Source organism: Phyllostomus discolor, chromosome 12, assembly GCF_004126475.2.
Source record: "Phyllostomus discolor isolate MPI-MPIP mPhyDis1 chromosome 12, mPhyDis1.pri.v3, whole genome shotgun sequence".
NCBI lineage: Eukaryota > Metazoa > Chordata > Mammalia > Chiroptera > Phyllostomidae > Phyllostomus > Phyllostomus discolor.
Window position 1 is genome coordinate 42,651,912 of NC_040914.2, and position 113,618 is coordinate 42,765,529.

At 61.0% G+C, this 113,618-nt stretch overlaps 3 protein-coding genes across 5 annotated transcripts; all 3 read right to left on the minus strand.

The window, feature by feature from the left end:
- Window positions 1-4,644: 4,644 nt before the first annotated feature.
- On the minus strand, window positions 4,645-29,082 carry SLC28A1 (solute carrier family 28 member 1). Its single transcript, XM_036012359.1, has 18 exons — window positions 28,713-29,082; window positions 27,803-27,914; window positions 26,900-26,988; window positions 25,615-25,706; window positions 23,860-24,043; window positions 21,550-21,691; window positions 20,782-20,895; window positions 19,502-19,579; window positions 14,807-14,887; window positions 13,452-13,532; window positions 12,302-12,427; window positions 9,481-9,611; window positions 7,830-7,998; window positions 7,496-7,693; window positions 5,960-6,041; window positions 5,231-5,329; window positions 4,982-5,093; window positions 4,645-4,761 (listed from the first exon to the last, which is right to left on the minus strand). Exons 2-18 carry the CDS (start codon window positions 27,896-27,898, stop codon window positions 4,689-4,691), a joined length of 1,947 nt encoding a protein of 648 aa, XP_035868252.1. The 5' UTR covers window positions 27,899-27,914; window positions 28,713-29,082; the 3' UTR covers window positions 4,645-4,688.
- Window positions 29,083-41,785: 12,703 nt separating this feature from the next.
- On the minus strand, window positions 41,786-77,609 carry ALPK3 (alpha kinase 3). 2 transcript variants are annotated; one of them, XM_036012317.1, is made up of 14 exons: window positions 77,419-77,609; window positions 73,776-73,814; window positions 70,402-70,523; window positions 60,121-60,238; window positions 58,389-59,565; window positions 50,316-52,320; window positions 49,480-49,627; window positions 48,981-49,108; window positions 48,816-48,851; window positions 46,268-46,548; window positions 45,730-45,818; window positions 44,782-45,002; window positions 43,939-43,987; window positions 41,786-43,384 (listed from the first exon to the last, which is right to left on the minus strand). In XM_036012317.1, the coding sequence occupies exons 1-14, from the start codon at window positions 77,559-77,561 to the stop codon at window positions 43,039-43,041; spliced, it is 4,902 nt and encodes a 1,633-aa protein (XP_035868210.1). In that variant the 5' UTR covers window positions 77,562-77,609; the 3' UTR covers window positions 41,786-43,038. The 2 variants fall into 2 exon arrangements, with proteins under 2 accessions (XP_035868210.1, XP_035868211.1); XM_036012318.1 differs by lacking the exon at window positions 73,776-73,814.
- A 5,534-nt stretch (window positions 77,610-83,143) lies between these two features.
- ZNF592 (zinc finger protein 592) lies at window positions 83,144-112,664 on the minus strand. Of its 2 annotated transcripts, none has more exons than XM_036012323.1 (9): window positions 112,553-112,664; window positions 98,806-101,104; window positions 93,537-93,715; window positions 87,715-87,891; window positions 87,333-87,492; window positions 86,933-87,220; window positions 86,648-86,760; window positions 85,872-86,007; window positions 83,144-84,504 (listed from the first exon to the last, which is right to left on the minus strand). In XM_036012323.1, exons 2-9 carry the CDS (start codon window positions 101,083-101,085, stop codon window positions 83,995-83,997), a joined length of 3,843 nt encoding a protein of 1,280 aa, XP_035868216.1. In that variant the 5' UTR covers window positions 101,086-101,104; window positions 112,553-112,664; the 3' UTR covers window positions 83,144-83,994. The 2 variants fall into 2 exon arrangements, with proteins under 2 accessions (XP_035868216.1, XP_028358241.1); XM_028502440.2 differs by lacking the exon at window positions 112,553-112,664 and adding an exon at window positions 108,599-108,675.
- Window positions 112,665-113,618: the final 954 nt, after the last annotated feature.

Below are 113,618 nucleotides of genomic sequence, written 5' to 3' on the forward strand. Positions count from 1 at the left end.
TGATTTCTTTTGTCACCTCTGCCTTTCTTTCCTCGTTCTGCCATAACAGAACGAGAGTTCCGCTCAAGAGAGGACTTGACTCTTGGAGTCTCCTTCCTGAAAGCCTTTGTGTTCAAGGGCAGAAGTGCCCGGCCGTGCCAGCTGCTCCTTCACAAGGTCCCTGCTGGGGTGAGGACTCCACTCCAGCATTCCACGTCCTTGTCAGGACTTGGCCCAAAGCAGAAGTCCCCCTCCACTTCTGGAGATGGGAAGCACCCCCCGCCCCAACCCTGAGACAAGTTAGGAACCTGTTGTGTTCTTGATGGTGGGTAAGCAGGAGTCCCAGCAGAAGGCCCTAACCATAAGGTCCCACCCCCCCCCTTTCCCGCCTCTGTCCTCATATCCTATCTCTGGCCGACTCCCTCCCATTCTCTCCCTCAGTGACAGCTCCTTATGCTTCGCCTTCAACACGCAAGCCCTCAGCTTTGCGGATTCCTGAAACGGGCAGGCAGCGTCTTCACACTCCTCTCCCCTCACTGGCCCGCCTCTTGCGCATGCCTTCCAGAGGCCGCCTTCAACCTCTGCCCTCCGCAAGGCCTCTGGTCACGCCCATGAGATCACGTTCACCACCCCATGTTCCGGCTTCAATCTTGCACTTGTCTGAGACTCACGGACTACCCACACCTGAGCGCAGAACAACTGGGAACCGGGTCTGGGCAAAGTCTGAAATCCCCGCGCCCCGTGGGAGGAACGTGCGAGGAACGAGAGGACCATGCCGGCACCCAGCTCAGAGAACGAAGCCCAGTGGTCACCGTCTCCTAACCAGCAAGGGGCGGCCCTGCGGAAAAGGGGATCACCACCTTTCTGTAAGGTTTCCACGTGATCTGACTTCTTAAAAGTCACGAGCAAGAATGACTTTGGCAAAAAAAAAAAAAAGTAAAGAAAGAAAGAACAAGAAAGGTGGCCCAGAATGGCAAAACTGGGATGAAAAGGCAATACTTTTGGATGCAAAATCAAGAAGAACCATCTAAGAAGTGGAGCTGCCCCGCAGGGAATGGGGTGTGCAGGGAGACAGCAAGATTCTTGTTTTTTTGTTTGTTTGTTTGTTTGTTTGTTTTAAAGATTTTATTTTATTTATTTTTTTTAGAGAAGGAAGGGAGGGAAAAAGAGAGAGAGAGAAACATCAATGTGCGGTTGCTGGGGGCCGTGGCCTGCAACCCAGGCATGTGCCCTGACTGGGAATCGAACCTGCGACACTGTGGTTCGCAGCCCACACTCAATCCACTGAGCTACGCCAGTCAGGGCTAAGAGATTCTTGCTCTGATGACTTTTAGGTGAATGCCGAATGAGTCCTGGATCCCAGCAGGAACGGCAAGTTTGACAGTGTGGCTCCCCTCGTGGGTCTCCTTCAGATGGCAGAGGAAGAGCCAGCTCCTCACAGTGAGCAGCCCGGGGTAGACGGGATTCCTGGAGAGAGTGCGGCTCTCGTGGAACCCACGGGAACCCTGAGCGACGCGGCTGCAGGAGGGGCAGGACAGAGAGACCAGCTCCAGGCCAGCCTCACGGTGGCGACACGGCTCCCAGCTCTGAGTCTCCGTTGTTTTAACCCAAATTCCTCCCTGAGAATCTGGATTTGGCTTCATCTGGGTCAGGCGTTCTTCCGTGGCGGTCATGGGGGTGGAGTCTGGGGACTCGAACAGAAGAGCGTGACGACAGAGACCTCCGGACTATGGGCGCAGAAACTCTCAGAAAAGTTGGGAGGGGCAGACGCCCTCCAAAGGGGGGTTCCGGTACTGCCCAAACTCGGGGCTCACTGGCTCTGAGCCGGGAGTGATTCCAAGCAGATGCCGTTGGTGCTCCGTGTGGTTGTGAGAGGCCAGGACTGACCCACGTTCGGCTGAAGGCGTGCACGCGAGCTAAAGTGGGGGGACGGGACAGGGGACAGCGGGGCTGTGGGGAGAGGTGGTGGGAAGTGGGTACACGCAGCTCGCTGGGACCCAGGCCGTCCCGGACAGGACCCCCCACACACATACACACGCTGCCGCCACCACCACGGGCTGAATGACAAGTGACACCCCACCTGTGTCAGTGCGGGAGTTTCCCCACGCAGCTCTGAAATGAACTTTTACGCTTTAGAAGAGTGTTAGACTCACGAGGAGGCTGCACAAATCACACACGGTTCCCATTTATCCACTCCTGGCCTCCGCTGCTGGCCACACCCGACATGACCACGGTGCCCCCCACAGCCCACGGGCCCGTGTTCACACATGCTAAACGGCACACTTTATTTGGATTTCGTGAGTTTCCCCTACTGCCGTTTTTTCCGTGCCTGGATCCCGCTCAAAACACCTGCGTCGGCTTCCCGGGGCTGCCCTGACAAACCACCACACACTGGGTGACTTAAAGCAACAGAAACGTGCACGCTCACAGCCTGACGGTCGGAAGCCGGGCATCTGTAGGGCCCACCCCGCCTGAGTCCTTCCATGTCTCCTCTGGCTGCCGGCGGCTCTGGGCATCCCCTGGCTGGTCCTCATGCGGGGCCAGGTCTTGGAGCCGAGGACTCCGGGCCCTGCTTCCACACCCCCTCACGGCCTCCACGGCTTGTCTCCGTGCCCGCGTCTCCAACCGCCCCCTGCCGTCTCGGGCATATCACCGGGTGCAGGGCCCACCCTGCACGCAGGGTAATCTCGTCTTGAGAAACTTAAGCTTAGTTACACCTGTAAGACTCTATTTCCAAATAAGTTCACGTTCACAACTACTGGGGGCTAGGACTTGGACAGGTCTTTTGGGGGACATCGTGTGACCCACCGTGCCCCTGTAATCACGTTTAGTCTCCTGCAGTGGGCGGGCACACTGAGAGACCATGTGACTCACGTCCCCGGGCATTTGCCCAGCACAGTCCCGGGCCCAGCACTGGGCAGCGTGCTGCGAGGGCAGGACGCTGGCTGTGTGCCGAGCAAGCACGGAGCCAGGGAAGGGGGACAGGGGGCCCTCGGGCCGCTCACGGCCCAGCGGTCAGGCCGGGAAGGGGCCAGGGTGCCATCCTGAGAGACAGCCGTGCTGTCCACAGCAGCAGGCCGTCCTGGGACAGCCCGGGGCGGGGATGGGGGCCCGTGGGGGGCTTCAGGGAGCAGGGCAAGGACCTGGCCGTGGGGCATGGGGATCGGGCCAAGAGTGTACCCTGCAGAGCAGGGAGGAGGCACTCAGCCCTGAGGTCAGGGACCCCAGGCTGGCCTGGGGGCTGGCAAGGAGCAAGGCCACGGCCCAGTAAAACCGAAGTCCACGAAGGAGCAGAAGCAGCCCCCGGCTGGCTGGGGCTGAGCAGAGTGAGTGCTGACCAGACCCCACCATCCCTCTGCCTCAGGCCAGCACTGGCCCCAACGGGGAAGTCCAACCTGACGGAGCAGGTGAGGGGACAGGGCCCCAGGGACCACAGGGACCACAGGGACATCGCAGGTTAGGGCAGCCGGAGCTGCTGGGGAGCTGAGCATGGAGACGGAGCACGGATGGGGGGGGGCGGGGCGCAGAGACAAAGGGAGAGGGTGGGGCGTGCTGCGGGGCAGGCCCCCAGGCAGCACTCCAGGGGCGAAGGCTCGGGGCAGGGAGCCCACAGCAGAGCCAGACCTGCTGGTCTGAGGGGCTGGGCAGGGGGGACGGGGGGAAGGCGGGGGAAGAAGGTGAGGGCAAGGCTATGACGGAGTTCCTTGACTGCATGCGGCGCGGCAAAGGCATTAAACACCGGAGCCTGTGGGACTGGACGGCCTGGGTTCAAATCCTCTTCTTCTCCCCAGCTGTGTCCCTCTGAGCAAGTTACTTAGCCTCTCTGGGCCTCATGGGGGGGGGGGGTGAGATCCTAGCGTCTGCCTTCACAGGGCTGTTTTGTAGACGCTGAGTTAGGACGTGTGAAGCCCCGAGCACGGTGCCTGGCGCGTGTGCCGTGCAAACATGTGTCAGTAGCACAGTTACGTGAAATGCAGCAGTTTCAGCACTAAGCAGTATTCCCCAAGTTATGTCCCCTGGGACCTTCCACTAACTCCCACCAGGAAGGTCCCCACGGCCCAGTTAGTTTGGGAAACGTCTCCTATCGTGTCCACAAGGAGCTCTGGCGTGTCTGCAGTTTTAAAAGAAAAAAAACAAACCCAACTTTATTCAGCGTGGTGTTTCCCCGCAGACACCACGTGGGACAGTGTTCCACGGGTGCCAGTTTGGGAAGGGCTGGGGGGTAGGCAGTGGGGGGGTCTCTGCAAGTAGGGAGGGGGTCTCCAGGAGAAACCAGGGGCGGGGTAAGCCCCTAGGGCCCGCACAGGAGGGGAGAGGGGCCGAAATGCCAGGGGCAAGGGGCTGTAAAGGAAGGGAAGGGTCCGTGGGAGAGCCCCAGGGAGGGGCAGGAGGCAGAGAAGACCAGGGTGCCATTGGGTGTGGGGCGGGGCGAGAGAAGAGGAGGCAGAAGTGACCCTGAGAAGTCACCTTTACGGGCAGGAACTGGGGCAGCAGCCCAGGGGCGAGGGGTGGGGAGCTCCTTCGTTCACTCACACCCCCACCTGCTCAGCCTCCGCCCCCTCGCTCCACCGTTCCTTCCCGGGGTGGGACGTGGTGGGTCTGAACCCTGGGGCCCCCCCCCCAAGGAGAGGCCCCGAGAGGAGGAGGTGGCGGGGTCCGCTGGGGAAGTGGCCGTCTCCGGAAGGCACGTCGTCAGCGCGCTGTCCTCACTATACACAGGCCGTGTTGTTGTAAAAGCGACAGCAGTTGCCCAGGGCCCCGGGACTGAACCCTGGGCTGGCGCTGGAGAAGAGCAGAGGCTGCAGGCGGAGCGCCGGGGCGGGGCCGTCCCCCCGGAAACGAGCCCCGTGTCTCCCGTCCGTCCGTCTTTCCTCCCCAGGTTGGGTCCTCAAGCCCCACTTCCTCCTCCTCCCCGGCCACGTGGACCGCAGCCGTGACCTTCCTCCCCCTGGCCCTGGTGCCCCAAGCCCCGCCCCCGCCCCGCCCCCCGCCGCGCCCTCACCTCTGGAAGGCCTCGCGGCAGCACTGGTACACCTCGAAGCTGCTGCTGCTGAGGGTCGTGTTCAGGAGGGCCGTGCAGTTGACCTCGGCCCCCCTGGGCATGTAGAGGACCCCTGTGCGGGGGAGAGCCGTCAGCCAGCCGTGCTGCTCAGCACCCCGCCCCCCACCCCCGGGGACGGCTGCCGAGGCCAGGGCCCCTGAGCCCAGCCCCGAGAGGAAGTCCGGCTCTGCCAGGCAGGCAGGGGCTCACCCGCGACGCACGCGTTCACCAGGGACACGCAGGCGCCCGTGCAGAGCGCCCGCAGGACGATCTGGGAGAAGTCGCTCTTCCGCTGGGGCGCCATGGAGGCTGCGGGGGGACAGCGGGGCTCAGGGCCAGCACGCAGCGGCCTCTCGGCCCGTGCTCTGCACCTCTGGCTGCCTCTGCCGACTCCCTTTCCCTGCCTGACACTGGCTGAGCTTTGGAGGCCAAGGTCACTTCCTCGGCCTGACTCGGGCCGCTAGGTAGCACCCCACTCGTGCCATCAGGGGCGGAGGTCGGACAAGAGCCTGAGCCTGGCGTCGGGCGGACCTGGGATTCAACGCAGGCTTAGCCGCTCAGGCCGTCACCTCGCTTCTCTGAGATTCAGCGCCCCGGCCCGTGAAACGGGGGGGTTCCCCCGCTAGGCAGGGGGAACGGTTCCTGCGGAGAGCTGGGAGCTGGGCACCGCAGGCTGGCCTGCCCCCTGCGCGTGCGGGAAACGGCAGCCCAGGGTCTCAGGGGACAGGCCGGCACTGCACCTCCTGCCCCTCCTGCCCCAGATCCCAGGGACGGACTTGGCCTGGGCGGCCCCCAGAAGCAGGGAAATCGGGGAGCTCCCCGGCAAGGGGGAGCCTCTGTGGCCTCCTCGCTCAGACTTTGCCTTAGACGGAGTGGGGAGCCGAGGCCTGCAGATCCCCGGGAGACGGCGCAGGGCGCTCGGACGCCCCCAGCACTCACTCAGGCCTCCCAGCATGATCCCGATGGAGCTGATGTTGGCGAACCCACAGAGGGCGTAGGTCGTGAGGATTTCCGCTCTCACCTGCGGTGACAGAAGACGAGTGAGGAGGGGCTTCCTTCAGATGGGACGGGAGCACCCCACGCCACCCGGCGCCCTGGCCTGAAGATCACCAACTGTCTCTGTGTCTTTGACCTTGGGCGTGCTCGGTGCGGGCCCCGCCCCCCAGGCCTCGCACACCTGCCTGGATAGAAGTCAGTTCAGTCTGCACAATCAGAGCCTCTCCGGCTGTGACTCAGGCCTGCTCCGAGCTACCCAGCTCGGCACCCAGGGGCCCCCGGGCACGCGGCCCCTTCCCGACACTCTGCAGTCCCGTGCTTCTGTCCCCCGGGAACCTCTCAGGCAGAGAGCTCCCAGGGTGCTGTCATGCTGAGGGTGGGGAGCCCCACTGACTGGGGTTCCGGGCTTGGCCCCCCGGGGGATGATCAGGTTGGGCAAGTCAACAGCCTCCTTGCATTTTGGTGTCCCCGCCTGGAACGTGCGGGCAACAGTGCCAGCCCGGAAGGGCCGTGGGGAGGATGGCGCCGTGTCCAGGGAGCACCAGGCACCCGGGGAGGAGAGGGTGGCAGGAACGGAGGGTGAGCGGTGAGGGGAAATCTGGGTTTTTTACTCCATGCAAACTTTTTTTTTCAAAAAGAGTACATTCCTTTACAATTAAACAAAATATATAACTTGAAAGACAAAAAAATTATTCATGTTAAAAGTTCCTAGTAACCCCACGAAACACAAATGAAAAGAATGAGCTATTAGTTGCCCATTCGGAGAGCAGAACTTCTTTTTTGAAGAGGCTCCTCCATGCTGTTGGGTATGTGGGAAAGTCAAGGCTCCCAGGCACAGCTGGAGCGGGGGGGGTGATTTCAGCGGCTGCAGCCCTTTGGGAAAGCCTCTAGCAGCAGCCGCGGGAGGGCCCACGCCGTGTGAGCCGGTCCCCTCACATCTGGGAACGCTCCCGTGGATGTGAGCCGGGAGCAGGCGCAAGTTCTGTGCACAAACCTGTCCCTTTCAGCGCCGAGTACAATCACCCCGTAATGGCCTTACCCTGAAGGGCCGAACAGCAGGGGGCTGCTTGCACACGAAAGGATACAGGCATCGAAAATGATGCTTATGTCCTAATAGCAGGTGGGGAAGAACGTATGGATACTATAACGAACACTATGCAAACTCTCGTTAAAAGAATAGAAGAAAATGCCCTGGCTGGTGTGGCTCAGTGGACTGAGCGTGGGCCTGTGAACCAAAGGGTTGCCCATTCGATTCCCAGTCAGGGTACATGCCTGGGCTTCGGGCCAGGTCTCCAGTAGGGGGCGCCCGAGAGGCAACCACACGTCGATGTTTCTCACCCTCTCTCTCTCCTTCCCTTCCCCCCGCCCTCTAAATAAATAAATAAAATGAGAGTCTGAATGTCACCACACGCCCAGAGGGCGGGGCGGACAGCCGCAGGAGTCATGCCCCGGCCTCAGGGAGAGGACCGGGACACTCACGGAGATCCACTGCTTCTTGCCGTCGACCCACTCCTCCACCCCCGCCAGGCGGCGGTTCTTGTACTGGGAGAGCTCCTGGTAGGCCACGAACTCGTTCAGCACCAGCTTGATCCCCAGCAGCTCAGCCACCACGGGGCAGTCCTCCCAGGCCACGCCCATCAGGAAGACCACAGGCCGCAGGATGTAGGAGCAGAGGAGCTGAGGCGCAAGGCAAGAGGAGCTGCTGGGACCCGGGCTGGTCGGGCTCTGCCGGGTGTCCACCCCCCTAACCCCACCCCCACCCAGTGCTCGGGCCGCCCCCTCCACGGGCCCAGCCGGCCGCCCAGAACCGTACCTCGAAGGTGAGCCCCTGGATGTCCACCAGTTCCCCCAGCCAGGAGAGGGCAGCGTTGATGAAGGCCAGCACCGCCAGGAAAGCGATGAGGTTGGCCGCGATGTTGACCACGACCTTCACGGACATGGCGGCCCCAGTGCTGGCGGCTTCTAAGATGTTCCGGGCGTCTCTGTTGTTGGGGTCAAGAGCCATCTGACTGGTCTGTCCCCACCAGCAGCAGGGCCCCTCCTCCCACGGGGGGCAGAGAAGAGAGCCCCGGACAGTGTACTTCTGAGTCCAAGGTCCTGCTTTCCCCTCTGACGCCCAGACAAAGAAAGGGGCCGGTCCCAGCCCCAGGATGAGACCCAGACCTCCAGCGCAGGGCGGCCGAGGCGGGCGCCGACCGCCAGGCGTGGCGTCTGTGCACCGGGAAGGAGACTGCTCCGAACGGAGACGTGTCGTAAGTGTAAGCGACACACCAGGCTTGGCAGATTTAGTACGAAATGAAGCCAGTGTCAAAATAAAATTATTATTTTACAAAAATGATTACATTTCTGTTTTTTACATGTTGAAATAATGGTGTTTGGAACATATTAAGATAAATGAAATATTTTTATTAAAATCATCTGTTTTGCCCTGGCTGGTGTGGCTGAGTGGTTGAGCGCTGGCCTGCAAACCAAAGGGTCACCGGTTCGATTCCTAGTCAGGGCACATGCCTGGGTTGTGGGCCAGGTCCCCAGTAGGGGGCGTGCAAGAGGCAACCACACATGGATGTTTCTCTCTTCCTCCTTCCCTTTTCTAAAAAAATAAATAAATAAAATCTTTTTAAAAAGCATCTTTTTACATTTTTTTAAAGACAAGTAGAAAATTTAAAATTATAGATGTGGCCCCTGATGGTGTGGCTCCATGGACTGAGCACTGGCCAGTGAACTGAAAGGTCGCTGGTTCGATTCCCAGTCAGGGCACATAACTTGGGTTGCAGACCAGGTCCCCAGGAGGGGGCGTGTGAGAGGCCAACGACTGATTGATCAATGTTTCTCTCTCACATCAATATTTCTCTCCCTCTGTTTCTCCCTCCCTTCCCGACTCCCTACAAATCAATAAATAATATATATTTTTAAAAGTTCTAAAATGATAGGTGTGGCTCGCATCCTGTTTCTCTAGGGCCGCGCTGCTCCGGACCTCCAGGAAGACGGGAGGCTCAGGCTGCGGACTGCACCCTGCAGCACGCCCGTCAAAGCGGCACCTTTTCAACATGTTCCATGGCTGCCGTCAAGTCTGTGACGTCGGGACGTCGGGAGGTGAGTGGGGTCCCCAACAGCGCTCGATGTGTGAGCGTGGGACGACACCCTGGCAGGGGGGTGGAGAGGGTGGCGCGGAGCCTTCTCACAGCCCCCTCACCACACACTCCAGCCCACAGCCCCAAGGCCCACGCCTTCTCCAGCCCACTGCTTCCTGCGGGCCCCAGCATGGAAGTCAAGATCTAGGAACTGGAGGCCGTGTGTGTCTGAGCCGAGCCCCAGGGAGAGCAGTGTCAGCAGAGTGGTGTGGGCTTGGGCTTGGTGGAAGGGCAGAGAAAATGGGTGGGGTTCGTTGCCATTCCCGCCTCTGCCCCTGTGCCCCGCCTCCCCATCCCCACTGGCCACTCTGTGGGCGCCCCCACCGTGCTCACCCGGTGCTCAGTTTCACTCCTTCCTCACTCCTGAACTTGGACTCCTCCACCTCCGGGTAGACCAGCTTGGAGAGGGCCAAAGCACAAGGGGCGGCCATGACAGAGGCAGCAATCAAGGAGGCGGCGTCGATCTGCGACAGTGAGGGAGGGGGTTGCCGAGAGGGGAATGTGGTGTGGGGGGGGGCGGCAAATGGTGCGGCCCAGGGCAGCACCTCTTAGGTAATCTCGGTACTGGCTCTCTCCCGGCAGGGACCCTCCCCCTCCCTCCAGCCTGCAGGGTACCCCTGGTTTGTTACTTTGAGTCCCAGCAGGGAACACATCCTACCATGGTTCTGTTCCGGGACTGACCAGCTGGTGCCCGTCGAGGCCACAGCCTCAAAGGCCCCAGCTGGTCGGTTCCTGCTCCCCCACCTGCGCAGGCAGGGCCCCCTGGCCCACCGGGTCGGCCCACACCCCACCTCCCCACTGCCGGCTGCCCCCCAAGGCCGAGACAACCCCAGGCGCTGCCGCCGGACCCCCGGCCAGGAATGCATTCTGTCCCGGCGTCCCCAGGCCCGGGTGAGGGAGGGACACAGGGTGTGAGCTTTCCCTTTGAATTTCCAAAAAGATCTCTACTGAGAAAGCAAATACGTCCAGACAACGAGGGAGCACGAAACGGGCCTGCTTCCAAAGGGTGGATTTCTGACCCTCGCGTGCCAGAGAAATGACAACATCGTCTTCCACACCACGCAAAGTGCTTTCTGTCTGTTGTGGCTTCTAATTCTTACTGCCGTGCGGTGGGCAGGGATCTCGCCCATTTTACAGATGCAGAAACTAAGCGCTAGGTGTGCGCGTGACCCTGCCCAGGACCCCGCAGGTCTGTCCCAGGGGCTCCCCCTCTGGCACCACTGCCTGGGGTGCGCCCGTGCCCGACCCGCTCCGTCTCCCCCCCCAGCCTCCGTCCACAGCTCCAGGGGCACATCTCAGGCCCCTCTCACGGCGGCTCCTGAACCAGCGGGTGGGGAGAGAGCAGTTCCTGCGGGTGGTGGAGAGAGCTGGTGCTTGCTCGAGCGCCTTTGGGAAACCGGTGAAGAGGGAGAAGCATGTGGCAGCCGCCGTGGATGGACTCGGTCGAGTGGCCCCGGGGCCCTCTGGCCAGAGAGGGGGTCTAGAGCAGCCCTAACTGCCCGGGGCAAATACAACCTGAGCCACGTCTGGGATGCTACGGGTTCCAGTAGCCAATGACAACACTAGAGAGAAGCAGCTAACGCGAATTTTAACGATGTATTTTATCTAACCCCATAGATCCAAAATATTCTCTTTCCACCCATGCAGTCCATGTTAAACGTAGCAATAAGGTGGATTACTTTTTTCCACGCCGAGTCTCACAGCGGATCCCATTTCAGAACAGCTGCGTCCCGAGTGCCCCCCCCCCCAGCGGTGGGCAGCCAGCGGCTACTGTGTCGGACAGCGTGGGCCTAGAAATACCCAGATACTAGCGGTAGGAGGGGTGCAGGGCAAGAGGGATCTTCCTGGAACTCAGGGGCTGGGGCACAGCCAACGGCCACACGGAGAGGAAGTGCCTTGAGGAGCGAGTGGGAGGCCAGGGGGGAGGGGAGGGTGGGAGGAAGGCAGGGTGGCGGGAGGTCCCCAGGCCGCTGCAGTGGCAGCCAGGAGCCAGGTGGGGGCAGAAGAGAGCTTCTCTGATACCAGACTTGTCTCACACATGCGCCACCGTGGGGGTATAGCCTGGGGGCCGCCACACCAACCACCGGCTGGGAACGGAGCCCCACAGCCGCCCCGCCGGTCCTGGCAGCCTGCGCACACTCTGCAGAGCTACCGGGAAGTGCGTGCCCGGGCCCCGTCAGTGGGGGAGGCCCTGCTGCCCGGGGCTAGGCCTGGGGCTTCTGCCTGAGAAAGGCCAAGGAGGCAGGGTGAGCTGGGGGGCAGACTCTGGAAAAGGGACAGAGTTGCTCCGGGATCTTAGCCCCAAGCAACGGCAGCCACGCGCATGCAGCAGAAAGAACGCCGTTCTGTGTAGACTGGCTGTGAGACCTGGAACACGGTTGGGGCCGTCGAAGCCCCTAAGTCCCGAAACTAGGACGGCATCCCCCCCCCCCAAATGCACCACCCTGAAAAACGCTTCAGGAACGGTTCCGGAACACCAGACTCCTTCCCCACATGCTGGTGGGGGAGCACCAGTGCTGGGGGGCCCCCCCTCAGCCTCAGGGAGACAAGGTGTGAACCAGGAGACTCTACAGTTCTGGAGGGGAGGGGCGGGGCCAGGGGACAAGGACAAGAGGCCTTCCTGAAAAGTCCCACAGCCGCCTCTCTGCCCAGGGAGCCCCCAGGGGCCTGGAGCTAACCGGTGCCCCCCACATGTCCTGAGCAAAGGACGGACCAAGGGGCAGGCTGGCCTGTCCTTCAGCCCGCCCCTCAGCCACCCCTAAGGAGAGACATGAGAGGGACAGGTGCAATCGGGGGCCAGAGCAGGGGACGGGGGGTCATTCTGTCCTCCCCCGACCCGTGTACGCACGGCACCAGGGACTGTGCGAGGCCGGCCACCGCCTGCCTCACTCCCTGCAGGGCTGACCGGCACTCGCGGTACGGCTGCATCTACCCATGTACCCCCTGACTGCTCGACACGGGGGGGGGGGTGTTCTTATCTTGTTTTTCCATTGTGAATAAGGATGGAGTTCTGCCTTCTGTGACCCCTGGTGAAAGCGTTCCTGCATCCTGATATTCCTAACCGGATCACAGGCACGTTGTTTTAAGACCGACGGTCAGATGTTCTCCCAAAGGGTGACGGCGGGTGGCACGGCCATCGGGCGTGTGTTCTTACCCCGAAGGAGATGTAGGCGCCCAGCAGCGAGCCGGCGATGGTGGCATAGCCCCCGGTCATGACCACGTGGATCTCGGAGAGGGTCATGTCCGGCAGGTAGGGCCGGATGAGCAGAGGGGCCTCGGTCTGCGAACAGGGGAGGCGTCGGGCAAACAGAACAGAGCCGGCCGGGCCGGCACAGGCGCCTGCGGACCTCCCTCCCACCCCACCCCCACCCCGGGACTGGGCAGGGGGACTCAGGGGGAGAGGCAGCGGGCGGGGTGAGGGCTGTGGTCTGCCCCTAACTGAGCCTTTCTGCCCCTCAGTGTTGGCCTGGCTCCGTGCGAGGACCCCCAGAGCCCCCCTCCCAGCCAGCTTGGCCTGCCAGCGCTCCCCTGTCAAGTGCCCCCCATGTACAGGCACCCCACTGAGCACCTCGTGCCTGTGCTCATAACCTCCTGAGAAAGGAGAGAGCTCCCTCATTTTTCAGGGGAGCAGACAGAGGACAAGAGAGGTTCAGAGAATGACCCCTTCCCGTGCAAAGGGCCCTAAGCAGATATAACTCCAGTCCGGAGCTCTCAATGCAGGCTGGGGGTTGCCAGGAAGGCCAGTGTGTCTTCTGGCGGCTGAAGCATCGGCCAGACGGGCCAGGACGGTGGGACGGTCTGTGGAGACCCCCACTGGCAGAAGGGTCGGGCCTTCTGGAAGCAGCTCGGGGCTGAGCGTGCTTTCAGAGCCACATTTACTTTGAAAAACACATTTTCAGAAAGAGGGAGATTAAAAAAAAAAAGATGAAATGATGTAGTGGGAAGAACCCTGGTCAGGAAGGAAAAACCGGGATTCTAAGTCCCAGCTTATCCTGTGGGACCTCAGCCAGTCATCCCCGCCCGAGCCTCAGTTGCCTCGTGGATGGAGGGAGAAAGTCGGACCCCGTCAGAGGGCTTGCGTGTCTGTCTCTAGGCTGAGGAGGGCAGCCGAGGCCCAGAGCGGTCGGAGGCGCCGGACAGACACCGTCCTCCCCGGCAGGACCCAGGCAAAGTGCATCCCCAGGGGGCAGCCGCCTTTGGGGAGCCTGGGGGCAGGTGCACACGACGCTGCCGCTGCCTGAGTCCCCGCCCCAGGGGCCAGGGCGCCTCCACTCAGTGTGAGGGCAGCGGGCGGCAGGACCCACCTGGCTCACGAAGATGTTTCCAGCCACGGTCAGGGTCTCGGTGGCCGTGGTGCTCATGGTGACCTGCATCAGCCAGGCAATCTGGAAGGATGCAGAGGACTGGGGGCTGCCGTCCGTGAGAGCCCCAGGGGCAGACAGAGCCAGGGGCAGGATTACCGTCCAAGTCTTCCCTCCAGCTCCCAACGCAGGTAGGAGCCCCTCACCTACATTTCCCCCAAAAGGTCCCTTCATCTTCCCGTTCCCAACTTCCATCAATGGGGGCTTCTCACCCACAGGGGCAGGGGCGGGGGAGGGGGGAGGATTCCGCGGTCGTGTACTGGAGGGTTACTACGGTACACGCACACCTTGGAGGTGCCCCACACATGCGAGCTCAGGCACGGCCCTGAAAAGCCCTGCATAGAACTCGTTTACACTGGTCAGCTGCACGAAACTGTCTGACCGTGGGGTCCTTCAGCCAGTGGCATGTATTAACCTGCTATGGAACCAGAGTTACACACACACACACACACACACACACACAAACACACACACACACGCGGCTTTGGGAAGCACTGTGTTAGAAAATTCTTCCTTTCCATCAAGGTGAAATCTGTTTCCTTGGAATTCCTCCTCACTGCCGGTGCCACTCAGGCTGCCCTCCCTGCCCCCCCCCCCCCCCAGTGTCTGCACGCAGCTGCCCGGCCTGGCCTCCACCCTGGCCTTCTCTCCCGGGCCCGGCATCCCCACCCCTCCAGCCCCTCTCGGGAGGCCGTGGTGTTCGGCCCCGTCGCTCTCCCACGGATGTCTCGGTTCGCCACCGCCCCTTGGTTATACCCATTCCCCAGGTGTGGGCATCACTGCCCCCCGCATGCCACACACAGTGAACTGTCAACGTGGCCACAGGCGGGTTTGGCATTCCTGGCAGCCACCAGATGCCGCAGGTTTATTCTGAGCTCCGACGGCCAAAACCCCGGGACCCTCCCCTGGGCCCTCGGCCGACTGCTGCACCCTGGGTTTGCGCGGCAGGTGTGTGCCCAGGAGCACGGGACTCAGCACGGGCACCAGCTAAGTCTGGCCGACGTGGCCCCCTGCTCCAGTCTCATTTGGGTCTGAATTAAAATGACTTTGTTCCCCTAACATTTCTTCTCAAGGCAGCCTCAGTGCTGCAAGCTCTGCCTTGGATCTGGGTGCCCTTTCTCCTGAGCATCAGGACAAGAGACGCTGTGGAAAGACGTCTGGCTAGCTGTGGGCTGGAGAAAGTGTGGACTGTGGGCCCCGGGAGCACAGCATTCTGGGAGGGGGAGAGCGGGAGCCCGGGGAGCAGGTGTCTCCCGGTGGGCTTGGACCTCGGCGGTGGCGCTGGCGCCGGGACTCACCTTCATGATCACCCACTGCATGAGGCCCACGTGGTAGAGGACCGACATGACGCAGCTGAAGAAAACGATGATGGGCAGGACCTGCCAGGGAAGAGCAGAGGCCAGGGGTGAGACGCAGGCAGGGGGCCGGGGGCAGGGGGCCGGGCCTCGGAGACGCTGGACGGCCCACTCCGACCCGGGCCTCGCCGCCCTGCGGCCTGACAGCAGCAGCTCGGAAGCCAGTGCGCGGCACCACGTCCGTGGCCTTGCACAACTTCTCTCCCACCCAGCGCCTGGCCTCCGGGTGGCGCCCCACCCCAGGGCCGCCTCGCTGCAGGCTGGCGTGCAGCGCCCCCCACAGGTGCTGCCGCCGCCGCGGAGGGGGAGTCTCGAGACCCTACGGATGGCCGCACGGCGGAGCGGTCAAGTTGGGACGCAAGAACCAGGCGGCCCTCGCTGGGCAGGCCTGGAGTGAGGTCCAGGAGGGGCTGTCCAGCGGGAAAGGGGCGGTGCCCGTGGGCGGGGACGCAACAGCGCGGGAAGGAGCTGCGAGTGCAGAGGGAGCCGCGTGCCCTGGGGGTCGGGGTGGGAGGAGGACTCGCTGGGCACCCCACTCCCCTTTCTTCTGTCGGAGCGCGTCCTCCGCTCCGGGGTTAACCGTGGAGTGTACGGCGCATTCGCAGTGAGTCCCGCGGAGTCAGGGCGCATTCCTACGCTAAGACGTGGCATGGGGAAGCCAGGGCGTTAGGCCACTGGACGGACCCTGGGTCCGGACGCCCCAGCAGCCCGCGTCGTCACTGGCGTGTTTTGTGTCCTCCTTTCCCCACGTCCACTTTCTCCCCTGCTCCTCTGACCTGCAGCCGGCGGGCCCTGTTCAGAGCAGGGAGCGGGGGCAAAGACGGGACGGGTGCAGGGCATGCCCGTCCGCTCGGTGTTGAGCCCGCCGGGTCTGAGATGCCCGAGGACACCCAAGTCGGAGAGCCGGTCAGAGCCACGAGTCCAGCCAGGGCCCCGGGGCCGTGGTCATGAGAGGGGCAGAGGGCGGGGAGAGGGGCGGGGAGGAGACAGAGGCGGAGCAGGGACAGGAGGGCAGCCTTTCCGGAAGGCGCGGTGGGTCGGCCGGCCCAGGGGCATCAGAGAGCGCTAGGAAAACAAGGACCAAGACGGACCCTTGGCCCCTGGCGATGCAGCAGCCCCTGGCGGCCTGGGGGAGAGACTGTCAGACAAAGAGTGGGGATGGGGAGGCCCCGTGTCCCCGAGCCCAGGAGGCAGGGGACAGGCAGGCAGAGGCAGCGAGAGCTCGGTGCAGACGCTGGGCCGCGTGGGAGGAAGAGGGGCCCTCGGGGAGGGAAGGTGGAGGGGGCGCTGTGTTTGCTTTTCAGCGGAGGGATCTGAAGAGCCCGACTCAGGCTCCCGTTCAAGACGCACAGGGAGGGATGGGGGCGCGGGGACCGCCCCGAGCAGCGCCCCCTGGGGATGAGAGACAAGACGAGGGGGGTGGGTTTCCTCTCCTTCCCAGGCCAGGGAGGGCTCCTCTGGACCTGCTGCACTCGACATCTGTCACCCGCTTCCCCGCGGGGCGGAGGGGGGAGGGGTGTCACCTGACAGGGAACACGGGCACTGGCTGGAGAAAGCCTCTCCTGTCCCGTGACTGCCCCTGACTGCCCAGTGCCGGACACGCCCCCCCACCACGAGGGCTGCTGACGTCACTCTGCCGTCCCCGGGAGGGAAATGCATCGAAGGTCACGTACTGTCTAGACGGCCTGTCCAATCTGTCATGCGAGGGGACCGCTCCGCAGGCTGGCAGGGCGGCTGAGGAGGCCGGGGCCAGGAGGGACGGTGCCCAGGGCCTGGGACCCGGCTGCAGAATTAGACTTCCTCCGGGCAGCGGCCAGGAGACATTTTCTGCCTGTGAGGTGGGGCTGGCTCTCCGGGGAAAGGGAAGCGGTGTTTTGGGCTAAATGGTGGCTGTCCAGGCAGGGAAGATAAACAGAGCGGAAGAGAGGGAGCCCCGATTTCCCAAGGTGGACGGCTTAATCCTAAAGAACGTCCCTGAGGCCGGTGTGACCTCCCAGCCAGGAAGCCTCACTCCCCACATGGGGCCCCCGAGGCTGTGGGATGTCGGCTACCTGTCCAAGGCCACACACCTGCAAAGACACGGCGGACGCCCTGTCCACCAAGCAGGTCGCCAAGCCCCTGCCCTGACCCCGGGGGGGCTCTGCTCTGTGCTCGCGCTGGGGCCTCATTTCTCGGTCTCCAGGGGTGGCTCGCGTCCCCTCCACGGGGGGTCCTGACCGCCGCTGGATGGAAACTCAGAGCCGGCTGCCCCTGCTGGTACCAACGCTCACCCACAGCTCGAGGGAGACTGCCAGCCCCCCTCAGCCGGTGGGTCTCCCAGCGTGGTCCCTGGGCCGGCAGGATCGCCTGAGAACACGCCCCCAGGGTCTCAGATTCAGTATGCCTGGGGTGGGCCTGGGAATTCGGCCTTTCCAGAGGCTGCGGCGAGTCCTGCTGGTCCCCACACCACCCTGTGAGAGCTCCGCCCTCCGAGCAGAGGCCACGCCCTCACCAGGAAACAGGTCCAGTTCCAAAGGCAGGATGAAACCCCCTCGGACAAGGCCTGCCCTTCCTCCCCGTGGAGGGCGCTGAGCCAGGCCCTCCGTGACCTCCCCCGAGGCTGTCTGGGGGAACCCTCACATCCCCAGCCCCAAGGCCCAAGTGCTGCAGACCGTTCTCCCGGTCACCAGCCGGTCAACAGCAGCCCCAGGCAACAGTGAACCACAAAGCCCCAAAGCCTAGCAGGTTCCCCTGAGGCCACGGCCGCAATACCATCACCACCACCACCACCACCACCACCACCACCACCACCACAGGGAAGCGGCTGCCCTGGACACGCCACCCCTCTGCCCAGAGCGACCTCGCCACCCAGCCCCTCCGCCTGTCCCTGTCCCCTGGAGACCTCCTTGTAGGGACCCCACTCTCACCGGCCCCCCCTGGGTCAGTCGTCCCACCCCCCCCGTCACCCTGACTCAGTCTCCGTGTGTTTCCCACTCCCCCCCGGAAAACGGTGCCAAGGTGACCAGTGACCCCCTAATGACTAAGTCCAATGGCACCTTTCAGTCCTCATCTTACTTTTTTTTGTCCCTATCTTACTTGATTTTTTTTTTTTTTTTTTTGCAGAATTTGGCACGGTTGACCCACGGGGATTGCAGGGGCTGCATCAGGCAGATGTCCCGAAACCCTCGGGGGAGGAGGGCACATCGTTTCCCCCTCGGGGTTCCTGGGGGAGACCGCGTGGGCAGCTGTGCTGAGCCTAGGAAGCCGCACTTCCCCTGGGGGGGGGGGCGGGGGGCGGGTGGCAAGCAGCGGAGGCCAGAGCGTCCGTGAACGAGTGAGCGACCGCGTGCTCCAGGTCAGCCAGACCCAGGAAGAACGAGGGAGCCTGGCTGGGGGCTGGGGCGGGGGGGGGGGGGGGGTCACATGGGTGGAAAGTTACCAGAGGGAGATGCAGCCAAGGTGGAGTGACTAATCAAAACGATCCAGCTGGGAGGTGGCTGCCACGGCAACGGGGCCGGACTGCAGGCCGGGGGAGGTGGGGGTGGCTGGAGGAGCCTCCAGCTGGGGCTCTGCTGCCGGGAGGGGTGCTGAGCTGCACTGTGGCCAGCAGGAAGCCGCTGGGACTCTGCAAACGGGAGGAGCCCAGAGAAGGCGTCCCCGAGGCTGACAGGGGCCGCAGACCTTGGACGAGGGCCACGTGGTTCATGGAAAGAACGGAAAGGAGGCTTCTGAGTCTTCTGTTCAACTCAGCACAACAGAGCCGCTCCCACACGGAGGACGAGCCCCAGTCCCGGCGAGTGTGCATGTGTGTATGAGGGTGCGCATGCGTGTGAGGGTGCACATGTGTTTGTGTGAGAGGGTGCACGACACAGAGAAGGGTGCTGTGAGTGCAGCTCTGTGATGAGTGCGTCTCGTGAGGAAGGGAATTCCGTGGCCTCGGGGCATCTCCCCGCCCCCCACCTTTGCTCGGAAAGCCCCGGCGCACCCTGGGACCAGGGTCCGTCCACGGGACAGGGCCTCCCGGGGGCCAGGACAAGGTTTAGTGCGTGACTTCAGCTGAGGCTGATCGCCGATAAGCCCACCCCCTTCAGCTTCTCTCTCTTGACAGAATGCCCAAACTCAAAATCTGCAGCACCCATTCGCATGGTTTAAACACATCCCTGCTGTCACTAGGGATGCTCTTTGGGAGGGGAGGGGGGCGAGATGCCACCGACTCAGATGATGAGGGGGACACGTTACTTGACCGGGAACCCCGTGACCCAGCTCCAGGCCCGGCTCCGCCCGAACTCCCTGGGCTCGGAGTGGCCGTCTGCAGTGCACAGGGTGGACCCGACACGGCCGAGCATCCTCGTAGCCCAATGGGCCACGAACTCATGGTTCTACGGCGCGGTTAGGGGGGAGGTGCAAGTAGCGGGTGGGTGCGCCTTCTTCCGGAAAGGCAGGAAAGAGGAGGGATGCAGCTAACATCGGCGAAAACACACCGCCCGGCCTTGCAGTCCCGCGGCCAGGGCCCCTCCCAGGGCCTGGGCTTAAGCTCCCCTCGTTAGCTTCTGTGGTTCCCTTGCCCCCTCACCCCAGGCCTGGCCCGCACAGCGCGCTCGGACTCCCCACTAGCCTGGCAACGGCGAGAAAAGCCTCATGGCTCGGGAGTCAGCTGACCTGAAAGGCAAAGACACTCTTGATCAGATCTTCCCCGAACACGAATTTGGAGCCGGACTTGGTGTAGCTCAGGAACGTCTGAAAGCAGCAAAACACAACAGTGGAGTGAGGCCACGAAGGAAGGAGGGCGGAAACAGGCAGGAGCGGGGCCCGGAGGGGCCTCCGAGGGCGCCCCCACCGTGCTGGGGGAGAGGGGGAGAGGGACACCCAGGCGCAGGCCCTCCGGCCCCGGGTGGGGGCGCTGGGGAGAGCAGGCTGGCCTCACAGAAGCGGGCAGACCGCGTGGCCGTGGCCCCCTCCCCTCCTAGCCGCGTGCTCCAGAAGGCACACCCTTCCGATAAATCTTACAGAAATACTCTGAGATGAGAGTTGTTTGGATAAGAAAGAAACACCCAAGGGAGCAAGACAGTGAGGGGCGAGAAGGCCTGTGCCTGCCGCCAGCGCCCTCCCTCGCTCCCTCCCGAGGACACAGACCCCGCCTTGTCCCCGCCCCCATCCCAGCCTGGGGGGTGGGGGGTGCTCAGTGTCCGAATCTGGCCGCCCTTCTACGGGAGACCGACTGAGGTCCCACACTTGCATGGTGACCGCAGGGACCAGTCCCTTCTCCTGTCTGTAAAACGGGGGACGTGACTAGAGGAGCGACCCTGTCTTCGACACCCCCACAGCCACACAGGTGGGGAGCCCGGACAGACAGGCGGGAGGGTTCCCTCCTGAGCCAACAGGGCCCTGCGTGATGAGAGGGGCGGGCCGGGGAGCACCCACTCGGTTCCTGCAATTCACACTTTGGAGTGAATCACGCTGGTTGCGCAACGACGGGCACGGACTTAAGGACTTAGAAACGGTTGGGCTGGTGGAACTGTCTGGCGGGTGTGTCCACCGCAATAAAACAATGGAGTTACACAAGTGCGGCTGCAACCGACGGAGCACGAAGCACGCACACACACACACCAAGGAAATCACTTGTAATCGTTTAAGCACTTGCAGCTATGGTGAGGGCCCCGCCACTGATGAATGCGGAGAGCCCCGTGCCCAGGAGCCCCGAGAAGCCCCCTGCGCTGAAGCCTCTGAGGGGACCGCGGTCCGGCAGGGGGCGCTGGGCCCGAGGGGAGCTGCCATCGCAGGGCCCAGCCCCCAGCTGTGCCCCCTCCCCCTCCCCCGTTGTTTGGGGCCCACCACCCGCCAGCCATCCCGGTCCCAATCCCTCACCGCCCACCTTCCCCCCGGCACGGTGGCAGAACGGCAACCCCAGACGCCCCGGGCAGCTGGCCCCGTGGACGCACCTGGATCTGCTGGCCCAGCCACTGGAATGCGATGAATCCAGGCTCCGTTCTGATGACGAGGAGCCCAAGTACAAACTGCAGCCCGAGGCCCCAGGACACGGCCCTCCAAGATACCTGCCTCCACACAGGAAGGTCCTGGTGAGCTCAGCGCCTGGGGGACCCACAGGGACAGGGTGGGGTGAGAGCGGAGGGCAGGGGCTGCTCCGAGGGGCTTTGGTGTGCCTGTAGGGTGGGGCTGGGCCTAGCCAGAGGTCTGGACCTACTGAGAGTGGTCACTTCCCCCCTGGAGCTCCTAACAGGCCACACTCTTGGCAGCAATGAGCCTGGGGCAGGGGGCAGGGGTGGGCAAGGGCTGGCTGAGGACCCAGGTAAGATCCACAGCCTTGAGCACGCTGGGGCACTGGGTCCTGGGTCATCACTGGGTGGGTGGAGTTGTGGCCTCGGGGTCTGCGCGGGCCCTTCCGCCACACCCCTCCTCCATAGGCAGGGTCCCCAGCTGTCCTGACCCCACTCCGTCCACGCCCCTACTCCAGCAGAGGGGAGCTGGACTCCTCTCAGCATCTAACGATTCCTCAGTGGTGGGTCCTCAGGGGTTCGATTCCAGACTCAGGGGTGCCTCAGGGTGCCTGCAGGCTTGGCTGCAGCCTTGGGGGCGGTGTCAGCCACTCTGTGAAGCCAGGAGGGGTCCTCACACTGGGGCGGTTGCCGAGGAGACAGAGGGAGAGAAGGGGCTGCGGCCCGCTCTGGGCCTGACAACCACGCACTGACCGCGCGATGGTGCTTTGAACAGGCGAAGAGGATGCCCACGAACACGCAGATTCCCGCGAAGGACACCAGCTGCTCGGGCCGCCGGGAGGTGTCCAGAATTAGCCACAGGACCAGGCCCAGGAGAGCCACGGCGGCTAGACCCCTGCAGGGGAAGGGCAGAGAGACAGCGCCCTCAGCATCAGCCTCGCCCCACACCACGGCCCCTTTGGCCCAGGGAAAGCACACGCAGGGCCGGTGGGAGGAGAGAAAGCTGTGCGACTTCTGGCAAACGGCCTGGCCTCTCTGAGTCTGACCTCCTCACTGGGAAAAGGCAGCCGAAGACTCCCCATGTCTCAGGGTTGGGAGAGGGCTAAACCAGAGGGTGCGTGTACGGAGCTTAGCGCCTCGCCCGCCTCCTTGTCCCCCGGCGACGACGGACCTATTTTCTGTTACCAGAGTAGTCTTTATTTTCTGGAATTCTCTACAGACGGAATCGTACAGCACACATTTTTTTTTTTTTGCCTGATTTGCTGGACTCAGCATAATGGTTTTGAGATTCATCTCGATTTCTGCATGTATCGATCGCTCCTTCCTTTTTTCCTGCTGAGTAGTATTCCACTCGTCTGTGAATGGACACTGAGGTTGTTTCCGGTTTGGGGCTACTACAGACAAAGCGGCTGTGGACATCTGCACGTTCACGTGCGAGTCTCCGCAGGGACGGACGCGCTCCATTTCTCTCCAGTAAATGCGACAAGCCGGACGGGTGAGTCAGTCGCAGGGCAGGTCTGACTTTTTAGGAGACGGCTGCACTGTTTCCCGAAGCGACCGCACACTTCCACCTTCCCAGCAGCCGTAGGTAGGAGTTCCAGTGCCTCCGCATCTTTGCCAACACTTGTTATGCTCAGGCTTTCCAGTCTTAGCCATTCTGGTGGGAAGACGGTCGTATCTCTTTGGGCTTTAATTTGCATTCTCTAATGACGAAGGGTGTTGAGCACCTTCTCTTTCGTGTATTTACACTTACATATCTCTTGTGGGTAAATGTCTGTCCACATACGTCTTCTGCCTGTGGATATCCCGTTATTCTAGCAGATTTTGTTGAGATGGTCATTATTTCCCCACGGAATTGCCCTAGCACCCGTGTCCAAAATCAGTTATCCATATATATGCGGGCCTGTTTCTCAACTCTTCATTCTCTCCCACTGGCCCATCTGTCTGTTCTGATGCCAGGAGTGCCCTGTCTCGGTGACTGCAGCTTCGTAACAAGCCCGGGAGACAGGCGGTGCGGCTCCATCCGCTCTGCTCCCCTTTCCCGGAGTCGTTCTGGCCGGTCTGGGCCCTTTGCATTTCTGCTCGATCCGTGATGTTTCGACTTCCGCCCCCAAAGCCTACAGCTATAATTTCGATTGGGATAGTATCAGAATCTGTAGATTACTTTGAGGAGAACTGATGTGTTGACAATACTGGTCTTTTGGTTCACGAACGTGGCAGCCTGCTCCATTCCTACGAAGTCTTCTTTCGTTTCTCTCACAACGCTGTGGGGTTTTCCATGCCCGGGCTTGTGGGTCTTCTGTCAGATTTACCCTTGAGTGTTTCATATGTTGTGCTATTCTAAACAGTGTTTATAGTTTAAACTTGTGATTGCTGTTAATATATGGAAATGCAATAGTTTTTTGTGTGTTGATCTTGTTCCCTGAGGCCTTGTCCAACTCCCTTGTTAGTTCTCCACGGAATTCTCCATGCCTCCCGCTGTCCGGGAGTAAAGGTAGCTTTACCTCCTCCTTTCCAATCCACGCGTCTTTGAACTCCTCTTTCTCACCTCAATGCACAAGCCAGACCCTCCAGCGCAATGTTCACTAGAGGTGGTGACGAGGAACGTTCTTACACCATGACGCCTGGACCCAAGCCCAGCCTGCTGACTCGGACTCCGGGGTGGTCTGTGGGAGGGACCGATAGGGGCCCTCCCTGCTGGGATGGGCTGGGGTCTCAGCACTCGGGAGACTACGGAGTCCTGTTCTCTGCTGTCACAGTGACCGTGGCGAATGGGGCGGAGAACCAGACGGGAACTGGCGAATCTCCACAAAGACTGCCGCCGCCACCTGGGAAGCTACCGAGCAACACCTGTCCTGGCGCTCCCACAAGGCAAGTGGGGTGGGACAGGGTCCCCGGGGCACAGGGACTGTCTGCTGGGGTAGACGGAGGCCCCCCTAGCTCGGCCCTGGCTGTGACCCCAGAGCTGTGACCTCAGAGGCCTTCGGGCCACGCACCCCACTCCTTCCCACCCCAGCCCAGCCCACCCACGCCACCCTGCCTGGGGGCCGTGAGCTCACTCACCTCTTAAACCAGAGGTTCAGGCGGGGATTCTCCAGAGGCCTGATGCACCTCAGCAGCCTCGGCCCCAGCAGCCTCTTCCCCAGGTTGTGGGCCAGGAAGACCAGGACCACACAGGTGACGACAAACAGGCCCAGGGCCCTCTGGAAATCCAGGATGCAGGCAGTCAGCAGGAAGGCAGCGAACGCTGGGGGGAGGGCACAGGGACAGAGAAGGGGTCTGTGATGGAGACGCCAGCCTCCGCAGGCCCCTGCAGCTCTCAGGCCACCCTCAGGCTCTGCCTGCTCCGCCCGGAACTCACGGGACAGGAGTGCCACCCAGCCCCTCTGAACTCAGTTCCCTCACCCGGAGATGAGGACAGCCACCCCTCCTGTGTTGGGGGGCCGTGATGGAGTGCACGGGATGTATGCGAAAAGGCTCTGCAGAGCGCCCAGTGCGGGCGAAACTTGAGGGGACGCGTGAGGAGGCAGCGAGACGGCATGGACTTGTTGAGCCTCAAAGGCATGCCCTGTCTGTCTCAGAGTTCGCTGCGTCCCACAGAGGACCGAGTGCACTCGTGTGTGACCAGGTGCCATTCTGAAATAGTGACCAGGGACCATGTTCTTCCTGGAGCCCCCTCCCCCGCTTTGTCCTTCTCCCCTTCCAGGAGCTAAGCCAGCCTGTGCCACGCCTCAAGACAGGAGTGGGGCAGTGCACCGCGGAGGGGGAAATGGCTCTGCCTGGCTTATGACTTCCAAAGCCCGGGCTCCGGGCGAACGGAGAGGACTTACTGCCTTTCCATTGGATAAAAAATGTGGGAGGAAACAACGTAGGTGTAAGCCCGCCCCCCGCCCCCTCTGCGGCCAGAGGAGCTGGAGGACACCAGTGGGAGGGTCCCCACTTGGCCTCCTCCCACCTTCATACGCTCTCCCTTCTGTGTCCCCTTCAGTCTCAAGTGCATCAAAGAGACTGCACGTTGTTATTCTCAGAAGTACTTTGCTCAGTCTGCTGAGATCTTGCTACCAGGTGTGTCCTCTGTTTGGTTGAAATAAATTGTTATAAAAGTTCTCCCTGGCTGGTGTAGCTCAGTGGATTGAGCGCGGGCTGCAAACCAAAGCATCGCAGGCTCGATTCCCAGCCAGGGTATATGTCTGGGTTGCAGGCCACGGCCTCCAGCAACCACACATTGATGTTTCTCTCTCTCTCTCTCTCTCTCTCTCTCTCTCTCTCTCTCTTTCTCCCTCCCTTCCCTCTCTAAAAGTAAATAAAGAAAGAAAATCTTTAAAAAAATAATTCTCAGGTTTGGCCCTCCTTGCGTTGACACAATGCCAGCCCTTCCCCATCCATCCAGCCTCGCCCTCCGGGACCCCTATCACCCTCCAGCCACACCAGACTGTTGGCCAGCGCCCTGCCCACACCCTGCCCATGCTCTGCCCACGCCCTGCCCGCTTTCATCTTTGCCCCTGGGGCTCCTCTGCATGGAGCGCCTTCTCACTCCTTATCAACCTTCTTCTCCACCTAACTAACTCCTGCTCAGCCTGGGAGACTCATATGTCACCTCCTCCTGGAAGTCCTCCCAGATCACCACTGTCCCTCCTTGGTGCTCTCAGATGGCTTGCTGCACTGTGCGGCACCAGCTGTTGCCCTCTCCCTTACTGGTCACGGTGCCCTGGGAACAAGGTCTGGTCCGCCTCAGTTCTGACGACCCTGCCCTGAGACACGGGTGGCTGTGGTGGAGGGGGCTGAAATGGGGGGTGGGGTGGGAGGGGCTGGGCTCACCAGTGCAGAGCAGGCCTATGCCGATCCAGCGAAATAGCTGTGCGTGCTCCCTGTAGAAGTCCCTCGCTCTCAGGACTGGCTGCAGCATCCTCCTGGGGAGAAGAGACCAGAGGGTCCAGGAGCAGCCTCCAGACCCCCGTCCCTGTGGGGATCCTCACCGCCTCCAGGCGGGAGCCGCCCCAGTAAAAGGGCAACATGGGGAGAGCCAGGCACTGGCCTTGACACCCCACGGGGCTGAAGAGCAACCCCAGCCCGGAGCACACAGAGGGAAGGCTCCGGCCACCCAAGCCTTCCTGCCGCTCAGTGCCTCTGCCCAACAGGCGCATGCCCTGCCGGCCGCCTCCCCGCCCCGTTGCATTGCCTCCTGTCTGCAGAGCGAGGCGGGGAGGCTCCCAGCCCTGCAATTACTCCCCCAGAGCCCGGGACACTCATCATTGAGTCTGCAGCTTGTCCCCAGGAGGACGCGTGGACAGCCCACCCCGCACCCAGCAGCGGTGGCCTCCTGCCCCCCAGGGCCCCTGACAGTGCCCATTCTTGCCTGGTCACCGGGTCACTGGCTCCTCCCCGCCATGACGGCTGGACTCTGAACAGCCTCTGGGGCCCCCCAGGCTGAACGCGGAGGAGGTGCCCGGGCAGAGCTCATCAGGGGGCAGTGGCGGCAGTTTCCAGGGCCCTCTCCTCGCTCTCCCTGCCCCCCTCCCCCCTCCCCAGCGCATCTCCCTCACTCGGGCCCCCCCCCAGGCGGGCAGATGGAATCCACCCCCCGCCCCTAGCCCCCCATGATCTCCTCAACCCAGGACTGGCCGGCGAGGACCCCAGTGGGCCTAGGCACTGGGGGGCCGAGTCCAGGCTCCGGCCTGCTGCTGCGTGACCTGGCCCCACCCCTCTCCCTCTCTGGGCTTCGGCCTTCTCCTGCGTAAACAGGGGCCCGGCCACGTCCAGGGGTTCTCAGGGGAGGCCTCCGTGTTCCCCAAGGCTCCCGGAGGTGGTGTGTGACAGAAGGCGGATGGGGGGGGCATTGAGAGGAGGGCCAGTCTGGTTTGGGGACCCCACCCAACGCCAGCCAGAGCCACCCTGCAGCCATTCTGGGGCTTTCCGTGGGATTTCACTCTGGCTGCTGCTGCTTCGAAGCTGGTCAGGGCCTCTGGCCCGGCTCACCGGAGGGAGAGGCCAGCGGAGCACACTCACTGGCGGAAGCGCGCTTTCTCCTTCCGCAGCCCCCCTGCTCCCCGGCGTGCCCCTCCCCCAAGCCGGCCCACATCGTCCCCTCCTGGGGACCACCTACCATCTTGAGGGGGGCTTCCGGCCGGCTGTGCTCCCGCTGTTCCTGCGGACCACGGGGCTCGAGTCGCTGCCGGGGGTCCGGCCTTCCTCCTAAAGCCACCGGAGAGCGGCCACAGTGAGCCTGCTGCCCCAGGTGGGAACCAGAGCGGGGGCCCTGGGCGGGGAGAGGCCCTGGCTGCCAGCAGCCTGCCCACAGGCAGCGCGGAGCAGGCGGGGCCTGGGCTCTCGCACGGGAGGTGACTAGGGGGCGACTTAGATTCTGCAGAACGCACACTTAGCACCCGCTTCCTGCCGGGCGGGCTTGGGGCCGCACACCCCCCGCCCTCCAGGAGCACCTGGTCAGCCCGAGGGCTCGGCTGTGCCTGCGCTGGGGCCGCCTGGCCACGCCGCCCCGGACACCAGTGGCCCCAGGTGTGTTCTGACGTGCAGGTCACAAGGTGAGAGGCGCCCCCCGGGTTGTGCATGCAGTGAAGGGGGGCGGGTGTTCTCAGGGGATGTCCTCTCTGGCTCCAGGAGCTCCAGGTGGCGGGCCCCCCACCCCGGCCATGCCAGAGCAAGGACATGCGTACCAGCTCCACAAAGTCTGAGACTTCCACAGAGACCCCCACCCCCACCCTCTATGTGGTTGCTTTCTCCTTCTCATCCTTCAAATCACAGCTCACACGGCTCATCCTGGTTGAGGCTGTCACGGCCCTTTCAGACCAGTGGGGGGGCTGTGCCGGCACGTTGTGGGCTCAGTGGGTGATGTAAGGGGCTGCCCTGTGCTGAGGAGGCCAACACACGGAGGGGAGGGGGTGCCGGTCCCAATCGGCTAAGCGAAGAGGGGAGAGTGGGCTGAAGGAAATGGGGGAACAAAGGCCCCTCCCACTACAGGGCCGAGATGGGGGTGGGGAAGGACACAGACCAGGTCTTGGAAGAGCTCAGCCTCCACGTTGTCCGAACCATTGGACGCAGATGCGAGGGCGACAGACTCTCGGGGTCTCGGTGTGTTGTCCTCCATGAGCCAGACCTTCCAGCTGAAAGACAAAGTCGGGGCCCACCGCTGAAAGCAGGGGTGGGGGTGGCCAGGCGGGACCCCGGGAGGGGCCTGGAGCAGGGAGAGGGCTGGCCGGGGGCGGGTAGGGGGTCCAGACACCCGGCACAGCTTTTATGACCCCGGAGTTCAACCCGCACCACATCTCCAGGGACTTCCCAGGGAGGGACTCCCCGGGGAGGGACTCCCCGGGGACAGGGGGAGGTGTCCCTTCCTGAATCACCGCTGAGCCCGTGGGAGGCAAGTTCTCGGGAATCCATGAGGCCAGGAGGAAACGGGGCAATTCTGCCCACTACACAGGCACGGGCAGGACCGAACTCTGTACGGCAGGGGCGTGTACCTGACACAGGTATATTGACCCTGGCTTTCGATGCTCTCCACAACACTGTGGCCTAACGCCATCGCCCTTAAATGACATCCTCATTGCATTGTACTGTCCCACCTCTGAAAGGTGAGGCACTACGTCCTGAAGACTTCACTCCAGCCCCTGGGTCCAGCTGTACCTGAAGCTAGCCCTAGGCCCCAGCTTTTCAATTCCAAGAGCCAAGTTTATTGCTGTGGTGGTGAATAAGAGCCGCAAGGCCCCACCCCTCTCCACTCCTATCCCCTCTCTTTTTCTTCCTGGAGGGGAGTGACCTGTGCTATCCGAATCCCAGCCGGGGGAAGCCCCCAGGCCCAGAGGTGTGTGCCGCTGTGTGTGCACAAGAGCAGGAAGCCCGCTCCCCACACCCATGCAGACGCACCGCCGCACGGAGCAGGGCCGGCGCCTCTGCCTACTCACGTATTTGCAGTAAACAGGCCGCTCTCCGGGCCGGCAGGGAGTGTGGGTTTCCGTGAAGACAAGCTGCATCCAACCCCACTGCCCTTTGGTCTGCCCTCGCACTTCAGTGGAACTTGCTGGGCAGAGTTCAGAGTTGGAATAGGCTGGGCTGCCCAGGCAGCTCCGCCGGAGCCCAGGCGGGGACCCCAGCCTCTCTCGGAGCAAAGGGGGACAGGGCACCCGGGCCCCACTCTTGCCTGGGCCAATGAGCTCTCCTACCCTCTTACTTAATCTGCCTTCCTCCTCTCCGATGCCCCTCCTCTTCACTGTCCCCTGCTCCCAAACATCCCCACCCGTTCTGGGAAGCCCATCCTGACGGCCCTCCCCTTTCCCACAGCCCTCCTGCGCGGCCTCCTTTTTCCCCTGCCATCAGAGCCACCCAGGCGCTCAGACCACTCGCCTCACCTCGTTGCCAGGCTGCCTTTCCCACCGAGTCTGTGTTCCTGAGCTCGAAGAGGACAGAAGCAGCGCAGCCACCGCGGAGGGTCGAAGCGCCTCTGGTCTAAGCACCAGCTACCGTCCTGCACCCGAGACAAAATCACGCAGCGTGCCCTCTTGTTCCATTTGCCTCCGTAACTGACGCCTGAGCCGCCTCGGCGGCAAGGTCCAGTGCTTGGCGTCCCGGTTCTCAAACGAAACGTTACAACTTATCGCACAGGACTGCTATCTCTTACACACACACATGCACACACACACACACACACACACACACGCTTCCCGGAAACAGGGCGTGGCGCCGCCCACAGATGTTCGCTGTTTCTGTCCAGAACAGAAAGTGACTGGTGCGGGGGGTGGGTGCTGCCGCGTCTGAAAAACTTTCTGTCCCCCATTCCGGTGACCCACACAGCACACAGGCTTTGCTAAAACATCGAGACGTCATGGACAGACACAAAACACAGGACGTTACAAACCCCTGGAATCTGAACTTGCTGGCGACGACCGCCACGGAGTTTGCGGTGTTTCTGTCCAGACGTTTTTTTTTTTTTTTTTCTTTTTTCTTTCCTTAAGTGAATACTGTTTAATGCTGTTCATTTTACAGAAGGGGCTCGGATTGCACCAGCTTTTTCATAATTGGCTTCCTTGGGCAGGGATCCGCACCTTGCCACCCTCACTCCGCGGAGGGGCAGAGGGAGACGGAAACCGTGTGTGTGTGTGTGTGTGTGTGTGTGTGTGTGTGTGTGTGTGTTTAGATATGCTTGCCTTCCAATCCAAACAAAAGAGCACTTAGCAGGATTTATAACGAAGAGGCTGCCCCGCCTGCCCCAGTGGTGTTCCCGTCTTCCCAGGGCCACCAGCAGCTGTTTTTGGTTTTAGTGCTTTGGGGCCCCCTCCTGTTTCAGGGGAGCTCTTAGGCAGAGAGCGGGCAAGAACTTCTCCTCCTTGCTCGGCTTTGACAGAGTAAAGAGTGTGTGGTCACAAGCGGTGAGCAGAACACCCGGGGCTGTAACAGGCTGCCGCTGCCGGAAGGACTGCTGGACAATGGCCGCCCTTCCCCCCCTTCTCCTCACGGCCTCGCCCGCACCCCTTGCCTGGCTCCTCCTGGGTCAGGTCTCTGGCATCACGCTGACTTGTGTGTCCGAGCACTGGCTGAAAAGAGAGCCTCCTCCCTGGTCAAGTTCTATGAACATGACCTCGTCGTTCTTTCCAGGACCCCAAAGGGCCAACCCCACTGCCGTGCACTGCCTGGCACAACTCTCAGCTGGGGTCCAACCTCGGCGAGTCTTGGGGTCCCCGAAGGAGGGGCGGCCCGGCGAAGGAGACAGGCGCCAAGCGGGGTGCCGGAGCACAGCTGGGCTCTCTGGGCCTGGCTGACGCTCCGAGAAGAATCAATCTTTATTTTTATAGGGGAGGTTATACAGCACTCAGCGGAGCAGGTGCACGGTGTGATTATTAAAACAGGAACGGTTACCATAGAAATACCTTTGAAAAGTGCAGAAGGTTTTACAGATCAATCATGTTAAACAAAGGTTATTTTGACCGAGAGGGTTATCAATCGGCTAGCCAACGAAGCTGTACAGGCACAAACTTTCAGGTGCCAATTAATAACTAAGTGTCTACTAAGGTTCTATAGGTCTAAATTAAAAGGGTGTAAGGGGTGATTTAAAAGTCCTTTGAAGTTAGATTGTCTAAGTTAGATAAACGGTCTTTTGCCTAGGTCTATTGACTTATACATCTCGGGAGACCATGTTTTATATTCGTTTCCATGTATTGAGATTATTATATTTAATTAAAACTCCTTCCTTTTTTCCCACCTGCTCCCATCAATAAACACTCCTGTCTAGGTATGGGAGGGGTAGTGGCTCTAATAAATCTTGAGCTTTTAAGTGCTGACTCCTTAAGCATTCCTAGCAACAGCTTCCTCCAGTGTTCTGGCAGCTGGTCTGCCCCTAGTTTAATTTTGCCCTTAACTTCCCAGGCGGGGGAAGTAGGCAGCATTACGGTTGTTAGGGATTTCTGTTCTGTGGTCAATAAGTCATTTCGTGCAGAATGAGAGGCATCGTGCAGATTTTTTGTTATAAAGCACAGGCGTCCAAAAACCCCACCCCCTGTTGCTGGCAGGGACAGGCACACGGGAGGAGACAGACAGGAGACCCGGCCACAGTCACCTCTGCTGTGTGGACGCGTCTCATCTGTCCCGACTGTGTCAAGGGTCGGCCGTGGGTCAGCTCCCGACAACCGTGCAAGAGCTCTTTACCTGATACCGTCCACCTCTTGGTGGAGGGCCCCCTCTGTTCACAGAGAACAGATGGGCACGCGTGGCCATTACCCAAAACGAATCAGAAGAAGGGGTCTGGGGCTCACCTCTCCCAGCCAATGAGAAAGGGCAAGTCACGTGAGGACCCCCGGCCCAACAGCCGGGAGGGCCCGAGGCCGCCAGGCAGGGCGGTTCCCCCCAGCGGGTAGGCGAGCCCCGTTTCCCAGTATCCAACCGGTCGCTACTTTGGGAAGAATGTTTGCCTTGTGATTCTACCTCCTAGCCTCTTGCCTCGCCGTCTCGTCTTAGCTTTTTATGTCACAAGAGGTTGTGATTCCCCTTTTCCGCTGGAGCCAGGGTAAGACGTTGTTCTATAAACCAAAGTCGTTCTTAATTCACGTCATCCCGTTGGGCTCGAAGAGACCGTTCGTGGCTTTCAGACCAAAAGCTCGGTCCTCCCTCGGAGGCGCACGGTTTTCCTGCAGCCTCGGGCGAGGGCTCTGGGACGATTCGTCTGGATTTCCACAGCCTCGTCGGCCCGGAGCCTGGCACCGAGTCACCACTGACGAGCTGGTTATTTATATATAGGCAGAAATAATTCTTTGAGCACGGGCTTGGAACCAAAGTGTCCCAGGTTCGATTCCCAGCCAGGATACATGCTTGGGTTGCAGGCCAGAACCCCCAGCAACCGCACATTGATGTTTCTCTCTCTCTCTCTCTCTCTCTCTCTCTATCTCCCTCCCTTCCCTCTCTAAAAATAAGTAAATAAAATCTTTAAAAAAAAAAACAATTCTTTGACGGTTCCGCCTTCTCTCTCTGTCGGAGAAGCGGTCTGGCGTGGCCCCCGCTGTGTCCCTGCGGAAGGTGCTCACGCGTGGGGAGCCACAAATTAAACACGACTGTTAGAACAGAAACAGACGCCTCTGAGTGCCACATCTCGACGCTGAGACTGTCGGGGCCTATCTCGCCCCGCTCTGCGCGGCTGGAACTCCACTGATAGTGCTGCACCGGCGACTGGGAGGCCCCAGCTCCTCGCCGACCCTCCTCGGACAGGCGCCAACTGCTCTTCCTGCGCGGACCTGCCGACATACCCCGTGCCTCGTGCTGAAACCCTCCTTCCCGCTCCCCTGTGCCCACAGGAGCAAGCTCCACTTTTCCAAAGGTCGTGTCCAGTCCCCTCCGGTTCCGTGACCGTGGCAGTTTGTGGAGAACCAGGCGCCACGCGGGAGGCCAGCACCGCTGGCCAGCTGTGGGGTGGGAGGCGGCGCTGCTCCAGGGGTGGGGGAGAGAGACGCTTGCCGGCCGCCTCAACTTGAGTGAGGGGAGGAACACCGGCGGCTCCCAAGGTGGAGAAGAGCGGTGTGTGGGGGCCCCCGAGACGGGTGCTGTGGTCCCAGGAGACAGGGACAGCGACAGCACCGCTGAGAGCTTGGTGTGCGCCAGGCTGTGCCGAGAGCTTCGCCTGCAGTATCCCGAATAACCCTCGTAAGCGCCCCCTGAGGTAGGGACCGGTCACCACGTCCCCCCACCTGCCCCCGCGGGGGTGTGTCCTGGGGGCCAGCATGGTAAAGGGAGCACCACGGAGAAGCGGACCCGGCCGAGGGGGAGCACGGGCCGCTGTGCTGCATGTTCCTCCCCGGGAGATCTGAGCTGACATGGGAGCCGTCCCCTGTCCACCTCATGGGCCCACTTCCCCGGCAGCTTGGCAAGGACGGACGGACTCCGGGCCCACACTTAGACGGGATGGCTGTGAGTTGTATTCTCCTGTCAGGCTCCCTGACATCAAAAACGGCCTCTGCCCGTTTCAGGGGAGGGGGAGCGAGGACTCTGGGTCCGTCCACGGCCTGTTCCAGTGAGACGCCGCACGGGCGGGAGGGGTGGGGCGTGGGACCAAAGAGGTTTAGTGTGAGACCAGGGTGTTTCGTCTGATTGGAAATGCCAGCCAGGGCTGCAGCGGCAGCTGGGGGAGTCAGGCCTTTTGTCTGGAACAGCTGTGGGGGGGGGGGAACCGGAGCAGCAAGGCCAATGGCCTGCCCCAGGTCACTCGGTCCTGGCCACCCCTCGGGGGCAAGGCACCCCCTCGGCCAGCCCCACCTCGGGTGCCACTGCCCTGCCCCAGCCCACCCCTCCCGTCCAGGCCCAGCCACCTCCAGAGCTGCCACCACCCTCTGCACACCGAACCCCAGGCTGCCCGCCCCCTCAGGCTGTTGCCACGAGGATGAAGGACGCCAAGAAATCCTCTGTCCTGTGGTTTGGCGTGGACAGTGGGGGAACTCCGGTAAAACTCGTATCATGAACCTACTGCTGTCCTAGCAGAGGAGGAACAGGAAGTTGAGAGCGTGGAAAGCATCCAGAAACGTCTGACTTCTGATGCAGGGTACGGACCCACCGGCATTCGGGGGGTGGGGGTGGGGGGACGCCTTGACCTGAGGATTCAACACTTTCTGGCTGGACAGGGAAGCTGCACGTGGTCAGATTTCCAAACCAGGGCCTGCCTACTTTTATCCAAATGGGCTAAAAAACAGGAAAAAAAAATCTCAACATTATACATGGTGTTCTGTGCTGTAGGAGGTGATGTTTACAAATCTGAGAAAAACACTTCCGCAGAACTGGCAACCTCCTCGTGCACAGATGGGTGACCTGGACTGCCCTGCAGAGGGCTGGCTGCGTGCAGCTTCTGTCCACGTCAGCGGACCGGCAGAGGGCTGTGGTCTTGCTGAGGCCTCAGAACCTGAGCGACACCAAAAGGTGCCTTTCGACCTGGGCGACGACCCCCACCCACTGCCGGTCGTGGACCCCGGCTCGGGAGTCAGTATGTCAGCCGTCCGTTCCAGACACGACTACGAACACGGGGCCGGGCCCAGCCTTGGAGCGGAGCCCACCTTTCTGGGCTCGTGCGGTGCCGTGACCGGCCGTGACAGTGTTGAAGGGGCCCTCGGAATGGCACCCCCAGGTGACGGCACCCCTGCTGGCAAGCCGAACGTCTGTGCTATTCGTGAGGACAGCGTGAGAGACTCGGTCTGCCGGGTTGGGCCGTGGCGTCGCGTTCCGGCAAGGGGACGCAGAAGCAGAAGCGGGAATCGGTTCGTGACGGAGACCCGGCAGGAGCGCCCGCAGCCGCCGTCAGCAGTGACGTGGGTCCCACAGCAGAGACGCGTGTCATCCGAGAGCGAACGGACAGAGCCGCCGCCTTTGCCGGACCCTTCCTCAGAGTCCATCCTCCCTCGATGGGACCCTCGGCCTGTGCGCCAGGTCCCTGGGCAGAAGGTCGGCCGAAAGCATTGTTCCTCCGGCACGAGGGACGCTTTGGAGCGGCTGGTGCACCTCCCGGGCTGCCAGACTCCAGCTAAAGCATCCGGTTTCCCTCTGCTGGGACATGTCGTCCGAGGGGAACTGACACACGGGGGGGGGGGGGGCCCGCAGCTGCATCGCCTGTCCTGGGAAAGCCACGGGCACAGGGCGGCCCCGCTTCTGCCGAGTTTTAAACGTCGAAACGTGTCGCCGTGTTCACAGGCGAAGTGTTTCTAATTGAAAGGCTTCCCCTTCTGTATGTGGCCAGTGTTGAATCCTTCATTGTCATACAGCCTCTTATTATTGAGGTTTCTCACAAAGAAGAAAAGGAAGAAAAAAAAAAAGGAAAAACGGAAAGGGAAGGGAAGGGGAGGAGAGGGGAGGGAAGAAGGGGGGGAGGGGAGGGAAGAGAAGGGGAGGGGGGGGGAGGGGAGGGGAGGGAAGAAGGGGAGGGGAGGACAGAAGGGGAGGGGAGGGGGGGGGAGGGCGGTCTGACCCACAAGCACATGGCCTTCCCGGGCCTGGACGCACTACTGAAACTACTGAAAACCAGCAGCCAGAAGAGCTGACCAGCCCATCACCTCAGCCCAGGAACCCACACAGTCCTGTCCTGCTGGGACTCCACCCCCCGGGTGTGTGCTGCCAGGGTCATCCTCGTGTGTGCACTGGCCCCTGCCGCTCAGGGTCTGGTGGCTGCTCCCCATCGAAGCCCTTTGCAAATAACAGGAAAGAGCCGTCTCTGAACCACATCAGCTCTGAGGTGCGAGGACAGTGCCTCACGGGTTCCAGGACCTTTGGGTGTCAGCAGGTGCCCCCCCACCCAGAGCTGGCTCCAGCCATCCGACCACAGCCTCCTGACTGACAGACACCCCCAGCTGGCCGAGTTCCCTCAGTCTTAGCAGCTCATCGATGGGGCTCAAATGTGCCTGGTGGGATACACGCCGATCTCCGACAGGCATTTACTGCAGCCAAAGGAGCCGGGTCTCTCTGCAGGCCGGTTCGAAGTAAAACCCCAACGAGTGGGCGGCAACGGAAATGCAGAGGAAGCTCACCACTGGGCCGTCTCGTCTCGGGGAGGCCGGGGCTGGCGAAGCCAGAGGCCGTCCCATCCCCCAACAGCCACCCTAACGACTACACACACGCTGTTCTTGCTCCTCATTTCCAGGTAGCGACCTCTACAAACAGATGAACGAAAGACAGATGGACAGATGAATGGGTGGGTGGGTGGACGGATGAATGGGCGGACAGACACGCAGACAGATGACAAGAAATGTAAGTATAGATGCGATTTTTTTTATTTTCAACTCTAGACACTATCTGCGGACTCTTCTGCACACGACGGAGATGTGGCCGTCTGGTGTGTGACGACACGGCCGTCACTTCGGCTCCTCCACGCAGGACGTTGCACTCGGGGTCCATTATCGCTCCTGCGTGGGTTGGCAGGACCGAGAGAGGGGAGCCTGGGTTCCGGGGACCTCCGGAGCGGCCGCGCCCACCCGAGGTGGCTCCCGCCCAGCTCCCCCACTGCCTACGACTTCTTCCCGAGGACCGAGTAACTTGCTCTCGGTCTAGACCACAGCCCTCGGTTTTCTCTCGGGGGCTGCTCTGCGACCTCCAGTTGCAGCGGATGCTAACAGAGGCACCGCTGCTTGCAGGACTCAGGGCAGAAGTCCCCCCACGGCTCGGCCTGTCCCTCTCTGGACCTCCTGCCACGGCACCACAGTGCTCTGGCTCACCACACACACTCCACACGGGCCGCCTTTGCCCCCGTCCTGGACCCTGGCTCGGAGCCTCGCAGGACTGTCTGCTCTGCCTAGGACTCTGTTCCCCTGCCTCTGACCGGCATCTTCCAGGGCCTCAGCTCAGGCGTCACACCCGTGGGTCAGCCCCTAAGCCCCCGCCCCGCCCCCAGCCTGATTTAGGTCCCACGCCCTGCTGGGGTTCTCTCCCATTCTTCTGCCTTGTAGCACTCACTACTGTGTTTGCCATGACACACTAATTAGCGTGTTTGTTCATGTCTGTCTCCCCCACTGGACTAAGCGCCACGAGGGCGGAGCGTGTGTATCTGTTTGGTTCACTGTCATGTGCCCAGGACTTGTAATTACCGCCTACGACAGGCGATCTGCAACTGCCAGGGAAAGGGTTTTCTAAAACACGAGGCACCTCCGTTCAGGCAGGTTAAGCAGCCACTCAAGTGCACGTGGCCCGGAACGCTCGGTTTGCACTGGGCTTCGTCGGGCTGGTTCTAAGCTCACCCAACAACTTTCTCATAACTAGGCCTCCCTCGAACCTTTTCCTTTCAGGAGGAGAAGGGACGGCTCTTCACTTGCTAGGTGAACGCTAGTGTCCGGTTTCGCAGGTGGCTCAATTTCTCACTAAAGACTAGCAAGGTGGTGGGACTTGGTGTACAGATTCCATTTTCTCGTTAAGTTTAGTGAATGGGTGGGCCCGCCTCCCCGACTTCGGTCAGCTCAGGGGTGTCCACAGCACCGAGTGACAAAGCTGAGGCCCGGGCCCTGCCCCACACGACACCACCGATCGGCCAGGACCCAGAGTCCACGTGCGACACAGCCCAGGGGGTGAGAGGCAGAACCGCGGCAGGACACAGAGGAGTTACACTCAGAAGAAACTGCATGAAGTAGACTCGTTGTTAGAAGACACAGGGAAAACCTACGGAAACCCTTTTAAGGCTATTTGGGCCCGAGTAGCAGAACAGAATTCTGGTGCAGGTTGTATTTGTTCACAGGCTGGTTCACCAGAGGTTTTGCGTTCGGAGTGGAAGCTCAAATAGCCAGATACGTTTCTTTTTTATTTTAAATATATTTTATTGATTATGCTATTACAGTTGTCCCATTTCCCCCCCTTTATTTCCCTCCGCCCTGCACAACCCCTCCCACCCACATTCCCCGCCTTTCAATTCAGGTCCATGGGTTGTACATGTAAGTTCTTTGGCTTCTGTGTTTCGTACACTATTCTTAACCTCCTCCTATTTTTTAATATAGTTTATTGATTATGCTCCCCCCTTTAGTTCATGTCCATGTGTCATAAATTCTTTAGCTTCCACATTTCCTGTACTATTCTTGCCCTCCCCCTATTTTCAACCTACCATCTATGCTACTTATTCCCTGTAGCTTTTCCCCTCTCTCCCCCTCCCACTCCCCTGTTGCTAACCCTCCATGTGACCTCCATTTCTGTGGTTCTGTTCCTGTTCCAGTTGTTTGCTTAGTTTGCTTGTGGTTTTGTTTTAGGCGTGGTTGTTAATAACTGTGAGTTTGCTCTCATTTTACTATACATGTTTTTTATCTTCTTTTCTTAGATAAGTCCCTTTAACATTTAGTAAAATAAGGGTTTGGTGATGATGAACTCCTTTAACTTGACCTTATCTGAGAAGCACATTATCTGCCCTTCCATTCTAAATGAAAGCTTTGCTGGATAGAGCAATCTGGGATGTAGGTCCTTGCCTTTCATGACTTGGAATACTTCTTTCCAGCCCCTTCTTGCCTGTAAGGTCTCTTTTGAGAAATCAGCTGACAGTCTGATGGGAACTCCTTTGTAGGTGACTGTCTCCTTCTCTCTTGCTGCTTCCAGGATTCTCTCCTTCATTTTTACCTTGGCTAATGTAATTATGATGTGTCCTGGTGTGATCCTCCTTGGGTCCAACTTCTTTGGGACTCTCTGAGCTTCCTGGACTTCCTGGAAGTCTATTTCCTTTGCCAGAATGGGGAAGTTCTCCTTTATTATTTGTTCAAATAAGTTTTCCACTTGTTGCTCTTCCTCTTCTCCTTCAGGCACCCCTATAATTTGGATGTTGGATCATTCAAAGGTGTCCTGGAGGTTCCTAAGCCTCTCCTCATTTTTTTGAATTCTTATTTCTCCATTCTTTTTCGTTTTTTTTTTCTTCCTTCTGATCCACTCCATTGATGTGAGACCCAGCTTTCATTCCATCACTATTGGTTCCCTGTGCATTTTTCTTCATTTCATTTATTGTAGCCTTCATTTTTTTATCTGATTTGTGACCATATTCAACCAATTCTGTGAGTATCCTGATCACCAGTGTTTTGAACTGTGCATCTGATAGGATGGCTATCTCTGGGTCATTTAAGTACTGATTCTGGAGCTTTCAATTCTGTTTGAACCACCTTTTTTTCCCCTTTGATCTGGTCGGCCTGTTACGTATGAGGGGCGGAGCCTTAGGCGTTCATCAGGGCAGGGCACCACAGTCGCTGGGTTGTGATGTTGTATGTGGGGGTGGGGGTCCGAGAGGGAACAATGGCGCTTGCTCTGCTCTCCGTTGGACCCCAGTCCCTTCCTCTGCTTCCCCCGAGCACACTGGGCCCCTCTGGTGCCAATTCCCATGTGGGTGGGCTTGTGCACCCTGTGGGACCCTCCAAGGACCTCTCTCGTGAGGCTGGGAGTCTCTCCCTGCGCCTCAACTCCCACAGGTGTTCTCAATAAGTGCCCCAAGGCTCTATTTCCCAGCGCTGGGATCCTGGGTTGCATGCAGTGCCTTGCTTCACAATCGCCGCCTCGCTGGGTCTGCCAGCTGTTGCTTGTGTGCTCAGGGTCCACCCGCTGCGGTCTTGTGCACCCCGGATGCCTCACGTGCCCAGTCCCAACGCTCTCTGCTCTCCACACCTCGACCTGCGCCCAGCTGCCCGACTCCGCCCCTCCTACTGGTCTGGATGAACGGGTCTATTTTCACTTCTTTGGTTGTCTGACTTCCATACAGTTCAATTTTCTGTCCGTTCTGGTTGTTATTCTGTTTCTAAGTTGTTGCTGTCCCTGTCTTGGTTGTGCAAGGAGGCACAGTGTGTCTACCTACGCCTCCATCTTGGCCAGAAGTCCAAATTATAGCATTTTGTATCCCTTACCACAATAGCCCAATTCTGGTTAAAAAAAAAAAAAAAGCCAACCAGGGGTTTCTTGCCCCAAGCCATTCACTGAGCGACCTAGAAAGGCTGCCGCTCTGGGTTGGGCCTAGAGCAAATGCAGGCCGTCTAGCTGGGAAAGCTGTCAGCAGAGATGGCTCTGCCACTGGGCCACAGGGCCTGGCAGGGTCCCCGGCGCATGAGGCCTCTGTCCGCCTGAGGTGCACCGGGGGCCACTCAGGGCCTGTGGCAGAGCTGAGCGATGTGAGGCTTGTGGCAAGTACTGACTGGAAACGGGAACCCAGGGCTTGGAACCATATGACTCTCTGGCCAGAATCTATTATCCTTTTGAGTTGTGGCCCTCCGGCTGGCCCCCGGGCTCTGGGAGAGACCACCTGTTGTGCTGCGGCCGCACCGCCTCTTGCGCGCCGGGTCCTCTGGTCTGCAGCCACAGGGAGGCGCGACGGCAGCCCCTGTCATCAGGTGGGCACTCTGAGAGGGGGCTCTGAAGGCCAGGAAAGCCGAGCACCTGGGCTGCCCGCTCCCTCCCCCACGAGGCCCCTCCTGCCGAGCCCCCCCCGAACCTACAGCCACGGCTGTAAGGGGGCAGGAGTTTGTTTCGACCACCCTGGGCCCTTCTGGACCTGGAGGTGCCTTCCTCCCCCATCACGCCTGACCCACCACCGGTATCCACAGGACGGCGCAACGCTGTGAACGTCACCGAAGAGCGCACTTTACAGCACAGGTGAACCAACCCGTCACCCGTCTTGTCAGGACCCCCACGGTGCAGGAGCCGTGAGCCTGACTGTGAGAAGCAACCGTTTGTCAGAAACCCGGCTGTGGCCCCGGCGGGGACACGACCCCTTGTGAGGCGGTCCCGGCGCACAGGACGTAGCATCCGCTCTGAACTGGCCAGCGACTTGTGGTGCTGTCTCCCCCACGGGCAGGGAAGCAGAGTGGAGAGGGGTCTGCTACCGCCGCTGCCTCTCAGCGCTCTCCTGGACCGAGCCTCGGGACCAGGCTGGGAGAGAGGTCCCGGCACCCCGGCCAAGGCTCCCTCAGAAAGTTAAGTGACAATTCCAGGCGACTGGCAGCTGAGGCGCCTGGCCCCTGGGCCCTGCAGACAGGCCAAGCCCCTCACCGTGAACACTGGGTCTCATGGCCCGGTGTGGAAGCGGATGGAAGTGTTAGCCATGCTCACTGTCTTGCTAGGTTATATAATTTTGGTTGAAAATGGTTAATTTTTACCAGCTAATCCACAGGTTTCAAGATTTCGAAATGGGGTTGTGATAAAAGAGGATGGAGAAACTTAATGGAAAGGATCTCTTCTGAGACCACATCTTACATCTTTGACCCCCAACAGCTGTCCGTTGCAAAGCAGGCAGGTGCTCACCGCACATCTGCCGGGTGAATGGACGGAAGGACAGACAGGAGAATGGATGGATGAACAGACGAATGAATGGACAGGTGTATGGACGGATAGGTGGACTGATGGATGGATGGGTGGGTGGACGGATAGATGGACTGATGATGGACAGATGGACAGGTGAAAGGATGTGTGGATGGACGGGTGGAAAGCGTCCCGGCTCCAATCACTGAGGCAACCTGCACAGGCAGGCTGGGAGAGTGGGGCACAAGAGGGCAAGAGGACAAAGTGGGGGGAAGCCACGAGAGAATGTCAACAGGGTGGGGCAAATACCAGGCAGGGAAAAGCCTGGGCCGTGGTGGGGTAGGTCAGGGGCTGGGAGGGCACGGGGGCTGAGAAGCCTCTCCGCTGTGGGGGAGGTGGAGTGGTCAGTGAGTGGCTGGGAGGTAGACGCTGGCTGTCCCCTGGGCTGAGCTGGCTGCTGTGGAAAAAGCCAAAGACACTGGCGTTTCCCCGGAGCCCACGGCTCAGCTTTAGCCTGGGCTCCTTCTCTGTGCTCCTCCCCCAAAGGAAGAAGCAATGCCGACCTGGCCCCGAGTCCCCAGTCCCCCTGCTGAGGCCACAGCCATCAGCCCAGCCGCACAAGCAGCTGGGCTGTCTAGCTGTGGCCATGGAAGGCTCAGACTGAATGTCAGTGCAGAGCAAAACACGGGTTCATTTTTCCAGGCGCCCAGTGGCTGCAGGTTGCCTCGGAAATCCCGCCCGGGGAGAGGGGACCCAGAGTCCGCACACCTACAACCACACCGGACGAGGGTGAGCAAGGGACACAGTTGCTGCCTTTATTGAATTCCAAGGGGAGTGGGCTACTTCCAGACCCCTGCCCACACCCAGGGCCTGCAGGAGGGGCTCCCAGGAAGGGCACAGGGTCCTGGGCCAAGTACAGCAATTCCTTGGGAGCTCACGCACTAGGTCCTGGAGCTGGAGATTCAGGATCCAGAGTTAATGCTTTGGGACAGGGGCCCTGGGTCCCAGGCACAGAGACAGCCCTCCACCGCAGTGGGCAGCTGGCTGGCACCCTCCCCAAACCCCCAGCCGTCCACCGCAGCCAGGAGATGTGAGCTCCACACGAGCCACCTCTGTCAGCACGGAGCACCCAGGCCCTCCAAGTCCACACTCTCCCTCTGGCCCCGGCTGCTGACCACCCCGTGCCACTTCTCCCCTCACGGGAGGGGGGCGTGGACAAGCAGGGAGGAGTGGACTGAGGTGGACTAGAGGCCGGAGGGTCTGCTCTTCACCTGGGTCCTGGGGGGCAGGGTGGGGGGCCGGGCTAGGAAAGCCATCAGACACAGGGACGAGCAGAGTCATGAAAGGCAGGCAGCAGGCTGCAACTGGGTTCCAAGCTAGAGGTGGGGGAGGGGTGCAAGACAGCATGAGCAGCAGGCAAGTGAGTGCCTGGGAGACGAGGGAAGGAGAAGCAAGAACACGTGTCACCAAAGACCACCGCACAAGGACAGAACAGGCGCCAGGTGGGGCTCGGGGGCAGGGTCGCTGCAGGCTAAGCTGGGATGGAGGAGGCCAAGCTGCCTGAGGGAGAAGACGCCCTGAGAGTCACGCAGCAGAGGGAGCCCCGAACCCTGAGGTCAGGGAGAGGTCGGGGTGGAGCAAAGGCAGGGGTGAGTGCTGGCCTGCACGCCCCAGGGGACGCCGTTCACAGCAGGGTCTGGCTGGGGCCAGGGGTTGGGTGCAAACTCATGCAGAGGACGTGGGGAGCCTCCAGCAGTGGCCAGTGTAAACTTCAAGGAGGGCCTCAGCCCCCGGGGCACTGGGAGCGGGGCCTGGGAGCCCCGGGTGACATGGCACCAGAGGAGGCCACTGGGCTGTGTGCCACGCACCGGAGCCGGAGCCGCCTGGGGAGGAGCTGACTGGGGAGAGGCCGTGCCGGGAGGCCCCGGAGCCGCCGGCTTGGCGTGCCTTCCTGGCCGGTCCACGCTGGGAAGGTCTCCGTCAGGTCGAGCTGCTTCCTTGTGGGTCTGCGGCCGGGTGAAGGCCCCCAGCCTCTCGCAGGGGCTACCGCGTGCCCTGGGCCTGCGAGCTCCCCTCTCGGCTGGGGGGCTCTCCCAGTACCTGGGTGGTGACTGCCCCTGCAGCCTGAGGAGCGGCCTTGGAGCTCGGGGCGCTCCTCCGGGTGCCCTGAGGGCTGGGTGGGCCTTTCTTCTGGGGCTGAGGGCTCAGCTGCGAGCCCTTCCTCCCAGCAGATGGACTCTTGGAGCCTTTGGCCTTGGCTTGGGAGTGGGCGGCCTCGGGGCCCTTGAGCGGTTTCAGCCCCAGCATCTCACAGAAGGGGCTGCACTGGTGGGAGGCGGCGAACTGGTCCAGCAGGGCGGGGAAACAGCTCTCCTTGAGGCCTTGGTATCTGCAGCCAAACAGGGGCAGCTGAGTGGGAGTCCGGCCCAAACTGAGGGTCCTGGGGGGGCCGGCTTTGGGACGGCCGTGGCAGGGCGTCGTGGCCACCCATGGCACAGACTGTCCCACCTGGGAGCGCTGGGGCGCCTTCCCGGTGCCGCCTGAGGCGGCGGGATCTGAAGCCTCAGTTCCACACTGAGGCCTCATCACGCCCTGGCGCAGGGAATTCGTCGTGTGGGGCACTGATCGGCGTGAGGACAACCTGCCTCTCTAACGTGAATGAGAGCAGACCCCGGGGCGCCGCTCTGCTCAGGGCGCCCACGCTCGTCTGCACGGTGAGTGGGAGGGGGAGGGGCAGGCACAGCCAGGGGAGGAGGAGCGGCAGGTGGCCCTGTGTGCGGGCATCAACGGCTGCCGGCCCAGGTGCGGGGCAGGGTGCAGCCCCTCGGGGGCGCCTGGGACCACCTGGGCCCGGCACCTCAAGGACGAAGAGCCGGGCGAGCGTGGACACGTCAGGCTGGAGGAAGATGCGCAGAAGGCGCTCCGCCCTCCCGAAGCACTCACCCCCGCAGCCTGGTGGCGATCTGCACATCGGTCACCTTCCAGTCGACCCCTGAAAGGACAGAGGGTTAGGAGCCAAGTCGGTGCAGCCGGGGCTGGCTCTAGGGCCCCTGTGTCTCCAGGACGGTTTCCCCTGGGACGGAAAATCTCCAGGCGTCAGGGCGCAGGGGGTCGTCGCCACCGGCCTGTGTGGCAGGCGCCGTGGGCACTTCTGTATTAACAGGCGCGGCAACGGTCCCGCTTTCACAGGTGAGGGGCTGGGCTCGGAGCTCAGCGACACGAGCAAAGTCACGTTCACTCATTCACTCAGTAATGGCCACTACGAGTCCAAGCAGAAGTTCAATTTTTCCTACTCCTAAATGCCAAACTCCTCCGGCCGTGCAACCCTGCCCCTACTGGGTCAGACCGGGTCACCAGCTGGGCTGGCCTCTGGGTCTGAGCTAAAGCTTTCTCCTTCCTCTGAACAGATGAGTCTGTTTGGGGAAGAGGGAGGAGGGGAAGAGGGAAGGAAATCGGGGCGGACCAGCAGAGATGTGACCCCGGGTGAGACTGGCTTCTGCGTGCGCACGGGGAGCAGGCGCTGCGAGAAGCCGCGTGCAGCCTGGCGCGTGGGCCTGCCTGCGTGCCCGCGGTTCTGACTAGAGCCGCAGGAGGCCCCGGTGTGCGTTGGGGCTGCACGCACAGGGCTACCCGCCTGTCCGCTCCACTGCACAAGGGTGTCGTGAACAGGCGGGGCGAGGGGTCACAAAAGCGGGCTGTAGACCAGCGCACAAGCCCTGTCCTCTGCCCCGCGCCTGTCCTCACACGAGTGAGTGCGTGCACACACGCACACGCGCACCCTCCTACCTGCCAGGTCCGTGACCAGGAAGCTGCCGTTCGTCCACAGGTACAGCCAGTGCTGGAAGGCCTGGCACTTCTGCACGGCCTCCGAGCTGCCGGGCGCCGGCGCCGCGGCGGAGCCCCAGTCCCGGGAGCAGTAGGGCTGCAGGGGCTTGCCCAGGTCCTCCTCCAGCGTGGCGTACGGGACCGCGTTCGCCGGCCGGTAGATCAGGTACAGCGGGATGATCCTGAACACAGTGCCGCCCGCAGTGAGCAGGGCGCAGGGCGGCAGAGAGCCCCCCGCCATCTCAACTCGACGGTCTCGGATGCAGGAGGAGGGCCCTCCCGAGAAAGAACCCCCAGTCCCGGGGCCGAGGGACAGCAAGGGCGGGGAGCTCGGGAGAGGAAACGGAGGCCGCCGGCTTCAGAGTCCTGTCCGTGCTGCGGTCGGGGCAGACCCGGACCACGCTCTGCCCCAGGAGGACTCGGAGCCTGGGGGAGGGGCAGAAAGGAACCCTCCAGAGAGGGCTCAGCCAGGCTGTGGCTCAGTGCCAGCCAGACCCCAGCCCTCGAGAGCAGGCGCTCTGGGGTCACAGTGGAAACAGCCCCCACTGAGCGCCGACCGCTGCAGACCCCACACTGACAGCTGCTGCCACCATGGAGGGGGGGGTCCCAAGCGGTGAGCCGCGGGGCTGGGCCCAGCCCACCGCCTCCAGAGGGCCCGGGACCTGCTGGCCCGCACTCTGCCAGGAGCAGACACTGGGTTGGGGGGGGCCTGGGGTGGGCGAGGGGAGGCCGAAGGCCAGGGCAGAGGCCTTCCTGAAGCGGGCAGGGAATCCTGCGTCCTCACTTTTGGGTTTTGTAGGACCACCAAGCTGAGCACAGGTCAGCTGTGGGCCCTTCTGCAGGTGGCCATGACTCAGGCCGCCCCTGGGGGCCTCGGAACCCTGGCTTGCCCCCGCCCTACGCACTTACTCGGGCACCTCCCCAAAGCCGGGCACCGCCCGGGCTTCGGCCGCGAAGATCCTGCAGTACTCCCGGCTCATGTTCTGGATCTTGCAGCCCTGTGTTGGGCGACAGGGGACCCAGCCCGGTCATCGAGAGCGCCCGCCGTCCTCTCCCCGGCCCAGCTCGGAGAGACGGGCCCGTGCCAGAGGCCCGCAGGGAACCCTGGGGTGCGTGCCGGGTCCGGGGCCATGCTGCGGACAGCAGGGGAGCCGTCGACGGGCGGGCGCAGCTCGCCCACACGCACCCCCTCGCCCCGACCGGAGGCCTCTGTGCCAGACGCGTGCGAGGGCGGCGGGAAGAGTCTCTGCCGCACAGCTGCGGTTTGGGAGCCAAGGGCCCCGAGGTGCCACCTGGGCCACGCCCTGGACGCCCCTCAAGGACCACCAGGACCCTCCACAAGGTCGAGGCTGACGGCTTCTGCCCCCGTCCCGGCTTCCCCACGGACCCGGCTGGGAGGGGAGGAGGTGGGACACTGCGAGGCCGGGGATGGGAGTGGGCACGGCACCTGGATGGTGACGTCGTAGTTCCTGCCCAGCAGGGCCGTCTCGCTGCTAGGCCCAAACACCAGCAGGCTGGACACCTTGATGACGCACGTGCGGCCCGACTCGAAGATGGGCTCCAGCCCGTAGATGACCTTGGCCTGGGAGGCCTTCCGAAGGCCGTGCCCGTGTCCTCCTCCCCGTAGCTCCTCGCTCACCAGGCGCCCGAAGAGCTTGTCGCCCCAGCAGCCAGAGTCAGCCAGACCCTTGGCGAACACCATGGGGGTCATCTCGATCTCTTCTCCGACTGGAGAGAAACGGACGGGACACACGTGGGGAACAGAGGCTCCGCCCCCTGGCGGGGCGTGCAGGGCAGGAGGGGTGGGGCAGCCTCCCCCGCCGCCCAGTGTGCTCTGTCTGTGCACTGCTGCTCCCTGGGCCACGCCGGGGGCCCCCAGCACCGACGGTGTGGGCCCCCGAGGGCAGGCGCTGCATCTGACGCACGCCCCTGTCGTGTGGCAGTGCTCGGGAGTGCCCCCCGCAGAGACGGGGCGTGGCCAGTGCCTGCGGAGGGCAGCAGGGCTTCTGTGGGAGGGGCAGCCAGCGCGGAACACCAGGATGACTTTGTTTGGGAGTCTGGTGTTTTGACCACACGAGTAAATGACTCCACCTCGACTGACACGTCTGATTCGCACAGAAAGTGCGCAGGGCCAGGCCCGCGGCAGGGAGCCCCCGGGCTCCGACTGTGACCGAGAAACGCTGCTTCCCACCACGAGGAGCCGGCACTCCCCGAAGAAACGGCCGGGGGAACGGACCTGGGACGTCTGGTCAGATCAGAAGGGAAAGAAGCTACTGACACTGAGTGGAGGTTTGTCACCGGGACACAGGAGCCAACCCCCCGATGGGGCTCCCACCGGCGGAGATCAGATGACGTCACCAGTGGAAAAAAGTGTGTCTGCAATGTACGGAACATGTCAACCGTATCAGAAACCCCTATGATCACAGATGTAATCGACCCCCTGCCCCTGCAGAAAACCCAAACCTTTGCAGGGCGCTAGGGCACCAACTCAGAGTAACCAACAACCACTGCTCCTCTGCAGAAGGGAGTCAGCGAATGAATGAAGAAAAAAGGATACAATTCAAATAGTCCATGTTGCAAACACTAATGAATGAGTGGATTTAGACAATAATCAGTGACAGTTAAAACCCCTAGTAACAACACGGGTGTATCAGATACAGTTGTTGTTTTTTACTTTTAGAAGGGATGGATCAGGCAAAAAACACCTGGAGGGACCCAGTGACGATCTCGACGTCACTAAAGGTGACACAGTCAGATGTCAGGTGACTCCGGAGAGGGCAGAAAGCAAGCACACTGCACACGTGCGGGGGCCTGGCCAGGAGTGTGCGCCGGAACCCGACCGAGCCTCGCGGTCTGGATGCCCGTGCAGGGGACACCCGCGGTGGAGGGGCACGCCGGATGGTCACGCAGTCAACACAGCCTGGAACGCAAGAAATCCTGCACGGCGAGCGACGGTGACAGGGCAACCGCACGGAGGGAAGACAGACGAGGGCGGGAAGACCCATGTGCCGGGGAGACGCGGGCAGCTCGGCAGCCCGCGGCAGTGAGTGGGTCTGACCCAAGCACAGCAGAGCTTACGAGACGGCCCGGGAGATCGGGCCGGACGCCCAGTGGTGTCGGAGAATCACCACAGCACGCCTCAGAGACGCTGTGGGCGCGGCTCCGGGCCGCCACAGCAGAGTGAGCCCCGCAGAAAGGGGGGCCCGACCCTTTGGCTGGTGGAGGCTCCTGCCTTCAAGTTGTAAAAAAGGCAACATCTTTGAAGTGCCGTACAGGAAGGAACGCCTGTACTGAGCCTCTAGGTACGAGGTTAGATCCTACGCTGATGGAATCTGACTTGACAACTCAGCAGAGCGCACCGGTTACATGACGAGTGACTAAGTGAGTGTGTGCAGGGCGGAGCTGGTGTGTCAGGGGGCCAGTGGGACCCTAGGGGCCCTTCCACCACCGGCCGCCTTCACAGCCCGAATCCTGAGCACGTCTCTGGCAGGAGCGACACAGACTCTTCCTCGGGGGTCTGGGCCCTGAAAACGCGCATCACTGACGGGGTGCGTCACCGCCCCCAGGGAGCCCACTGGAATGCACTTTCTCTAGGTCCTCCCCCAGAGATGGCGGGGAGGGAGATCGGCAGTGGGGCCTCAGAAACCACACTGTCAGCGGGCTCCCCGTGGGGACCTAGCACGCAGGACACCGCGAGACACGCTGGGAGGGAGCTGGCGGGGGAAGGTGGCTCCTGCAGGCCCGTCCTGCCCTTGGTCAAGCGCTCGGACACGGGCGAAGGGCACAGGGCTGACGGACTCCTTGGGGAATGGCCCCCTTAGCCACCTCTTGCCGCACCACCCCCTGGCACTGCGTCCCGAACCCGGAGGCAAAGGCAGCTGCCTGGGGAGGTGCGCGTGGCGTTTGGAACAGACCCCGAGCCCTTGGAGAAGGCCCCTCAGCAGACGGCTGGGCAGGGATGGAGGCCACCCACCCCTCGCCCAAGGTCTCCGTACCTTCACCTTCTTCTCTGGACACGAACCCTGACAGCACTGTGTGGAGGAGAAAGAGAGCGCGCTGCCTCAGCCGCCCGCCCAGAGCCGCGGAACGCCCTCCACGCAGACGGCCCCGCCCTCCCCCGGAGCGGGCGGGCACGGGCGGGCACGGGCGGGCGCGCTCACCCTCGGGGCTCAGGCAGAAGTCCGTGGAGGCCGCGCCGTGCTCGTTCCGGATGGTGCAGCGGTACACGCCGCAGTCCACGGGGGACGCCTGCACGATGGCCAGGGCCGCCGGCCCCTCGTCCCCTGCGCTGCAGAGAGGGGAGACCCTTCCTGTGAGGGCCGTCACCCCGGCGCAGCCGGGGCTGCCACAAGGGCTCGAGGCTCCTCAGGGCCGGCTCGCAGAGGCCGCCGGGAGCCCTGGGGCGGGCGGCGGGGCCGAGCGCTGGTGCCGGACGACACGGGTCCGGCTCGCGGTCCTGACACTCGCCTGTGACTCCGGGCCAGGGCCGTGACACCTGGGGCCTCGGTCTCCTCCCCTCTACCGAGAAGCGCTAGCGCCTGTCTCAGGGGCGCTGTGGGGGTGACACGCGCGACAGGCCCGAGGTGCTGGGACAGCGCTGCCGTCACGACTGCTGCAGCGAGGCGCCGGGTCAGGGGAGGCGGCCTTCTGGCAGCTTACCTCCGGGCCTCCTCGCCCACGGGGCGCTGGTCCTTGGCCCACGTCAGGACCGAGTCGCTGAGGATGTTGAAGAACTGGCACCAGAGCTTCAGGCTGCCCGAGGCGTCCGGAAACTGCTCCACGCGGATCTTGCGAATCACCTGTGGGGCTGGGAGCGGGGCCGGGTGAGGGGACCGGGTCCCTGTGCTCCATCCGGGCCCTCTCCAGCCCGGCCCATGCTTCCCTGGCTGTCCCCGGGGGAACTGGCTGAGGGACAAGGGACTCACGTCTCCACACAAATCCACTCCTCCTGGCCCTCCGCTGCGCCCCATCTGCATCTCTGGGGCGTCTGCCCTGACCCCAAGCACACATCCCAGCCAGGAAGAACCCGCCGCCGCGCCCCCTCCCAGGCCAGGGAAGCCTTGCAGCTGAGGACACAGACAGCGGCCAGGAGAGGGACTCCTGCCCCTGGCAGGCCAGGCCCCACTGCAGGAGCCTGCGTTGGAGCCCTGTCCCCACCACTCTGCCTGTGGGGCGCGTCTGCAAAGACAGGCTCGTGGTGGTGACGACGACAAAGGTGGCAGGCAGTAGCTGCTGAAGCCAATCCGGGTGCTGAGCCCCTGCTCCATTCTATCTGACTGGGCCCTCTCGCAGGGGTGCGGAGTCGGCACCGTTACCAACTCCGAGAGAGGCGGGCCCTCCTGACTCCCGGGCGTCGGGGTCGTGACAGGAGAGCAGCTTCACGAGGCTCTCGGCAAACCCCGAGCGGCCCGTGCCGTGCCAGCCGACCACAGCAGGAACGTCCTCTGCGTGCGGCCCCCTCGGGGAAGCCGCGCCCCGCCCTCACCGCCGCTCACCTTTCAGCAGGTCTTTGGCTTTCTTCGACTTGTCCTCGGCCTCCTGCTTGCCTGTGTCCAGGGCCGGCTCCGCGTCCGGCCCGCTGGCCTTGGGGCTGGAGCCTGGGTCTCCGGCGGCCAGCTCCTCCTCCGCCCGAGGCACCTCCAGCAGGCCTGCCTTTCGCCCCTGGGTCGGAGAGCGCCGCTCCCGCCCCGGAGTGCCGGGGGACCCAGGCGAGAGGCCCTTCCTGGGTCCCCGAGGAGAAACCGTGGGGCTCTCCCTCTCTTCCGGCGTGGTGGCCTCCCCGTCCCCCGCTGCTCTGACCTTGGGGAGGAACCTCTTCCTCCGGGCACCCAGAGCCAGCTCCTCGGGGGTCGCTGCGGGGAGCCCTGGTGGCGTCTCCTGTGGGAGCCCCTCCTCCTGGAGGGGTCCCTGAGCTCTGCTCTCTGGGGACGGAGGTCCCTGGCCAGAGGCTGCCTGCCCACCCGCCTCTCCCAGCAGGCCCCCCACGCTGCCCTCCCGGGAGGTTCCCAGGAGGCCAGGCCCCTCGAGGGGAACCTCTCCCTCACCCTTCCTGGATGCTTCTGAGGTCAGCCCAGGGCCCGCCTCCTCACCCACCACTATGGTGGGGACGCTGAGGGGGCTGGGGCTGTGGCTGCGAGCGGCAGCCAGGGCCTGCTGGCCGGCCGCCACCTCCCGGTCCAGGAGGCCCGTGATGCGGCGGGTGGTGCAGGGGCTGAGCAGCAGGTTCTGCGCGCTCTGCAGCAGGTGGTCGTTCTCCACGTGCTCCAGGATGCGCCTCGACGTCCGAGGACTCAGGCCGGCCACGCCCACCGTGGGGGCCAGCGCGGGCGAGGGTTCCGGACCCCTGGGCGCTGCTCCCCCCTGGGGCTCCGTGCCCCCTCCGCCCACCCCTGTGCTGGACAGCTTCAGCAGCAGCAGCAGGTAGTTCTTCAGGGAATCGATGAGGCCAGGGTCACAGCTCCGGGGGCCTGAGGGCGTCCCCTCCTCATCTGGCATCTTGGCGCAGGCCCCCTCATTGCCGGCTGCTGTGGGTTCCAGTGGGTGGCTCCGGGCGGGGGTCTCTGGCCCCGGGTGCAGTGCAGGAGCAGAGCTCAGCAAGGCCGGGTCCCCAGAGGGCAAGAAGGCGGCTGCCCCTGGGCGCTGGGAATCAGGGGTGCTGGGCAGCCCCCGATGTGGGCTATCCGACAGGCCAGTCCCAGGAGAAGGCAGAGTGGGCACCTCCGGGCTCAGGCCAGCGGGAGGACAGGCGCCCAGCCCCACAGACAGCACCTCCCCGGGCCGCTCCTGCGCAGGACCCTGGGACAGGCTCACCGCTGGCGTGTCCTTGACCGGGCCTGACCGCTCTGGCACCCAACCTCTCCCTCCTCCTGTCTGCTCCAAGCTGCCCTCAGGGAGCAACTGTGCGGGCAGCGTGGGGCCCCCCCGCAGGGGACGCAGCAGAGTTTGCTGTTGGTTACCAGAGGCTGTGACTGCTGCCGCCTCGGACCTGAGCGTGCAACTGGGTTTCCCCAGGCCAGAGGGCCCTTCCGGGGTCTGCGGGCTGAGGCCGCTGCCCTCTGCCGGCGTCCCCCGGTCTTCCTGCATCCTTCCATTTCCCTGGGTCTTCTCACCCGCCTGCGTCTTCCCGTCTTCCGGAGTCCTTTCCACCCGCCTCTCTGACCCTCCCCGTGCTACCACTCCCTCCCGGGAACTCCCGCCTGACTCTCCTCCCTTCCTGTTCTGCGCCGTAGGGTCCATCCGCGTCTTCCCGCCCGCCTGTGTCCTCGCGGCCGTCCGTGTTCCGTCTCCCGGCGCCCTCTCGTCCACCTGCATCTTCCCGTCCGCCTCTGTGTCCTTCTTGCCTCCGTGCCTCCCGTCAGCACACGTGCTGCTCTCCTGGGGTTCTGTGTCCATGGGCTCAGCGACGCCCTGACTTCTGGGGGTGCTGCTGCCAGCAGAGGCCACCTCGGCACTGCCACTGGCCAGTACGACAGGAGCCATGGTCACCTGGGACTCCGGGACCTGGGAACAAAGGTGAGAAGTTAACTCCTGGGCCTCGGCATCCGCCTGCAGTCCAGCATCCCAGCCTCCCCGGACCCCATCCGGAGCAGCCTGGGCGGGGGTCCTGCCCCCTGGCACCCAGGGCTGGCAGAGGTGCGGGAGGCAAAGGACGTATGACAAGGTGCCAAAGCTGCCCACCCCAGCCCTCAACCCCAGAATCTAGGCCAGGGAGCACCTAGCACCCAGGTCGAGTCCCGGCCCATCTCCCCTCTCTCTGAAGAAGCCCCGCCCACGTGTCATCCCGTCTCCCCACACCCCGGCCATGCGAGGGCAGTGTCGTCTCCCCAGGGCTCCCGAGCAAGCGATCTGCCCCTCTTGTGGCACCCACTGCCCTGGAGAGAACCACGGGTGAAGCGAGGACGGAGGGAGATATACGACCTCACCCCTTATGACAATACGGGACAGGTATGTGAACACTTCCGTCTCAGCGACAGCAGCACTGATGCTCTGACTGTCTGTCAGCGGACAGTCAGTGGCGGAGTTTACTTGAGAAGCCGGGCGTGTCTAGCTCCAAATCCCAGGCTCTTTGCTGTGATGCTGTGATGCCGCCCACTTACATTATAATTAGAGGACTTACTATCTAAACATAGTGGCACAAGACAGTCATTTGTCTCTCTCCTCCTAAATGGGATCAAAACCGACAAAGTAAACAAGAAAAAAGCAAACTCCACTCCTACTGAAACCAGCGGCAAATACAACCCACAGCCTCGAAAAGTGGGTCAGGGCTGTTGGGGGCGGACACATGCAGCCCCAGGGGCGGAGCGGGGACACAAGCCATGCTGGGACCCAGACGGTGACCCTCCTCCGCCGGTCTCAGGACATGCCGGCGAGACGGCTGCTGCACAGAAAGGACCCAGCCGGGGCTCGCAGGCCCCAGCACCCCACCGAGGGAGGCTGCAGGACCCCGGAGGGCTGGGCGGGAGTCGAGCAGAAGACAGAGAAGGCAGGTGCTCGTTCGTGAAGCATTAAAAGACACTGATGAACAGGCAATTTAGCATCGCACAAAGTTTAAATTATAAATTGCTGTACACAGATACTTCTAAGTATCAAAAGAACCACACACAAAACCAAAGCGAACAGATTATATAATAATGACTTTAAAAATACGTAATTCAGATGTATTTGCATTAATCAGGGAACTGAAAGTCCTCCACGGAACATGGAACCTCAAGTGAGTGGTGCAGGCAGCAAAAGCAGACGGGCCTGGGGAACGGCGGGAGCCACCGGGTGGAAGTCCAACTGACCGAAGAATTTCAATGAAAACGTTTCTCCAACGTCTCTTACAACCAGTAAGATATGAACAGACAAAAAGGCCTCGGAGCCAACAAACAGCAGTTAGTGATCCACTAGAACCCCCCTTTGACTTCTGATACTCTAGGGTTAGGAAATATTAACGTGGACGTGAACCCGCACATTGACAAGGAAACTCGGCCTTCGCACCGAAGGCGCAGGAAGGCAGGGCAGAGCGTGTGGCCACAGCCGCCCTCCCCGCCCCCCCCCCCCCCCCGGCCGACCCACCCCCGAGTGCTGCCGCACCCACGCCCGCAGCATCCCAGCCTCCAAGGCCTCTCCGTCCACACTGCCAGAAACCTAATCCGCGCTGCCGGCGATCCTTTCTTGCCGGGATGACTGCAAAGCCTCCTAATTGGTACCCAGGGCTCAACTCGTCACCTCTGCTAAACGCATATCCTGGCTGCAGCCCAAGGGATCCTTCCAAAACACAAATCTGATGCTGACACTCCCCTGCGCAACGACCTCAGGGTGGCTTACCCTCACTGACCGGATGAAGCCTGAAGGAGCAGAGTTTTAGAACACTCTCTCTGTGGCCAGCAGGCGGACACGGGCGTGGACGCAGCCTGAGCACAGCCGTTTGGCTTTGTCCAAAACAGTGAAACCAAAACACTTCCGCTCTTTGACCAACAACTGCTCCCCGGGCGCCTGTCCTACGGATGCGCTTTCACGGGCAGGTGGGCTCGTGCACACGGGTGTTCGCTGCAGCGTGGTTTGCAGCAGCAGAAGACTGTAAGTTACCTAGATTCTGTCAACACAGGACTGATCCAATAAATTATGATACAGCCCTATTCCAAATAAATAAAACAAACATACAAATAAAAAAGCAAGGTGCAAAATAGAAAGTATCATGTGCCACTTTTATGCAGAAAACACACAAAAACATAACATTTGTAAATGCGCAGAAAATAGCTCCGGAAAGATGTCCGAGATGCCAGTTATGGACACTGGCTTCAGGAAGAGGAACTGGGTGATGAGTGAGGGGAGGAGGGAAGATTTAATACTCTCTAATATCTCTGATCCTTTCTGAGATTTGTCCCACATGCACGTGACACCTGCTCAGGGAAACCCAAGTAAACGGGGAAGTAAGGAGGTGAGCCCTGCCACAACCACCGAGGCCTGTGCTTCAGCAGGGCCCCGGGCCTGTCTCCCCAGGCCCGCCCCTCGGGCCCCTCCACCCAACCCTCACTCACCTCACCGCCCACCGTGCTGTTCTACGGCCACTTTGCGTTTTCCCTGCTGGACATTCCCACCCTTCTCCTGGCCACCTGGAGCGCTGCCCCGCGTCGCTGAAGACCTCGCCCCGTGTCTTTCCTTCCGTGGAGACTCCTGAGTTCAATCCTCCCCCCCCGAAATGTTAGTGGCTTCCCACCCCACGCACCCCTAGCAAGGCACCCCATCCTGCCACCACACCTCATTCTGGGTGGCGGCTGTTTGTCCTACAGTCACGTGCGGCCCGCTGGCCTGCGAACCCTCCGCCTGTGCAGCGGGCCCAGGCCTGGCCCCAGCCCGGGGTGGGGGCCCGCACTCAGCACTGCGTGCCGCGTGACTGGGCGCCTCCCGCACGCCTACAACCGCTGACTCCCTGGCGTGCATGCGTGTGTGTGTGTGTGTGTGTGTGTGTGCGCGCCTGCGCCTGAACCGTGTGGTGTGTGGAGATGGGAGCGGGATGTCACGTGTTCCTCAGAGATCAAGTGGCGCGAGCCTGAGGGACCTAGCTGGCTCTCTGGGAGCCTCTTTGGTCCTGCACCTCGCCACCCGTCTCTCTATCTTCCCCGCGGGTTCTCGGAGGTCAAGGACCTGGCCTGCGGCGCCTTCGCACCTTCACTGCACACCCAAATCAGTTCCAGATTGATTTAAAAGTCAAATAAAGCAACTCGAACAATAAAAGTTATTTTAAGATGTAGACTGATACTTAACCTTAGAATAGGGAAGGAAGACATAAACGCTACGGAGGAAATGATTAAAATGTGCACACTGCGGCCACATAAAACCATTCACAATGAAGTGTTTCAGATAAATTTTAGGAACCGTGACAAAATGCTCACGAACTAATGAGAGGCAGAGAAAACAGGGTATACAACTGAATTAGAATAACAGTACAAATCAGATTTAAAAACTAATAAAGTTACATACGTAAAAAGACTGCTAGGCAGACCAAGACATGCTTTCTGTATGTTGGAATCACAGGTGAGTTTTTGTTTTCTCCTTTGAATTTTTAGGGCTTTACCCCATACTTTCTCTTATGGCCACATGTTCCTCTCATGACCCAAAGCCAAGGTATTTTTTAAAAAGATTTGGGGACACAAGCACAACTGTGTTCACTGCAGCCACTGTTTATAATTTCCAAAATACGGAAGCAGCCCAAGTGCCCATCAGTGGATGAGTGGATAAAACAACTCTGGGATGGGTAGGCAATGGAGCACTACTCAGCCGTGAAGAAGGAAGGAAGTTTTACCCCTTGCAACAGCACGGGTGAACCTGGAGAGCACTGTGCGCAGTGCAATAAGCCAGCCAGAGAGAGATAAAAACCATGGGATCTCACTCACACGTGGAACTGAATGAACAAACCGAACCAACGAGCACGATACAGACTCACAGAAGGCGAGCAGGCGGACCGCTCGGGGCGGGGGTGGGGAACGATTAGGGGGACAGGGATGGAGCAGAAGGGAAACAGGACGCGTGGGCACGGACAACAGTGTAGTGGCTGCGCGAGGGAGAGGGTTATACGAGGGATAAATGGTAACGGAATTGAAAATTTTTAATAGCATTTTTTTAATTTTAGAAAATGATTTGTTACTATGAGAATATGAAAACCAGTCATATTCAGCCACCAAAAAGCTACAGCTTCAAAATATACACAGATGTGAAATACATTCTTTCACACGTGTACTTCACATTTATTTAAGTGTAAGAAAATTGTTTAAAAGCCACACGCCCCTTTCCAGGAACAGCAGAGCCACTGCGGGCCGCCTCTCCCGGGCCGGCGTGGCCAGAGCCCTGCCTCCCCTCTGACAGGCAAGGGGACCTGCCAGCACACTGCTGGGGTGCCGCGCACCCCTGCGGGAGGAGAAGCCAGATGCACGCCCGCACCTGGCTGCCAGCCTGGTCACTCCAGACAGGAGCTCCCCGGGGGCCCTGCTGCCCAGCCTGCAGGCTGTCGGGCCACCGGGGCCCATGCCCGCGGCTGAAGTCTCGAGACCCAGCGTGAGGGTGGTGAGCAGACCCCAGAGGCTCTGGCCAGAGGGTCACCCCGCTCGAAAGCCCTACGAACGCCCGTCCACGCAGACTGACCTCAGCACCCACGGAAACAAAACCGTCCCCCGCCTGTTCGCCCCGGAAACTGCTCTCTCCCCCTCCTTCCCCAGGGAAGGCCCCCCCTGGGAAAGGCAGTCCCTCGCCGTTGTCCACGAAGCACCCCCGTCCCTTCGCCCTCCACAGGCGCTGCAGCAGGCCGTCCCGCCTATGAGGCCCGCCCGTGAGGCCCGCCCGTGAGCCCCGAGAAGCCCTCCGTCCTCTGCCGACACCCATGAAGCAAGGCTCGCAGGGCCCCTCCTGGGTCCCGGGGGGCCCAGGCTCCCGCTCCCTCCAAGAAACGGTCTCCGCGTAGTTCCCGCCAAAATGCCGTCTCCACTGAGGGCCGCCAGACTTAGCCAAGAGAAACCCAGGACGCCTGGGTCCGTCTGCGTCTCAGACAAACCACCAGTAGCTTCTCAGCATCAGTGTCAGCATGCCCCCCCTCCCTTACCCACCCCACCTCCACTCTGGAAACCCGTTATTCCCGCCCTTCGTAGAAGATGCTGCTGTCTTCGGTCTGCCCCCCCGGAAAACACTGTCTCCCTGAACTCCTGGGAAACGCCGCCTGCCCTCTGCCCCCCGAGCCACGGAACAGCGACCCGAGGCGACAAACCCCTTCCCTTCGGCCCACCCTCATCAGATGCCTCAGGCCGTCACGCACCAGCCCCCTTCTTCGAGGAGGGGAGGCTCCCAACCCGTCCCCACACGAAGCATCACCTTCTCCCTGCCGGCTAGCGGATCCCCAGCAACGCTGACACCCCTGTTCCGAGGCACGACAGTGCGCCTGCGCCCCAGCGTGCCTTTACCCGCGCCGCTCCTTCAGCCGTCCACAAGCACCGGGCCTGCGCCCGGCGGCCCGCGGCACACCACTTCTCCCCAGGGCTCCGGGAAGCAGCTTGCAGTGTTCCTCTGACTGACGACGGGCCCACGGCCCCACGGTGTCTGGGACAGTCCAACTTGCACGCAGGCGCACCTGGCTCCCAGCTCTCAGTAAGAACCCCTGTGCAGCCAGAACGTCCCGGGCGGTTGACAGGTTTCAAGTCTTCTAATGGCGTCCGGCCGAGGCCCTCGGCGCACTGCGGTGTGCTCCCGCTCCTGCCTCCCCCGCAGCGTGGCCTCCACCGGCTCCCCCTGCCCCAGACCCTCTGCCCCAGACGACTTCATCCTCCTCCACCCCCTCTGGGGCACGGGCCCTTGGCTGTGAGCTCCCACGCTGTCAGAGGAGAGGGTCACAGGGAGACCGCGCTGCCCACATGCCTGGCACCGGGAGACTGGCCGGGCGAGGGCCAGGCCCGTGGCCCCTGCTCCAGGCTGGCGCTCCGTCCCGCCGCGCCCCTGCTATAAATACCCCCCTGCTCACTGGCTGCCACGCTGCTGCAGCAAGAGTTTCCGTGAAGTCAGCTCCCCAGAGCGACCCCCGGACACCTGGCACCCACACTCACCTCTCCTGGGGTCCCGAGGCCTGCTTGCCTGCACGAGGGGCTGTCCCGCGTGCTGTGCTTCCGCCGGGAGGGGGGTGTAGGCACCTGGGCCCCGGGTCCCGGAGCTGGGCCCAGGGGAGGGTCGGGCTTGCCGCTGGCGGTGGGCTCTCCTTTGGGCTTTGGAGGGGCAAACCTCTTCCAGTTGAAAAGCCTGCCCGGCCTCGGGGCCGCGGGCACGTGCTGGCCAGGGGCAGCAGGCCCCCCCTCATCTCCGGCTTCGCCGGGTGCTTCCCCTGAGGGTGTCTCCCCAGGGGCCCTGCCGCCCTGTGCCTGGTGCCCGTCCCCTGCCCGGGTGCTCTCCAAATACATGTCCTTCAGGGAGAAGCGCACTTCGGGGCCTGGGCCTGGGCCTGGGCCGAGGGCCGGGGCCGTCTGGGGCTGGGCTGGGGAGCCCGAGGCAGACGCCGGCTCCCTGGTGCCGTCTGCCCCTGAAGGACCGGGCACCCGGTCTCCGGGCCAGGTCTGGGTCCGCACCGCACCCGCCGGTCCCTCTGTCCCGCGGGGGTCGGGCTTGTCTGAACTGGGGACGCGGTGTTCGGAGCGGTGGCCCCGAACCGCCTGCTCCAGCGCTGGCGTCTGCAGGCCGGGCTTCGGCTCCTCGGCTTTCTTCTTCTTCTTGGCCCCGGACTCCTTCTGGGGGGCTCGCTGAGGCCCCAGCTCCATGGCCTCGCAGAGGTAGGTCAACAGGCCGTGACCCCCGTCCTCCCCGTTCTCAGGGGCAGCCTCCCCATTGGTGGTCACCTCTCCGGGGGCAAAACTGTCCGTCAGGCCCAGCCCCGGGTGCTGACCAGGCTCCGTGTCCCTCTCCTGCCAAGCTGCCGAGGTCCTGTCCTCAGCCTCCCTGGTGGGGGCCGAGGGGACCGGCCCCCCGGCCCCGCTCAGCCGCCGCTTTCGCTGGAAGCGGTCGGGGCTGAGCTTGCGCAGGGTGTCCGCCTCTCCCGCCGCCTCCTTCCCGTGCTTCCAGCTCTGCTCGATCTCGCGCATCTTTGCCGCAGCCTTGCACTTCAGCTTGGCGAACCAGCGCTGGTGGATCTTGTACTCGGTCATGGTGCCCACCTCCAGGACGCCCGAGCAGGACACGATGCCCTTGGTGTTCCGGGCAGAGGCCTGGTAGATGGCCGCGTCTTCTTCTTGACACCTGGAGGCAGGAGTGCTCGCTGCCAACCCTGCCCCTCCTCCCCGAGGCCAGCGCCTGGCAGAGCCCAGCGAGCTGCCCCAGTCTGGACAAGCCACGCCCTGCACTTTCCACTACACTTGGGGAAACTGAGGCCAGCAAGGTGGGGGGGGGCCGGGGGGAGCTGGCCAAGATCTTGCTGTTCCCAGGGGATTAGACTTGGGCACGGGAGAGCTCCCTTCAGAAGCAGGTGACCCACACAGCCCCTTGCGAAGGATGACACAGGAGCTTTTTTCGGCAGCTGACCTCACGGAAAACGTTGCTGTGGGTCCAGCCCTCCTGCACTCGGCTCTCTGGCCGTCACAGATTCCCCCACCCTAGCCTCGGGGGGTCCCGGGCACGGGCAGGTGGACACGGCCCACCGCCAGGTGGTTGGACTAAGCAGCAGAACCCCACCCTCCACCCCTAGGGTCTGCCTGGGCCCCTTCATGCAGGGACTCCACTTCCGAGGGCAGGCCTGGGCCACAGAGCCCTCGGGGGGGGCCAGCGGAGCAGAGCAGAGCAGCCCCGCCCCCTCACCTGTAGAGCTGCAGGGTGTGGCGGTTGCCCTGGTGCGTGATCTCGTATTTGGGCAGGCCGCAGTAGCGGTCCAGCTCCGTGTCGTCCTTGTACCAGGTCACCTCTGGCTCGGGGTACCCTGAGGAGGAAGCAGGAGACCGGGTTGCGGGAGGACCGGTTCTCAGGCGCGGAGGGAACAGGAGGCCAGGGCTCCCTGACAACCACCGGAGGAGACCGGCCCGGCCCGCCTGCCCCAGGAGGGCAGGGCTGTGGAGCGGCTCGACGAGAGCTGCTCCTTCTCAGCAGCCGGGAGGCCAACGTGGAGGAGAAAGCTCCTGGCTTCCCGGTAGGAAGAGAAGCCAGAAATTTCTAGAAAGCCTTGGCTGGTAGCAGTAAGCTCCCTTTCTTCAGCGGCCCGTTCTGTATCCTCAACTGTACTGATGGCTCTGTCTGCAGGGGTGTCCCCCAGGACCAACGCCACTGGCAAGAGCCCTCCTCCCTGCACTCTCGGAACCCGAGCTGGTGTTCGGTGGCACAGCTGAAACGCCCACCCGCCTGTTCCCCTCTGTGCGGCTGACCGAGGGTCTTCCCAGGCCCTCCCCTCGGGGACTCCCAGCATGACCCACGAGGAGAGATTCCCAGTGTTACAGTCACGCGGTCCCTGCGTCCCCGGCCACAAAACTGGTCCAGCGACAGACGCCCAGGCCGCTAGTCCACATCATTGACCCCGGGCTTGGGAGTCAGGGCGTGGAGACAGTCCACACTGGTGTGTGGAAATGCAACTTGGGAGGGCATGACCATGTTCTGCCACACGCACTGAGAAGCAGGCAAAGCTGGTCTGCGGGAAGATGGGAAAGATGGAGTCGGCGTTCAGGACAGGAAACGAGCTCGCAGCCAGAGACAGCCCCAGCGTCCCTCCCACCCCGGGCCCCGCTCCTCGCCCGGCCCAGCCGCGCGCTGTCAGCTCCACAAGAAACCCGTCAGCCGCGCCGAAGAGTTCAGCCAATGCCCACCGGTCTGCAGCTCGCATCAGGAACCCGAGACTCCGGACGAGCATCCCCTCGGTCACACACGCTCAGTGCGTGCTGCCTGCCCGGCGGGAGGCTCCGCGGGCGGGTCTCCGCTCTCAGCCCAGCTACTGCTCAGCAGAACAGGTAAGACGGGTCCCCGCCCGAGGGAGGGGCACCCCTGCCCCACTGTCTGCGGACAACCTGCCCCGACGCCTCCCTGAAGCCCCCCCCCCCCCCCCGACCCGGCGCACCTCCCCGTTTCATCAGACGCCTCTCCAGCAGCCGCCCCTGCTCTGTCCTGCATTGGCCAGCGTCTCCCCTGCTGAATCCCCCTGCTGCATCGCCGTCCGCACCCAGGCCTGCTGCACCGGCCCTTCTTTAGAGAGACGCCATTCCACCCCAGTCCCCTTTAGCGCCCGCTCCCCTTTCTCTGTTCTCTCTCGCAGAAGCAGCAGCTCAGAAAGACTGGCCTGCACTCCTCTGTCTCACTTCCTCTCCTCCAAGCAGGCCTTCGCGCCCACCGCTGCCCCCAGACTGCCCCTGTCCAGGGCGCCCGTGCCTCCCACGGTGCCGAGTCACCGCTGATCCTTACGTCTTACCCTCCCGACCCATCGCACTGACCCCTCCCCGGCCCTTCCTGAGACCTGCTCCTCATGTGCTCCCAGACACCACTCCTTGGGGGACTCTTCCGGCTTCACTGGCCCATGTTCCTGATCTCTCTCATCCTCGCCACCTTGGCCGGAGGATGGGCGATGATGCCCCAGGGCTCCAGCCTCGGAACCACCTTCCTTCCCTCCTCCACACAGCCGAGGGCACCCAGTCCCACCCTGGGGCCTCCGTGCACCTACATGCTTGCGACTCCCGTGCTCACACCTGCAGTCTGCCCGCTCCCCGGACGTCCACTCGGAGCTCTGACAGGGACTGCAGCTAACGCGGCCCGACCGGGGTCCTTGTTCCCCCGCCAGGCCAACCCTCACACGGCTCCGTGAACGGCAATGCCATCCCTCTGCTCCAGCACGGGCCCAAACCACGGAGGTGACCCTCTGTCCCTTCCTTTTCTCACGCCCACCCCACCCCCACCGGACGACCCCGAGGGCCCTCCCGGCGGAGCAGATCCCGGACGGGTTGCTCGTTGCCGTCGCCCCCGCCAGTCTGGCCTACGCCCACAGCTCATGCGGGTCTGCCTTTCCGCAAACACCTCCTCCCCGTCTCGCTGCTCCCGTCCTGGCCTCGCTCCAGCCGGCCTCAGCGCGGCAGCCAGGCGGAGGCTGTCCCAACAAAGCTGGCCAGGGGCTCCTCTGCTCGCAGCACCTCCACAGCTCCCATTTCGTTACGGCCTCCTGGTCCGGGGGCCCCTCAGCGCGCCGGCCTCGCCTCCTGCTGCCCTCTGCCGCGCTCACGGCACCCCGGGCACGCGGCCCCACGGGCTCGGCCCTCACCCGCCATGTGAGCATCACGCTGCCGCTCCCCAGCTGTCCTCGCACCACCTCCTCAGAGACGCCCCCCCCCCCCCCCCCGCTGCACTTCCTAATCCTCACACCGTGTTTGCCCTCACAGAAGGCACGGCCACCCGACACGCTACCCTCCGTGAGCCTGTCCGTGTGTGCCCGCCCTCGCCAGCTGCCCGCGGACATGCCAGCGGCATGACTCACCGCGCTCCTCGCCGCTGTGTCGTCAGCCCCCAGAGCACTGCCTGGTGCGGACTCACGCCGCTCACTGAGTATTTATAGGTGAATGAATGAAGCAACCCCCCGAGTGCTCGGGGTGCGGGGAGGGCAGCACGCCCCCTGGCTGGGGGGTCAGGAAGGGCTTCGCGGCAGGAGTGCCTTCTGAGCTGGCCTTGAGTGGGGGGGGGGGGGGGGGCCAGAGAGCGGGGTTCAGCGCCTGCACTGCCCCTTGGCAGCACCGTAGGGGGACCACGTCCCCATCCGCCTCCCCCCGACGTGTGCCCTCTGTGGCAGGAACTGTGCCTTCCGCACGGCTCCGCCCGCTCCCGAGGCCGTGCCTGCATGCACACAGCGGTGACTCAGGGAGACCTGCCGGACGAGCGGGTGCGCGAGGCAGGACGGGAAGGCGCGCCCGAGCAGAGCCGAGGTGACGGGCGGGTGGCCCGAGGAAGGACGCAGCGGTGGTGTGTGGCAGCGGAGGGTGAAGGGCACCGGGGGGGGGGGGGGGGGGGGGCGTGCGCAGAAGCAGGGAGCACGAGAGTCAAGGCCGCAGCTAGGACGGCCAGGGACGAGCTCTGGGCAGCCCAGACTGTAAAGCAAACCCCACGTTTCCACCCCGAGCTAAAGCCCTGGTTACATCACTGCGTGTGTGTGCGGCCAGGGCCGGCACAGGTGTCCTCACCACCCCGTGGGATGATCTCATCCCCGCGCCGCCCGCTCAGGGCCCCCCCGCCCCATGACCCGCCCGGCGGGGCCGCAGCCTCTGGGGCACCCGAGTCTAGCCAGGCTGGGGCGAGGGGGCAGGGGTGGGGAAAGAAGAGGTCACTGAATGAACCCCAAAGCCTCAAGGCCGGGGCCTCCGCCCCCAGGCCACCCACGGGCACCTCTTCACAAAGCCGGGCCGACCTGACAGCTTAGGGCTCCGTGGCAGCAGCGGGTTTTGGAAACAGTGTTATCTGGGGAGGAACACGGCCCTGTCCCGGAATAATAGGACCGTACGCTAAAACAGCGAAAGCGGGAGAGGCCCCTCACTCCCTGCTGCGCACATGTGCTCGCCCCAGTGTGCGCCCACAGGCAGGTGTGCACACACACATACTCGGCCCTGGCCAGGGGAGCCCACCCAGGCGCTGGAGGCTGCGGCCTCTGCTTCTCGGCCAGCGGGCCTGAGGCTGGAACCCGACCGACCCGGGGACGTGCAGCCTCGTCCCGACCACTCCCGGTCTGGAGAGGCTCGGATTCGAGAGAGGAATCGCGATGAACGGGCACCTGGAGTCTTCAAAGGGCCTTCGAGCACGAAGCTCCTCCAGCCCTGGTGACAGCGTTGTGAGAACAACTGCCAGCACGCGCTGAAGACTCACCGTGCGCCACACACTGAGCTGCACGCTTTCCACGCAGTGTCCCATCTGACGCTCACCAAAACCCCGCGAGGAGTGCCAGCAACCCCCAGTGTGAGGGGGAGGAGGCCGAAGCCCAGGAAACGAAGCCCCCCTCCCCCGAGTCCTCCAGCGGCGTGGAGGAGAGCTGGAACTCAAACCCCTCTTCCGTAGGGCAGGCGGGGCAGCGCTTCGTCCCCATTTCACGGGAAAGGAAGGGGAGGCTCCGAGGAACTGAGGAACGCACCCAGGGTCACACAGCCGGCCCAGGGTCACATAGCCCTGGCCCCCTGTCCCCATTTCTGACGCCCTTTCTGCTGGGGTTCCGGGACCCACACCCAGCAGTCACCAGTCAGACTTCAGGTCTCTGAAGAGCTTCCTCAGGAAGGTGGTTCTGTCTAAAGGCTCAGTCCCCTACCCGCCTGGCCTGTTTCTGGTGCTTCCGCCTCCTCCTGCCCCAATATGTGTGTGTATACACACACACACACACACACACACTCACGCCCCAACGCAGAGCCCACGACAGAGCTGAGGAGGGCGAGGGGAGGAGGCCTCCATGCTGAGCAGCGGCAGGCAGCCTCGAGGAGCCCCTGGAGAAGACAGGAGCCACAAGGCCAGCCAAGGTCCACTATCCCCCACGTGTCCACTCTGAGACAGAAGAACCTCAGGGTCGCACCCTTCCTCTCTGAGCCCCAAGGGGACGCCTCACGGCTCAGCCGGCATGGAGTCGGCAGGGGACCAGCACAGACGCCTCGCCCTCGCCCGGGCTGGGCTCCGACCCTCCAGGAAGGCATCACCCGCTCCTGGCAGCGTGCTGGTGGGGTGGCTGACTCATCTCGGCCCCGTTTAAGAAATGCTGCCGCCAGGGTGGGAGGCAGAGGCAAGTGTGGCTGCTGTCTCCATGGAGACGGGCCGGGACTGCCCTGCCGGTCTCACCCGAGCCCAGTCTCAGCCGCCCATCCATCCACCACCCACCTTTCCAGTCTGTGGAGAGCCAATTACCTTTTTCTATTTTTGATTTTTTTAATTTGTCACTGAATTTATCAGGGTGCCGCCGGTTGATCAGGTCACGTGAGCTCCGGGTGCGCAGCTCTGCGACGCACCAGCTGCGTGCCGCGGGGTGGGCCCACCGCCCCGAGCGCGGTCCCCTCCCACCGCCGCTCATCGCCGCTGCAGCCTCCCCTGCGTCCCCCGTGGGGGCCGCTCCCTCATCTGGTTTCGTGCGCTCTCCGCTCGTCCCGCATCCCCCTCCCAGCTCCCCCTCTCCTAGCCAGTCTACGTTTTCCCTTTTCTCCTGGCTACTGGGAAAGGGCTTATTTACAGCGTGCCACGGTGGCCACAGACAGCTCTGTCCTGCTCTGCTGCATGGAGCTCGGGTAGCCTGAGGGTTTGCGTGTGTGTGGAGGTGAGGAGGGGAGAGGGAGCTAGGCACAGCACTGGGCAAGGGTGCGGAGGTCGGAGACCGCTGGGGCCCCAGCGGTCTGAGGGCCCGGCCTGGTGACAGTGCCGCAGATCTCAGCAGGGGAGGGGCTCCCAAGTAGAAGCCCTGGCCCCGGCTGGTCGCATGGACACGGGTGTCATGGCAACTGGGGGGAAGAGAGTTTCCTCCTTTGGGTTGGGGCCTGAAATGGAAACACTTGCTGCCGTGATGACATGGGGTGTTCCATGAAACACCCCAAGATTCTGGAAGTCAGACTGGCGTCAGGCTCTCTGTGTGCCTCTCGGAGTCCACGGCTACAAAGGGCAGAGGACATGGCGGGAGGGAGAGCCGTCCCCGAGCCTGCACCTCTCGAGCGGCCCGAGGCCCCCACAGCAGGTACTGTTGCCAAGGCACTGAGGCTGCAGCGGGACAGGACGGGCGGCGTGGAAAGGGGGAGAGACCCGGGCTTGTTCACAGCACGGCCATGTGGCGACCGAAGGCTGAGCGCCTCCCCTGTGCCGGCGCCCAAGAGGCGCGATGTGTCGGGTGTGGGCTCTGACCTCGCAGTCAGTCTTGGTGGGGAGAGAGGGACGTGCCAACACGCTGTGCTGCGGGGGAGCGAGCAAGAGCTCACCGAGCACACACCGAAGACGACCCCCGGAGGACGCGGCCTCTGAGCCGGGCCCTGCAAGATGAGGAGGGATCCGCCAGGCCACAGAGGGTGGGCCTCTCGGTAGAAAGGCCAAACAAGGAGACCCTCTACTTTCCCTCTCTCCCCCGAACCACCAGACCACGCCGACGAGACTGTTCCTCAGACATAAAGGCACAAGTGAGGGAAGAACCGGCGAGGAGAGCGACGGGCGACAACAGCGGGAGAGCGGAGAGACTCCCCAGCAGACCAAGGCAGCCGGACCCTGAGCCAGCAGGGAGGAAGCCGAGAGCCCCGCTTCGCACTCCAGAAAACCCCCAAAGGGTGTAAGAACTGCCCACGATGGGCACCTGGGACTGGGGAAAAAGGAGGAGGAAGAATGTAAAAAGGTGCTTGAAAAACAACCAGACCTCTGGGTCCCCTCACCCACTTGGCACCACTGGGTGACAGAGCCTTCCCCGCCACAGCCAAAGCTGAGGTTTGTAACCAGAAAGATAAAACTCTGCCCCGAGGGTAAGCCAGTTGAGGGCACGCCTATTCTACAGAAAAGAGGAAAATGTAACAACCATATGTAGACAGTAAGTGTTTTATGCAGAAAGCCCACTCAACCTTTAACCTGTGTATTTCCCATAAAGCCTTCACCCCCAGAGAAGATGCTGGGGACCGTCCCCTAGGGGGTTGTGGGGTCCGAGAGGAAGGGAGTGCAGCAACACTGGCAGTTCCCCACGGCGCCCACCCAAGCCGCCCTGCGGGGAAGACCCCCGAGGTCAGGCCCTTCGGACCTGCTTAGAACTTCCCATCAGCTTTTTAGTCACCGTCTGTCCGTCACTTCCTAGCTGTCTGAAGAAAGCTTGTAAATAGGAGATTATGGACCAAAAATAAATGGAAAAAGTCAGCGGTAGAAAATGTAAGTTACACAGGGAGACAGAAACTTGTTAGAAAATTATCATTACTAGTCTCAGACAGTAAGCAGAAGATGTCACATTTGTGGAAAGAACAGGACACTACAGAAAAGGATCTCACTAGAGCTCTCAGAAGCTGAGGGTGAGAAGCCCTGAAAGACAGCAGTGAGGAGACGCCCAGAGAGCAGAGCAGAAGGACAAACAGATGAAAGGGAGGAAGGGTCAGAAAATGAGGCAGGCAGTCCTTGGGAGCAGGTGCCCACACTGGGGGGGTTCCAGAGAGGGCAGAGAAAACGGGGGAAGAACCAACGTCAAAATAATCTCCGATGTCCCAGAACCGAAGGCATTCAGTTTCCACAGTGGAAGTGCCCAGGCACGCCCCGGGGTGCAGAGACACGCATATCAAGATACACCGTTATGAAACAGCAGGGCTTTCTTACAAGCTACCGGGGGTGCAGGGGGGAGGATGGTCTCATGCAAAGAAGTTGGAACCAAACTGTTTGGAGCTCCTACTGCTCCAAACAGTGACATGAGGAGCAAGAAGGCAGTGGAACAAGCTCTTCAAAATTCTGAGGGAAAATTAGTATCAACTTCAACTTCTATACCCAGCCAAACTGCCACGTGTGAAACAGAGAAAACAACACTTTCAGACCCCAGCTGTCTAACGCCTACTTCCCATGTACTCTTCCTAGGAAATTACCAAAACGAAAATGTAAATCAAGGAGGAGAGAAACGTGGAATACGAAACACAGGAAGCTGATTCCAGGGAAGAAACGAAGGGCGTCCACCAGAAGACGGGGAAGGGGGTCCCAGGACGCCCGCTGCACACGGGACGCAGAGCAGCGAGTCCCGCCGGGGCGGAACGGCTCGGGAGGGGCGGGCTGAGGGCCGGGCGCCACGAGGCCTCTGGCTGCCGCGCCGCCCCCGGGCCCTGCCGGCACTCCTGCAGGACGCTGTTTGGCGCGGCGGCGCAGCGGACCCGGACGAAGGGAGGCTGAGACCCAGGAGGACAGCGGTGGTCGGGCCTCAGCGCAGACGGAAGACTGGAGATCTGCGAGAGGAACGTCTCCAAGGAGGCACCTGACAGAGAGCCAGTGCAGTGACCCAGCAGAAGACGGCACCAGAAAGCCACTAGAGGGTATAAGAAAAATCAGCAACAGACCCCAAGAACTAATTAAATGAAAAACTAGTTAGTACCAAATTAGTTAGTACTTTCTAGTGGAGTGTTAACTTCAGGAAAAACAGAAGAAATACAATCACAGTACACTACAATGTCAGTTATGAATAATGTTGTGCAGATATAACAAGGTACGCAGCAAATATTGATTTGAGCAAAAATTATGTTATAACCATATTGAGGAAATAAACATGGGTAGCTGACAAAATTGTGGTAGAGAATTAATTCTTCATCTACCATGAAAAGAAGACTAGATAGCATCTAAACTTGCTATCTTAGCAACTAAGACTCAAAATCAGCAGTATTGCCCTGACCAGTGTGGCTCAGTTAGTTAGAGCGTTGTCCCATACATTGAAAAGTCACAGGTTCGATTCCTGGTCAGGACACATACCTAGGTTGCAGGTTCGATCCCTGGTCAGGGAGTGTATAGGAGACAATTGATTGATGTTTCTCTCTCACATCAATGTCTGTCTGTCTCTTTCTCTCCCTAAAAATCAATGGCCATACCCTCAGGTGAGGATGTAAAAAGAAGTTAGCAGCAGTCACATATTGCTCAGTATTACAGAGATGTATGCACACCAGAAGCCTCAGCTAAAAGCTGAAAACAGTTGCTTCTAGGAAAGGGTGAAGTGCTCTGTTTTGATATATGCCTTTTAGTATAATTTGGAGTGTTAAATGATGTGCGTATGTTAGTTTTATTTTGGTAAAATAAAATTTAACTTTCTTTAAAAAGGAGGATTAAGGGCTCTCCACGTGGGGAAAATAGCGCACGCGAAAGCACGGAGCTGTGGTGCAGCCACACCCACCCGCCAGCGCCGTGGGAAGGCAGGAGACGCGGGTGTGTGCAGGCGGCATCTGAGGCTGCAGAGCAAAAGCCGTCTCTCCTCCTCCCAGCTTTGGGGGAGCTGTTCCAGCGCCCTCTGTGAAACCCGACAGATAACAGCCCTTCGTGGGGTTGTGTAAAACTTCAGCGATGACGGAACCAGATGAACGCTGCAAAGCGTGTTATGCTGCACAGAGGTAAGGGAGGCAGGCACCTCTCTGTGTCTCCTGGAAGGGACGGTGCTCTCAGACCGGAGCTCGGAGGGTCCTGGGTTATGGGTGAGAACCACGCCGGGGAAGCCAGTCCCGGGGAAGTGGTTTAGCTGGCTGGAGCAGACAAGCCCCCCAGAATCAGGGCGTGCCACGGCTGGAAACTACCAATGCCCTTGGTACAAAATATGCACTTGTGGAGGGAACCTTGACCCGGAGCCCTCGAACTGCTGGCTACACAGCTGGCAGGGGCAGGCATTCATCCGTGGGCCCTGCACGGCCTGACGTGGGTCAGGGTGGTGCGGTGGGAGAGTCTGCAGGGAGGCCTGGGGGAGGGGCAACGCCCGGGCCCTGCTTTCCAACCCTCCACCCACCCCTTCCAAGCAGTACCGCTCTGCCTCCTCGTCCACCGACCCGCTGCTTCCAACCCTACCACGGAGCTCTGTGAAATGCAAACGACACTGGCTTATTTTCTAACACAGTACTTATTGGGTGCCAGGTACATTCCAAATGCTGTGCAGGTGACACGCATTCAGTCTCACAATAAACCTATGAACTTCATGCCCCGATCACCCCCACCTGACAGACGAGGCGCTGGGAGGTTATTTAACCTACTCCGTACCACACAGCGGAAAAGGGGACGGGCCGGCACCCTAGGCCAGGCGGTCTGTCTCCAGGGCCTGCCGTCAGAATCACTGTCCATCACCATCTCCAGGTCTGAGACTCCCAAGCCTCAAACCACTCAACTCGTAAAACAGGGAGGTTTGGAGAGAGGGCTTCAAAGACGCCTTTCAACTGAACAGCTCCCTCTCTCGGAACTCAGAGTCGGGCGTGCGCGCACCTTTGGGCCAGGGGCCCTAGCTGGAGGCGGGTTTGGTCTGTGAGAGGGGCAGGGTGGGGCAGCTCCAGCACGGGAGGCCAACAGGGCGCAGCCCACGCAGGGAGACGAGCCGGGAGAGGAAAGGGACTGCAGTGCATGCACAGCCCGTCCCCTCCGCTCTGGGAGCGGCCCGGTCTCCACAGCACCCTCGGGCCTCGCTCTGTGGACAGAAGGGAGAGATGGCCGAGTTACCTGTGATGATGCAGGTAAACCTGACGTCGCTGTTCTCGGACACGGCCTGGGACTTGAGCGTGGTCTCGAACAGCGGCTGGGTCTCCTCTGTCAGCTGAGCAATGATGGAGCAGAAGGTGCTCCTAGGAAAGGCAAAGGACTATTCAGAGCAGCCTACCCCCAGCTTACCGGAGCCCGGTGTGTCTAAGGCAGCTTCAGTCTTACCGTGTCCATCTGCCATCCAGGCCATGGCCAGCACCTGATCAAGTCTTTCTTCAAGGAAGCCCAGGCCTCTCGGCCAGGTGTCGGCAGCCAAGGCGCCAAGGCGCTGAGTGGAACCCGGACCCAGGCCCACTGCAGCAGGAAGGCTGCTGACCGCCGGCCAGACCGCTGAGTGCGCCGGACGCCGGCTTGGCGCCCCAACCCCATCCTTGTTAGGGGCCTTGCTTCACCCCCCACCTTCTACCAGGGAAGCTCGTCCATGGGGAGACCCAGCCTCAGGGAGGGAGACTCCCTCAGAGCAGAGCCGCCACTTGGGCCAAAGAGGAGAACCCGGTCAGCCCTGAAGGACACATAGGTCCCAGGAGCTCAGGAGCCTATCCTAAAGCTCGGGCTCAGGAACAAAAAAGACCCTGCATTTGTGAGCACAGACCTGTAGCAGACAAAGAATAAGCCAGTCAACACCAGGGGCCTAGACCCCAGTTCCTAGGGGCACTGGAAAAGAGGGACTCACATGAACTCTGACCCTACACAGGGCTCTAGACCCGCTGTGGGCAGCCAGCCATGGCCCCCGCTCCACTCCGGGAGACCACACGCTCAAGGGGACACATGGCTGGCAGGTCCAGGCCCAGCCAGCAGGACTGCCAAGCTGCAGACAGGACTTCCAGGTTCCCCGTGACGGTCCCTCTCCCAGAATTCAGAGGCATTTGCGGGCACACGGAGTCCAGCACAGACGCATCAACACTGCCCAGCATTCACAGTCCGCTCCTTCTTGGGCAGGGGAAGCAGACCACCACACCAAACCTCTGCGTGGGCCAGCAGAGACTCAGGCGTCCCCAGGCGTGAAGCGTGACCACACAGCCAGGGTGCTCGGTGCACAAGCCGTGCCCAGCCCTCCCCCCTCCAAATCCACACGCCCTATCGTGAGCAGCGGGGGCAACTGCGAGGAGAAAGACAAGTCACCCAAAGCTGCCCTTCTCTGTGCCTCGGAGCAGGGGGTGGTCCCCCCAGGCAGTGGGCGCCTCCCCACGACCTCCTCCCCAGGAGAGGGCAGACAGAGCGTCTGTGGGACAGCAGACAGGCGCTGCAGCTCTGCCCCTTCCAGGTCCATCTGTCGCTGCCCTGCACGCCATTCCGGACTGGAGTCTGAGGGGACGGGCTGCGTCCCAGGGGGAGCGTCTGGACCGCCGAGGGAGCAGCCCTGGCCTCTGAGCAGGAACGCCGATGTCTGGGCCTTGCGGGAGGGCGGAGACGACCTAGACAGGGCGCTCTGGCCTTCCCTGTGACCGGGCGCTTGAGTGAGGGTGCAGTTAGACTCCCAGGACGCTCCCCGAGACACCCGCACCTACAACTCATCTGTCCATACATGTCTTTTCCTGTCCCTCCAATCCGCCCAGAAACAGAGGGGCCTTCGGGACCTGGGCGGCCCACCCCCGACACTCCAAAAACACGGCCGCCCCTCGCTGCTCTCACACGAACAGCAACCACTGACTTCGGGGAACCCTAAGTCCCAACCCACCGCTTCCAGAGGAGACGGCCATGCCAAAAGCAATCCCACTTCCATGATTCTGCAACTAATTCGAGACATTCCTAATTATGTCCTCCATGCTTAGCTTGAATCCTACCTTCCTCACGAACACGAGCCTGGATCTAACATCCAGCTTAGGCTCTCAGCGACTAAGCTGCGTGAGCAAGTCTAAGAAAATAACTTCGACTTCCGGGTGAGCGAGAAGACACGGAACCAAGCTCTGCGGTGACCTGCAGAGGCGAGTGCTCGTGCGGGACACTCAGCAGGGACCCGTCCGGTCTCACCGCCTGCTCTGGATGGGAAAGAACGCTTCTCACAGCACGCCCTGCGCTGTATTGGAAAAGTGCCTTCACACTGGAAAAACACAGTAACTGAAAGCTGGGCCTGAACGAGAGCCCTCCGGGAGGAGTGGGCCTGGGGTGCACGTCCGGGGACAGTAACTGCACGCACTGTCGTGTTCCGCTGAATGTCACGTGCTTCCTGTCCCCACCCTCCAAACCGTGGGGACGTGGGACAGAGTAGGTGTGCTGCTTGCTTCCAGTCCCCAAGAAGCCAGGAAGCCCACACATCTGGAAACGGCTGTCCCCACCCGACACCTCCAAGTCCTCCCAGCTCTATGACCTCACGTGGCTGTCACAGCCCAGTCACGTGTTTGCCAAGAACACCGGGATCCTCGCTTCACATGGTGTTCACAGGAAGCCAGCCTTGGCCTTGGGTGGGTTGTTTTGCCTTGCTGTAGAGAAACTTCCAAGACCATCTTTCAGCACGGACCAGGTCCCACCATGACCTAGTTGCAATAGCCTTTCTCCCATCCAGAACCAGGCTCCTCACTCTTCCCCCATCAAAGGAAACCTGCGTGGTAGGTGCTCCTCACCTCCGAAGACATCATTAGCTATGGAAGCCACTTAGCTCCTTAGACATCACTCTCTGTGTAAAGAAACTGTAGCCGACTCTCCCCAAATCTACCAGTCTGAGAGGAGCACCAGACAGGGAATGCTCCAACTCTGACTGTAATAGTTCAGCCGACAGTTCAGAGAGCGGTCCCCGGCTCGGGAGGCAAGAGGACAGCCACTCCCCGGGCAAACCTCATCTGTGGCCCGCTCGGGCCCTGCCGTGGCTCTGCAGTGGGTTCGGAGAACAAGCTAACGCAGGAAGACACTAACGCGGTGTCCCCGGACCTCCCGGAGGCCGCAGGCTGCAGGGGTGGAGAGGAGTCACAGGAAAGGGAATTCAGAGTGAGAGGTGGTAGGAGAACATAAGGGACTGAAGACAAATAATGTACGGCCATAGTCCGGATCAGAAGGTGGGCAATAAGGTGTCAAACCCAGATGTGTGGTTACAAAAACCATGAAAACCTAGTTCTGGTCCCACAGCGCCTCTCCCGGGGGCACAGAGACACAGCGCAGGCTCGCAGGCCCCTAGCCCGTTTCTGGGCCCCTGCGCCCCTTTCAAACGGTCCATGCAAGCATCGAGCGTGGCCCCTGTGAGACCCATGCTCGTGTGAGTGCCTCTCACATTGTCACCCGCCCCCCAGCCCTCCCCTCGCCCCATGCAGCCTGGTTAGTGCACAAGCAGTCACCCACAGGCCCCTCAGCGTCCACACCCGAGGAAAAAGCAGTCAGAGAAATATAATGCAATATGCATTTACCTTCCAGAGCTGGGGTGAGACAACCGGCTGCTCGATAAGCTAAGCAAAAACAGCAAACGGAATCATTAGGCCAAACAAGCGAGGAGGCGGCGGCGGAATCAACAACCGTCTGCGGAGCATTGACCGGCCGTCATCTGGGGCCCAGAGGCCTTTCTATTAAAAGGGCCCAGCTGTCCCGGCCAGCCTGCTCCGGTTAGCAAGCGGCCTCCCCGCGGCACACCAGTCTGTCCGAAACCAAGAGCTCGTTAAACACAGCAGAGTTCAGGGAAACGGTTAGGCGGAAAGGAGGCCCGTTGGGGCTGCACTTTGGGAAAGATGTGTCCAGGCAGTTCAGTCACTGCCCCCAAGAGCGGGGCTCAGAGCTGCCCAGCACGGCTCCTGAGCCTGCGGCACACCAGCCGGCAGGCGGCTCCTGCTTCAGCTCTCAGCTTTCGGGGGAAGAGAGCCCCCATCCCTGGAAATCCTCTACGAAGCTGGGGAGGAGACAGATGGCTTGGAGAACGCCCATTAATGTGTTAAAGTTCAGTTAAAGAGGCCACACAAGGCACACCAGCTGGGACGGCGGAGAAGAGGAAGAGAAAACAAAGCAGTTAACTCAGCAGGAGCCAGGAGGCACCCAGCTCCGTCAGGTCAGCACAAGGCCTGCTGTGCCTCAAGCCCTGGACATCCCTTCTGCCCTGGGGCAGCTGAGAGTGGACACTAGCTAGGGGCTGTGTAGGCCACTGCAGGTGAGAAGACCCACCTAGGACTGCCCCTTAGAGGAGATCCAGCCCGCTTGGTATGAGCCAACTTTTTACCTCTTCCCCCACCTTCCTAACGCAAATACCTCCAGCAGAGTCCAGGGCCACCACCTCCCACAGCTCCCTGGGAGACGGCAGGGGCCGCCCCATCCACATCACTGTCCAGGGCCACCACCTCCAACAGCCCCCTGGGAGACGGCAGGGGCCACCCCATGCACATCGCTCCTTGCCACTGTCCCTACCACGGGACTAGCTGCCATTCACTGTCAGCAGCCCAGCCTGCTCAATGGCACGCACGGCCTACATCTCTAACCTCCAGGAAGCTCCACTGAGAGCCTACCTCTTCAAAATTAAAAAACTAAATTCATCCTCTAGCCCAAAACATGGCTTCTGCTCCAGTGGCTACATGGGACACCACCAGCACTCACCCCAACTCCGAAGCTCTGAACCTGCCATTCTGGACCCCCCTCTCTCCTCCAACCCCCAGGTTCAGCTGATGAACACTACTTGGCCCTTCTCTCTCCCCTACTCTCCACTCCGGCTACTGTGTTCTCATCCAGGCCCTTATGGCTCCGTGTCTGATGACCATCTCAAACCCCTTCTCTTCACTCTTCATATCACACCTCTCCTCTGAAAAAAAAATGCTACAGCCCTCCCTCCAAATACCATACTGAGTTTCTACTCCGTGATCGGGCACGTCAGGCCTCCAATCTGTCCACGCTCCCACTAGAACCACGGTTCCCTGCTTCCCAACATTCAACAGTAACCAGGCGTGTCCCTAACTGGCGTGACGCATCCCTTGCTGGCCTCTGAGCCCTCACGTTTGTCCTCCCTGCTTGGAGAGCCCTCTCTCTTTCCTTCTGCTCAACTAAATCCCGACCACCCAGCCTTCAAATCCAGCTCTTTTTGTAGCCTCTACAGCCCCTAGCACAGTGCTAGGCACACGGTGGGTATTCAACAACTGTTTCGTGGAAGGAAGGGAGAGACAGGAAGAGAAAAGAGGAGTGGGGGAGGAAGGGAAGTGCATCTTTCAAACAGGAAGGGTCCTGACCCGCCCCCAGAAGGAACGGCTGCTCCAAAAAAGAAGAAAGCAAGAATGCAGCTGCCTTTGCTCGGAGCTTTAACCATCCTGCCGAGGCAGCCTGGGAGGAAGCTCCCCTGGTTCCAAGGCACTGGCCAACTCCATCCTTTCCTGACCATGAACTTCCTTTGCCTTTCTCCTCAGAATCGAGAGATTTCTCCTTTGTTGAGTCTGGATTTCTTCCCTGGGAAGTAGAGGGAGAGAATCAGCTAATTCAGAGAGGAAGATGACGGGTTGGCAGCTTCCACCTGCGGGTGAGTGTGCAAGGCACCGGACCCAGGCCAAGACTCCTGCTCGGCCAGGCCGCTGGAGAGTGAACCGTGTCCAGCCCCCAGTCATTCTCCGGACGGCCCGGGTCCCTGGCCCTCCCCGTTCTGCCGGTTTCAAAGCCACCCTGTCTCCCTCCCTCCGCCGCTGCTGTCTCCAGGAACGGCCCTGCTTCCCTCTCCTGAGTGTTCCACTGCTACGGACAAAGGCCAGACACGGGAGGCGGCACTCAGATAAGTCCCCGTGATAAGTGTGAGACAAGTGTGAGGTTCCCCCTACAAGGCAGTCGGCTCCACCACGGGCTGGATGGAATAAACGGCCAAATTTTGCTTCATTTTTTTCATAGAGCTGGAGGTTGGGAGCCAGGGGCCTTGTCCAGTCTGACTCAGTCATTAACACAAGCCCTCAGTCCTGCCCCAGACATGTGACACCATTTGACGAGTTTTATGCAGAAACAGGTTCCGGTTACATTTGAACTTTTCCGACTCCAAGGTCAACAGAACTCAGCCAATTCACGAGGAAGTGCCTGGGACTTTTCCTAAATGTCCTTGATGCCTATTTTTGTGCCGTTTCAGGAACTGAGGACAAGAGGTGTCCAGACAGCTTCTCCAAGCGGCTGTTTTCTGCTCTGCGACAAGCCAAGTCCTGGGGCTGTGACACTATCCCAGTAGCCAGCCGTCACAGTTTCCTTCGGAAAATATGCTGGGGAGCTGGAGGGAAAACGAGCTGCCCAGAGGGGTCAGGAAGTGCCCGTCTCCGTGGCAATGCACGTGTCCCTGTGTGTCTGCCTCTCTACTGTCTGTGCGTCTCTATATTTGGGATAGCCCAAGTCCTAAAACAAAGCGCCCACGCCTCCGTCCCTCTTGGAAGAGGAAGGAGTAGAGGGCACATCAGTTCAGCCCCTCCCTTGGCAGCCCGCTCCCCCAAACTGGGCAGGGCGATTGGCTCCCCGAGAGCCACACACTGGGAATCTTCGGACAGGGCCAACCGCACCCCATCCCACCCTGTCTCCCCTTCCCCCCACCAGCCCCCACAAAGATCCCAGGGAGACTGGAGTCCTAGGCCCAGAGGAAGAACCTCCCTGGAATCGGTTTAGATCCTCCCCGTGACCCCTGCCCCAGCTAGGAGCCCCCACTCCGGGCGCTCCCCCATGTCCCACTCCCCCACTCCCCCAGCTGGTGTAGCTCTCCCCTCCCTTCCAGCCCGGAGGAATTTCAGGCGCTCAGGCTTCCTTATCGCTCCCTGTGGCATCCGAGGCCCGGGAGTAGCCTGCACAGGCGGGCGAGGGGCCCTGGAGCCGGGGCGCGGCAGGGGAGATAAGGAACCCTCCGGGCCCCTCTGAAATCGCCCCAAGGAGGCCCTTTCTCCTCTTGGGCAACCTCGAGTAGAGCGAGGCCTGAGGCCCACAGGCCGTGAGGGGCCGTGAGGGACGTGAAAGGACGGGAAGGCCAAGGCGGGCCTCCTCAGGCCGGGACCCCACCCCACCCCACCCCACCCGAGGCCTTGCTTCGGCCTGGGTCCTCCCGCCCCCGCCGTCCCCCGGGGCGCGACTCACCTGGTCTCCGGCCGCACGCTGAGCAGGTAGCTGCGGCTGGTGGGGCTGGGGGTCCACACGGGCCCGTCGTCCTCGTGGTAGCCCCGGGCCCCCGCCCGTCCCCCCGCGCCCCAGGCTCCGCTGGCGACCCTCCGCGAGCCCATGCTGCCGCCCAGCCCGCCGCCGCCCGGCCCTGGCCCCGCGCGCGCCCTCCTGCCCGCGCGCCGGTCGCCGCTCCCGCCCGCGGCTGACTCGCGCCCCTATTTATAGCCCGGGGCCGGCTGTCACCTGCTGCTGTCCCTCCCCCGCTGGCCTGCGGGCCGCCGCGGCGGCCTCTGAGACGCCGGGGGGCGCCGGGCCGCCCGCCGTCCGCGGGGGCGCCCGCAGCAACGCTCGACGTGCCCGACGTGCGTGCGTGCGCACGGCGTGCACGCGCGGGGCGGCCCGACGTCGACGTCGGGGCAGGGGCGCAGACGGCCCTGGGAGCCGGGGGCGCCGCCCCGGGGGCCCGGCGCTGTTCGCCTTCCTGCCCTGCTCCGGGGCCACTTGGCAGACGTGGAGGCCGAGGCTATGGGCCCATGCGACGCGGGAGCTGCCCAGGTCCCCGGGAGCTGCGTGGAGGGTGCGAGGCGAAGCCCTGCGAGACCGGAAGCCGGGGAGAGCCAGGAGGGACGCGACGCGGCTCGCAGTGCCCGCGGCCCGCTGCCAGGCGGCAGCCCCCGGCTGACCCTCCACCAGCCGAGGGGCTGTGGGTCCTGCGCTTGGACAAAACCCGCACGCCTGTGGGTGACCTCAGTCGCCTGGGAGGCCGCAGGTCCTCTGGGTATGTGTCTTCCCTCCATTATCTAGCACAGATAGGGGCTTTCGCAAACGCTTCTGGAAGAACTGAACCTCCTTCTCCCCCGATTGAGCCTCCATTTCCCAGCCCCCGAGGGGAAAGAAGGCTGAGTTCCTAAAGCCCAGAAAAACAACTGTTCACCAGTTTCGGAGACAAGGAGCCAAGCGCTGTCTCTCCACAACTTTCTAGCCCTTTCCTAACCCTCACCTCCCCAGTCCCCCCACCTGACCTTGTCCTCTTCTTGTCCCCGTTTAAAAATCTTATTCAACGCCTTCCCCAGCACCAGTCTAGGGTAGAAATAAGAAGTCTTCTTCTTAAGCAAAGAGCTTCCTACAAGGCAGAACCCACCGTCCTCAGAACCCAAAGCGATTCAGCCTTGTCTCTCTATGTACGAGTCTTAGGGCAAAACCCCAAGCAAATGGGTCTGAAGACTAGAAAACCCCAGAGGAAAATAGAAAGTGTATGCAGTGGGCTCGGGGCTGTCCCTGAAAGGGGAGGCCTAGAAACAGAGGAGCTGGCCCGTTCAGTGAGGGCCAGATCGAAGTGAAGAGCAGCTTAATCCTTCTCTTCAAACATCAAAGGCAAAATCAACGACCCCCCCCCCCCTATTTTCAGACAAAAGAGAGCAAAGGCTATGGGATTAAGTTTTAGAAGATCTAGTGGCTTTTCGACTCTGTTGTATAGACACAATACACGCCCAACACATAATGAGATGGTGCTGCCGACCGGCTGTCCCTCGGGCAGCTCTCTGGGATGGGGGTGCCTTTCCCAGTTAGAATGGACTGAGATGGCTTCACCGTGTCCTTTCGTTTCATTTTCTATGCAACCCATTCCACATTTGTTGATTTGTTAGTGTCCATGCACTAAAAACTAAACTCGCAAATGATAATAAGTGTTTTGGAAAACAGAGCCTCGTGAAAGGCCAGCGCGTGACACACTGAGCTAGCTCGAGGACCCCGCCGGACCAAGGGCCCTCCCGAAGAGAGGCCCGGGTGGCAGGGCGACTTGAGGATGTTTGCAAGTCATCAAGTAAACACAAGAGTTCAAAGTGGGGAGGGCTTGACAAACGCCCAAAGCAATAGGCGCTCATCAAAAGAGCCAGAACTCTTATCTGGAAAAGCATAAACCTCATGCAAATGGAACTATAAATAAATGCAAATAAAAGGGATACTGGCTTGGGGAGAGGGGGCAGAGCGGCACTTTTTGATATCTCTAAGCCAACAAGTCAGATACATTTTTAAAAAAAAAGGAAATTCAAGAAGAGTTCTTGCCTTTGACAAGGTGTCCTCTGTTTTGACACAAACATACACAAGAACTGTATGATAAAATCCAGCCAGGCCCAAGATCCCCAAAGATTTATGCCCCCCACCCCCGCCACCTCCTTTGACAGATGTGAGAACCAAGGCCAAGAGAGATCAAGTGACTTAGTTCCAGAGCCCAGCCTGGAACCTCGAGTCGGATTGCGTCATCCTCTCGCCCGGCCAGCGAGTTCAGCCCAGAGACACGGGGATCCTACAGAGGGGGAAGCTGTGCGCTCCGCCCCGCTCCCTGCAGCCACGCAGCGGGGCATTCCAGTGTAAACAGGAAAGTAAATGATGCTGGTGTGAAAAGGATGATTAAAAGACTGTGGAGAAACACCAAAATGTCCAAGACGTGAGGTCAAGTAGGAAAACGCAGGGTGCAGAACCCAGGGCCGGGCAGTGAATGGAACCCATTCACAGCCGAGGGAGCGAGCCCCAGCTCCGCCCCTCCCTCGCTCTGTGGCGTCAGGGAACCTGCTCAGCCACTCTGACTCCCCCAAGGAGTAACGACAGTATCTGTCTCATGGGCTTATTATGAGGCAAAATAAGAGAATGAATGTAAGAATAATGTTCGTCGTATACAAATGTTCGACCACTGTCCTACCATAAACGTAAGCTATAAATTGAACAAGGATGGAGAAGTGATCATGCAGAAATGAATACTGCCAAGGTAAGATGGGATTATAAATAAGCTTTTTAAAAAATTTTTCTCTAAAAATTCTGTATCGTTTCCAACAGGAAAAAGTAATTTTAAATAGGGCCCTCAAAGAAATCCCGTCCTTGGGACCTGGGCTCTCTGCTCCCAGGTCCTAAGGCTGCTGCCGGGTGGTGGGAAAGGTTGGCAGTGACCTGCGTCCCTTAGAGAAGGCGGGGGAGAGTGCACGGGGGGGGGGGGGGAATGTTCTAGCATCTAGAAGATCCTGAAAAAATCTGATTCGTCCACTCATGCATTCATTCATTCATTTGCTCAAACACTCTGCGAACTACTACTGCATATTCTCGAGGGACTGTGCTGGGGACTTCTAAAGAATGAGACCGGCCCCCCCAGATGAATTTGGAACCACCTCCATTAAACAAGTGAAAAAAGCAAGCTTCAGAACACTGTGTATAGAATGCTATCATTTGTATTAAAAATAGATATATAAATATACATATTTATAAACTTGTAAATGCATAGAATTGCTCAGAAACGATACACAAGACAGAGATAACAGCAATCGACTCCGGAGAGGGGACGGGGCACGGGAGGCTGACCTCCGTTAGGGAGCTTACGTGTTTTTTCATTATATATACTCTCGTATTATTTGGATGTCTTACCACGGATATGTATTAATTTTTTCAAAAACACACACACACAAAAAAACTAAAAAACAAGTAAAATAAGGTGTGCTCAGTGCCGAATACGCAGCGGTGAACAGGGGGGCGGGGCATAGGGTCCTCAGTCTTGGGGAAAGCAAAGTGTGTCGAACTTGCTGAGCCACGAGTGTTAAATTTTCAAAACCCAGACTGTTTACATAAGTTAAGGGGACAGTTCTTTCTACACACTCAATGAGCCGCTAGTCACTCGGCGTATCATTTTACAGAGATAAAGCAGTTGGAAAATAAATACTAGTCATTTGTCAAGCCTCAGCATGTAGTAAACTGGAGTTTCTATGAGGGTGGGAATTTTATCTGGTTAGCTCGATCAGGAGAGCACTCCAGCTAATGTGCAGACAAGTGCTTACAGCAAGCCTTTTCTGATAACAGATGATAGCGCAACCATTTAAAAACACCTTTAAAAAAAGAAAAGATCAAAAGATCCCGGACCCCGAGGGAACCACGTTCCCTGTGAAGGCCAAGCAGGTTTTTCTGGGACGCCCCTCCCTCCCCCCAAGAAAGGATGCTCTTCCCGTGGCAAGTTCAATCCGAATGCGAGTCCAAGGGCACAGAGACACTGCCTATGCTTCTGTCACGAGCAGAGGTGACACGCGGGGCCCTCCTGGGGGGTGACAAGGCACAGTGTGACTCCGGGGAGAGCTTGGGGCTCCAGCCGCAGGGGAGGTAGGAAGGTGGATGCCGGGAGGCGCTGGCTGCAGGCCACAGCAGCTGGGTGACTAAGGCCGCATAGTGATTGAGACCGGGGACTGAGAGCTGGACAAGCCTGACTCAGCACCGTGGCTTCCAGGCGGCCCAGCGAGTGATTTAACTGCCCCGAGCCCCAGCTTTCTTCTCTGTCCAGTGGAGGACGACGGGGCGATCACTGCGGGGGGGCTCCATGAGAACCGCCGGAAAGGATTTCATAAGACCAGGGGCAGGGCTGAAAGCGCTGTTGTCGTCAGGGTTACCAAATAATGGACAGGTGTCCCAGGCGGGGCGGATTGTGACTGGCCACGGACACCCCAGTGGGACCGGCAGGCGAGGCGCCCTGGAGTCACGTGACAAACCCTTCACGTTAGTGTTTCACAAACTGGAAAATGCTTCCACACTCATCATCGCACAAAAGCCAGGGGATGGAGTTGGACGGGAATGACCACCTCTCTTTAGAAGGGGTGGGGCTGGTGAAGTCAGGGGCTCCGTCCAGAGGTGGGGAAGGGCAGGCCCTGGGCGTCCTGGTTTCCCGTCAGTGGCTGAGCATCCCTTCCACTCCCCGCCGCTCCCAGGGAGGAGGGAGGGGTCTGGGGCCAGGACCTGTGGTCACGCCTGTGATGTCACCGCCTCCTCCAGGTTACTACTGTTTCTGGGCAGGAATGCAGCCAGGGTGCAGGGTGGGCACCTCGCAGCTGGAGTGAGGAAAGGGAGGACACAGGAGTCGGGGATAGCTCTGTCTAGCCTTGCAGGCGGCCGGCATCAGGCCCGGCTTGCCCTCACGGCCTCCTTGGGGAGCAGAGGCAGGGAGGCCTCGCCAGGCACAGCAACCATCAAACACTGAGGTCTCTCTGAAGCCAAGGCAAGCGCTAACCTTTCCCGGGGCCATCAGCATTTCTACTAAAAACGGGGCATTTTGCAGAGGAAGGGATTTTTGTTTTCAGTTGTGAAAACATCAAGCATATTTACCCGACTGAATAATTTGTGGTTGATATTCAGTGCCTCCCTGGAAAGACCTCAGTGGCCCCGTATCCTCTCGGGCCTGGCCCCACATCCCAGCCAGGCAGGGCTGCAGACGCCCCATGGGTCAGAGGGCACCCCCCACCTCGCCTGCTCCTCGTGCTGGGTCAGGCCCTAACTCCGCCACCCGTGAAGACGGCTGTGCCTCGAGGATCCGCCCCCAGTTGCGTCACACCAAGGCCTCTTGAACACTGCAGGAAAACTCTAGAATTCCTCCCTCCAGGAGGGCTCCCTTAGGTTGAAAATCAATTTGGAGGAGAGATTGGGGGGGGGGGGGGGCAGAAAATTTCAGTAGGCCCTGAAGTCAGTGCCACTAGCCCCGGGGAGACCCTGGCGGTGACTCCAGACCAGCACAGAACGCGCCCCCTCCCCTTCGGAACATCTGCGGAGAACCGGGGCGCCCCAGGCTCCAGGACCTACAGGACCTTCCGCGGACGGCGGAAACACTGGTCTGGGAAGGACCCTTGGGGGGAGCAGGGTGGGGCCAGGCTCCCCTGAAGAGGAATACAAGAGCCCACCTGCGTGGTCAGAAGAATTTTTTATTTGAAATATAGTCTGAGCAACACGAGTGTAACCGAGAGGCCGGGGCGGCCTGCCCGGGGCGGCAGCCTCGCTAATGGCACAGGAGGGCGAGGACAAGCACCCCAGCGTCTGCGCGCCCCACGCCCGGCTCCTCGGGAAAGGCGGGGCCGCGGCAGGATGGGACGCACGCCCCTTCCGAGGGGTCTGCTCTCGCTGCCCGCCTGTCTGCCGGAGCGCACTTCTGGTCCCCCGGGGCTCCGCACGGGGGGTGCTGCTGAAGTTTCCCCACGCGGACAGGATGGGCCAGTGAGACAAGCCACCCTCCGGGACTGTCATTCGGGGGAGGAACCAGAGGAAACGGGAAGGAAGGGCAAGGCGGCCACGGCCAGGCCAGGCCGACCACTCCGAGAGGGAGGGCAGCAGCCCACCCACCACCACCCGCCCCCGTCCCCCCTCCTCAGGCTCTGGCCTCCCAGACAGCTCGGAGGGGCCCCTGGCTGCAGGCAGCAGGTGGGGAGCCTCCCCGAAGAGCGCGGCTGCCGGGCGGTTTCGAGCGGAGCGGGCAGCGCCGGGGCTGGAAGGACACGGACGAGAGTCGGGGTTCCGGGAAGCAGCACAAAGCCATAAATAACAGAAGTAAATTCAGATCTGGGAGCTTCCTGGGCAGCCCACACCTCCTGGGGCCGGGGCACACCCGGCTCCCTGCAGCTCGGGGGCGGACACCGCCCCAGGGCCCCGCCCCTCTGCCGCACTCACGCTGGGCAGAGCGGCTGGTCTCCCCCCATCCGCACAGTCGGAGTGGCCGGAGCAGCAGGCCACAGGACGCCCGACCGCACGCACCACAAGCCTCCGTCACGCCTGCGGGGACGGCGCGTGGCTGTCCTGATCCCGGGAGGCCTGTGGCTGACTCTGAGCCTCCCGGGTACCGTCCTCCTCGGGGGCCGGGCCCGGCGATCTTCGGGCCTCTGGGTCACCTGACAAGGGCTCGCCAGTACATTCTTCCAGTCCGTTCTCCCTGGCGTCCATGGACACCTCTTCCCCGGAGCCCTCCTCCGGCTCCGCCTCCTCCGCGGCCTCCTCCTCGTCGTCCTCCTGCTCTCTCACCTTGTGGACGATGAAGAGGTGGCGGCCCAGGGAGCCGGCGGAGGTGTAGCACAAGCCGCAGAGCGGGCACTGGGCCGTGGAGCTGTCCGTCTGGTGCTGAGGTATGTGGCTCTGGAACTCGAGCCCCGAGTCCGTGGCAAAGCTGCATTTCGCACACTGGAAAAGGGACTTGTGCCTCTTGGCGGAGGAGACGGTCACGCCGTTGCTGGTGCCCGGAGCATCCGCTGCCCCGCTGACCCGTCTCTTCAGATGGTTCACCTGGAGGGGACACAGCATGAGCCGAGTCCAGGCCGCGCCGGGCCCGCAGCAGGAGCCCCCAGACACAACAGTGACGCCCAAGGCCTCGCGGAATCGCCGCCCAGGCCGGGGTCACCCTGGCCCTGACCGCCGGCCTGGCTTGGGTTTGTTTGGGTTGGTGGGTTTTTTTTTCTTTTTTAAAGTATGTGGCACAACATTCCAAAGATACAGAACGGGCGTGGAGATCACGTCCCTCCAGCCCACACCCCCGCCTGATCTCCAGAGATCACCCCATCCCTCCAGCCCTGTGGCTCCTCCCAGAAGCAGTCTAACACGATGTGCGGTTTTCTCTGCCCCGCCCCTTCGTGGCACGACATGACTGGCCCCTCCCCCATCTCGGTGAGGCTTAGCCAGAGGCCCCGCCTCCCTAACGCAGCACACGGACCCACCGCAGGGATGGACCGTCCCCGCTGGCGGATACTCAGTCGGGCTCCATCTCTGCCACGCACACAGCGAGGCACTGACCACTCTTAGCACCCTGCCTTGTGCCCACGGCCCAAGGTATCTGACAGATAAAGCCAGGCAGCTGGCTGCTGCTGCACCAAAGGGTGCGCGCTCTTGGAGGGAAGAGGAGGGGGTACATTTTAATCGCAGACAGATGTGGCCAAAATGCCAATGATGCCCCGCCTGCCGGGAGCGGAAGGGCCTTCGCCCCCCAGGGAGACACCTGCTCTGAGCAGCCCAGAGGGGACGTCCTGGGGCTCCGGGCGCTCCCCGCGTGTCCCCGCGTGTCCCAGACGCGCCAGCGCCCTCCGAGGACTGGCCCCTTGCGTGGGGCGGGGGAGAAGCTGCGGTGAGGAGGGAGGTCAGGCAGCTGCCGAAGTTCCCCGGAACCGGAAATGGGTGCGGTACGAGGATGAGGGCAGGACGAGGGGTCAGGACAGCAGGGGTCTGAGTGCAGCTCCTCCCACAGCTGGGGGGGGGGGGGCAGCCGAGTCTGGCCGCCGTCCCCTGACGGCCAGCCCCCCTTGCCCACTGCTAGGACTGAGGCAGAAGCAGGCACGTACGCACGGAATCTCTCCCGCGTCACTGAGCGCAGCCCGCCCCCCTGAGGAGGGGCTCACGGTGACGGGGAAACGGCAGGGCCAACAGGCCGACCGGCTGCCTCGTGGGCCTGGGCCCCGTCCTTCCCTTGTGTGCGGTCCGGGGGGTCCCACTGGGCTTGCCCGCACCGGGGGAAGTTGTCGCCGCCGGTTGTGGCATGGCCACGACGACACACGGGTGCCCTGTGGCCTTCCCAGTGCCCACCCCCCACCCCGCCCCCACCCCCTACCCTGCCCCAGGCCTCACTGAGCCGCCGCTGCACCGGGCAGGAGCCCCGCACTCACCTGAGGGGAGTGCCCGCCCGGAGGTCTGATGCTGGACGTCTGGCTCAAGTCGGGGTTTCTGATACCATGCATAAGGCTGATGTGGCTCTCCAGGAGGGAGGGCCGAGGAAAGCTGGGGCTGTCCTCTGTGCAGTACCTGCGAGGGGGCAGCCGAGGCCAGCATGTGAGAGGACGGGCCCCGGCGCCCAGCGCAGCCTGAGCAGGAGGCGGAGGGTGGATGCTGCTGCTGCTGCTGGCTCCTGGGGCAGAGCGCCTGGAGCAGCCGGGGAGAGGGCTGGGTGGTCCTCGGGCTGGCTTGGGGAGCTGGGTCCTCCCCGAAGAAGTCCCGCCAGCAAGCGGCAGCCCGACCGACAACAGCAAGTCGGAGCGTGTGCCCCGGGTCGCGGTCACGAGCTTACCCTCTGCTGCCTGACGTCACTGCCCAGAGGCCCAAGCGCTGGGCGGGGCCTCAGTAAGGGAGGCCGCGCATGCGCCGAAGCACAGGCAGGTGGCGCCGCGGGAGGCTCACGGTCACACCGCCACCCCGGTGACTGACGGGCCCTTTGCCACTGACCAGCAATGCAGCGCCGGGTCAGGGAGACGGGACAGGGGAGGGCACGGGAGCCCCCAGGTTGTGGAAGCTGGTTTCTGACCTAGCCACAGCATTTTCCATTTAGACACTCGCTCATCTCTGGCCTTTGACCCCAGATCTCAGAGCAGAGAGAAGCCCCTGGACGCGCCTTTCGGGTTTCGGGCCTCCGGGCTTTCCCCCCCTGCCACTGCGGAGACTCACTCACCCGCACGTGTAGACCTTCCTGACAGTGTCGTGGTTGTTGCGGATGTGTTTGCGCAGGCTGCTGGGCGTGTGGAAGGACTGCTCGCACTGCCGGCACGGGTACCGCTTCAGCGCCTGCAGGGGGCCCCGGAGATCAGAGCGTCAGCACCGCGAGACGGTTCTGCACGCACCTTCCTCCTCGGACGACGGGGGCAGGCAGGAGGACGCCGCACGGACCTCAGCATCTGCAGCGCCCACCCTGCCCCAAGCGCCCGGAGCCCCCCCCCCCCCCCCCGGGTGCACCTACCCGACCGTGGCTCTTTTTCATGTGGGACACGTAGCTCTCCCGGTCGGGCACCCACTCCTGGCACTCCTGGCAGGTCCAGCCCGTGCTCCTCAGCCGGGGTTTGCCCTCTGCCCTGCGATGGGTCTCAGACCTGCCCCAGCGGCCCGATGGCAGCGAGCTACCCCGGGCAGCCATGCTGGTCGGCGGGGGCTCGGTGGGAACTCGGGAACCGGGGCGGCCGGAGGCCGTGTCGGCCGAGGACTGGAGGCTCGACAGCTCCTCCACGTTGCGGGGGACCCCGTGGACGCTCTGGGGATGGGGAGAGCGGTTACTGACTGGGCGAGGGAAAGAGGCACAGAGTCAGACCCCCGGCTCGGGGCGCGCCCGCCCGCCCCCCGGCCTCCTCCCCCGGGATGCCCACCTTGACATGCTGCATCAGCTCCGGCTTCTGCAGGAACAGGAGCGGGCACTCGGGGCACTTGAATACGCCCACCTGCGCCTTGCTGGCATCCTGGTAAAAATGCTGCTGGATCTGCCTCTTCTTGTGGAAGACCATCTCACAGGAGCACTTGTACATGAGCCTGCGAGACAAGCCCCAGGGCGTGAGGCGGCCGGGGCTGCTCTGCCACAGAACCCCACGGCCCTCAACCCCGACTCCACTCTCTTGGGACCAGTGCAGATACCCGCTGGCCTCAGGATGTCTTCGGGGGGCTCCAGACACCTCTGCCCCAACACCTCCCCCTGCGGCACCCAGGCCGCTGGGCTCCGCCCCGCAGGCCTGCTGGCCCCGAGGCAGCACTCACTGGGAGGGTTTCGGGGGCTGGGTGGGGTGCTCGCTGGCGCTGTGGTCCGCGGTGCTGCTGGCAGTCTTGAAGGCCATGGGGCAGAAAGCACATTTGTGGAAAACCTGGCAGTGTTTCTCCTGGATGTGGCTTTTCAGCAAGGCCAAGGTCAGGTGGACGACCCCGCAGTGGATGCACCTGAATGACAGAGGCGGGGGTGGGGGTTGGAGGTCAGACACCCATGGGTGGGCCTGGAAAAGGAGGGATGGAGGGCAGGAACAAAGGCCTCTCTCGAGACACGCCCTCGAGCACTCAGCCTTGAGTCCTGAGAGCCTGCCCGCTGCCGTCTGGCACGCTGCGGTCTCCCAGGGCCGCCCAAAGCCAAGGCCACGGCTGGTGGAAAAGCCAGGAGAAACCCTCCCCTCCCTTCACAGGCCAGAGGATATCCTTCTGCAAACCAAAATCTTCAGGCCAGGTAAGAGAAGTCAGTGGGGTGGAGAAGGAAGAGAGGGGCCCCAAAATGACACAAACAGCACCCGTTTCCTGCGGCACCGCCGGAGGGGTCCACAAGCAGCGTCCGTCAGGAGGCTGGGGAAAGCTGCGCCCTCCCCCGGTCGGCGCTCAGGCTGCGGGATGGGAAACGGCCAGGAAACCCTACGCTCCCCGGAGCAGCCGCGTTGGAGCGAGTGGCCCAAAGCCCAGGGAGAGACACTCCAGAGCGCCCCCGCGCGGCGGCATCCGCTGTGCGGGCGGAACGTCCTCTGCCTCACTGTCCCCGACGCTGCTCTCGTCCCAGTTCATACGGGGGAGCGGCCGGCCGCAGTGGCCGCACTGCAGGTGCTCTGCACGAGCTGGGGCTGGGGCCGGGGCCACTCCATGCTATGCAGCTCCTAAGGGTTGTGACGCTCCCTCGGTGAGACCATGGACCACTTCTGTTTCTGCCTCTCCCCTATCCATGCCTATTTATGTCATTGTTTATGATGTATAAACCATCTGAAACCATTTTTCTGCGGTCGAGGCCATGTTAGGCTCCTCCTTTCTTTTTTTTTTATGTTTAAAAATATTTTATTTGTTTTTAGAGAGAGGGGAAGGAAGGAGAAAGAGGAAAACATCAATGTGTGGTTGCCTCTCCAGCGCCCCCTTCTGGGGGACCTGACTTGGATGGCAACCCAGGAACGTGCCCTGACTGGGAATCGAACCTGCGACTCTTTGGTTCGTAGGCCGGCACTCAATCCACTGAGCCAGAGCAAAGATTCCTCCTTCCAACTTGAAATATCTCTCTTAACATGCGGCCTTTCCTCTCTTTGGTACATGACCTGCGTCCATTCAGCTTCCGAGACCCTCACATGTGTTCCGTCCTTCCTCCTGCTCAGAAACACACTCGGGCCTCCCGTGTCTGAGAAGACCGCTCTGCTCTTCCTGCTGTGGGGACGCCGCCTGTAGCACTGGCTGCCCCGGAACCTCGGCATCGGGCAGGCTGCGGCTGCATGAAAGGAAGGACCCGCCTTCCCCAAAGAATTCTCTGACCCCACCCATTTCCCTTCGAGTCGCTCTGCGAGCCCACTTTCGCAATCCACGTAAATCATCACGGAATCCTGACCGACGTTCTTGTTTTTCTTCCTTTTGCATGTCTGCGTTTGGAGGAGACACTGGGGGTTACGTAATCACCTTTGCAGGCTCACGAGCAGTGAGGAGCAGCCCACAGAGCCAGGGAGCTGTTCGCGGTGACCTGAGAGGCGCAGTCACGACTGAATCCGTGCGTGCTCTGGCGCCTGTGCAAACTACTGGCTCAGTTGAATCTTCTCTCCCGTTCAACGACGTAGCGACTGACTTCTAGCACACGGAGCGGGGGACCTTCCATACCACAAGGTGTTGGCAGGAGAAAAAAAAAATACACACGTTTCCAAATTCATCCACAGTGGCCAGGCACACCTGGTATACGCGGCCTTATTTGTGCAGGTTGACCGAATTCCGCAGGAACAGTACAAATACCCTCGTCAGAAATGCAACCGAAAACACAGCCGAGCTCCCTCGGAGACACGCCGTCCGAGGAAACCGCACTGAGAGGAAGAACGTGAGGGGCCGGAGAACACGCACCGAGCAACCTCGGCAGAGGTCGGGATCGAGCAGGGTTTACAAACGGATGAAAACCGGGCGGAGGAGAAACCCAGCCCCACAGCCCAGCTCTGCAACCACTTCTCCAAGGAGAAGACAGACAGCGAGAGAAGCGTGTGCTGTGAGAGATGCAGTTTTAGAAAAGATGGAGAGCAGTAAAAAAAAAATTAATTTTGCTAATAATCACAAATAACTTAAAAATAACATGTTATTTAGAATAGTCTAAACTTGTTCCCTTATGACATTATTGGCCGCTCTCCAAATTATCAACAAAGGGCAGAATAATGTATACAATTCTAAGTATATATGTAAAATGTATATGCATTTCACATAAAATATGAACATAAAATATCTATGAAATGTACAGGCTTTATACATCGCCTTCAAGAAAAAGCAAAAATAATATAAAACAAAGTAATATTGTAAAACTGTAGTAGAGTGAAAGGAAACAGAATAGGCACCTTTGGAGGATTTATTTAAAAACATGAATACCTACAGAACAAGAGAAGATATTTGCAAATCATGTATCTGACAAGGGACTTGCATCCAGAATATATAAAGAACTCTTACTACTCAGTAACAAAACAGCAATTAACCCAATTTGAAAATGGGCAAAAGATTTGAACAGACATGCTTTCCCCCCAAAAATATACAAATATAAAAAAAAAAAAAACCCAACCCCAACATAAAAAGACGCTCAGCACCATAAGCCCCCAGGAAAAAGCACACCAAAACCACCACAAGACAGCAGTCACGCCCACAAGGATGCCTCGAATCAAAAGCCAGACCTGAAAAAGTGTCGATGAGCGTGTGGAGCGATCAGCTCCCTCACCCCCCACTGGCAGGAAAGCCAGCAGGGTACAACCGCTCTGGGAGACGGTCTGGCTGTTGCTCAGAAAAGTTAAACTGCCCTGGCTGGCGTAGCTCAGTGGATTGAGCACGGGCTGCGAACCAAAGTGTCCCAGGTTCGATTCCCAGTCAGGGCACATGCCTGGGTTGCAGGCCATAACCCCCAGCAACCGCACATTGATGTTTCTCTCTCTCTCTTTCTCCTTCCCTTCCTTCTCTAAAAATAAATAAATAAAATATAAAAAAAAAAAAAAGTTAAACTGACAGTGACCGTATGGCCCAGGTTCTCTAGTCCTGCACATGTGCCCGCGAGAACTGAAAACACCTATCCACACGAGAACTCGGTGGATGCGAGGGTCAGCGGTGGGCGGTGAGCACGTGCGGCGGAACACCGTTTGGCCAGAAAAAGGAATGAAGTAACGTATATCCGTGAGGGCATGGATGCACCTCAAAAACAGTATGCTAGGAGCACCTACTGCATGGTCCATGTATAGGGAACATCCAAGAGACAAGTCTAAAAGACACAGAGAGTAAATCAGTAGTTGTTCATGGGCTGGGAAGATGGGAAGGTGTAGATATAGCGGGGTTTTTGTGGGGTGATGAAAGTATTCTAAAAAAAAATTTTTTTGGAAAGTGTTCTAAAATTGCTTGTGGTGATGGTACAACTCAGAATATACTGAAAACCACTGGATTGCGTACTTTACGTGGGTGGATCATGTGTGTAAATGACACGTGCATAAAGCTGTTACCAAAAACATATTAATGGTAGCAGATCTTAACCGCAGTGAATAGTGTATCAGTGTGTGTGTTTTTGGAACCCCACAATCAATTGAAGATTTGAATGTCCGTTATGTTCGGGGATCCCGCTCTGTGGCTGAATCGCAATACATTCTTGGCTGAGACTCCTTACAGAAGGGCTTGAAAGACTAAATTGCTTTTGAGACTGTTTCTTTTTCCCTACAGAAGAAAGTCAAATAAAATAATTAAAAACCAAAAAAAAAAAAAAAAAACCAAAAGCCTGTTACTCCACCTGCGGCACTGGAAATTTCTTGGGTTCAAGATTCAAAGATAAAAATCAAAGTGTTGCCTTCCTTGCCTGTCTACTGGGTTGGAGTGGGTCTTAGAAGACGCAGCACACACTTAAGTCAAAGTCAGAATGGCATTTTCAGGTGTCCAGGGACCTGCAGAAACGCTCGTCAGGTGTGTGCTTTAACAAGGCAGCCTGGAGGCTGCCAGCGCCCGCCCTTCTGCAACACAGCGGCAAGGGCCGCATACGACCCCGTCACTGGCTGGTTGGTTTCTCGGGCCCTTTAGGGTCTCTGTCCTCTGTACCATGCGAAGCAATCAGTCTACATTTGGAAACGTTTGTACTGGGACAGAAACCTGGGGGTCCGCATCCTCACCCCCATCTGTGAGCTGCCCCAGAGTCCCAATGCTTGCACTTCCCGAATCTGTCTCCACCTACCCTGGACCTCCATCCCAAGACCATGCCCGAGCAGAAGCCCGCGGCGTCTCGCCTGACTGCCGCACTCGCCTCTCAGCCGGCCTCCCCTCTCCCGACACGCGGTGTCAGCTTCCCAGAAACGATCTCGCGGAATCACTGCCCCCCACACACACTGCAAATCTTTCTGCAGCTCTTCAGTGTCTGCTGGACGGAGGCCCAGCGTCTGCCACGGAGCACACGAAGCACAAGGTCAGGCAAGGCCTGGCCTCCACCAGCTCCTGGCTTCACTTCTCACCTCTCCTCCCGCCTGCACTTGACCCGCCTCCACAGAAACGCTGATCTCCCCAGAGCCCCTTCTGCGTGGGCTGGCGTCCCATCTGTGTCCTCGCCAGGCATCCCCTCTCCCTTCCTTCCGCCCGAAGCTCCTGCTCTCTCCTCCAGGAAGCTTTCCTGGCTGCTCCTCCCTCCGCTGTGCGACTTGCCCCTCGGACCCACACGTACTGTGCACGTGTGTAAAACCTACCACACCGCAGCCTCCTGGAGCACCGGGGCTGCGTCTTCATCATTTTTATATCTTCGGCATCTGGCACTGACCTCAATCAATAAATTTTTTTAAATACCAAAGAGAAAAAAAAAACACCTTACTAAATTTGGGCAAAACGAAGTTTCAGGAGTGAAAGCGGACCAGGAAGACGCGGAAGCTCCCCACTGCAGCCAGTCTGCACAGGGTCACGACTGACCAGGTCGACGTGGAAGGTACATTCTGATGAGCTCTGGAGGGCACCTCCCCAACCCCCCCGTTTTGATCCTTTTTCCTGAACATGACTTATTGCTTCTATCCATTTGACACAATGGAGGAGACTCCGTCTGCGGTCAACTTTTCTTGTTTTTACCGTGAGGCTGATCATTTTTTCCATCCTCGGGTTCTGCTAGCTTCTCACGAACGGACAGACACCAACCAACACGAAGGCCCCGGAGCCCCCCGAGTTGGCAGTCTCGCAGCGCCCCTGGTTCATGGGAACGGAGAACGTTCCCAGGTGCTGCGATCAGCCACTTCACTGTTGCAACAACAGTACTTCCAATTTGATATGCCAAACGCGGTAACTCTGTGATCCAATGAAATGTATATATTGTTCAAAACCAAGCTGACAGAGCGAGTGTTCCGGACACGCTCATCTCCCCAAATCCTCCACCTTCAAAGCTATTTTTGCTCATGTTTAATTTTTTTTTTTAAACTTCTTATCCTTCTCCCTCTTGCTCTCTAGAAAATAAACATGTCCGTCCACATACCCACCGACGCGCTCGGCCTTAGCAGGCCGGGGCCCAGGGCCCGGGGGACCCTGCTCAGGCTGACACGAGGGCCGGCCCAGGAGAGGGAGAGGGCGCAGCTCCCCCGGGAGGGCCGGGCCGGGCCGGCGGGCCGTGCAGCACCCACCTGTAGCCCACCTTGCGGGCGTAGTGCAGGCAGTTCTCCTTCACGTGGGTCTGGAAGTAGGCCGAGCGGCAGAGGGCCCCGCACTCCGGGCAGCAGTAGGGGGACTTGTGCGTGTGGGTCCGCTGGTGCGCGCAGAAACTGCACTGGTTGGGCAGCAGCATCTGGCACACCGGGCACGTCTAGGAGAGAGCAGGGGAGGGCGGCTGACACGGGCGCTCCGGGCCCACCGTGGCTGTCTGGTCGTCTCGGGTGGGCGGGCGGCTGGCTTTCCCGGGACGTGGGTCAGCACGAGCCAGCCCCATGGCCATTCTCCCTTCCAAGCATCTCAGGGCATGGGGACGCCCCAGACCTGGCCACGCAGGCTGCACCTCTCCCCTTCTTACTTACTCGGAGACAGACCTGACCCAGTTTTCCCCAAGATTAATCTGCTCAAGGGCTCTGCGCGCTTCTTCCAGCTTCTCCTCCTCCCCACGGGCCCAAGGCACTTCTTGGATTCTCAGGTGTCGCTTCACGGCCAGACTCCCCAGGACAGAGGTGGCTCCTCCCGCTCAACACCTCCAGTCAGATGGGTCAGTGACCTCCCAGGGGACCTGAGCCGACCCTGACCGCCTGGCTGCAGAAGGCCCAAGTGCGGCTGACGACGCACTGACAGCTTCCATTCCCTCAGCCCTGCCTGCGTGCTTTGGGGGGGGTTAGGGGGCGGAGCCAAGGGAACACAAGTCCTCCAGCCAGACCCACAGCAGCTCTAACGGGCAGGGTCCTGGCAGCCAGAGGGGGAAGCCACGGGCGGGCGGCCGAGCTGGCGCCCGCCCACACCTGCAGGGCCCCTCTCAGTAAAGAGGAGATAGCTGTGCCGCCCACAGCACAGGCGGAGGGGCCCCGACCACGGGGGTCAGAGCAGCTGTGCGGAGGGACAAGCTGTCGGAGGGAGACGGGAAAGGGTCTGTGCTTTCAGCAGCCAAGTCCAGGACGTGGGGCCTCGGCCCAGGAAAGACCTGGACAGACCCAGTTCTTCCTACAAACGAATTACAACGGAAAAAAAGACCGAGAGAAAGGGAAGAGGAACTTACAGATTGAGAGAGATTAAAGAGAAATTTTCAACAAGAAACTTTCAACAATCGGAATCCAAATAACACTTATTTGGATTCCGATTCAAGAACGCCAAGTGTAAAAAAGGAATCAGACACTAAGTTTTTATTATTATTATTACTGTTATATCTACCACTCACTTGGAAAACTATGTAAAGTATATGATTGTCTAATCTCTAAACTGCACACCTGAAACGGATACAAAATAAAACGGAAAGAAATAAAGTAACTATATCATAAAAAAAACCCTAACGTAATAGTATCGGGACATTTGACCTTTGCTATTAAGATCTGATCATGAGTAATGATTAGTTTTGAGATGCAATGACATTGTGCCTCTGCTGCGGGGGGGGGGGGGACACTCATCGTTGAGAGACACACACCGACACACAGACACAAGGACGCCGGGGCTTGTTTGGAAACTGCGTTGGAGGAGGAGGGTCGGGTAAGAAAACCCAGAGTGAGATGGGCCGCGAGTCGGCGATGGTGGCGGGAGAGTCCACGGGGCCATTCTCCCCACTTTTACATGGTGTTGGGGACATTTCCATAATTATCACTTTTTTTAAGTATTACTGTGGTTGCCGAACAGTAAATGAGTGTGCTCTTTTGTGTAGGAAAGAGAAGACAGTGGCACACATGTATTCGCTTTTATTTGTAAGAAAAAGGCGCGAGGTGGCGATAAACCGAAAGGGAATAAATAAACACGGCTGCCCCCGGAAAAGGGGCGAAAGGGGTGCAAGGAGGCAGAGCCTCCCTGGACACACCTCGTCATGCGGCTTTACCGTGGGCATCCAGTGTCTTACGTGATTTTTAAGTGATAAGAGATGAAATAAACAAAAGCGCCCCTAAAAATTGAAAAACGGAATCAAGTACCCTAACTACACTCCACGTAACTATGTATCGACCATAAAGGAAAGAAGAATCCCTCCCAGGGCCCGTGCAAACACACCAGTTCGACCTGCACTCCTGCAGCAGGAGGCGGTGGGGGGTGGAGGGCAGGGGCCAGAGAAGCCCATGTGCGCCCTCCCATTTCCGCCGCCTTCCGAATGTTACAGATAACACCGCCCTTGGTACTTTGAGTGTGTACGTGTGTCTGTAGCAGGAAAATCGCAGGGACCGAGACTTTCAGTATGAAATCAGTTCCATAAAAACTCTATAATCTCTGACATTTGGATACCAGTATAAACGCATGATCTTTCTTTCCTCTGATTAAAAATTAGAAAATGGCCCTGGCTGGCGTAGCTCAGTGGATTGAGCGCGGGCTGGGAAGCTAAGTGTCACAGGTTCGATTCCCAGTCAGGGCACATGCCTGGGTTGCAGGCCATGACCCCCAGCAACCACACATTGATATTTCTTTCTCTCTCTCTCTGTCTTTCTCCCTCCCTTCCCTCTCTAAAAATAAATAAAAACTTTAAAAAATAAAATAAATCACTCTGTGTTTAAAAAAAAAAAAAAGAAAAGAAAAAAGCAGCAAATGTGGGTGCGGATCAAGCAAGACTGAGGCCCCGTCCCCAGCCGGTGGGACTGGGAATCGGGGCAGCCACCGTGAAAAACCCCTCGCCCTTGGAAAACCGCTCACCGAGGGGAGCGAATTATGTCTTTATCCCCTTGCCCAACATAAACTGTATTTCGGGGTAACCCAACAGTCCTCAGGGAGGAGGGAAAGATAAGTGAGAAGGACTCCCAGCTAGCAAACAAAAGGAAATAATAATAAAATTAGGAAAACGCCATTCTGCGGCTCTTAGTGTCACCGACTCGGGCAGTGACTGTGAGTGCATGTGGACAGCACCGGGTGAGGGGCGGGAGCTTCTCAGTGAAGGGAGCAGAAGCTGCCCGGAAGGCTGGCACCGGTAAAACCGAGACCGTCCAGCACTGTGCACCTCCCCGAAGTCACGAAGTTGGAAGAACTCGGGACTGCCCCTGCTGCGGATCGAACCGGAAGCCAATCGAGTCTTCGTTGCTAATCCCCAGTCCACGGCTAAATCGTAGCGTTCTAGGAGGACGAGCCAACCGTGGGTGGAAGGCGTCGGGCACCCCAAAGGGTCCTGCAAAGTTCTCAGGAAGCCGTCAGTCAAACCCAGAGGCGCCCGCCCTGGAAAGTCTTCAGGACGCGGGGCCCGGTTCCTTCAGCAAACCCAAGGAGGGTCCGGGTCCGGGTCCGAGTGGGCGGGGCGGGGCGGGGGTGGCTGCAGGCGAGAAGCCGAGAACACGCGCCGAACCAGCGTCAAGTGCGGTCCGCGCCTGGATCTTGGCTCAAGGTCACATTTCGATAGGAACTGGAAAATCTGAATACGGACTTGTATCGGACGTGTTAAGGAACCGTGGCTGATCTGTGAGCTGTGACGATGATATCAAGGACGGGAAGAAACGGTCTCTATGCTGACATCCCGCCCCATAGCGTCAGGGAAGGGCTGGCCCCTCCGGCCACGGCACAGGGAGGCCGGTCCGGTCGGGTCTGGGGGGGGGCGGCTCCCGCCCTGGAGGTAAGGCCCACTCCCTCCGCCCGCCCCTGCCCTGGGTGTGACCTGAAGCCAGGGTGCCACTGTGGGGAGACGGAAGCCGACCAGCTGTCCAGGCGAGGTTTTGATCCCCGAGCTCCAGCCTTGCCCTTCCTCTGAGACCCCAAGGCCACTTTTCCGGGGGAAGGGGATTTTGAGGGATTAAGATGAGGCTGAGAGAAGTTGGACGGCGCTCCTAGGTACCGCCCCCCTTCCTGTCTGGGGGGGCCGCTATCCAGCCCCCGCCAGAGGAGAACGACATAGGGGACCTGCCGGCCTGGGACCCTACTACAGCTGGGCTCCGGCTCACATGCCAGAAGGCGGGCGAGGAACAGTGCGGGGGGACGGGGGATACCCAGAGACCCAGGCATCAGGCCTCCACCGGCCGCGGTTCTGAACGCCCGACTCGGAAGCGGCTCTCTGGGACCCAGGCCACCGCGCTGGTGCGTGAGGCCCCAGAGGAGCGGGCTGGGCTGGCCACGACACACGTGACCCAACGTGACTCATGGGAAGGAAAGCAGAGACGGGGGCGACCGTACAGCGACCCCACGGCACCTCGCCGGCCGCTTCTGGAGCCGCAGAGGCCCCACAGCCCCGCCGACTCCTCCCCGGTCTCTGCCCCAACTCTCCCAGGGTGCCCCGCCCCTTCGCGCCCTGTTGTTCCTCTGCCCGAACACCCTGCCGGCCCCCTCAGCCACGCTCCACTGTCGCCTGTGCCATCGCGATGAACTAGTCCCTCCGAGGCACCCTCTGCAGCCACGTCGGCACGTTGTTTCAACCCAACGCTGCGTCTGCGGTGGCTGTGGTGGGGGCGGGGGGCGGTGAGCCCCAGCGGGAACCAGGAGACTCCCTCCTGCTGGCACCCAGGACTCAGCACACGGCCCCATGCGCGCCGTGGGCACCGTCGGCACGTGCACGGCTCATCGCGCCAGCCAGTGTGCAGCCCCCCCGCCCCCCAACTGAAGGAGAGGAGCTCCCGCACTGTGCGCTCAGGCTCTGCGGCCCTGGCTGGGGGAGGCTGGGGAGGGGGCGGGGGTGGGCTCCGCAGGGTCCTGAGGAGACTCCTCCCACACGGAGGGGGAGGGGGAGTCTTCCAAGAATAGGACGCAGAGGAGCGCAGCTCCTCCGCTAGTGGGGCGAGAACACGCAGGCGAGGCGGAGGGGAGAGGCCCACAGGTCGGTGCGCTCTCCCTCCCTGCGAATCGGCCCTGACGCGGCCGCCGCCCGCTGGTCCTGCTGCAGCTGCCCCAGGGACCTCCGCGCAAAGAGCTGTGTCGGCGGTGGGCGGAGCCGAGCGGAGCGTGGGGAGGGTTCTCAGGCCCAACGGAGGCGCAGGGTGGTGCCACCCGGCCTCTGTTCCGAGTCCTCCCAGCACCAGGAGGGCTGCACCAGCCAGTAGGGACCCAGCCCAGGCCTGCCAAGGGGCCCCAACAGCGCACTGGGGCAGCAGCCGAGTGGACGACGGAGCACGTCCCTGGACACCCACGAAGTCTTCAGGGGCTCCCCTCAGTGCGGGCGGGACGCTTTGCCCAGTAAACACCGACTCCACTGTATGTGTCGCAGCAGGTCGCTAAGCATCAAGCCAGACACCCTCTCCTAAGACGTCCCCACCACCCCCGCTGCCCCACGCGGAGCCCCCGGTGAACCGGCGCCGGGCACCCGCCACCGGAAGGGTCACTCACCAGCCCCTCGGTCTCCTCCGACATCCTCTGGAAATGCGCAGCCATGACCGTGTGGTCGCGTATCTGCTTGTGACATTCCAGACACTTGACCCCGTGCCGGATGAGCCTCACAGGGTCCGGGTAGAGCGGCAGCGCGGGGATGGTGGGGCCGTGTTTGGGGGAGGGCGGGGGCGGGGGCGCGGCGGCCGGGACCGCGGGGACGGCGGCGGCGGCAGCGGAGTTCGCGGGGGCAGCCGCCGCGAACATCTGGTCCGCGGAGATGGGCTTCACCAGCAGCTGCGAGCACTGCATGACCAGCCCCTTGCTCTTGTGGTCGCGCGCGTGCCGCAGCAGGCTGCACTTGTTGAAGAAGAGCAGCGTCTGCGAGCAGAGCGTGCACAGCACCTCGATGTGCACGCTGCGCCGGCCGTAGTGCTGGCTGAGGCTCTTCTCTAAGGCGAACGCGTCCCCGCACTCCAGGCAGCAGTACCCGCTGGCGGGCACGTGGATCCTGCTGTCGGCGGGCGGGCTGAGATTTGGCGCGTAGAGGGGCACGGGGTTGGAGCTGTGGAGGACCTTGTTGAAGACCTCCACGACCAGCGGGGCGGCCTTCTTCACCTGGTGCACCAGGGGCACGGACATCTGCGTGGGCTGGGGCTGGCTCCGCCTCTGCGCGGACGACTTGGCCGTGACGGAGGCGGCCACGCTGTGGGGGACCAGGTTCAGGTTGGCCAGGTGCACGGCCTTGGGCAGCAGGTTGGCAGAGGCCGGCGCGGACGCCGGCAGTCCGGCGCTCTGCTGTGGCTTCTTGCCCGCCTGTGAGCCGGGGGCCGCCGCCGCCGCCGCCGCCGCCGCCTTCGGGACCCGGGACGCGGAGCTACCGCCGGGAGACGCAGGTTCGCTGGCCTTGGGCGCGCTCTCGGCCCCTTTCCTGTCGCCCTGGGGGCTCCCTGCGCGTGCGGCCCCTTCCGGAGAGTGCTCCGCGGCAGGCAGGGTGCTGGCCTCCTCCTCTGGCGCCTCGCTGGGGGCCTCGGCAGCCGCGCTCCCCAGAGGCGACCCCACCGGTGACTTACTGGGGTCATCGGGGTCCGGCAGGATCCTGGTGACGGTCCGCTTGATCTGCCCCGACGATGTCTTGATGGTTTTGATTCTGACTTTGGGGATGGCCGGCGGGGAGCTGGCGGCCACCGAGGGGGAGCCCCTGCTGCTGCTGTCGCTGCAGATGCTCCGCGGGCTGTCCGATGGCTTGGCGCTTTTCCGCGCGGCCTCCAGGGGGCTCCGGGGGCTCTTTGGTGACTTGGGCATTTTGGGGCTGCCCTTGGAGCCCTCTCTCGTGGGCCCTGAGGGATCCTTGGTGTGGCCAGGCGGCTGGTCCTCCCTGGCGACACTGGCGACGCGTTTGGCCTGCAGGGCCACCAGGGCGGCGACGCAGGAGGACAGCTTGGAGTGAGCCGGCTTCAGGCGCTGCCTCGGGGGCACGGAGGAGCAGGACCCCAGCTCGGCCGCCAGCAGCCCCTTGGGCTCCGCGACGCTGTTGCCGGGGTGGCTGTTGAAGTCCAAAGCCTCCCCGAAGAAGCGGCCGGCGTCCAGCTCCTTGTGGGGCTCCCCCGCCTTCTGTGCTCCTCGCTCCTGCTCCTGCTGGCCGCCCAGGGGCAGCGGCTCCGGCTTGGGCTCTTTCTTGCAGAAGTGGTCGAACATGTGCAGCTCCGGGACCGGAAACTTCCCCAGGGCCTCCAGCACCGGGCCCGCGACAGGCCCGCACCCGGGCGGTGGCGGCGGCGGGAAGTAGCTGTCGGCGTGCTTGGGCTTCAGCCCGAACCCGTTGTCTTTGATGCTGTCCTCGGGCTCCGGGCTGGAGATGGGGCTGAACTCGTTGAAGGTCGGCAGCGGCTCCGACTTGGAGGGCTCCAGCTTGCCCGGGAAACTCCTGGCGCTGTCTCCATTCATGAAGGCGGAGTCAAACTTCCCGCAGTTGTGGCCCAAGCCGTGGGCGTCGGGGGGCAGGTCCGCGCCCCGGAACCCGTTGTGCAGGAGGCTGGGCGCCAGATGGTCCTTCTCCGCCTCGAAGGACTCCTGGCGGCTGGTGTTCTTGACGATGACGCTCACGGCCGGCACGTCGGAGGCGGACCCCGCGTGAGCCAAGGACACGCTCTCCTCCATGCACAGGCCCGGGGGCTTGAGGGGGTTCTCATTGTCCTCGCTGGGGGTCTGGATGGCCTCCTTGGCGTCCAGGCTGGTGGGGTCTGGGATGTCAAAGGCAGCCAGGAGGTCATCGAAATCTGGAGTCTTCATGTCCCCCATGGCTGGACGCTGGCAAGGGCTGGAAGAGAAACAGAACGGTAAACAACAAAACAAAACAAAACAAAAAAACTAGCAAAATATAACCAAAGACACTGAAATAGGGGATAGCCTGACAGTGGCCAGAGGGGAGAGAAGAGGGAATTCCAGGGGGGAATGGGTAGGGATTACAGGAACAAATTTAGAGGACACATGGACAAAAACTAGGGGTGGGGGGTAATGGGGGGAAGGGGGGAGGGTTGGGTGGGTGGGCTGGAATGGGAGTAGTGGAGAGAAAAATGTACTTGAACAATGATTAAAATAAAAAAATAAAAAATAAATTAAAAAAAAAGAGAAACAGAAGGGGAACTGATCACCAGGCTCCGACCGGACCCCGCCCGGCTCCCTCTTCACGGCGCACCCCCCACCCCCCCGCCCCACACACACACCCACAGGCAGGCAGCACTCCCACGCACAGCGCCCCAGATGCGGGAGGTCGCGCACTTGTGCTGCACCCCAGCAGGCTTCCAAAACCCAAGGGGCGCAGGGGGAGGCGTGGGGGGGACGTGTCTATGCAGCGGCAAGCCTGGCAGGCCCTACACCTCCACACCCAGGAACTCCCACAGCCGGAGAGAGGGCGCAGACACAACGTGCACTCGCCCCGTCTGCCCCGGGGCTGCCTCGCTCCGGGGGTGGGGCGCACTGGCCTATCCCTCGCTGGGCCCCTCAAAAAAAAAAAAAACAACAAAAAAAAAAACCCGAGGCTCAGCAGCTCCTTTCTTCTGCAAACTTCTGATTCCCATATGTGGCCCGGCTCTGAGTTCTGCTAATCAATTCTTAGCCATCGTGAGCTCTGTACAACTTTGGTTTTCGGCTGCGTGCAATGCAACCGACTTCGAAATGATTTGCTGGCGCCAGGACGTGTGCTGTTTCATAAATAGCCTCTAGGAGATCCTATCATCTCCTCGGTGCTTTTTTATTCTCATCAGCATCTGCGTAATTCCTTCACGCTCACCCTGAAACTGTGATTGATTTGGTGAACAGACCACTGAACCCGAGAGGCCGGGGGACTGTTTTGGAGATGTCCTGGATTTTATTTTAATTAGAAAAGAAGAGGAAAGGAAAGGAGAGGAGAGGAGAGGAGAGGGGAGGGGAGGGGAGGGGAGGGGAGGAAGAGGAAGAGGAAGAGGAAGAGGAGATCTACCTGTTTCCTCCACGATCCGGAAAAGCGGAGCCACAGAACCATGGCAGCAGGGGAAACCCAAAGCCCTAGAGGTGGGACACGGGCCTTCCGCAGGAAACCACTGTGAGGCTCACGGTGAAGCCCGAGGCTGGCTGGCTCAGACCCCCCGGGGAGAGGAAGAGAACCCACTGCCTCCCGGTGCAGCCTGCGGATCCTGCACCTGCCGCAGCGACCTGGAGCCTTATGTGCTCACGCGCTTCTCACCCCTGTGCCTACACTGAAAATGTTTCTGGACACGGACCGACACCATTCTTTCTCTCTCTCTCTCTCTTTCTCTCTCTTTCTTTGTCTCTCTCTCTTTCTTTCTTTCTTTCTTCTTTTTTTTTTTTATCCTCACCCCAGGGTATGTTTACTGATTTTTAGAGAGAAGAAGGGAAAGGAAGAGAAGCATCAGTGTGAGAGAGAAACACCGATTGGCTGCCTCCCATGTACACCCCGACCAAGGATGAACCTGTGACCTTTCGGTGCATGGGATGGCGCTCCAACCAACGGAGCCACCCGGCCGGGGCAGGCTGACACGATTCTTGTAGAAAGCAGTAGAGCAGCTATCTAGAAACCAGACAAGTAGGGAATCCTTGGGTCCGGGACGCCCAGTGCCAGAAATTTATCCTAAGAGCAAAAATTCCCAAAAGCTACAGGCAAAAGTGTGCAGTATTATTAAAATAACATAAAAGACACACACACACACACACAGTGTAAATGTCCAAGGATAGAGAGTGGCTGACTAACTGAGAGCCTATAAGGCAGTCCTAATTAGAAAAAATCCTAATTATGAGCTCTGGCTGGTGTGGCTCAGTGGATTGAGTGCTGGCCTGGGAACCAAAGGGCCGCTGGTTCAATTCCCAGTCAGGGCACACGCCTGGGTTTCAGGCCAGGTCCCCAGTAGGGGGTGCCTGAGAGGCAACCACATTGATGATTCCCTCTCTTTCTTTCTTCCTTCCCCTCTCTAAAAACAACCTTTTACAAAAAATCCTAATTATGCTACGTGTCCCCGAGCAGAAGACCAGACAAGGAGGGTGTGGCGCGTATACACAACGGAACACCACTCAGCCGTAAGAAAGACAAATCCCTGCCCTCTGCGACCATGCGGATGGACCGTGAGAGCAGCGTGCTGCGTGAGATAAGGCAGGCGAGAAAGGACAAGAATGACAGAATTCCACCACTTCTCGGCATGTACAACAGAAACACCACACACACAAACTCACGGTCAACAGAATGGTGGCTGCCAGAGGGAGGGGGCTCGGGGGAGGACGGAGAGAGTAAACGGGGTCACCTCCGTGGCAACGGAAGGAGCCTAGACCGTCACTGGTGAGCACACAATGCAGCATACAGATGTTGCGCCATACATTATGCGCCTCAGGTTTATGTAATGTCATTAACCAACGCTATCCCAATGCATTTAATTCCTTAAAATCCTACTTAGGAAGTCTGCATAGCAACACGAGAAATTACCTAGAGTGGTAAGTTTTTTTTTAAAAAACTAACACGAAGTGTCGTCGTGTCAGAGGACAACCATGCAAATCTAAGGCTGCATTTGAGTCAAGATTAAAAGAAAGAAAAATTATTACACAGGGTGGTAGGATTACTGGTGGGTTATTTTTTCAAAAGTGTGTGTGTGTGCATGTGTGTGCGCACGCGTGCAGAGAGAGACTGCTTTTATCATTTTAAAAAGGGAAAAATAAAGGACAAAACCACCAGAACCACAGGGAAGCAGGTGGCACGGCAGGGGTGTACCTGTCACCGCCCCGTGGGACCGACAGGCCTGCGGGTCTGGTTTCTTCCCTCCCCCCCCCCCGCCCCCCACCAACCTCTAACAAAACACACTGCATCTGCTTCAGAGTTCTCACGGAAAATAAAATTATCCCCCCCGCCAACCGCCATTGCAAAGCTACCTAAGGATGGCGGGTAATGCCGAAGTGAAGGAGCTGCACCCCCCGCAGCTCGCAGGGCGCCGCGCCGGAGTCGCACGCTTCTGGACGGAGCAAGCGAGCGTGCACCGCGGCAGGCAGGGCAGGACACTGAGGGGAAGACTCTGAAAACCAGTGACAGCACTTGGCACCCCAGCACCAAGGGCACACCTGTGCAGTGTTTGCTTTACAAGCCAATTCCACCCCCTCCTTTTTTTTTTTTTTTTTTTTTTACTATCTAGGGATAAAAAAAAACTGAGGAGAAGGCAGAATAGATTTGTCTCTTTAAGGAGCTGGGGAAAGCGTGTGCGGAGGAGGGGTAGCTGGTGGCGTGGGGGAAGTCGCGGGAGCCTCCCTATTGTCTCACTCTGGAAGCAGCGAGATACCACATCAGAGGAAAACAATGTTCTCCACTCGGAGAAAGCTCGGGGTCTGGCTCAGAGCGGGGGGGGGGGGGGGGGGGGGGGGGGGGGGGGCGGCGGGCGCGGTATCTTCGGCCGGGAAAACCAGAGCTGGCGGAACGGGGTGGCTGCTCACTGTTGGCAGCTGGGAAAACATTTCCAACCTTTGGATGTTAACTGCCAAGGCTGACGCTTTTTAAAGCCAAAGATCTGGTCCTGTTTTCTGTTTTGCCCCCCATAAGGAGAGCCCCAAACGCTGGCGATCGATGGATCAGCGGCAGTGACTAAGGGCCTCACGGTGTGCCTGGGCGCGTGGCTGTCAGCTTTGCTCTAACGCATCGCGCTGTTTACAAGCAGAGCATAGGCGTTCGCCCCAGCGAACCCGGTTGCAAAAGCAGAGGAAGGAACCGTCAGGAACACCTCCACCAACAACAACCCCAACGCCCACCAATCAAATGAGAGAAATATACATGAAAATCACAAGGAACCACTTTGGCTTACCAAACCCACCCCTCAGTGCTGGCAGACACGGGCAAAGTAAGCCTTCTGAAGACAACACGGACTGACACAGCCTGTCCCGGGAGCCATTTAGCAGAAAAAGTCCGTCCTGCTTGCTTGGCCTGCTGCTACGGACGCCCTCCCGACCCGAAGGGGTGTCATTTCCCAGGACTCGGCCTCAGCCGAGAACGGCTGTGGCCATGAACAGCGATGTTCATTTCTCGCAGAACACTCCCCAGCATGATTTTATGTCACTCACGTCTCAGGGTTTCACTCCGGCTCACTCGCGTGTGACACACACATCCATGTGGACAGCCCCAGAGAGGCCTCCTTTATAAGTAAAAAAAAAAAAAAAAAAAGTTTTATAACCACCCTCCCGGGGGGGTAATAAACAAATAAAACAGGGTGAGTTAGCAATACATAAGGCCCCATAATTCCACTCCCAGAAATCTGCCCTAAGGACATCCATATGCACACGACACAGATCATCTTTACAGGATTATTTGTAACGAAATTAGTGTGCAACCAGCCTAGACCGCTTTCGGGAGACCCCACGTGGCACGTGTCATCACGGGAGGCCTGGAGGACAGCGGGCCTCACCAGAAGGGACACTGGAAGCAACACGACACCGGTGACCCTGCCCGTGTGCAAACCACTCGGTGCCCGTGGCCGGGTGCGCTGGGCGGGGCAGGGTCCCCGCGCCTAGAGAGACGGAAAAGGGGCCGAGAAGCAAGTGAGGCTGGAGCGCAGAGGAAGTGCTCCTGATGAAAGCCCTAGAAGGTCGCACTCTGTGTCGCTCCACCGAGACGAAGGTCGGGACCAGGGGGCACAACCGGAGTCCAAGTTTGCTCATCAAGCCTCAAAATACTAGAGGGGGAAGGGCAGCCTTTTGAAGTGTAAAACAGAACATGTAGGCAAATACAAGTTCATCCATTCGTCGGAAACTATACCAAAGTTGTCGGAGTTTGTAAAGGCTATAAACGCGGGAAGGTCCACACTTACTCCAATTTAGAAACAAAAGTAACGAAAGGCTCTGAGGAGCTGAGGACAAGAAACGGCCGATGAGCTCCCCTGCACTCGGTATCCCCGGCTGCCGACTTCCAAGCGACACTGAACTTGGCCATGTTTTTCTCAGCGGTGTTCATCACGTTCACCAACCCACAGCAGATTAACAGAAGGTCCTTCACGGGACACCGAGGGGGCAGAGGCGCTCCGAAAGCACCGAGAAAAACCTGATGTGTGTTCGGCATGTCGTCGACGGGACGAGGGAGCACCCGGCGCGGCACAGATTTACAGTAACGGTGAGAGCGGACACTGCATGGTCCGGCGGTGCCGGGCTGGGCCCACGGAAGTGTGGTGCCTGGACCTTGCGATTCCCTCTCGGCCCAGGACTGGAAGGAAGGATGACTCTTCCTCGGCCCACCCACGGGCTGTGGCTGACTCGGCGATATAATCCGGGCTCCACAGGCAAGGGTTTAGAAAGGGGTTAATGAAAGTTCCCCTTGGCTTTGTATTTTAGAACAAGGAGCACCGCAGGGGCAAGGGCGCAAAGAACTGACAAGTGTGAGAGACAGATATGGGGGGGGGGGGGGGGAGAAGGGAGGAAAAAAGAAGGAAGGGAGGGGGGAAGGGAGGAAGGAAGGAAAGGAGGAGGGAAGGAGGAAGGAAGGAGGAGAAGGAGGGAGAAAGGGAGGGAGGAAGGAGGGAGAAAGGGAGGGAGGAAGAAGGGAGGGAGAGGGAGGAAGGAGGAAGGGAGGGAGGAAGGGAGGAGGGAGGAAGGGAGGGAGAAAGGGAGGGAGGAGGGAGGGAGGGAGGAAAGGAGAAGGAAGGAAGGAAAGGAGGGAGGAAAGAAGGAAGGAAGGAGGGGGGAAGGAAGGGAAGAGAGGAAGGGAGGAAAGGAAAGGAAAGGAAAGGAAAGGAAAGGAAAGGAAAAGGAAAGGAAAGGAAAGGAAAAGGAAAGGAAAGGAAAGGAAAGGAGGGAGGAGGAAGGGAGGGGGGAAGGGAAGGGAGGGAGGGAGGAAGGGACAGAGAGAGGCGACTCAGCAGAAGCTGGGGCCAGCAGCAAGTGCCCGAGTCGGCCGCCAGGGAGGACCGCTTCTTCGGCGGCAGGACCGGACACCGCGAGGGGCAAGAGCCGGCGCTGGCGCGAGAGTAAGCCGCGGTTCCCGTGACCCGCAGGGGCTCCCGTGTGGACTGTGGCGGGCACGCTGGTCAGAGACCCAGTGCATCCCCGGGTGGTGGAGAAGGGGGAAACTTCAGCTGGGTCAAAGGAAATAGGGGGGCGGGGGAAGGAGTCCCACATTCCTGGACCCAGAGTGGAGCCCCTGCTGGGCGGGGCCAAGCTGGAAAAGTAAGAAACTGGGGACACAGGAGCTGGCTTTCGCCCTGTGCTCTCCCCAGTTAGTTCCCCGGGTGAGGGTTTGGGGCAGGTCTGGGTTTAATCAGTGAAACTCAGCTGACTCGAAGGATCTCGGTCCCTTCGACAGGCGAGGCTGCTCGGCCGGGTTCCCATGAAGACTAACCCTCACGCGCACGAGCAGACCCCCGCCCGCACCCCTGCCACCATCCCCTCCACCTGCATCGGAGGGGGCCCGCTCACAGGCCCGAGGGACTCCCAGTCACCTGGGCTGGTCAGTGTTCTGGGCTGGTCAGCGGCCCGAGTTTCGTTGCATGAGGCAGCTCGTCTTCTAACCACGAGCAAAACACAGCTCGAAGAGGTGCTCAGCGACAGACAGGAAAACGGGACCCAGGCAGAACCCGTGGACCCAGGCAGAACCACGGCACCTGCGCCGCCTTCCCCTCTACCGGGTCTCGGCCTCTCCCACACGCACTGTGCTCGAGCAGGTGCCGAGATCCCGGATCCGATCACAGACACGACCCTGCTCAAAACCCCCATCACCTTCAGCACAGAGCCCGGCTCTCCGCAGGGCAGAGCAGGGCAGGGCAGGGCAGGGTGGGTCCGCTCCCCTCTGGTCCCTGCCCGCCTCTCCGGCCACTTCCCAGGCCCCTCTCGCTCCCTGGTGGTTCTCTCCGCCTGTCTCCTGTCTCCAGATGGGGCCTGAGGCTCCACCCCACTGGCCCCAGACATGAATCTCCCCCCCCCCCAGAGTTCCTCCATAGCCCCAGGGCCCCTCCTGGACTCCCTGCCCTGCCCTCCCCCGCCTCCCCTCCTCCTCCCCTCCTCTGTGACAGCACTTCCCATCCCGCTGAGAGCCTCTCCAAGCCTCTCCAAAAGTCGGGGTCATGCCCTTTACCTCTGTCTCCAGGTCCTAACACAGCTGGCTGTCACTGCCTGCAGGGCCCTCCCAGGGCTGTCCCTGATGCCTCCCCACAGCCCCCGCCGATGCCCCGCCCCAGGCGCCCTTCACCTTCATCTTCACCTTCGCCGGAGGCAGCCTGTCCTCCCCCCACACAGGCCCTTCCGCCCTGGCCAACAGCCCCACTTCCCAAGAACAGAGTGAGCCCACAAGCCCCCCAACCAGACTCACAGGACGTCGGAGCTGGAGGGGACCTCAGGGGCTACCGGGTGTGTCCGGCGGCTCCCGAGTGCCCGTCTGCGACGGCTGCCCGGCCGACTACAAGAGGACACCACGCAGCTCTGGAGCGCAGCGGCCAGCGGCCAGCCTGAGAGCTCTGACCCCGCAGGTCTGGGCCGGCTGGACCCCTGCATTCATCTGAGCTTCCCCCTTGACCCTGGCCCGCTGACCCAGCCTGACCTCCACACCTGACGCGGGCAGAGCTGAGCCTCAGCGACGGAGGACCACCCGTCCGATGTCACCAGGTGCTGAGAGAGAGACCGCCGCCGCCTGGCACTGAGGCCCGGCTCCCGAGTCCTGGCCCCGCCCCACTGGACACCCCGGCGGCCACGCCTCGGTGGTGCCGCTGAAGGCTCACCCGGCACTGGCGTCCCGCAGGGTCAGGGAGGGAGGTGAGGAGGGCTCCCCTGCCTGCCCGGCCGCCCGCCGCCCGCCTGCCTCCGCGGGGCGGGGTCTTCCACCTTTGCTGCTGCGGCTGCTGCGGGGAGACCTTCTGCCAGCTGCTGCTTCGCAAGCCCCCCCACGGGCACCCACTGAACTACTACTCAGCATCCCTTGGATTCCAGATGGGGGTGTGTCCTGAGACCGGCGACCTGGGCCTGCTCTGTCCCCAACCTGGCCCCCGACTTCCTCCCCGGGTTCCTCGTTTCATCTCAGGAAGCGGCAACTCCAGCCTTCCGGGGGCTTGGGCCACAGCCCGGGCGTCTTTGAGTCCCCTCCCCTCCGGGCCGGCTTCTGGTTCGCAGGCAACCCCTGGGAGTCAGCCCTCAAACTAGGCCCACGCGGGCTGTTCTCAGCGGCCTCTGCCACCCCTTCTCCCCCGACCGACCCCCTGCGACCGCCACCGGCTGCCCTCCCTGCTCGCCCTCCACAGGGCGGTCCGAGGGCCACCCATCACAGCCGTCAGCTCGTACCACCCCCCACGGCCCCCCACGTCGCGCAGAACGAAACCCGCCTTTACCACGGCCCACCTGCAGGGGGCGTGCGGGGCGGTTGAACTGCCCTCCGGTCCTTCCACCACAGCCGCAGCGGGGCTCCCGCTGCGCCCCAGGCGCGCCGGGCACCCCGCTCAGAGCCCGAGCGTGTCACACGCCCCCTGCTGGGAACCTTCCCCCCCAGAGATCTCGGGGACTCGGGGGCTCCGTCCTCGCCGCCTGCCCGTCTTCACTCAAACGCCACTGCGTCAGGGAGGCCCCCGTGGCCGCTGTGCGCAGGCCGCCCATCCCCGCGCCCGCCGTCCACCTCCGCCCCTCCGCGCTGCCTTGTTCTTTCTCACGGCGCGTCCCACCACAGGGCCCGTGTCTCCGCCGCCTGCTCGCAGGCTGCGGTGTGCTCGCTGGACAGGACTCCACCGCTGGAAAGGGAGAGCGGCTCGACACGCCCCCCCCCGCCCCGCCCAGAACTAAGACGGGTCATGGACACGCACGGACTCCTGACCAGGTTTACTGCCAGTCACGCAGTCGGCAGATGTGCACTGTCCTTTGTGTTTAGCGTTTCATGTCTATGCATCCTGGCTCCCGCAGGGTGCTTGTGTGAAACACTCCGCTGGTGCGAAGTGCGCACTGGCCGGTGTGCCCGCAGTAAGGCCGTCTGTCTCGAGGAGGGATCGGGGTGATGCCGGGGTGGGGGAGGGGGCACCAGGGCCACAGCTCCGTGAAAGTACTAAAGACCACTGCGCTGTGCACGCTAGATGAGCGAACTGTACGCCCCGGGAGTTTTGTCTCAATGGAGCTGTTATGTATTTTTAAAAAAATAAAAAGGGAGAAAGGGGGACAGGATGGGAGGGAGCTGGGATCACGCAGGGCTGCAGAGCTGAGCGAGGCGCTGCTGCGATGCTGCTGTGATGCTGCGAGCAGAAGCCAGGAAGAGGCAACAAAGTTGCACCAGAGCTGAGAACCGAGGGGCAAGCGGACACACTGTAACCAGTGCCCCCCCCTTACCTCCTACTGGCACACAGGTCTTGGCACTAACTGGGCGCGGAGCCTTGTTAGAGGGAATAACTCCCCCAGACTGAGACAGAAAGGGCCGCGGGACGCCTCTTGTTCCGAGGGGCCCCTCCCACCGACCTCTGTCGAAGCATCACCTCTGGGTGGTGGGGACTCCCAACTTTGAGCAAGAAGCCAGCAGCCTCGGGCCTGCTGGGCACCGAGCCTCCGCTCCCTGACCAAAGGGCCCCCAAAGCTGGAACGTGGCTATCCCACGGGGCCGCTCCTTCCCCATCGCTGGCACCTGTGTGCCTGGTGGCTCCCAGGTGCCACAGTCTCGCCCGCCACAGGCAGACTATGCTCCCAAGGAGTCCAAACTCGAAAGGTTTGGGGGGACACGAAGAGCAGGCTGCTAGTCTTGGGGTGTCTCTGTGGTCCCCTCAGATGGCTTCAGGAGGTTAGGAGCTGGCAAAGGCTCTCCCTCCCAGGTGCTCTGTCTCTCCCTCCCCTTCGCTTCCCCCTCCTTCCAGTCCTTCCACGCACTCTTCTCCTCCCCGTCCCTTGGCCCCCCGCCCCGTCCCTTCCCCCGCGTCCACCTGCCCTTCCCTCCTCGCTGTCTCTCCCCCCTGCTCTTCCTCACCCCCCTCCTCCTCCCTCCTCTCACCCTCCCCACTCTCAGCTGAGATCTAGGCGGCCTCTTCCGTGACGGCTGCCCGGACCTTGGGGCAGTTGGCGCTCTGCCGGACAACCGGGCCCTGGCCATGGCAGCCGTCCACCCGCCACCCAGAACGGAGACGGGGGTCCCGCTCAGTGTCCACCACGCAGGTCCCTAGAGACCCACGGGAACGATCAGGAATGAAGGAGCCAAAGGAACATCCCTGCACGACCCCGCCCCCCCGCCCCCCCGCCAGACAAAAGGAAGTATCCAAACCCTCCTATTTTCAAGACACACGATGGGATGTTCACAGGTAAAACGGTGTGATGTCTGGAGTTCGCCCCAAAACAGCACGGGGCGGGAGGAAGAGAGCAGGGAGGGGATGGGAACGGGAAGCGCTGGCCACGAGCTGGGGGCTGCCGGTCGGGGTGAGGAGTCCACGGAGAGTCATCACAGCGGTTTCCCGACACCCGTGCACTGAAGCACAACGTGCACCAAGGTTATACCCGTTAGGATGTCTGTTGTTATCCAAGATAGGAGAGAAAAAAAAAAAATCCCAGAAACTAACAAGCGTCAATGAGCACGTGGAGAAATTGTTCATTGCTGGTGGGAATGTTTTTAAACAGTGTCGACACCACGAGAAACAGCATGGTGGTTCCTCGGAAGAAGGAATCGTAGAATCACCCCACGATCCAGCAACTCCTCTTCGGGGCCCAGACCCAAGAGACCCGGAGGCGGGGTCTCAGAGATATTTGCATACCGTATCCCAGCAGCACTAGTCACCACAGCTCAAAGGTGGAATCAAACCTGACTGTCCATCAACCAAAGAGTAGACAGACACAATGTGCTATAAATAGACACTGGAATATTATTCCACCCTGAAAAAAGAATAAAGACTCGACACAGGCTAAGCGTGGGTAAACCTTGAAGACATTAAGCTAAGGGGAATAAGCCAGTCACAGAAGGGCAAGTGCTATTGGATTCCACTCTCAGGAGGCAGCCACAGTGGTCAGATTCGGAGAGACAGGAAGTACAGGGTGGTTGCTGGGGATGGGGGGATGGGGGGATGGGGGGAGGTCACGTTTAACGGGCACAGGGCTTATGCTGGGGAAGACGAAAAGGTTCTGGGGGTGCATGGTGGTGTGAACATACTGAACCCCCCTGAACAGCACTAAAAAAGGTTAAAATGGTCCGTTTCGTTATGTGCATTTTACTGTAACTTAAAATGACAGCTACCAAGGAAAAGCAGCAACAACCACAAAAACATCCCTTGTGTCCAGACCCTCGGCTCCCGAGGGCCAGTGCAGCCCGGCCCCGGCACCGTACCTGGGGGCGGCTCTCAGAAGGAGGGCGCGGGGAGCCGTGCCGGGGGCGCGGAGCAGCGGAGGAAGGGGCGGCTTCTACCTAGGCACATGGTCTGCGGTCCCAACACCACCTACGGGAAGAAAGAAAACAGGGTTGTTCAACAGGCTCGAAGGTAAGTGTTCACGTGGGTTAAGATGGTAATAACAGCAGTTAACCGAGTACGTCAGGCCCTGAGGAAGGAAAGCCCCCAGCATAAACTCAGCCAAAGACGGCCCCCGCCCCCAGGCCCGGCCTCCTTCCCCGTCACAGCGGGGCGCTTCGGAGCGCAGACTCGGCCCAGGTTCAAACCCCGGTTCTGCCACTTTCCAGCCACGCGACCTCGAGCAGGTGTGCTCACGTCTGTGTCTGTGCCCCGACAGGTGAGCAGGGGTTACGGAGGTTAAGCGAGCTGACCTCTGTCAGGCTCTTGCTACCATGCCTGACACAGAGCAAGTCCATGTTGGTTCACGACGAGGCCACCCACCAACCGTGGCGGCCAGCAACCCGTCTCTCACGGCCATGCGGCGGGTCCCGGCAGACTGCTGAGCCTCCAAGCAGCAGGCCGACTGGACGGGTGCCCGAGGGACGGGGGTCGGGTGCCCGGGAGGCTGGCACCCACGGTGCACGGCTCGCCCGCCCGCCCGCCTGCCAGCGCGCAGAGACCTGCTGAAACGGAGGACGCACGGGTCAGGGAGCAGCGTGGGGCTGGGGGCAGGTGAGCGGGGGAGGGGGACCCACAGGTGGGAAGAGGCCAGGAAGAGACAGCACTGGGCAGGTGAGGCAGAGAGACGGTGAGGGGGAAGCTGGCAGAACCCCTTCTTAAAACCTGGTGGGGTCCCCAACCGTAGGCGAACATCAGACCCCCCTCGGGCACTGTGGAAACGGCGGGTGCTCGGCCACATGCCCCGAGACTCCAGTTTAAGTGGCCAGCGTGTGGGGGGGGGGCCCGGTGGACGGTCGGGCACAGGGACCCACGGGGGACAGAACCAAAAGCTCCCCCTCTGCCTCTGCTCACGCGCTCGCCCTGCACTCCTCACGCCCAACCTCA

Excerpts from the sequence above, each read along its gene's own strand:
- SLC28A1 (XM_036012359.1), bottom strand. The coding sequence starts at position 27,898 with ATGGAGGACAACACACCGAGACCCCGAGAGTCTGTCGCCCTCGCATCT. Across the intron at positions 20,896-21,549 it reads GTTCAAAGCACCATCGCGCG|GTATCTTGGAGGGCCGTGTC; the intron begins GTCAGTGCGTGG and ends GTGTGGAGGCAG. Across the intron at positions 14,888-19,501 it reads AGAGTGTCTTTGCCTTTCAG|GTCCTGCCCATCATCGTTTT; the intron begins GTCAGCTGACTC and ends CTTCCCTGGCAG.
- ALPK3 (XM_036012317.1), bottom strand. The coding sequence starts at position 77,561 with ATGGGCTCGCGGAGGGTCGCCAGCGGAGCCTGGGGCGCGGGGGGACGG. Across the intron at positions 70,524-73,775 it reads TCTCACCCCAGCTCTGGAAG|GAGCACCTTCTGCTCCATCA; the intron begins GTAAATGCATAT and ends TGCCTTTCCTAG. Across the intron at positions 48,852-48,980 it reads CTTCTGCCTGAGCCCCGAGG|TGCTGTCAGGGTTCGTGTCC; the intron begins GTGAGCGCGCCC and ends TCCTCCACACAG.
- ZNF592 (XM_036012323.1), bottom strand. The coding sequence starts at position 101,085 with ATGGGGGACATGAAGACTCCAGATTTCGATGACCTCCTGGCTGCCTTT. Across the intron at positions 86,008-86,647 it reads AGGAAGGTCTACACGTGCGG|GTACTGCACAGAGGACAGCC; the intron begins GTGAGTGAGTCT and ends GCCCCCTCGCAG. Across the intron at positions 84,505-85,871 it reads CGGGCGGGCACTCCCCTCAG|GTGAACCATCTGAAGAGACG; the intron begins GTGAGTGCGGGG and ends TGTCCCCTCCAG.